We start from the raw sequence: 128,146 nt of genomic DNA on the forward strand, positions 1-128,146 counted from the left end.
TGACAAAAATTAGATAATGTCATTCATTGACTGAAACTCCATAAACCTCATCAGCTTTGCTTCATATTTGCTTGTGAATGCAATTTTGAATATTTGAAAAATTTGAAGAGGTCCAAGTTACAAAGACTCATTTTATATAGATTAACAATAAACTGAATGAGCAACTAACTATGAATATTTTTTATCCTGCAAAGCTACAGACAAAGACAATATTTTCAGTGATTAAATAGCTCACTCCAAAAGGCCCAGTTTGCATATGACTGTACTGGATTGGAATCATTCATCTATAATTGAAAATACCCTTTGAATGAACATGACAGTGTATTGGATTGGAATCATTCATCATTGAAAATACCCTTTGAATGTCGTATTGAAAAAGACTTGAAAATACCTTTTGAATGACTTTTTTTTAAAGATAAGCAGATCATACATGAAAATGTTTAAGGCTGGTAATGTGATAAGATACTATTATGTATGAAAATTCCTAAGTTTTCAGACATGAAAATAAAAAAACCCAGTGATTCTCAAACTGGGTGCTGCAAGGTTATCTTGAATTTTATCTTGGCCGTCATCTTAATATTAAAAAAAAGTAAATATAATTATTATCCGTGTCTATATATATATATATATATATATATATAGTATATATATATATATATATATTGTGACGAAGTGGCCTAGAGTATCTGGGTCTGGACACCATTAATACTTGGTGCACGAAGTAGCCAAAGATCTGTGTCTGGACACCATTAATATTTGTTAACCCAAATAGCCAAGTATCTGGTTATTTCACTTACCATTTGTACTTGTTAGCAAAAGAGACCCTTTTATTCCGGGGTCTGGGACACCCTTTGTACTTAGGGCACAGTTTGTTCAAGTACTTGGTTATTATTTACCTCACTACAGCCAGACACCTGACCCTTCATCACAAATACTAAACGATTGAATACTCTAAAGGTAATAGTAGTCCCTTATAGAACTGAACAGTCAAGAAAACCATCAGTCCAAGTTTGTTAAAATAGATGTGAGGTAATCTTAATTAAAGGTCATCACTCCTACAATTTCAAAAATTAAGTATTTCCCTGATTCTGATTTATTTGTGGGAAACCGCACAATTATCACTCTACATTTCTACTTAAACAAAAATAATATATAATACTGGTGGTTAAATGAAATGCTCATGTAAATTTTAAATACAAAAATTTATTTCTAAATTCAAAATTTATAAGTGAAATTCACAATCTCAGGGAAATTGTTATTACTTGAAAATAAAAGATTAATTAATTCATGAATTTATTTTTAAGCAAAATTAAATCAAAATTTATCAGGAGAATTAATTAAATCAAATTACAAAGCAATAATTAAATTTGAAATGAAATTTAATTAAGTACAAATTGATTTGCAAGTGTTAGATTCAAACAATTACACAATAGAATATTATTCAAACTAATTAAACAAAATAAAGACAATGCAAAAAAAACGTAATGCATAATATGAAAACGATTAAAGCATTGACAGTACAAACATTAAGCATATAAAATGGACATGTCAGAAGAACAAAGCAAAGGAAAAATTGCATAAAAATTATAATTTTATCCACACGTAAAATAAAACCTCGAAGTGCACTTCAAAACATTTGAAAAATACCTGCAGCTGCAACTTCTTCCTAAAAAAAATAGGCCTGTTACATATGTCTACACTTTCGTGGGCGCCTTCGCAAAACTAATAGAAATAAAACTATGTATGTATAAATACATACATATTACTAAGAATTATATAAAAATAAGTGACCACCTTATATATAAGCGTGAATTACGTTACGGAAATGAAACAGTTCGCGCGCGCGAGAGAGAGAGAGATACTCTCCCTCACCCCAGCGGCTAGGTCTCGGAATCGAATGAATCGTTCTCTATCCCCATAAGCGTATGGCATATGGGCAATTAGCATCTAGTTCAAGACAAAAACATATTAAGTCATCTCTATGTTAAACAAGAATAACATCATTGTAGGGAAGGTTCTCGAAGGATTCGAGGCTGCCTGGGAGGTCCCTACATGTTTGCACGGATAAAGAAATCAGCTGGCTCAGGCCTTCTCAAGATGTGAATAACAACCTTACTCTTTCTCTCTGTCTTATGTTACTTTTTCCTCTCTCCGCCTTATGTATGTTTAAAAATGAAAAGTTATACTACTTAACATGTGTTATCTTTAAATATGGGAATCTGAACAGAAAAACATACATTTCATAACATGATACACAGGTTCTGAGGTGAATTAATCATATTACCAAAATTATAATTGCATTACAAAACTTACATTATAAGATTCCTCCCCCCAGAGATTAGTTATTCTGGGGTTGAATCCAACGATTCACAACGGGATAGATAATCGGCAACTACATTGTTCTTACCAGATATGTGCTCAACCTTTATATTATACTGTTGCAAGCACAAAGACCACCTGGTCAGTCTTTGATTATGGTTTTTCATCAGCTGTATAAATGACAGGGGATTGTGATCAGACAACACTAAAGCTTCTTCATTCCTAGGTCTGTTCACATACACTTCAAACTTTTTCAATGCTGTGATTAAGGCTAGTTTCCTTTTCAATAGTTGCATAGTTTTTCTGATGATTTTTCAGTTTCGAAGACAGGAAACGCACAGGGTGTAGAAGGTTATTTTCATCTTCTTGAAGTAGAACAGCTCCAATTCCACAATCAGAGACATCAACTTGTATCACAAATTTCTTATTAAAGTCTGGAGCTTGAAGCACTGGTCTTGAAGTTAAAATGGCTTTTACCTTCTCAAAGGATTCTTGACATTCTGGAGTCCAAACAAACTTAGCTTTGGGACTAGTTAAGTCTGTCAAGGGAGCTACTACAGCTGAGAAGTTTGGACAGAAACGACGATAGAATCCAGCCATGCCCAAAAATCTTTGTAGCTGCTTCCTAGTAGTGGGGGCAGGATAGCCTTATGGATACCTTCTACATTAGCATTCACCGGAGCGAGAAGGCCTTTCCCAACTTCAAACCCAAGGTACTGAACAGTCGCCTTCCCAAACTAACTCTTCTCTAGGTTGATTGTTAGTCCTGTCTCTTGCAGTTTCTTGAAAACTTTCTTCAGGATCTGCAGATGTTCTTCCCATGTTGTAGAGTAAATGACAATGTTATCAAGGTATACACCTACTCCTTCTATAGATCCTAGCAGTTGATCCATCACTCGTTGAAATGTGGCTGGTGCATTCATCAGACCAAATGGTAGTACAGTATACTGATACAATCCAAAAGGAGTAATAAAAGCTGACAGCAACTTCGCATTTTCATCTAAGGGTATTTTATAATATCCTTTCAATAAGTCTATCTTGGAAACAAACTTGGCTTGCCCAATATTATCAAGTAACTGATCTATAAGAGGCAAGGGAGGCAGAAACACTAACACTTTTTGACCAACACTGAAACTTCTTAGCTTAGTCTTCCTATCATAGTTCCTCCACGAATCATACCGAATCCTCTCAATTCTCCTGGGGCTTCTCTGAATCCTCTGCTTCTTTTTCCTGGCACCTCCACGAATCATACCGAATCCTCTCAATTCTCCTGGGGCTTCTCTGAATCCTCTGCTTCTTTTTCCTGGCACCTCCACGAATCATACCGAATCCTCTCAATTCTCCTGGGGCTTCTCTGAATCCCCCCCCCCCATCCCTTCTTTGCTTCTTTTTCCTGGCACCATCCCTCGAATCATTACCAAACAAATCCTCCTTCAACTTCATTCCCAGGGGCTTCTCTGAATCCTCTGGTTTTTTCCTGGCACCTCCACGAATCATACCGATTCCTCCTTCTCTGATTCTTCTGCTTCTTTTTCCTGGCACCTCCACGAATCATACCAAATCCTCTCAATTCTCATGGGGCTTCTCTGAATCCTCTGCTTCTTTTCCTGGCACCTCCACGAATCATACCGAACCCTCTCAATCCTCCTGGGGTTTTCTTCTTGAATTCCTCTGCTTCTTTTTGTTTCCTGGCCCACCTCCACGAATCATACCGAATCCTCTCAATTCTCCTGGGGCTTCTCTGAATCCTCTGCTTCTTTTTCCTGGCATCTCCAAGAATCATACCGAATCCTCTCAATTCTCATGGGGCTTCTCTGAATCCTCTGGTTCTTTTTCCTGGCACCTCCACGAATCATACCGAATCCTCTCAATTCTCATGGGGCTTCTCTGAATCCTCTGCTTCTTTTTCCTGGCACCTCCACGAATCATACTGAATCCTCTCAATTCTCCTGGGGCTTCTCTGAATCCTCTGCTTCTTTTTCCTGGCACCTCCACGAATCATACCCGAAATTCCTCATCAAATTGCTCCTGGGGCTTTCTCTTGAATCCTCTCCTGGCACCTCCACGAATCATTTACCCGAATCCTCTCATTCCTCCGGGGGCTTCTCTTGAATCCTTCTTGCTTTCTTTTTCCTGGCATCTCCAAGAATCATTACCGAATCCTCTCAATTCTCCTGGGGCTTCTCTGAATCTCTGCTTCTTTTGACCCAACCACTGGTCACCCCTCCACGAATCATTACCGGAACCCTCTCAATTCTCCTGGGGCTTCTCTGAATCTTCTGCCTTCTTTTTCCTGGCACGTCCACGCAATTCCATATACTGAATACCTCTTCAATTTTCATTGGGTGGCTTCTCTGAATCCTCTGCTTCTTTTTCCTTTTCCTGGCACGTCCACGAATCATGACTGAATCCTCTCAATTTTCATGGGGCCTTCTCTTGAATCCTTCTGCTCTTTTTCACCTGGCAGCCTCCACGAAATCTTTTTACCGACTCCTCTCAATTCCTTCCTTGGTCTTCTCTGAATTCGCCTGGGGCTTCTCGGAATCCTCTGCTGCTTTTTCCTGGCACTTCACGAATCGAACGAATCATTTCAATTCTTCCTGGGCTTCTCTGAATCCTCTGCATCTTTTTCTGGCATCCTCCACAATCATAAACGAATCCTCTCAAATTCTCCTGGGCTTCTCTTAACTCCTCTGCATCTTTTTCCTGGCACCTCCACGAATCATACTCGAATCCTCTCATTCTCCTGGGGCTTCTCTGAATCCCTCTGTGGTTGCTTTTTTCCTGGCACCTCCACGAATCATACCTAATCCTTCTCAATATCTCCTGGGCTTCTCTGAAGTCCTCTGCTTCTTTTTCCTGGCACATTTCACGAATCAATAACGAATCATTCAATTCTCCTCGGGCTTCTCTGAATCCTCTGCTTCTTTTTCCTCTGGCACTCCACGAATCATACCGAATCCGCTCAATTCTCCTGGGCTTCTTTCTCTGAATCCCTGCTTCTTTTTCCTGGCCCTCCACCGAATCCATTCGAATCCTCATTCTCCTGGGGCTTTCTCTGAATCCTCCTGCGTCTTTTTCCATGGGCACCTTCCATGAAACAACTGAATCCTTCTCAATTCTTTTCATGGGGCTTCTCTAACCTCCTCCTGCTTCTTTTCCTGGCGCCTCCTACGAATCAAATGCTGAATCCCCCACTTCCAATGGGGCTTCTCTGAATCCTTCTCTTCTTTTTCCTGGCACCTCCACGAATCATACTGAATCCCGTCAATTCCTGGGTACTTTCTTTCTTTTTTGATCCTCTGGCTCCTTTTTCCTGGCTCCTCCACGAATCATACTGAATCCCTCAAGTTCTACCTGGGGCTTCTCTGAATCCTCTGCTTCTTTTTCACTGGGGGCACCTCCAACGAATCATACCGAAATCCTCTCAATTCTTTGGGATTGGGGCTTCATCTGGATCCTCTGCTTCTTTTTCCTGGCTCCTCCACGAATCATACTGAATCCCTCAATTCTCCTGGGGCTTCTCTGAATCCTCTGCTTCTTTTTCTGGCACCTCCACGAATCATACCGAATCCTCTCAATTCTCTTGGGGCTTCTCTGAATCCTCTGCTTCCTTTTTCTGCTGGCTTCCTTTTAGCCTCTATTACCTCGTCTGTTCCTCACCGAATCCCTCCGAATTCCTCCATTGCTCCTGGGCTTCTCATGAATCCTCTGGCCTTCTTTTTTCTGGCACCTCCACCGAATCATTACCGAATCCTCTCAATTCTTTCTTGGGGCTTCTCTGAATCCTCTGCATTCCTTTTTCCTGGCTTCCTACACGGAATCATACTGAATCCCTCAATTCTCCTGGGGCTTCTCTGAATCCTCTGCTTCTTTTTCCTGGCACCGCTCCGGCTAATTCATACTGAATCCTCTCAATTCTCCATTGGGTTTCTATGAATCCTCTGCTTCTTTTTCCTTGGCCAACCTCAACGAATCATAACTGAATCCTCTACAATTCTTCCTGGGGCTTCTCTGAATCCTCTGCTTCTTTTTGTTCTTTTTGGCTGGCCTCACGAAATCATACCTAATCCTCTCAACTTTCTCTTTGGGCTTCTCTGAATCCTCTGCTTGCTTTTTCCTGGCACCGTCCCAACACGATCAATACTTAATCCCTCTCAATTCTCCTGGGGTGGCTTCTCTGAATCCTCTGCTTCTTTTTCTGGCAACCTCACGAATACATTAACTGAATCCTCTCAATTGTAATCCTGGGGTCTTCTCTGAATCCTCTGCGTTCTTTTTCCTGGCCACCTCCATGAATCATAACGTTAATCCTCTCAATTCTCCTTGGGGCTTTTCCCTGAATCCTCCTGCTTCTTTTTCCTGGCACCTTCACGAATCATACTGAATCCTCTCAATTCTCCTGGGGCTTCCCTGAATCCTCTGCTTCTTTTTCTGGCACCTCCACGAATCATACTGAATCCTCTCAATTCTCCTGGGGCTTCTCTGAATCCTCTGCTTCTTTTTCTGGCACCTCCACGAATCATACTGAATCCCTCAATTCTCCTGGGGCTTCTCTGAATCCTCTGCTTCTTTTCCTGGCACCTCCACGAATCATACTGAATCCCTCAATTCTCCTGGGGCTTCTCTGAATCCTCTGCTTCTTTTTCCTGGCACCTCCACGAATCATACTGAATCCCTCAATTCTCTTGGGGCTTCTCTGAATCCTCTGCTGCTTTTTCCTGGCACCTCCACGAATCATACCGAATCCTCTCAATTCTCATGGGGTTTTTCTGAATCCTCTGCTCCTTTTTCCTGACACCTCCACGAATCATACTGAATCCCTCAATTCTCCTGGGGCTTCTCTGAATCCTCTGCTTCTTTTTCCTGACACCTCCACGAATCATACTGAATCCCTCAATTCTCTTGGGGCTTCTCTGAATCCTCTGCTCCTTTTTCCTGGCACCTCCACGAATCATACCGAATCCTCCTTCTCTGAATCCTCTGCTTCTTTTCCTGGCACCTCCACGAATCATACTGAATCCCTCAATTCTCCTGGGGCTTCTCTGAATCCTCTGCTTCTTTTTCCTGGCACCTCCACGATTCATGCTGAATACTCTCGATTCTCCTCTCCTGGGGCTTATCTGAATCCTGTTTCTTCTTCCGTCACCTCCAAGAATCATACTGAATCCTCTCGATTCTCCTCTCCTGGGGCTTCTCTGAATCCTCTGATTCTCCTGGCTCCCCCACGAATTCTACTGAATCCTTTGAATTCTCTTGGCGCTTCTCTGAATCTTCTGCTTCTTATCCTGGCCCTCCATGAATCTACTGAATCCTCTCAATTCTTCACGGGCTTCTCTGAATCCTCTGCTTTTTCTCCTTGCACCTCCACGAATCCTACTGAATCCTCTCAGTTTTCCTGGGGCTTCTCGGAATCCTCTGCTTCTACTGGTACCTCCACGAATCCTACTGAATTCTTCAATTCTCCTGGGGCTTCTCTGAATCCTCTTATTTTCCTGGCACCTCCATGAATCCTACTGAATCCTCTCAATTCTCCTTGGGCTTCTCTGATTCCTCTGCTTCTTCTCCTGGCACTTCCACGAATTCTACTGAATCCTCTCAGTTTTCCTGAGGCTTCTCTGAATCCTCTGCTTCTTCTCCTGGCACCTCCACAAATCCTACTGAATCCTCTCGATTCTTTTGGGGCTTCTCTAAATCCTCTGATATTTCTCCTGGCACTTCCACTAATCCTAATGAATTATCTCAGTTCTCCTTGTGCTTCTCTGAATCCTCTGCTTTTTCTCCTCGCACCTCCATGAATTCTCTCATTTTTCTCACGGTTTCTACAATCCTCCTATTTCCCTTTTCTTTCCAGGAATCAATAAAACGCTAAGAAAAATTTTTAACATTTATTTCCGTTTAAGTTCAATTTACTTTAGGATGAACAAAGCAAACTTATTACAAATAAACATCAAAATTTCCATACCACTTTCTTCTCAATTTTTTCACATCTGATGTGTATTATTGAGGCCAGCGCAGACTTGATTGCGCCATTCCTTGAAGATGGATAGGTGCTCCTGCAGTTTCCAGTTTTTGTCCTCTTAACAGGCGTCTGGATTTCTCCTCGAGGTTCTTGAGGTCGCAGACCAATTTCTCCTTGGCTCCTCTTAGCTGTTGAACCTCATCTTCCAGCTGGTAGTTGCGTTCACCTTGGCGGCCGGTCTTCCTCTCCACCGACTCCAGGCGACGATTTCGTTCTTGTAGAAGGCATGTCAGCTCTTTCCTCTTGAGTTTCGCCGCCTGAACTTCACACTGGAGTCCACAATTTTCCTTCCAGAGGTCTTCCACTTCCTTCTGCAGGTGCTGGAACCTCGGATCGAGGTCTTTCCTGTCGGATACCCGCTTTTCAGTCGCGTCTTTTTGTTGCTGGATGAGCCTTGCCATCACCGCCGTTTCTTTGGTCTTTAGCTCCAGGTCTTTCTCCTTCTGTCGTAGGAGTTCTCTCGCCTCTCAACCTGGCAGTTTGCCTTTGCCAACTGCACTGTCAGCGTTATTTCCCTTATCCTCTCACATAAGGCATAGTTTCTCTGCCCAATTTCCTTCGCATTGTCCTCCAGCTGCTGTTTCTCCCTCTTCTCACGATTGTTTTCCCTTTTCAGAAACGTATCAGCTTTGAGCGAGTGGACCCTGTCCTTCCAGGCCTGCTGTTGCAACACTTCCTGAGTGATCTGGATCCCACGAGTGCGTTCTTCCCTACCGCTCGCCTTCTGAATCTTTTCACGGTAGTCGAGCCTCTGTTGCAGCTGAAGCATTATCCTGTCCAAGTTCACGCACTGCTCTCTCTGGCACTGGATGGTGTCTCGCAAGGCCACAATTTTTTCGTGCAGTTCCTTTTCCTTGGCCTGTTGAGCATTCAGGAGAAACCTCACCAGTGAATAGGCAGCCACAGCAAACAAAACATCTGGACAATAACGTCCCAACAACAGCTGCTACCAATGCCAGGTAAGGCCACATTTTCTTCAAACTGGAATCTATATCTGAGGTATGTTACCTGCAGAGGCTATATCCAGTTCATATTCTCTCTCTCTCTCTCTCTCTCTCTCTCTCTCTCTCTCTCTCTCTCTCTCTCGATTTTTCATTGATTTTGTATATTCCACGAGAGATATTTTGATTTATCAAAATATAGCAGGAAAGATTCTGAAAGATTTTTTATTTTGTCTTGTCACTAGGTGCTCTCTCTCTCTCTCTCTCTCTCTCTCTCTCGCTCTCTCTCTCTCTCTCTCTCTTTCTTTTGTACGGGAGCTTTTTAACTCTCAAGTTTGTAAGAGTATTAGGGATTTTTTTGCAGTACGTATTTTTCTTTTTGTCTGCTCTCCCTGTGCGGGTTTTTTTTCTTATCTCATCTATGGCAATAAATCCGAGGATTTTCCTTTATTTACCCTCTTGTCTAATGAATTTCTCTCTCTCTCTCTCTCTCTCTCTCTCTCTCTCTCTCTCTCTCTCTCTCTCATCTTGCCCCGAAGGTCTGGAATTCTTCATTTGTTCCTTCATTTAGGTTTAAGGCTTTGCATTCGATTAGTTGAGAGAGATAGAGAGGGAGAGAGAGAGAAGGAGAGAGAGAGAGAGAGAGAGAGAGAGTATTTTTGCATAGAAAAACAATGTATTGGTATATTTACATTTGACAGTGCATGTGAAATCATTCCGTTTGAATATGAAATCTAATGTCTGTACTACCATGCTTCATGTATAATGTTTCAATTGAGGTTTTTATTAATAATATTCTGTCCATCTAGGTTTGTATATATGTATATATATATATATATATATATAATATATATATATATATATATTATATAACATAATATAATATATATATATAATATAATATAATATATATATATATAATTAATAATAATAATAATATATATAATAATATATAATGTCCCAAAGAAGAGTCACCTTTTAGACATGCTGTCTACAAACGAGGAATGCCAGAAGACAAGAATGAATCAAAAGTACTGAAGCAGAACCGCGCACACCAGAAAAGGACAATTGAGACCCACCACTCATGGCAATAATGAGTTACAAAAGCATATCCTGCATGCGCACGTGTGTGGGCGTAATATATGTGATGTTGCAACATTACCGAGAGAGAGAGAGAGAGAGAGAGAGAGAGAGAAAGAAAATGGCTACAGTTGTTAATGATGATGTTTTTCAGGATCACAAACTGTAGCCAGGTAGTTTTTTTTCTTTTTTCAACATCGCATATTCAGGAACTTGACCTTTTTTGCCTTAAAGAAAATTGTTATGGCCACAGTTATGAGTAAAAATAGATGAACGTGAAATAACGGGTAAGAGTGTGTATTTTCCAATCTGCTTACATTTTACGAGTATCTGTTTATTTATTTAGTTATTTGTCCTTTTAGTTTTTCTTTTCCAATAAAGAAAAACATACAGAAAAGGGGATTTTATAAACCCCCTTTCCTCTCTACCTTTTTCTTTTTTCAGGCCTGGGCAAGAACAGGACCTCTGGTTCCCCATCCCAATTGCCTCTATCGTCCGCTAATGTTCATAGTGCCAATGAGTAACGAGAATCGTTGGCTAATTCGGACAAAACTCGTGCGTAATGTTGGCCACTTGTTTCTTCAGGATATGTAGACACCGGATGTCTGATACAATCAAGAAGTTTTTCTATTTCCTATGATTTCGTGAACTAGTTTATCATCCGCTCTAGTTTAACCTTTTTAGCCTTTCTAGGGGTGCGTTGTAGTCTCCGAGTTGTTATTATTCTAAAGATGAACCTTATTCATATGGAACAAGCCCACCACCACCACAGGGGCCATTGACTTGAAATTCAAGCTTCCAAATGAATATTCTGCCGTTTTCATTGGAAAGAAGTAATAACAGAAGGTAATGGGAAATACAGAATGAAGAGATCACTAATCAAAGAGAGAGAGAGAGAGAGAGAGAGAGAGAGAGAGAATTTTGTTTGTCATGGTTAATTTTTCAAAGCCATTTTCAGAAACAATTTACAATTGTTAACAAAAGTCCTCCTACTCAAATCATTCTTCAATTCAATTGCACGTATGCACACACAAATACAAACACGAGGTCTATAGATAGAATCTATAGACCTTGTACAAACACACATGCACACACACAAGCAAATCCTTATAGTACCATTCAACTGTAAGGACCCCATTTCTGCCGAAATATCTGTCCTCCCATTGTACAAACCTTTATATATACCCAAAATGTAGAGCAGTTTGCGGCCTCCCCGCCAATATATATACCATCAAAATATGTATCCTGTAAACTTAATTATATGTATATTTGTAGGTGCAAGAAAGCACAATCACAGCGAGACTCCATTCCCTTTCGTATGTACGCATGACAGACACTACATTTATGTCCGCACAGCCTCCTTACAGTATATGTATCCGTTTCTGATCAATAAAGTTAGTACGAGTTTCCCCTTGTCTCAGTCCAGTCCTCACAACTGGTGACCTTCCGGATTAGAACAGTAGCGGTTTTGGCCACTCACTCCAGAATAACCATTAGTGGACTAAATACGGTGTTCAGTCTTGGTTTTCTGGAGTTCCTATCCGTGGTCGACCAAACGCCACTAACGGACTTAATATGGCACATCCCTTACAGGACTGTTTTTGCATTTTTCCTCATGGTTTGACCCGCCATTAATGACATCCGCCGACTGTAAGCAGAAGTGAGATGGCGGACCTGGAGAACTCCAATCGATAATGGGAGCTAACTACTTCCCTCCCAAGTGGTTCCTTGACACCTCAATCGACACCCTTGCAAACCGCTGCGGCGTTACTGGAGCCCTACTCCATCAAACTGCCGCCCTTCTCCTGGCAGAACATCGCAGCCTGGCTCCACCGCGCAGAAATCCAGTTTCGGGATCACAGCAGAGGGAACCAAGTCAGACCTGATTGCCGCATCTCTCCCGGAGGAGGTGTTCGACTGTCTCGCCCTGTGGATGGCTACCCAACCTGGAGCGCTGCCCTACGATGACCTGAAGACAAAGCTGATACAGGTCTTCTCCCTCCTCAGCCCCAAGAGAGCCGCCTAAATCTTCGAGCTGGTGGTGAACCTCCTGGTCAATGAGAACCCAAGGTTAGCCTGGGATAAGCTCCAGGCCCTGGTATTGCTGCCGGAGATAGACCCTCAGGGGTGTAGGAAGGAGGTAAGCCTGCTGAAGGAACCTTTCCTCTGCCAACTCACCCCTCAAGTACGCGGCCAGATACTGGACGCCGATGACCTGGAGATGGAGTGCCTGGTGGAACGGGCACACAGGTTACACACTGCCACCTGGGCCGCGAACCTCACCTTCCCGCCGTCAGCCAACAGCCTGCAGCAGGAGGATCCGGAGGAGGTCAGGATCGTCGCAGCCTTCCAGAGGAGGAGAGCCCTGCAGCCCCGCCAGGAAACCAGCTGGTGTTTTTACCATCAGAAGTATGAAAAGAAGACAAAGAAGTGCGAGTGCCTCTGCTCCTTCATGCCTTCAAAAAACGAAGAAGGTGGCACCCAATGCCGCTCTCCCTGGCAGCAGCAATAGCCAAGTCCCACCCCATAGGATTCTACATCAAAGACGCGATCTCCGGCCACAGGATGCTGGTCGACACCAGGACCATGCAATCAGTGTACACGCTGTCAGCAGAGGACAGCAGCCGCGCCCCTGATGCCCCAGCTGCCCTTGTAACCGCCACCGGGACCCCCATTCTCTCCTATGGCATCAAGACCCAGACCATCGCATTCCTGGGTCGGACCTACACCTGGTCCTTCGTCACCACGGAGGTCAGAACTCCTCTCCTAAGGGCGGACTTCCTGGCCCACCATGTCTTCTGGTGGATGTAGCCCACCGATTGGCTCCTGGACACGGAAACCTGCCTCTCACGCCTACTCACAACGGGCCCCAGGGCACTCGACATCTGCTCCGTCTCCTCCCACAAGTACAGCTCCCTCCTACAGGAGTTCCCAGAGGTTTTCAGACCTGAGCTCCACCAAGTGGCAGGGACTGCACCCAAGCATGGTGTGTACCACCACATTGACACCAAGGGCCCCCTGACTCATGCAAGGGCCCTGACTCACCAAGGGCCCCCTGAGCCCATGGGCGTCCCCCCTCCACATGGTAAAGAAGGCAGACAGTACATGGAGGCCCTGCCGAGACAACCGCCGCCTCAACCTCGTCACCACACCCGACAGCTACCCCCTACCAAACATGCAAGACCTCACCCTCCATGGGGTGAAGATCTTCTCAAAGGTAGACCTTCTAAAATCTTATTTTCAGGTTCCTCTCCATCCCAATGACATCCTGAAGATGGCAATCATCACGCCTTTTGGGTCCTTCATGTTCCCCTTCTCCACCTTCGGCCTGCGGAACGCCGGAACTACCTTCCTGTGCCTAATGGACAGCATCCTCAGCAATTTGCCCTTCTGCGCCTGCTATGTAGATGATATTCTTATATTTCCAGATTGCCGTCCTCAAGCACCTGCAGGAAAACAGGCTCGTCGTCTGGTTCGACAAATGCACCTTCGGTGTGGAGAAGGTGAATTTCCTGGGCCACAAAATCACCCCAGGAGGAGTACATCCCATGGCATTGAAGGTAGCTGCAGTGGAGAAGTTCCCGACACCAACGACGGTCAAGGCCCTACAGGAGTTCATTGGGATGGTGAACTACTACAGGAGGCTCATCCCAGACATCGCCTGCACCATGTGCCCTTTGACCGAGGTCCTGAAGGGCAAGCCAAAGAAGCTGGTATGGGATGACAGCCCAGCAGCCATCCTTCAATCTCACCAAGGCATCCCTTAGCAGAGCTACAACCTTGGCCCACCAAGAACCTGACACGCCCCTGACTCCTGACTGATGCCAGCAATATTGCATGTGGAGCCATCCTGGAACAGCTGATCAACGGGGTCCCCACATCGCTGTCCTTCTCCAGCAGGAAGCTGAAACCCGCTAAGACTCGCTACAGCACCTTCGACACGAGCTCCTTGCTGTCCACCAAGCCATCCGCCACTTCAAGTACCTCTTGGAAAATGTCCTGTTCATCATAAGGACGGACCACCAACTGCTGGTCCACGCTTTTGTCAAGGCGGGAGATGCTTGGTCTGCAAGGCAGCAACGACACCTCACTGCCATCGAGTTCGGGTGCTCCAGCGAGTATGTCCCCGGCGGGAGGAATCCTGTAGCAGACGCCCTCTCAAGAATTGAAATACATTCCTTGCACCTCGGCATGGACTATGAGGACCTAGCATGAGAGCAAGCCTCCGACCCTGAAGTGCCAGCTTACCGCACTGCCATCACCGCCCTCCGGTGGGAAGACATCCCCTTCAGTCCTTCCAAAACGACACTCCTCTGCGACACCAGCACCGGTCGCCCGCACCCCTTGATCCCAGCCTCCTGGCGGAAGCTGGTATTCGACGTGATACACGGCCTCTTGCATCTGTCGGCTTGCACAACAACCAGACTCCTGGCAGAGAAGTTCGTGGGGCACGGCATCAAGAGGGACTCCCAGGAATGGGCCTAGAACTGCATTACGTGTCAGAGCAGCAAGACAGGAAGGCGCACCGAATCAGGAGTAGGTACCTTCCCTCGACCCAGGCGGAGACTTGGGCACATGCATGCACATGTGGATGTCGTCGGCCCTCTTCCCCCCCTTCGACGCTGATCGACCAGTCCACCAGGTGGCCAGAAACCACTCCGATGTCAGAAGCCACTGCAGACGCCTGTGCCAAAGCCCTCCTATCCAGCTGGATCAGCCGCTTCAGAGTGCCAGATGACATCACAACAGACCGGGGAGCCGCCTTCATCTTGGAACTCTGGACTGCCCTGGCACGCCTGATGGGGACGAAGCACCACACCACCACAGCCTACAACCCTGCAGCAAACAGCATGGTGGGAAGGACTCGCCGCTCCCTCAAGGCCTCCCTGATGGCATGCGGCACGGGCCCTGACTGGAAGGCACAAGTACCTTGGGTCCTCCTCGGCCTCTGCACTGCCCCAAGAGCCAACGGCGACCTATCACCTGCGGAAACGGTCTACTGGGAAACACAGTGCCTGGAGAATTCTTCCTGGTTGACAGCCATGATGAGGATGTCCCCCTGTCAAGACTCCATACAGCCGCCCAGAAATTCATCCCCAGAAGGAGCAGTTCCGACCAAAAGCCCTGGATTCCTGCAGACACATCTTCATCAAGAATGACATCACCCGCCCGCCCCTAACGAGACCCTACTGAGGACTGTATCATGATCAATGGCCGTGAGGACTGGGTCTCAACTGACAGGCTGTGGACCGCCTTCATTCCTCACGAAGACAACACCGCAAAAGCACCTCGCAGGATCCCTCCTCGGAATGAAATGCTGCCGGAACGCACCAGCACACCTAGACGTCGTCAAGGCGGCCCAAGGACAGCATTCGAACCCTCCAGGTCTACCACCAGGGGTGGCATCCCGCTGTCTGACTCGTCAGAAGACAAAGAGCCAGAGGACGTTCCCCAACAGATAGGGTCACGGACCCGCAGACTCCTCCACCCTCCGGCAAGGTACCGATGACCATCATCCAATAATTATTACCATAACCATGGTCTGGAGTGGGGGGGGGGAGTATCTGTAAGGATGGCATTTCCACCAAAATGTCCGTCCTCCCATTGTATGTACTTTTTCACATATATACCAAAATGTAAAGCAGTTGTTGCCTTTCTGCCAATATATGTATCACCAAAATATGCATCCTGTACGCTTAATTATATGTATATTTGTAGGTGCAAGAAAGCACCTACACAGCAGGACTCTGTTCCCTTTTGCATGTGCATGATGGACACTACATTTCCATCCGCACAGCCTCCTTATATGCATCCGTTTCTGATCAATAAAGCCAGTAAGAGTTTCTCCTTGTCTCAGTCCAGTCCTCACAACACTGTGCCTAATATGCCAAACTCCTGGCCCCTCTTACCATCTGGTGTCGTGAACCTATGCTGACTTGAGGGTGGCACCAATGCATTGTGGTACATCAAGTTCCATTTGACAAGCATACTGGTGGGCTGAAACACAGATATCTAATAAGTACTTGAGCATACGCATCTATTATGACTCAAACAACCCAAAATTACATTATGGCTGCCCAATGTAATGAATTCCATATTCCAACATTGGGCTTAATTTAATTTCATACTGTCATTTTCACTGTTCCATATACTATTCTGCAATTTATTGATTACAGTATACGTAATGGATTGTAGATAACAACCCAAAGCAGACTAAACTACTATACATATGTGAGGCCTAGGGTTTTTGATTAATAATATATTGTCCATGTGTTCCCTATGACCTATGGAATGTGGAGAACAGTGTAGAGGTAACGACCTGAGAGTAGCTGATGAATGAGTTTCTGGGGATGGCGTGAGATAAAAATGATTAGTTCGACAAGTCAATGCACGACAGTTTATGAACTCTTCTCGAAGTGCCTTTGTGAAACTGGATGCAACTAGAATTGCGAGGCGCTAACGAAGTGTGCGTTCGTATGTGCGTGTGCGCCTCTTTCTGTTAAAAGAGTGTCATACCCAAGCCTATGGGAGGATTTTGACAGAGGGGCTTCAAGTCACAGGCAAGATGCCGTGGCGTTCGCCGGGGAGTTTTTGTGACATAGTGTTTAAGTGTCCGGTTGCTTGGGTAAGTGTTGAAGTGCTTTAGCCAAAGACTGGCTTGTTGTCTGTTTGACATTTTTATGATAATATCCAATGTTTCACCTATGATTGTCAATCTTGTGTGTGTACTTACCGAGTGTGTTTCTCGTGTCTTTGAAACAGACGATTCTGGTACTTCTGGCAGTTCCCAGATGGGTGTAGACTTTTTTTGGTGACTAATGATTACTATCTGACAATGTACTATTCGGGGTTTTTGAGTTAGTCTGTAAGACTGGATTACTTGACTGATTAGTTTATTTATTCATTGTTAATAAATGTTAATGTTATGATGCGACTCTCTCATTTTCATTACCTGTTAGAATGGAGAGAAAGAGGTGGAGAGAGAGAGAGGTGTCGGTGCTAGAGTTGCCGAGAGAGAGAGAGAGAGAGAGAGAGAGAGAGAGAGCTGTGTGTAATGTTGTGTGTGGGTTTGCCTTCCGCTCGTGTTGCACGCTTACCTTATGAATAATGGGGGGGGGGGAATCCCCCCATTTACAGTGGTGGCAGGCGGTGAAAAAGGTGTTATAAAAGAGTTTTTCTTTATGCCTAGGAATGCCAATGTAGAGATATGGGTGACCAGTTAGGGGTTATGACTTAGCGATAGTTTTCGAACAACAAAGCCTTTGTGGGATTGTGGAAAATCGTTAAACTGTTAGTTTTCAGTTACTTAGTGAGAAAAAATGAGAAAATATCTATCTGTTAACTGTGCGAAAGGGAGGGAAGGATTTTATTGGACTCAGCATTTTTCCCAGGCAGTCAGCCTAGAAGCAGTGGGCGCACCCAGTATGACTTTTGCTTGTGTAATGACGAGTGTATTCCGAGATACCCGTGCGGGTGTTGTGTTTAGTGCATATATCACTGCCGTGCATTTCGAGAATTTCGAGTTCCTTTTGTTCCCATTATGGAGTGGTGAGTGTTAAAAACTATTGTTTATCAAAGGGAGAGGGTTTTTGTTTAAATATTTCAGGGTTATGGGATTGGTTCAAGAGGTCAAAACATTTTTTCTTTCCCCATTGTAGCAGAAGTGACGTGTTTTCTTTATTCGCGCCTGTTTATGATAGACGTATTCGTCTTTGTTTTAAACACATAAGAGTGTATAGAGATGTGTTTTTTGCATGTGAACTGTGCTTAGATAAGCATATCTGGCTTAGAGACAGAGCGGCCACAATTTTACGGGCTCAGCACATTTCTGCAGAGAGGCGCGTTGCATTGCGAGGGTACTGGCATCCCTCGGGGGGATAGTTGCATGGAGGGTACCACTGGCCTCCCTCGAGAGATAGTGCAGGGAGATGGGTACTAGTGTATACCTTGGGTAGGGGTCCTCAGACACTGTTTAAGGGGAGATGGGGGTACTACTGGTCTGCCTCGGGGGAGTGTCTATGCTCATCGGGGGGGAGAGACTTTTTTTTTCTCAGTGTGGGTGAACTCCCCCTTTTCCTTTTTTTTTCTTTGTGTTGGGGTATGGATTTGGCCTTGACATTGGATGCTAAGATATCAGCTGATTGATTAGTTGATGAAGTGAAATGCCCGTAGAGTCTTTTTTTCAGAAAAGAGATATTTTTTTCTCTCTTGGAGGAAGAGAAAAGGAAATAAAAAGAGATTTTTCTTTTCCGTGAATGCGGGGAAAAGTAGTTAACATGCACGGGATGTGTTATATGTTTTAGTTGTGCCTTGGAAGACACAAATATGAGGGGGATACACAGATTATTTTTTTTAATGTGTTGGAGAAATTACTTTGAAGTGCCGAATGGTGTTGCCCGGTGCCGTGAATGGTGTATGCTGGAGAAATTGTATGTCATAGGATTCAGCAATACTGTTGTATGCTATTTTGAATTCACCCTTACTTGAGATCTTTGCAAGAGAATTGTTGCTATGGAGAGTTATTATCATTATTATTATTGATAATTATTATACTTGAGATGTGTCACGGGAGGGTTGCTTAAGTATAATTATCATTACGGGAGAATTGTTTTACGAGAGATTTCGAGATATTTCATGGGAGATTATTCTATAATTATTACAGATAATTATTCATGGATAATTATTACAATGAATTAATGGGAGAAGTCTTGTGTTAATTAATTGTTGAGTTTTTGTAACTTTGGAGAATATTTCAGTGATTTACGGGGATGAGTTTTGCTGAATCTTGATGAATCTGACTGAATCTTGGTGAATTGTGGTGAAACTTGCTGAACTTTTGCTGAATTTTGTGCTGAATTCCTTGGAGAAGGGACAAGCATTGACATTGGTGATATTTTTTTTTTGTACTGATACTGATGATTTTGATGATAGCAATTTTTTTGGTGATTTTGTGATAATGGTATTTCTGATACTGATTTTTTTTTTATACTAATACGTGGGCGTTTTAATGCTATCAAGGGAGGTGAAATCTTTTTTTGAATTTCGGGAGGAACTAACAACACATTATTTTAGTTTTTTTCCTTTCAGCAGATAATTGCTTGACATCTAGTGAGTTACGGGAGATAGTGAACAAGGCCGTTGATTTTTCTTTTCTCCTTTTTTGGAAATTAGCCATCGCTGACACAAGTTTTTTTTACCAAGGGCGAATTTGAATTTGTTTTTTCTCTCCAGTTAGTGTGAATATTATCTCAGTTCGTGACTTAGAGTCATTGTTCGGGAACGTGTTTGTGTTTCAGCTATTTGATGCTATAGAGAAATATATGGGAGAATTTCTTGCATGTTTTGGATGCATACGTAGTGGCACTACATTTTTTCTCTGGATATTTGTGTTCCAGAAATTGTGAGTTTTCTTGCACAATACCTTTGTTGTATTTGTGACAACTTTGTGAGAGATAGGAAACTTGGTTAAGTTTTCTAGTGACTTATGTCGTAGTGCATATGGAGAAGTCTTGGCTAAGACACTGTGTATTTGGAGTTTTTATTATAAGGAGTTGTGGCACATTGGTGATTTTTTCTAGAATTTTCTAGACAGTTTTTATTTGCCGAGTTTTTGCCCTTTTTTGGCAATTATGCTAAATGGAGAGAGTTTTTATAGTTTTTGACTATAACATTGAGTTATTCTCCTGGGAATTGAAGATTACTATTCGGAGGTTTAAATTGAGATCATATGTGGAAGTTATTTAATTGGGGTATATATTATTTTGGAGTTATAATTTGAGAATATTTGATATATTTTTTGGCCATTTTTGATATTTGCCAATGTGATGAGAGCTATGTTTAGTTCAATTATTTTGCAGCCATCTTTGTTGCAAATGGAGACACATATTTGGAGATTATGGGGCAATATTTGTGAGTGTGTGAGTTAGTTGCCTTGAGTGCACATTTTTTGGAGATATATTATCTGGAGCCTTGTTTTGTTCCACATGGAGTATTGGGGAAATAGAGGTAAATATTTTGTATTTGCCGAAATAGAGGTGATTATTCTCTATTTCTGGAGTGGTATTTTGTTTATTGACATGTGGCTATTGGAGAAATAAGAGAGAAATATAAGGGGGTTGGTTATTTACCAAATGGAGGAAATATTTTTATAACCGGAGTGGTGTTATTATTAATATGGTGTCTCATAATGGAGTTGGAATTAATCTTTGGCGGGTGACTTTTTTTTTTTTTTTTTTTTGTGGTTATGGGAGTTTTTCTTGAGCCAAGAGAAGATTTCTGTGGTTCTTTCTCTTTGGTTTCGTGACTATTTAGAGGCGAGTGGCATTACTGCATTACGAGTCCTATGGAAATGTGTGCATTTGTTATGTTCACAAGTGTGTTATTCTTGGAGGCATATAATGGGGTAAAGTCATGTTGAGAGAATAAGTCTTTGAGACAAATTTTTGAACACATTAGTCATATCCTGGAGTTAATTCTGTGAAATGTGTCTGTTAGACGTTTTTTTGAGAATCATGAGTTTCCAAACTTATGTGTCTGACTAGACAATTTTTATGCTGATGTTTGAGCTTACGTCCACAGGCGATTTTTCTGCTGACAAGCGATGTGATGAGCCGTGTGCTGACTTTTTTCCTCTGATGATGATAGATCAGAATTTTTGCAATATCTAGAAATGTTGACAATAGCATTTCACGAAAGCGCATGGGTAAGAGTTTGCTTTCTGGCAAATTCCATAACTTTACATGGAGCATTTCTTGGGGAAAACGCGGGAGTTATGCATATTATACATGTATTATGTATTTTGTGATTGGGGAAACCTACTTGTGATTATCTTCTTCCTTTTCCTATGAGAGATGTAGTTGGGGGATTGAGTTTTAACTAGCATTTTTTTTTTTTTTTATCAGGAGATGTTATTTTTTCGGGGGTTGCTGTTTACGTAAATGGGAGTTTGACATTAAGTCTCATTGTAATTAATTGCATGAGCAGTAAAGGGGTTTTTGCTGTTAAAAGTTGAAGATTTTTACTGATTTTGTGGGTTGTTCAGATATCAAAGCTTGAGAGAACATTTTTGGGTCTGGGTGTGTTACGTGATTCTTTTTTTTCCTTGGGCTCATTACGATTTTTTTTTCTTGTGAGCACATTCGAATTTGAAATGTGAGTACAGAAGTCCGTGGAGTTGCTGTGATTTCTGAGTTGTGTGTGTGCTGATGTGTGAGTTTGGAGAATTGAGTTGGAGAACTTGATGCTTTTTTTTCCTTTGAGAGTTGTGATGATGACTTATGATTTAGTAGTCATATTAGAGGGAGTTAATTGGGAGACGTTAAGTTAGTATTTCTGATTTTTTGAGATTATTGATTGATAGAAGTAGCATGTCTGGGTTAATTTTCTTAGATTGACCAGTGACTTGACTGACATACTAACACCAAAAAGTCGTTTCCCGACGCCAGCAAGACGTCCACCAGCCGTGTGCAGAGAGTACTGCTGTCGTGTTGCCCAGGGTGATTACAAGAATTTCCATGATGGTGATTACAAGAGTTTCCACGTGGGTGGTCGCGAGAATTCTACAGCGTGTCTTTTGGGGATCTGCAGAAGCCGTGAGAAGTCTTCTACAATGAGGGAGGCATTCCGTCTTCCTACAGCTGCTACAGTCTGCTACAGGAGCAGCTACTTGCAGACAAGCGAAGAGGAATATTCAAGAAATGCAGAAAATATGAGAGAAAATGCGTCTAGTGTTATTGGGAGATATAAGAGTAACAGACTTTATTTTATAATGCCAGAGACGTGCAGTTTTTACTTGTATTTTATTTTAAGCCGGCCAGTGTGTTTTGTATTTTGCTAGGCGGGGGCTAGCATATGGGGTGGCCGAGCATTGTGAGGCCTAGGGTTTTTGATTAATAATATATTGTCCATGTGTTCCCTATGACCTATGGAATGTGGAGAACAGTGTAGAGGTAACGACCTGAGAGTAGCTGATGAATGAGTTTCTGGGGATGGCGTGAGATAAAAATGATTAGTTCGACAAGTCAATGCACGACAGTTTATGAACTCTTCTCGAAGTGCCTTTGTGAAACTGGATGCAACTAGAATTGCGAGGCGCTAACGAAGTGTGCGTTCGTATGTGCGTGTGCGCCTCTTTCTGTTAAAAGAGTGTCATACCCAAGCCTATGGGAGGATTTTGACAGAGGGGCTTCAAGTCACAGGCAAGATGCCGTGGCGTTCGCCGGGGAGTTTTTGTGACATAGTGTTTAAGTGTCCGGTTGCTTGGGTAAGTGTTGAAGTGCTTTAGCCAAAGACTGGCTTGTTGTCTGTTTGACATTTTTATGATAATATCCAATGTTTCACCTATGATTGTCAATCTTGTGTGTGTACTTACCGAGTGTGTTTCTCGTGTCTTTGAAACAAACGATTCTGGTACTTCTGGCAGTTCCCAGATGGGTGAAGACTTTTTTTGGTGACTAATGATTACTATCTGACAATGTACTATTCAGGGTTTTTGAGTTAGTCTGTAAGACTGGATTACTTGACTGATTAGTTTATTTATTCATTGTTAATAAATGTTAATGTTATGATGCGACTCTCTCATTTTCATTACCTGTTAGAATGGAGAGAAAGAGGTGGAGAGAGAGAGAGGTGTCGGTGCTAGAGTTGCCGAGAGAGAGAGAGAGAGAGAGAGAGAGAGAGAGAGAGAGAGAGAGGCTGTGTGTAATGTTGTGTGTGGGTTTGCCTTCCGCTCGTGTTGCACGCTTACCTTATGAATAATGGGGGGGGGGGGGGGGGGGGGGGGGGGGGGGCCCATTTACACATATTTCATATTAGGTCTAAGCTGAGGCATACAGGTATATACAAACGAATTCACATGCCTCAGTGCTCTGCCTGTAAACCAGTTCGGCTAGAATTTCCCCCTAGAAGTTTCCAAAGAGAAATGCAGATTCAATATCCGGTCTCATGGCACCTCAGGTTAACAAACTCGTAATTATTTGTGTGCTGGTGTGTCGCTACTTAATCACTTGAGTAAAAACATTTTCCAGCACTGAACATCACACTGCTTTTGCAACAAACACGAAAGTCACAGTTTCATAAAACACATATATGCATAGCATTTAGAACACCATTTCAAGTATATACAGGTTCTTAACTTATGCATGGTCCAAGGAGTTAGTTCTGTTACTGGACTTAGTCTATTGGGTCTACCTGGGAAAAGTGGAAAGTTAAATATTTTATTGGTGAATCACTTATTTTGAATGTTCATCACATGTTACTAGATGAAGATGAAGGGTTAGGTGATTCACCATTATTGACTTGGATAGAGGAATGTGGGAAGATTTAAAAGCTCCAGTGAATATTCTGGGTCCCTAATTATGAAATTAATCTGCACTTTTTAAAGTTGTATCTGAGGCTCAACTGTATATCTGACGTCAGTAGCCTATGATAGACGTAAGTCCCTATGCACAGCAATGTCAAGGTTGGTCTCTCAGCTCCCCAGTTTCTGGGAGAAAGTCTTACTAAATTTAATGCATTTATGGCAGGCGACTCCCAGGACTTGGTTCCCATGCTGCGCTCTACAATGACATAGTAAGCTGACAGGATGGCACCAACTTCCATGACACACCTGGATCTCAGACCATGGTTCTTATGTTGTTCTCCATAGCAACACTTCATGCCAGGATGACACAGACTGCTCTGACACACTTGATCTTCGTATATACGGAAGATATAGGTCTAAAATTGAATGCAAGGAGCTAGAAAATATCAGTTATTATACCAGTGTAAAAGCCCCAAAAAGACCCTCTTCAAACAACTAGTTATCGTTCCATAGCTCTGACTAGTTGCATATGCAAGCTGATGGAGATGATCAATACTTGTTTGGTGTGGTATTTGGAATCTAGAAACCTCCTATCTCCTAACCAATTTGGTTTTCGGAAAAATAGGAGTACCCTAGATCCTCTCCTGAAGCTTTCCAACCAAATTCAGCAAGGGTTTGCTACTGGGGGGGTGCCAAACCATTGCAGTGTTTTTTTTTTTATATGGAGAAGGCATACGATACCACTTGGCAGTATGATGTCCTGAAACAGTTCCATAGAATGGGATTAAAAGGGAACATGATGAAGTTTTTAAATTCTTTTTTATCTAATAGATTTTTTGAAAGTACGTGTGGGCTGCTACTGTCAGGTAGAAGGGGTCCCACAAGGCAGTGTCTCAAGTGTTACATGTTTTGCCATAGCAATAAATGGGGTCCTTGATGTCCTTTCACCTTGCCTAAAAGGGTCATTATTTGTTGATGATCTCGTTCTTTATATAACGTTATATGATGCCCTTTCTGCATGTAGGGACTTACAAAAGAATATAGATGCAATATACAGGTGGAGATAAAAAAATGGTTTGAAAATTTCATCAGCTTTACAAAAAGCAGACGCGAGGAAGTAGTGCCAAACCTGCTTTTAAATGGGAAAATTTTATTGTATAAAGATGAAGTTAAGTTTTTAATTCTAATTTTTTTTAAAATATGACTTGACCAAGTCATATTGATTATCTCAAACAAAAAGCAAGAAATTCATTAGACATTTTAAAGGTCATCTCCAGTTTTGATTGGGGAGCAGATAAGAAATCACTACTCCGCTTATATGATGAATTGAGTCTCTGCAGGGAGGAATTGGGACTTCGATATGCATTAAAAGTCAAAAGCTCATCCAATAATCCATCGAATAAACTGCTAAATCAGACACTGTCTATCAGATACAAAGCAATCTCTAAACCATTTCAAGTACCCCTGAAAGAATAGCTGGATAACAATAACATTCTTAACGAAAAAATCTGGCCAGTTCAGTATCCAGAACACCCAACATGGCTTGTACCTATTGTAGAACGATGCTTTACAGACATGTGTAAAAAGAAATCTCCCCCACAGGAAGAAAATTCCAAATTTTTATAGCATGATCGGCAGCATGCGAAAGAATATAAGGTATTTATTGATGGATCAAAATCCAGAGATGGGGTTGGCTGTGCAGTCATAACCAAAGAAAACTCCAGCTTAGGTTGGTTGCCTGACTTGGCTTCTTCATTTTCGGCCGAGTTGACTGCTGTAGTCCACGCTTTGAGAGAAGTGTTTAACTCTAACACCAAGAAATCGGTTGTTTATACAGACTCTGGAAGTGTAATTGATAGTATTTATAAATATAACCCATTCAATCCGTTAGTGCTAAAGGCTCAAGAGTGGCTGTGCCATATTCATTCTCGCCACAAATCTGTATGCTTCTGCCGGGTACCTGCTCATGTTGGAATAAAAGGGAACGAACATGCAGACGCAGAAGCTAAGTTTGCCAGCACTAGTATTTCTGTTAATTTACCCAATGTTAAACACACAGATTTACATAGAAAGATTAAATCTTATATCTGGCAGAAGTGGCAGACCCGATTGTCATCTCTTGCAAATAATGCAAAGTACAGAACTATCCGACCCAGCGTATCCTTCTGGTCATCAGCATTCCATAAAAACAGGAGAAGTGAGATAGTTTTATGTAGGTTGAGAATTGGGCACTCTCACCTGACTCATAAATTTCTGTTAGAAGGCTCTGAGGTTACAGAATGTGCTCACGTAACAGCCCCTTGTCAATTGAGCAAATTTTGGTGCAGTGTCAACAGTATATGCTGCTGTGCGGCGTAAGCATGGGCTTGCGGATAATAGCAAAGATTTTGGATAATGATGCAGATGTAGAAGCTGCATTGAAGTTTTTAAAAGAAATTGACTATTGTAATGAGATATAATAGATTTTTAGCATTTTTATATAAATTTAATATTTTAAGAACTACTAGTATCCATATTTTCACTAATATATATATATATATATATATATATATATATATATATATATATATATATATATATATATATATATTCATTTTGATCTGGTTTCGTTTCCTTTGGATATATACTTTTGATTTTGAGGAGGGGTCCTTATTGATTGTTTTATTTGTGATGAAGGACCAATTCTCTTTTCATCACAATAGTTGTCTTTCTGGATTTTTTTTTATTTTGGTTTGAATAATGGAAGTGTTTTATTGCGGTCATTATTGTTTCCTTATTTTCAGGAGATCTCGCTCATGGTTTTCTCTTATTATCTTGAAGTTGAGAAATAATGTTTCTGAAGTCTTCTCCTAATTTTTTTAATGATTTTTTTTGGTTAATTTTAACTTGCATTTGTGGCAGTAGTACTTCATATGGGTTGGAGTTATGGCGGGATAACGAGCTTAAAAGCAAGCGGGCAAATTCCCCCCCCCCCCCCCCCCAAAAAAAAAAAAAAAAAAAAAAAAATTCACTTATTCACTTGATCAATCCAGCTGCCAACCGACGCTCAGTCACACTTTCCTCTTTACACTACCGAATACATGCAGGACAATTGACCTACACAAACCCATAAACAAAAAACTCTCAAAACACATGCTTCTTGACACACTTGGGGTGAGGAGCTGTACTGTCCACTGGATACGGCCGCCATAAGACACAACCAACAACAAATCAACAACCAAGAACCACAACCCACAACCCAACAACACAACAACCAAGGACTACAACCACACAACTCAACAACAAGAAGGAACACAACCACAACTCAACAACACAGCAAACAACAAGGAACTCAACCACAATTCAACAACACAAGAATCAAGGAACTCAACCACAACTCAACAACACAGTAACAAACAAGGAAGACAATTACAACAAAAGACCACTGCACAACTAACCACCAACACAAAAAGGCAACACACACACCCACTAACAACACCAAGAGATCACAACAGCTCACCTATAACAACCCTCAACAACTCACAACCCCACCAAGAAACCACAACAGCTTCCCAACAACAACCATCAACTAAAAAAACTCACAAATAACTCAACAAAACTCACAAGCACAACAAATCCAACACAGATACAAGAACTCAAAGCAACTAATATCAAACCCAACAACAATCAGCAACAAACCAATAACACACTACTTAAATGACTTTCAATGCCTTCAACAGACTACTGCCAACACCACTGACTCTCACAGCTTCTGACTAAAGACTGACCAAAGACTCAAAAAGTCAAAATACAGAACTCTAATAGCTAACTCCAGCTGCACCAGCAGACAACCCAGAGCTCACCAACAGCCAATTCAGTCGTTAACTATCCATACAGCAATTACACACACACTCTCTCTCTCTCTCACAGACGTTGGATGCTTGGATGCAGGCGCCCTGGATCTTGTTTGAGGGCCCTCATACACACACTCAGTTACACCGCCATCAACTTCTCCCAGACCACTTCCAGTCAGACTCCCGTTACCATCTCCCTCACTACCATCCTCCCAGATCCCATTCACTATCTCATCTACCCCTTCCAACTCTTGTCCAAATATCTCTTGTAACTCTGCCACCAAATCACTTACCTCATTTACACTACTGCCAAACTCCCGAAGAGACTCACTCACACTGCCAACTACATCCTTCCCACTTGATTCCCTTCCTGGTGAAGCTTCACTAAACCCTGACAATTCAAACCCACACACGCTATATGTATCATTCCTCCCCTCAAAGTCATCTGTATTACATGACTTATCCACGATTTTTACCCTAACACTAACTCCTCTATCATGCAGTTCACATTTCTCCCCTTCCTTATCTTCTTCCGCTTTCTTCCATACTCAACCAACACTAACTGCCGATCTTCCAGACTCATTTGCTCACTGACACTCGGCTCACATTTATTCACTCCAAACCACTCACTCATCAAATTCTCCCCAACACACTGTCGCATACTAGAGGACCCACCCAACTGAATCCCCTTTTCACTTAGTTTACCGAATTCCCAGCCTGACTCGTCCTCTTTCGCCTACACACACTCGCCACGTGACCTTCCTTTCTACATTCAACACTTCGCACACTGTTCTTTACACATCCTAGCATAATGCCCATTCTTCCCGCAGTTGCCACAAACCACGTTCATACGGGTACCCTGACATCCACTAGCTATGTGCCCTGCCTGTCCACACCTGTAACATTTAATATCCCTATCTTTCTTACACTCGCCCACTAAATGCCCTGTTTGCCCACAACCAAAGCACAGTCCTAACGCCCACCGACATTCATTCTTCCTGTGTCCTGGCTTACCACATCTATAACATTGCTGCTCTCGCTCACAACTAACTGACCCTACTCTTCCAACACTCGCACTCCTATCTCTTTTATGGCTAACTACACTCACGTTACTTGCCCTAATGCTCCTATCTACCATTCGCTCTGCCATTCGCCTCGGCCCTTCCAAAACTGCCTCCCTATAGCTTTTAAACTCTGGTACAACCTCAGCTACTTCAGTCCTAACACTAACACTCCTACTCTCTTTCATACACCTATCTTCTACTATTTCTAAAATGTCATTCCACGTCAACCTTTCATTCGTCCATCGCATTTTCTCCTTACATTTCAATTTATAAACTCATATACTCTCTCTGGTACAGTCGCCAACAACTTCCGCATTAACTCCTTACACTCATTTATCCCTTCGTCCCCAAACGTTTTCCTGGCTAATGTTTCTAACCTACAGACATACATTGACAACAACTCACTAACATTCATTCTTGCCTCCTCAAAATCTTGCTTTCTCCTATATCTAACGCTACTCTTTATCATCTTTGCCTGTTCTACAATCCTAGCTTTCACACTCTCATACGGCACATTCCCTACACTCATCATTACCCCATACATACTCAACAAAAATCCGGTCAAAAAGCTACATAACTCTCTTGCCCAGACTCTCTTATTATCCCCATACTTTGCCTCACAATACCTCTCATATTCTTTTAAAAAGTCCCTTATGCCCCTACTACCGTATTCCTCGTATTGTGCACATCGGGGTACCTCTCTCGTATACTACACAGCCTTTCGTACTTCCTGCTCAATCTCTCTCTCTCACTTTCGCTACTTCCATTCTGACCCTTCTTCCCCTCTTCCGAATACAGCGAATCCACTTCCATACTCACGTCCATACTCCTGACTACGCTCTTCTTACCCTTCTTCTTTCTACCTACCTGTTTCCACTCACCGCTATCTAAATCACTCTCAGTCCTTTCCCCAATATTCAGTCCTAGTCTCATCCTGTCCACCACTCTTACTAACCTTCTTCCCTTGGTTTTCTTCTTTTTCTCAGCCCCCTTCTCATTCTTGTCCTCAGGTTTATCCTTATCCTGTGTCTTCCCCTCTTTTCCTTACCTAACACAACCAAATCACCTTCATCACTCTTACTCTCATCCCCTTGCTCTTCCACTTTCTTTACCACTCCTGGCCCGTCACAAGACCCAGTAGGCCTACCCCCTACTGCTCCCTCTCCCATGAATCCCTTCATCATTTCCTGCATCATCTCTTGCATTGCATTCATCATTACCCCGAATTTTTTGTCCATTTTCTCAACCATTCTCTCTTCTGCTCCTTTCATTTCCACTTTCGCACTCCTTAGCATTCCTCTAACTCACTCTTCAGCTCCTCACACTTTACTCTCAACCTCTCATTCTCCACTTCCAACCTTCCCTTAGCTTCTCTCGCCAACCTCAGCTCCTCCTTCACCCTCTCTATATCCTTCAACCCTTCCATCCTCACTTTCTCCATCAGTCACACAACTCAATACCCCAATCGTCCTGCAGCTGCCGCACCAACACTCCCTGTTCAGGCACCAAAAAATATGTAGCGGGATAACGAGCTTAAAAGCAAGTGGGCAGATCATTCCCCCCCCTCCCCCCCAGCATTAACTTAATCAATCCAGCTGCCAACCCACCCTCAGTCACACTTTCCTCTTTACACTACCGAATACACGCAGGACAATTGACCTACACAAACCCAAAAACAAACAACTTTCAAAACACGTGTACTTACCAACAGCTTCTTGACACACAGGGTGAGGAGCTGTACTGTCCACTGGATACGGCCGTTATAACACACAACCAACAACAAATCAACAACCAAGAATCACAACCTACAATACAACAACCAAGGACCACAACCACACAACTCAACAACAAGAAGGAACTCAACCACAATTCAACAACACAGCAAACAACAAGGAACTTAACCACAACTCTACAACACAACAACAAACAAGGAAGGCAACCATAACAAAAGACCACTGCACAACCAACCACCAACACAAAAAGGCAACACACACACCCACTAACAACACCAAGAGATCACAACAGCTCACCTATAACAACCCTCAACAACTCACAACCCCACCAAGAAACCACAACAGCTTCCCAACAACAACCATCAACTAAAAAAACTCACAAATAACTCAACAAAACTCACAAGCACAACAAATCCAACACAGGCACAAGAACTCGAAGCAACTAATATCAAACCCAACAACAATCAGCAACAAACCAATAACACACTACCTAAATGACTTTCAATGCCTTCAACAGACTACTGCCAACACCACTGACTCTCACAGCTTCTGACTAAAGACTGACCAAAGACTCAAAAAGTCAAAATACAGAACTCTAAAGGCCTGTCCACACGACCGGGCTTGATTGGCGGACTTCCCCTCTAACGGGCACACTTGACGGGCAAACCGTCAAATTGCCCGATGGGTCTTGTAGCAAAATCACCATGGTGGTGCCCGATGGCTTGAGCTTCGACCCTGGCAGATATACGTTAACCATATACATTTCTTTTACTGAGACATTCTTTGCACCATATTCTCTTCTTTTTCTTTTTCATCACACACAAAGCAATTATCATGCTACACAATATCTTCTTCTTCTTTGCAGTAGGTACCATGTTTATTGTACCGCACTGAACACACTACTGACATCGTCGGGCACAAACACCTCTCCATCGCCTCACCCGTGTGGACAACATTCACTGGTAAGCCCGCCAGAATTTGCCCGTCAACCCTTGAGCACGCCGATCAGGCCCGCTCATGTGGACAGGCCTTAACAGCTAACTCCAGCTGCACCAGCAGACAACCCAGAGCTCACCAACAGCCAATTCAGTCGTTAACTATCCATACAGCAATTACATCCTCTCTCTCTCTCTCACAGACGTTGTCAAATGGAACTCCATAATTCCTCCATAGAGCCTTAAATGCTATAATAGAGTCTTTCAGAATCATATTTCCTTCATGTGATTTTTGTTCTGATATTGTCATAAATGCATATTTTTTTGTTGAAGTTGATCTATTATATTATTTTGTTTTTGGTTACTTATTTGGATTATGGCTTTGAACATAGGTTTTCAGCTGGATTATTAAAGCCTGTTACTTCTAGTTCCAATTTTGCTTCTTTTATTGGACATTCCAGCTATGTCCAGAAATATTTTTAATCTGTGATATATCTATAGCATCCACACTTTAGATCTTGCATTGTGATTCTGACCACAGTATACACATCTAAACTACTTTGACTTTTTTTTGCAGAGTCGAAATTTACTGCAGTTGTTGCACTGTAGGGATTTGGGTACACATTATGACAATTTTCAATGGAAGAGCTCCTCTTTCAAATTTAAGCTTGGTTATTTTTTAAGTGATTTAATTTGTTAAAAATCTCAATATTTTTTTCAGTTGGTTCATCTTTATTATCTGGAAATACCTGTACACTTATATTATTGTTCATTGTACATTCACTGTTTCGTTTCCTTCAACTTTTCAGTTATTTATAGACTGTATTGCAAAATAAGTCTGAGCTAATATTTGGTGGTGGTCTTGATCATCCATGTTTACTTATTTATTTTTTTTATTTTGTCTTTAAGTCATATCTGTAATGATGATACTGATTTTCACTTTCTAGTATTAAGAACGATGACCAATTCTCATTTCCATGTCGGGAATCAAAATTATTTAAGGTTGGTTCATGCCTAAATTTTATTACAAATTTTATTTTTATTTTACCTCAGAAGCTTTCAAATTATTTCAGTTTCCTTATTCTTGTTTCAATTGGAAGATCCAAAGGGAGAATTACAAATTCAAGCTGAAAGAAAAGGAACACCCACACCCACCCGTATTCTGCATGAAGTGCTCCCCTGGATGCAGCTGGAGAAAAAAATCAAGGCAGCCTCCCAAGAAAATTACAGTGACTGACATGACCCTGATAGACACTTGCTCCACCAGATTGTAAGTCGTCAGTGATGCATATGGCAGGATGTTTCTAGAGGATACACCATGTCCACCATACTGGCATTGAAGGATGATGGACACAGTCCACGTGACACCAAGTCATGCCTAATAACAGCTAACAGGAGTCCTGTACCATCATACAGACAATGGTGATTGTCTCTCCTCCACATGCCAAAGAAATATAGGGGGTACTTCATCACTATAGACATCAGTCAGCATCAATTTCCTTGGACACTACAGGCTACTTGTTGAAAGCTCACATCATAACCTCCTAGACCCGGCTGCCTCCCAGACAGCCCCACTGCCCTCAGGCCTTAAGCAACCATCAATATCTGCAGTAGTTCCCTAAGACTTTCATCCTATTCTGCAAACGTTCCTTGACATCTGCAGAAGTTCCTCTATGTCTTCTGGTACAAACTCAGACACCCAGCATCCCGGAAATGCATAGTATGCAACATCACATCAAAACAGTGGGCCGTCTCTGTCTACTCCACTACTCCAATTGCTGCTGCCTGCTTCCATCTAAGCTAGTACTTGCCATGAAGAAGGCCTGTGAGATGGATGAGTTTGACCTTAAGAAACATTTTTTTTTAATGAACCTTACCTCTCCATTACATAGCTTTTACTTCTGCACCCGTGGTAGTTTGAGACAAAAAATAATAAAGAGAACACTATTTCTATAAAAGTCCCCCACTCCCCACAAGCAGTTGGTCAGTCTACTTCTGTTGCTGGTTTCATAAGGAGGTTGAGAGGTTGTTAAATGTACAGACAGCCCCTGGTTAATGGCAGGGATTCTCTTCCTGCCCAGGCACCACTAACCGAAAATTGCTGATAATTGTTGTAATATGTAAATGGCATTTATGATGTCATAAATGCCAATAAACCAATTAGCCGTGCTGTTATCTACTTACCGGCACCATTAACTGCTTATCAACTGCTTATCGGTGCCATCAACCGCTTATCAGCACTGAGAAATTGCTTACTGACGTCGATAAACCACTTACTGACACCAAAAATTCCTTACCGTTAGCGAATGGTTAAAGACATAGTTAGCCAAGCTCTGTAAAACCAGAGTGCCATTACTTGATGCTGCTGATAAGCTGGGGCTGCCTATACATGGTTTTCTGTTGGTTTGTTTTTGGATGTTCTTTTATTCTATTTTGAATATTTGCTCGGTAAGAACCTGTAAGGTAAGAGTTGTCACAATAGGCATTACTCCAATTTTATTGACCCTTGTGGCGTGTCTTTTGCTGTGCAAAAGGTTACGCTTAGATAACTCTGTGAATTGTAGTTTAAGAAAATGTGGAAATTGTTAGGTTGTAGAAACAATTACGGGTAGTCCTGGAGTTAAAATGTTTCAAGTTGCGATATTTCGAAATTATGATGCCGATACCAGTTATATTTCGAAGTGACGATGGTGATACCAATACTGTGTTTTTTTCTATTTTAAACTTTACAAGTGTAATGTGTAAGATTGTTGTCTTTCAAATGCCCAAGTGAGTCTCCTGCTGGTGTGATGAAGAGCCATTCCATTACTTAAGAGCAGAAAATAAAGTGGAATTAACAGTACAGTACAGGCAGTCCCCAGTTATCGGTAGACTTGGTTAATGGCGATCCAGTATTATGTCACTAGACTAGCGCCATAAAATCGGTGACTTATGGCACCATAATGGGTCAAGTTTTGGTTATTAGTGCCATAAGGTGCTGATAATGGAATTATGGCACCATAACATACCTACAGAGGCGCCATTAACCAAAACATTGCAGTTTCGGTTAATGGCGGTTTTCACATATCAGCACCCCACTGAGAAAGGAACTCCTGCCGATAACTGACAACTGCCTGTATTTGTATAGATTATATAGTGTAGGCTGCCTCTGAGTTACAATATTTTCAAGTAACGATGGGTTTATTGCAATGTATCCCCATCGTAACTACTGACCATTTCAAGGCCTGCGGTGCATAGGTTTTCTTAAATATCTTTTTAAATATCAACTGTATCTTCTTGAAATTTTGGCCCAACATGTTTTAGACCTTCCGCTAATGTATGGCAATATAACTATGTATCTAAAATTATTAATAATGGCACTTTACTCTTGAATATTTCCAATTTTCTTTGCATTTGACTCAGACTCTCTCCCTGTTAACAAAATATGAATGAAAGTGTACCGTACTACGATTATGACGTATAGTGTTTTACATTTTTAAATTTCTTTATGGATTATTGTTTTATGTATCCAAATTAGTTTATTCAATAAAGTTTATTTGTATTTCATTATTTTGGGAGATTATTATGACCTCTTGGTTTATTTAGAGTAAACATATACTGGAAAATATACCCGCTGAAAATTAGTGGCAGTAGTTACAAGCTGTTAAGGTCTTGTAAGACTCAAGTTAAAGGGATGCTATGTCTTGTCCTGCTTCCCCATTCAGTAACTGGTTAGGTCCTTTGCTGGTTCTCTTCAATCTGTCACTCCAAATGTACTTCCCATCAATTCAGGGCATTAGATTTGATAGGATAAAGAAATTTATATTGTCGTCCGGCTTCCACCCGCCCATCCTACTCAATGCCATCGAGCAGGTATGGGCGCATATGAAGCTATATGTACGTTCATCGTTACGGCATTTCACCAGGGCAGACCTAAAGGCCAGATTGGAGGAAGCAAGGCTTGCTGTCACTAAACAGGTGTGGGAAGGAGCTGTCCAACGAAGTCAAGCTTTCGAGAACGAATAATGGCTTACTGACAACGTCTGGAATTGCATAGATCCAATCGTTGTCAACGTCGCCAGTGATGACGAGGACGATCTGTTTTTAGACAGTGATGGGGAGTGAGCTGAAATATCCTTATACGTGTGTATATATAGTCCTGTAATTAATAAGTTTTGCTATATTTATCCACCAGTTTTTTTATTTTGCATGTCTATGCTGTTTTCATGGTTACTGCAAAAATCTACTTCAGAATCTGTAAAATTTCTGTATATATTGTACATACTTTATTGGATATATATAATAAAATAATGTATATAGGGATCTTGCTTTTAAATAAACTATGATCTGTTTTTTTTCCTTCCATATTTATATCTCCAATAATAATCTAAAGTTGCCAATACCACACCATTCTCATGGAAATAGATAAGAAACGTACATGATAAATGAAAAAATACAAATGGCTTTATGAAAAGTAATCAGTAATAAATGGTAGTTCGTGTACATTTTAAAACCTAAAAAAAAAATATGGTAGTACACTATTTTCATTCATAAGTATCAGACGGAGTAAGAGAAGAGTGGGCGGGGCTTTTTTCCTAACTCTTTGGCTAAGCCAACGACAGGTGTTCGTATATTTACAACTAATACTGAGGAAATTTAAAATTTTCTAAGTAAAGTGCCTTAATTATTAATTCAGGGTACTTAATTATATTGCCATATATTAGCGGAAGGTGTAAAGCATGTTGTGCCAAATTTTCAGGAAGATACAGTTGATATTTAAAAAGATATTTAAGAAAACCTATGCATCGCAGGGCCTGAAATGGTCAGTAGGGGACTATGTACCTATATAGAGGATAGGTCTTGTAAGACTCAAGTTAAAGGGATGCTATGTCTTGTCCTGCTTCCCCATTCAGTAACTGGTTAGGTCCTTTGCTGGTTCTCTTCAATCTGTCACTCCAAATGTACTTCCCATCAATTCAGGGCATTAGATTTGATAGGATCAAGAAATTTTTTATGCTCACCTGCCATAAGTTTCACAGGAAATTATTATTTTTTTTTGTGAGCTACCCTTCCATGGGTCACATTAAGTTCAGGTTTTTCCCCCATGGCTTGGAGTAACAAGGAACTGGACATGTCAGAAAGTGGTGGAGATCTGTGCCTGTTGTCTCCTTTCTATGTTTGGTCTGATGTATGCAGCTCTAGTTTTGATGTCAGTGGTGCAAAGTCCAGAGTTAGCAATGCCAAGCAGCATCTGTGGTTAGCGGCTCCAATTTCGGGATTAGCAGTGCTAGTTCTAGCAACAGAATTTGTTCTCCAATAGGACTGCTTGGGTAAGAATAAGAGGAGTCTCTCGATATTTTTTGAGTTTTAATTTTACCATATCACAGTCTGGGCACTATTAAGCACACCCCTATACTGGGCTAAATTTAAGGATGGCTTATTTAAAAAAAAAATACATCAGTGGAAAGAGGAAGACGCATATGCACATGGTATAAGAAAAAAAAAATCTAAAAATTTCTTCCTTCCAGGGGAACTTGAAAGTGAATATGTATGTATTTCCAACCCTGTGCAGGGCCTCTTTTGAAAAAGGCTGTCAGAAAAATATGCAAATTTTACCAAGTTATAAGTGTTTTTTCTAATTAAAAAAAATTTTATTTTCCAAATTGTAATTATACATCTCACAACATTCACTGTATGGCATGAGATCTTGAACATAATAATTTATGTTACCCGGACTCCACCACAAAGCTATACTGTATGTTAACATGTATGTATGTTACCTGTCCACAAGAGGTTAAGGGTAGTATAATTATCAGTTAGCATCCAGTGAGAAGCCTGGACTCTTTGACTTAACCATGTATTATGGCTTTTGTCAGCCAGTGTAATGGTGAGCCTTGCAGTTTTGACGCACCTAGTGCAATGTTGCCGGAATGCAGTGTTCTTGCATGCTTTTTGCTGGCCTGCCTATCACCTGCATGTCTATCACTAGCACACCTAGGGGCTGTGTACCTATCGCTTGCACACCTAGTTTGGTTTGTATGGTGTTTTTACATTGCATGGAACCAGTGGTTATTCAGCAATGGGTTGCACACTTAGTGCCTGCACCCATATCACCTGTGCGCCTATTGGTTGTCTGCTTTTCATTTGTGTCCTTGTCAATTGCGCTCGTATCACCGGTGTCCCTATCATCTGTGCATCTATCACCTGCTCAATTATCGCCCTGCCTTTAAGAATTTCGGCAGAGCGCTATCATTTTGGCTTCCATTTCAGTAGGCAGGTGGTTGCCATTAGTAGTCGCAACATTCTGCTTCAGGGATTTCGACTCTTCATCCAGCTGCGGGAGTTTCTATCAGTACACAGTTGGATGTTTAATTTTTCCGAGTTCCCTGCGAGACTTTCATGATCACAATTTACGTTTTGTTGAACCAACAGGTTTCCAACCATATCAATGTCTTCCTTTTGAGCTGGAGCAAATGGTCTTGTCAACAGTGATTAAAGAGGAGTTTTAACTCTTGGTGGAAGCTTATCAAGAGTTAGTTCAGTACAGTCAACTGTTGCTCTTCTGCTTTCAAGCTTTGTAGTCAGCGTAGCCAAGATCTATTCTGCTTTTTCTTTGACAGGAGGGCAATTGCTTGTGCTATTGATTGATGAATTGGTGTGATGTATAACCAATGTATAAGTGTTCACAATTTTTTTTAAAGCTGTATTTCATTAGGTTTGTCTTGTATACACAAGACAAATTTACGTTTTGTTGAACCAACAGGTTTCCAACCATTCAAGGCTTTAGTGCAGTTCATGGAAAGGGAGCTTCTTCTAATCTTCTAAGACTTTTTCTTTCTTGTTGCCATATATTGGTGAAAGAGCAATGCTTCATAATCTTGGGGTCTCTTTCCAAATTTGGAGGTAACATTTGGGAAGGACTAGTCCCAGTACAGATTTTTTTATTTTGGAGTTAGGATATTCTCACTGTTTGGAGTTTTCCTGCAGAGAAAGTTTTGCCATTATTTGCAGTATCTGTTGCCAATGATCGCTTCTAAGAGGTTTTCACTCCTTATAAGTTTTTTTTTTTTAGCAAAGCAGAGGTCTTTTCAGGGTCATATGATTTTGGGGAAGTTTTGATCTGGCAAGAAGCAAACTTTGGTTCTTTCCTTTTAATTGGACATGGGTCAATAGGTGGTCTCTTATCAGATTCGATCTTAGTTTGAACTCTATGTAGATGTAAAGGATCCAGTCCTGTAGGTGTCTCAGTGTAGGTCTCGGGCACAATTATGGGGAGCTAGAATTTCTGTTTAACCAGTATTGGAGACTTTTTTGTTAAACCCGTAATCCCAAATTCTTAACAATCAGAGGAACATTAAGCAGTGTGTATGTAGGGTAAAGCACAAGTAACTGTTATCAGAGAAACCACCTTCCCTACTTCAGGTATACGTATATACCATACACTTGTATATTTATACTGGTCTGCTGCTATGGTGGTATGCCACTCAGATGTTGCGGGTTGCACCTCCCCAGGGTGATGAAAAATCACCGGCTCTGTATCATGCTCAGTTACTGCTGCAGTGTGAGGTTGAAACCAACATTCATTAGAAGCTTTTAAACAATGGAGCTGTGTGGTCTGTAGCAAGACACTGTAAGTTTGTGTAACTAAGAATAGGAAGTATTGTTCCTATCTCAAGTGGGCTCTTCATGGGAACACTTGCTATTGACATCCTCTCCAGGTAGCGCTCTTTCTCAGTGTCTTACCCTAAAACTCACTCAGTTTGTCATTCAATATAGTATATATGTTGGTTGTGGTTAGTACAGTCTACATAAATATTGGCTATAATGCTTCAATGAAGACAGTAACAAAGCCCAACCAATGCTTCTAAAATCCTTCAAGCTCTCATTCCTGAAGATTCAGAATCAAGAATAACTTAATCTCTCTGATAACTGTTATTTACCAGGCAATGGCATAATGAAAGGTTCATTTGTGTAAATGCATAGACATTTAGTTTACAGTATTTTCTTTTTAGTATCAGTATACGTACTGTTTTATACTGAATGTATAAATTACATTTTGCTTTGGAGGCAAAACTGCTTACATGGTATGTGCATAGTTAAAAAGTATTGACCTCTACTGTATCTGTTATTTCCATGTAAAAATAGAGTGGTTTGATTTCCCACTGACATTACCAAATTTTCTAGGAAAAATTCAGTTACATTATAAATATTCAACAAAAACATTTATTACTCATGAAAATTAAAGTGTAACATACTTTCCCTATCAAGTGAAATATCTACTCATAATGACAGTTTTAACAAATGATTTTGGTTTTTTGTCTTGCAATATTTATAAGAACAAATGGAATGAAAGTTCTTTTGTTCCTTACATAAAATCACATTCATGTAACTCACTCAGGATATATTACAGGCATGTCTATAATATGACTTTCTCTCTTAACTAACTGCATTAACATTCTGTTAATATAAGGTTGCAAAGCATTCCAAAAATTGAAAATATATATGGAATGTTTACTTGATTCACTCAAGCTTTCACATCAAGAATTGAATCACTATCACAAAAATATGCAAAACATTTTGATTCGGTCTCTACAGAAAAAGAAAAAGAAATAACGTACTAATATATATACTAAAAGAATAAGCAAATCTACATGTATTTAAAAGTTGCAAGTTTACATCAAACCGCTAGAAATAAAATAACTATCACACTTGACTACCATTAATCATACAGTTACAATAAAATATTTTCATGTGTCAAATTACAAGTGACTAGATGTTACAAAATTTTACTTGTATTTTTTCTTTACTAAGTTTAGTGGGAAAAAAAAAAAGGACATTAATGTTCTGCAAAGTATCTTGCCAAACATGCATCATGTGATTAAAAACTTATCAATAATAATGTATGAGTTATTTACACCATGAGGAAATTTCAGAGTTTATTCTGCAATGTATTTACCATATTCTAATGTGGAGAGCTCGGAGAATGTTGAAAATTTTAAAACAATAATATTTTATTTTGGATATATTTATAATGGTTTTATCTTCAGAGGGATCAAATGATAAGAATGCAAATAAATGAAAAAAAAATAGAGGATCCTAAAGAGCTGTTGTCAAAAGGGAGTTAAAATGGCAGATTTACATAATTGGACATGAAAGAAGAAAATCCTTAATCATCTATTCCAGACAATGTAAATAATAGGTGGTGATTTTAAAACAAATTACTTTATAGGCGAGTCAAATTTTAAGCATCCATTATCTGCAACTGTCCAAACTATCATTAACAAAGAATGATTATGTCTGGTAATTACACAAGAAATTAAAGTGCTGAACAATAATACTGTAAATTTTTCTGTATACAGTACAAAGGAAATTATATTCGATAATAAAAGGGATGGTATGTACAGAGCTTTTATCAAGTGTTTGAAGTAGTTCAAACACTTGATAAAAGCTGTCATGATGGGTACAAGGGTGCACTGAAGTGTACAGATGTTTCAAAAGCTTCTACAACTGCATGGTAGTATATGCAATGATTGGTTATGGAAATAAAATAAAAATTTTACACTAAGTGCAAATGTTTACTGCAGACTTTATAGAAGTAATATATGAGTAATGCAGAGAGCATCTGTACAATGACTCATTAATATCAATAAAAATGAAATGAGATAAACTTGAAAGCTATGATGGTAAAAGCATCCAGAATTTCTTAATTGATCGCTTGAAATTTCTCTCATGTCATGAATGGAAAATGTACAATAATTTATTATTATTACAAATGATAAACTGGAGATAATAGAAATGGTAAATAATAGATAGCAGAAATTATAAATTATTAGTCTAATTAAATAACAACATAGTGACCTACAACCAACTTGTACCCAGTAAAAATGTAAGGAATCAGCAATGTTGATGGGTTCTGAATAGTCCAACCTTTCTACTTGCTCCCCACTCCCCAGCAACCCTAATGCACAAAAAAGAATACATGTAAATAAAAAGAAAGGAGTACTCGGTTGTATGGGAGATGTCCTCAAATTGGTATCATATGCTTCTTGCATTAGGATAAATACAGAAAAAGTTTTTTAAAGCTTAACTTGACAATATCATTCTTTTTACAACAGAAATGTTTAACAATAAATTAAAGTGTTCTATAAGGTGCTTCTTGCTTCCAGTAAACAGTACTGTACAATAGAATACATGGTTTGAAGAATATGAACTATTGTATGCATATATAAACTATAACACAATGATCGTAGAATATGGTGCAAAAACTACCATACTATTTTATATTAAATTTACTTACAAAAAACCTGGTTTTATTTGCTTATAGTACTAATACCTACTGAGGGAGACATACTATAGAATCTGCATTTCATAACTTGGATAATTTCAATCTTTTTGAGGAGTCTTAAACTTTACCAAGTTATGAAATACAACCTTTAAAAATAGTACCAACATTCATGAACACTTTGCATAGATTTGTTTTTCTTCTTTGTGTACAGTTATGTAATTCTGCAATTTCAACGTAATTTCTTAATTATTCTTTCTGGTGTAATATGTGTATCTTTCACTATTTTATATTTGGCATTTAATCTTCCTAAACAGGTTACTAGTTGGGGGCAAAAGCATTGGAAATTAACCTTTATATCTGTAATGTGGGTTAAATTTTGAATTTTCCCTTGATACTGTGAGCTCTTGTTTTATGTACCCCATGATCAGACATCCTACCTTGAGAACCCTTTTAAGGACATTATTAGTCTCACTGTATCTCCAGTTTTTACCATTAAGAACAATGTCAACAGATTAGCTATACAGTGATGTGGGGGGGGGGGGGATGCGTACCAGACAAACCCGCCCCCCCGAATACCTAGAATTCACGAATACTTAGAACCCCTCTAAAAATGCTTATAACTGCCTATTTTGATAGTTCAACCACAAGAAAAACCCCTACAACTGAATATTATAATAATACAGTTTTAATCACAAAGTGCATTTAATCAGGAAAATATGAAAATACAGTAATTTGTGAATATTTCTCAGTGGAAAATACCATGAATAGGCAAATTTCCCACAAATAATGGGTAGATATGGTCCAAACAGAAATCCTTGAATAGGTGAGTCCGCGAATCTTGAGAACGTGAATACAGGGGGTCCACTGTAATTGGAAGAATCGCATGAAATACACCTTTTCTGACCTGGTGTCTCAATAATTTAGGAATATACATCAGATTTAGACAATGGAAACTGATTTAAATAATTTAAAGCAAAGAAAACATAGCTTAATGGCTTTATTCCAGACTGTAATCAATATGTTATTTCACATTCCAAGATTTGAAAAAGGTCCTTGAACTTAAAGTGACTCCTGTAAGCAGTGTGTAAAAATGGAAAAATTCTGTATCTTTCCTCTTACACTCTGTATCTTTCCTCTTACACTCTTGTAAAAAGCACGTTTGGTTCTTAGTTTTGGACTGTCATTACACATGAAACCCCACCAAAGTGCTGTTCTTATTTTCATTTAATTTTTTCAGCTATTAATTCTAATAATCAGTATATTTATATCTTGTCAGAATGATCATAATTAGTTTATTAAAAAAGTAAATGAAGTTAGCAAATTAACGACAGCTGTTGAGTAATAATTTTTGTTACTGCTAATGCTTTGAGATTTTTGGGGGTCCAAAAGTTTATCTGTGGTAAAGCACACACTTAGTAATTATGAACTGCAATATTTTTTTTTACTGCATTATGTTGATATATATCTTTCATGGATTTAGTGTCTTTCAGTTGAAAAAATCCAAATGACAAATTTCACCAGAAATGTTTTGTGAATGAATGACCTCTACATTAGAATCTCAAACGATTGGGAAGAAGAGAACCTCATTAAATTTGGCATTGGAGCCTCATATTAGGATTAAAGGCTGAACCAGACCACTTGAGTAAACATCATCTATTACAAGCCTTAAAAATTTTGCAACTGAATAAACTAAAAATTCTGATATAATTTTTTAGAATTTATTTCGCAAGCTTACAGTATTTGCTGTTTGTTGATACGTAGGCAACCATATAAAATATATTCACCCAATACCTACACCTATGGGTCACGCACATGTAACCAATTCAAAATCGAGCTTAAAACTGTTCCAATTGGGTAATCTTTGTGAAATGAACAAAATCCAACAGCTGATTTACCCTGATCAGTTTATCATAATCAGATTCATGATTCCATACAGCTGGTCGCCTATTATAGATGATGGGTTTGATATTCAAAAATCACTAATGGTATATTTGATCTGGTTGCACTGTTGCATTTTAGTGTTCTTTATCTGTATCTTCATTTGCCTTGATGCCTACATTCAAAATAGCTTCATATAAATGGTGGAATGGAAACTTAATGTTAGACATTAAATTTTACAATAATTTTTCAATGCAAATCCATTAATCTGAAATACATTAAACTGTAGTAGCAGATATCTCCAGTGAAGAATTTTCACATAAGAGGAGGAGACATTTTCTGCCCTTCTCTATGTATTCAGGCTTCTCAGCACCTCTGTTGGTGAAAACTGTTTGGTGTCTCCTTAATAACTGCAATCTCACTCCCTTCTAAGATATCAGTGATGGCACACTGGAAACTTCCTGAAGCAGCATTATGCAGGTAATACCAAGACAGGGAAGAAGAAAAATATGGTTAAAGTAACAATTAACAGAATTCCTATGGAACATGTTGCTAAGCACAAAGATGCCACTTGGAATTTCCTGGCTGGCTCCAAATCCAATGCTGCCATTGGAATTGGGGTCTAAAGTTCAGTTTTAAATTTTACAACTGTGCTACATGGCATGGTGTTGTAGCTGCTCCAAAGAAAGTGATACTGGTATGTAGTATGTTAATAGTCAGTAGTATCTCCAGACTGCTGAGTTAACATTAACTTAAAAGTTGTATGTCAACAGCAACAGTGTTAATACATGTCATTAGTAGCCTGTAAAATAGTATGTGACTTCATGCTAACCTCACTGGTTGATTGCACAAATTTAATATGCTTGTGTTTGTTACTATTAGTATTGTTATTCAATAAATCTTCCATCTCAGAGTTGGCATGAAGGGTGGTTTTTATTTTAGATTATATGCAACATATTATTGAATATACTTCATTTCATTAAATATTTTATTGTATAAACTGAAAATGTTGATGCTCATAAAATACATCTCAAGAATTTCTGTTCTGGATTTCTGCATTCAGGGATTGGGTCATGTGGCATTCTTATCAGCATGTTTATTTCTTTTAATGTATTATTTTATGGTATTTTGTGATGCAGTATGTTTTAAAATCAATTATGGTTCTAATTTTATAAATCCATGGGGCCCCCAATTGGTGGGTTGAATCTCCCAGTTTCAGGATCTTCAGAATCATTATCTATTTGGAAGTTGAAGTGAGGAATCTAGGTACTATTTTGAGGCAGGTCATTTACTAGGAGGGGTTGTGCATAAAATATGACAAATTTTTAAATCCAATTTGCATTTTTCATAGCTAACAAACCTGAGGTCTTAACAATAGGATATTTTCCAAGCACAGCTGGTAAACCGGTTAACACAATCAGAGATCATAAGCAAGGAATCTGTGAGATCTGGCAATGCCTGCGTGTACGAGGTGAAAGCTGGTCAGCGACTGCGCACAACCCTGTGACACTCGGTCTTTTCCCTACCCAGGATAAAAATTAAAAAGTAAAAGAGGGACGGGTAGAGGTGGGCTGTATACGGTAAGACCTCGGGTTTGATAGCTATGAAAAATACAAATAAGATTTTAAAAATTTGTCATTTGTTCATATGTGGAACAAACCTTCGGTCTTAACAATAAGATAGACTTGTACTTTGAGGGAGGTATAAACATCTTAAACTGGCTGGGAGTTAACCCATCTGACCACCTCCCAGAATGAAACTAGTTTCACAGGAGGTGGACGAATGTCCTTGAGAAGATAGATAAACAGATATCTAAACTCAGTCATCTGGGTTGTAATACAATGATATATGAGCAGATTCATTGCATTTAGGGAACTAAAGAAAATTCTGACTGTTCAATAACAAACCATACAATCACAGAGGTCTGTTATTACTTACGACCCTCCCTTGCTAGAGAGCGGAGCACTTGCTACTGAATAGTGGGTTTGATTATTCATAAGTATATCCAGCAAACAAACTATCAGTACGACTACCATACTCACCTGTATCAGACCAGTCCAGCATATGACAAGTCTATTCCTCAGCCTGCCCGAAGGAAGAAGAACAGAAAAAAAGAGAAAGAAAGTTACCAGCCTACTCACTCATTCTCTCTTCCACACAATCATCCTAGGTAAGATACAAACATGCCTGGTTAAGGGCAACGATGAGTTACACGATCTGTTTGGCAGCCACCATAGAACCCAAAGAAAAAGTGTCCATAGATCTGTGGGCAACTTAAGATAGAAAGAAGTGAAAGTGGACTGGCGTAACCAAGTACCAGCGGTCAAAACTCTATGGACAGCCAAATTCTTGAAAGCCAGAGAGGGACCAATACCCCTGACATCACATGCTCTAGCTTGCACACAAACAGCGGCGGAGTCATCAAGAGTCTAATAAACCTGTCTGATTGCTTCACGTAACTAAAAAGAGATTGTATTCTGGGAAAACTCTTTCTTAGAACGCCCCATGCTAACAAAAAGCCTACGACAACCTGGCCTAAGATGTTGTGTCTTCTTAAGATAGCAATGCAGAGCCCTGACAGGACACAACAAGATCTCCTGAGAATCACTGCCCACAAAGTCATCCAGAGATGGAATGGAAAAGGAGGCGAGCCTGCCATCCTGCACCGAGGGATTCTGGATCTTAGCCACGAATTACGAGACAAATTCAAAGGACACTGACTCCCAACCCCTGGTGTGCTTCACATCATAGCTCAGGCCATGAAGCTCTCCCACTCTCCTCAAAGAAGCCAAGGCCAGGAGGAAAACCATTTTGAGTATCTGATGAACGACGAAAAGGCTCATAAGGAGCTTTGGTGAAACTTCTCAGGACCAAGGAAACATCCCACGTTGGAGGCTTGAGCTCCCTTGGAGAACACAACTGCTCAAACCCCTTAAACAGCAAGGAGAGTTCCCAGGATGAGATGTCAACACCTTTAAGATGTAACACTAAACTCTGGGCTGCCCTGTAGCCTCTAATAGCGGAAACAGACAAGTCTTTCTCATCCCTGAGGAAGACCAAAAAGTCTGCTATGCGCTGAATAGAGGTTCTAAGTGGAGAAAAACTCCGTTTACAACACCAATTACAGTAGATCGCCAATTTAACTTAGCAAATGGCAGCGGTAGATTTCCTGAGATTGCTGAAAAGCCTCTAGCTTGAAGGAGATACTTGATAGCCTCCAACTGTGAAGAGACAGGGATTCTACTGACTGGTGGAATCTTTCTACGCGTGGCTGACAAAGAAGATGCTGCCACGGGAGAATCTCCCTTAGCACCTCCAACAACGACAGCAAATCCATGGCCTGCGGCCACAAAGGAGCTACTAATGTCATCCTGAGATTCTGCGAACTCGTCGACCTGTTCAGCACTTGGTGGATCAAACAAAACGAAGGGAAGGCATACACCTCCAGGTTGTCCCAGGGATGTTGGAACATGTCCTCCACTAACGCCGGAACCACCGAACAGAAAACCTCGAGTTTCCTGTTGAACTGGGTCGCAAAGATGTCCAGCATAGGTCTCCCCCAAACCTGGAAGAGCCTGTTCACCACGACCTGATGAAGGGACCACTCTGTGCCTAGGACTTGTTCCCAACAACTGAGCTTGTCCGCGACCACACTCCTTTTGCCTGTGATATACCTGGCTGAGAGCTCCACTGAATTGTTGACCACCCACTGATGAACCTCGACTGTCAAAGTGTGGAGTTGATGGGAAACCAATCCCCACTGCTTGTTCACTTAAGAGACCACTGTGGTGTTGTCTGACATGAGAAAAAGAGAATGTTCCTCTACTTTCTCTCAAAATTCCTTCAGACCCAGAAAGGCTGCCTTTAACTCTTAAGATGTTGATGTACTGCTGTCTGTCCTCCGAACTACAAATGCCCGAAGTAATGAGGCCGCCAAAATGAGTGCCCTAACCTGCGAGGGAGGCATATGAAAACAGAAGGAAGTCTGGTGGAAGAGAACGCAGAGAAACACCCTTCAAGAGATTATGATCGTCCAACCATCAACGAAGATCTTCTCTCACTTCTAGGGACAGAGGTACCCTTACCAGGGGTGAGTCCCCCACCGGAGACCAGAAGTCCCTTAGTCTCCATTACAGAGACTGAAGATGAAGTTGCCCATGAGGGACCAGCTTCTCCAGAGAAGATAAAATTCCCAAAAGAATTTGCCATTGATGAACTGACTGATCTAGTTGTGACATGAAGTCGCACGCCACTACTTGCAACTTCTCCAACCTCTGATCTGACGGGAAAACCCTTGAGACTGGCGTATCGATGACCATGCCTAGATAAAGAATTCTTTGATTGGGTATGAGATTCAATTTCTCTAGGTTCACCAAGATGCTGAGTTCCAGACAAAACCGAAGCAGGCAATGTCTGTCCTGCAGCAGCTTCTCTCTGGAACTCGCTAAGACCAACCACTCATCGAGGTACCTCAGCAAATGGATCCCTTGAGCATGAACCCAAGCACAGGACTTTGAACTTGAAAACCTTGTCTCTGAAAGAGAAGCGAAGGAACTTCCTAGACTACGGATGAATAGGGATCTGGAAGTACGCGTCCTTTAGATCTATCGATAGCATAAAGTCATTTTCTCTCACAGCTGCCAACACCGATAGAGGGGTCTCCATCTTGAACCTTGTCTTCCTGATGAAATGATTCAAGGTGAATAGGTTGATCAAAGGTCTCCAACCCCCAGTTGCCTTTGGCACCAAGAAGATGTGACTGTAAAACCCCGGAGATGGACGCACCACTTCCTCTTATCACACCTTTGTGAAGCATTTTCTGCACTTCCTCCCTGAAAGCTAAGAACATCAGAGAATCTGGGGGATACACTTGCCTTGGTCTGTCCGAAAGCAGGGAGGGGAAGTCGAACGGTAGTTGATACCCCACCTGAAGGACATCTACTTCTCCACCCCATAACTCTGCCACTGGCCCGCCAGGCACCCCCCATCCGTGGCAAAGGAGAGGGAGAGGCGTCCAACTATCAGCGATCCCCCTTATTTCTATCCCTAGAGCACCTCCTTGACCTGTAAGAGCGGGACTAAAAGGGATGTTGGTCCTCCGACTTAGGCTGGGACGACGAATGAGAGGACCCAGCCAAAACCAAACTCCTAGACAGCTTACCAGGCAACGATCTCTGCATTTGCTGCTGAACAGGAGGAGGAGAAGAAGGGGTACGTCTCTGAGAATGAGACTCTGACTTTGACATGACCTGGTGCACCAACCTGTCCTTCGTGTCAGCTTGCCGCCGGTCTATTGCATCCTCCAGCTCAGTCTGAGGAAACAGGGACTGAGAATCCAATAGATCCCCGTTCCTGAGTGCCAACAAGGACTCAGGGTCAACTGATCTTGCCATCCTGGACAACGCCGCATCTCTTCTGATCAGATGAAGATCAACCCACAAATTGACACTAAGATGTGCAAGATATGAAAACACCTTGCCCCCAGACTGCAACAAACTGGCAAGAGAAGATGCACTCACTAACCCTTCTGGAGACCTGTCAATCTTGGCAGTGGCTGTCGACCACAAGTCTAACCATTACACCGTCTGGAACATGGAGGCTGCCATAGACTCCAAAGCTGAGGCATCCTGCGGAGTCAAGGATGGTGCCACCAACTTCACCTGCTCCAAGTCAACCCTGGCTTGAGATGCATAATGTCTAGGTTAAGATGACGAGGCAAGAAACAGTTTTCGTAGTATGATATACTTCCTAAGCCTCATGAGTGGTGGAGGAAGCTACTTGGAAGAACCCTTTGACCGAACAGATCCATCCTGATCTGACACAGAAGCATTCACCTTTTGCAAGATCGACTGGACATGCCCCGATAAGGGAAGCTGAAACGATGATTTAGGATCTTGCATAGCCCCCAGCAAAACTTCCAAGCAAGTAGGAGTGAAAGATGACTGAGCCTGAGTCCTACTCTCCAGATTGTTTTGTCCACAAATGAGATCAACAACCCCGGTAAAGGAAGACAAAAACTCTTGTGTGTCTCGTTCCTCCTGCTCTGGCAGTGGAGACCAATGATGAGAAGATGCAGGCTTATCCAACACACCTACCTCGTGCAAACCAACCTTAGACCCAGCAGCCAAAGAACCTGAAGCGCCAGCAGACCTGTCCGGACTGGTGCCATGCACCAACTCCTGCGACAAACCAACCACAACATTAGGAACACTACTACGAACACTCGCAATAGATGACTCACGTACGTGTCTGTAGAACAAGAATTCCTCGGAGTCGAACCCCGAACAGCATCAATGGGAGGAGAAGGCGAACACACCGGCTGCACCACTTCCGCATTCACAACTTTCGATCTTTTCACAGGTGCCTTAAGATCCTTATGACGAAAAATAGGCACTGTAGCAGAAGTAGCAGATAAATCACCAACATGTGCACGTACATGCGAGGTTACAACACGCTTGTGTCCCAAAGAGAGGATGATGCAGTCACAGCAGATTGTACAGGGGACCAAACACTAACACTCTCAGGAACACAGACATGCCGCTCCTCACTCGTTGACGAAGAAAAGGCAAAGTCCTTAACCCTCCAACGCTTGATACGCCGACACGGCTGAGATGGGGGTGATGGAGGGGAAGATGACAGCACTCCTTCCTTACACACCATCTTGGCAAGAGAGGGGGAAGGCAATGCAACACTCTTTCTCATAGCCTCCTCAGCTGAGAAGGCAGCAAAGCTATCCTCCAAAACAGAGTCCAATCTCTTAAGAACCGCCTGACATACAGCCTTAGATGGATACGCAAGAGAGGACGCATACGACACAGAAGGAAGAGGATATGTCTTAAATGGCAGCAATGACATCACAGGGGCAAATGATGATGACAAAGGAGCGAGGCAGCACAGCAGCTCCAACCGACGACACTGAGGAAACTGGGAGCGACGTCACGATGGAAGTGACATCACGATGGAAGTGACGTCACTGATGGAACTGGGAGTGACGTCACGACCTTCTTGACCTGAGCTAGCAACATTCCTCACTGGCGAAGCAATACAAAATGGCTGACCTCGGGCACCAACATAGAGAAGGCTGGGGAGGCCCGAGGGGGGGAGGTGAGTATCCATGAAATGTATCAGCAAATCCTCCCAAGGAGGGTCAACCCAAGCCCAAGCAGTGCCTGGAGGGTCACCATTTTGGACACCTCCAAACCCGAGATATAAGAAACTGATGAAATAGCCTCCTCCCCTGCGGGAAGCCAATTAACCCCCGAGGAAGAGGGGGTGACATTGCACATTAAATCAGCGTGAGGGTCTCCCGATAATTCCAATGACGAATCAATGTAAGAAAAGGAAGGAGACACAGGCACATAAACTCTAGCATCATGGGGTGTGACTGCAGAAGAAGACAAAGCATCAGGGCGAGGCGATGAAAACCCTTCCCACAAAGGAAGAGTTGAAACTCTATGATGCTCCCTTTTACTATAAAATAACTTCCACTGCGATTTAGGCCACTCACGACATTCCGGGCAGAGATTCGTAAAATTAGCACGACACCTACTGCACGTGGAGTGTGCCTGTAGCTGAACAAGCTGGGAAATGAGAACATGGGAAACCTTGAGTTTCTGGGCATATACGTTGGCGAGGCCGAGACGAAGCAGAGGATGCCATAACAACACAAGCATACACACACAGACAAGCAAAATAGTGAAAACGGGCAAACAACTGGGTAAAAGGCCGAGAGAAGGCAACTGCGACTCTCACCCAGGCGGTTAAAAAAAAGACTAAACGTAATAGCATGGGTGCGTTGTCTTTGACCAGTTTTCACCTGATATATGCACAGGTTGCCAGATCTCACAGATTCCTTGCTTTTTGAATCTCCAATTGTTTAACCGGATCCAGCTAGGCGCTAGAAAATTATCGTATTGTTAAGACCGAAGGTTTGTTTGCGTATGAACAACTCTTATAATGTTCCATAAGGAAAATAAACAGAAAAATAGAGTAGATCACTATAGAAATTCCCTTGGTATACCCTAGCACTAAAATTTCAATCTGGATATTTTACAATGGAACTAAAGGACTAAGGACTCGTTAAGAAATTCTAAAAGTATTACTGCATGAGCATAACTCAGGGATTTTATGTCTCCAAGAAACTTAAATAGGGGATGCAGTATACAATCCAGGTCTAAACTATGAAATTTATAAGATGAGCCCCACTGACAGGGATTGTGCCCATGGAGGTGTTGCAGTAATCATTACTAAAGTATTGCAACATTTTATGGTTCCCCTAAACACACAGCTTCAAGCAATTGCTATCCAGGCTACTTTTGACCGTGAAATCACAATCTGCTCTCTTTACCTTCCCCCAAGATGTAGGTTCACTCTTGGGAGACATTCAAGGATTAATTAAACAACTTCCTCCTCTTTTTTTACAACTTGCTGATTTTGATTCTCACAATCTACTTTGGGGTGGAAATTTTCTAGACACAGAAGGTAGGATCATTGATGACATTGTTAATAATAATGACCTTGCAGTTTTTAATTATGGTACTATGACATATCATAATCTCTACACATGTGGTTCATCTGCTATAGACTTGAGCATTTGCTCCTCTTCTCTCTATCTAGATTTTAATTGGTCTGTAGATGAATTTCTACATGATAGTGATCACTTTCCCATTCATCTGAAGTTTGTGAGAAATGTCCCGTCAAATTTTCCTATTAAATGGAAGGAAAAGGAAGCAGTCTGGGTTAAATTTCAAGAAGGTATTAACCTATCGCAGGAATTTGAGTCCTTGAATGCCATATAAAGGCTTATGCTTATGAGTACTTCGCCTATGAAGTGTTGAATAGTGCTGAAAACTCAATACCTAAGACCAAAGGGAAACCACACAGACCTGCTGTTCCTTGGTTGGATAAAACCTGTGGTAATTTGAGGAAAATTACCAGGAAATGTTACAGACGTTATAAATCCTCTCAGTCTGCAACAGTAAAATCTATTTACCAATAAGCTATGACAAACAAAGAAAGTATTTGAAAAAAAAAGTAAAAAGAGAATCCTGGCTGGTTTATATAAATGGCATGAATTCCAAGACTTCAACCAGGTTAATCTGGAAAAAGCTAAGAAACTAAGTGACAAATATGTTCCATCACCAACACCTAGTCAGAAAATCAATGGAGACCTTATCACCAAGCCAGATGAAGTTGCTGAAAAATTAAGTGAACATTTCTCTGAAATATAGAGTCCTAGGAGCTATTCGACTCGGTTCCAGAATATCAGGAACTCAACCATTTCCCTTAATTTAAATTCTGGGAAACTTATAATGCCAAGTTAACTTTAAGGGATTAAGGGATGCTCTATCACCTCTGAATCCACTTCCCCCGGGAATGATAACATTCTTTATAGCATGATTAAAAAACTTCCAGATTCCGCTATATCTTATCTTCTTAAAATCGTTAACAAAATATGGGAAAATGGTATTCTCACCCGTTCTTGGAAGACTGGTTGTTGTTCCAATTAAGAAACCATGGAAAGATCCACATCTTCCTACAAGCTGCTGGTCAATATCTCTTACAAGTTGTGTGTGCAAATTGTTTGAGATGATGGTGAATTCTAGACTAATGTGGCATCTAGAGAAAAATGGTTTGTTATTTGTCCAATTTGGCTTTGGGAGAAATCATTCCACTCTGGATCCACTAGTAAGATTATCAACCCAAATTCAACAAGGTTTCTCAAAGTGCAGTCAGACTATTGGAGTATTCTTTGATCTTGAAAAAGCCTATAACACCACTTGGCATTTTGATATTATTAAGCAGCTTCATGACATGGGAATAGAAGGTAATATGTTAAATTTTCATCTTATCATTTCTAAGTGATAGGCATATTAAGGTTAGAGTTGGAAATACCTTGTCTAATGCTTTTGAGCTGGAGGAAGGCATACCACAAGGCAGTGTAATGAGTGTCACCTTATTTGCTGTGGCTATAAACAGCATTGTTGAATGTGTGTCACCTCCAGTAAAGGCATCTTTATTTGTAGATGACCTTGCTGTATGTGTCACAAGTTATGATGCTATTGCAGTATGTAATTTCCTACAAAATTCAGTTAATGCAATCAGCACTTGGGTGGAAGACAATGACTCTCGGTTCTCCCCTTCCAAAACTGTGGCGGTTCGTTTTACTAGAAGTACTCGAAAGGAAACCATACCACATATTAAGCTGAAAGACACACTAAAAATACCATATGAGGAGTAGGTGTAGTTTTTAGGGATGATCTTTGATAAGAAGCTAACATGGGGTAGTCATACTGACTCCTTGAAAATTAAGGTAAAGAAATCCCTTAACATTTTAAAAGTAGTCTCAGGTTTTAACTGGGGTGCTGATAAGAGGTCACTTTTACAGTTATTAGACTCATTACGTAAATCTAAGCTTGAGTATGGTTGCCAAATCTACTCTTCAGCAAGTTCAAGCAAACTTCAGGAGTTGGATGTAATACATCATGCTGGTCTAAGAATATGCTCTGGTGCATTTAAGACATCACCAGTTGAAAGCTTATATATTGACACTGAAGAGCTCCCTCTAGATTTATGTCGAGAGGAACTGGGACTGCAGCATGTATATGCTGAAATTAAGAGGGCCCCCTGAAAACCATGCCGCATCCATTCTTAACCAAAACGACTCTCACCAGTTTGCAAACGCTAGAGCATCCAAATCTTTTCATATAAAAACTAATGCTACAGTTCCCTTCAGACAATGCATTGCTCTAAGTTTCCTCCTTGGTTGACCCTAGAACCATCGGTCTGTCAAAAAGCTGCGGTTAAAACATCAGTTAACAGCAACAATGTGAAGGCTCGTTTTCTTGATCGTGATCAAATACATTCTGGTTCTGTTAAAAGTATTCACTGATGGATCAAAAGCAACAAGTGGTGTTGGTTGTGTCACTGTTCATGGTAATAGTAAATATGTTGCCAGACTATCTAATGATGCCTCTATTTTTACAGCTGAATTAACTGCATTAGCCAAATCTCTTGAGGTTGCTTCTACTCTACAGAGTATGTAGTACTTTCACCATATACTCAGATTCTTATAGTGCAGGCATGGCCATTAAGCAATATAACCCTAAACATCCAATTATTCAATGTATTCAAGAATGGCTGTATAGGCTTGCTTCCAAATTCAAATTAGTCCATTTTTGCTGGGTCCCTGCACATGGAGGCATTGTAGGTAACGAACTTGCTGACCATGAAGCTAGAGGTATTATTACTAAAGAAGACATTCAATTCCACCATATTCCTGCTACCGATATGAAATGGACTATTCAGTCATATATAAAAAATAAATGGCAAGCCCTTTGGTCTTCTCCCCTTCTGGCCAACAATAAAAAATATTAGAAGATCAGACAAAGTACTGAACACTGGCCATCTGGATTCCAACAAAACCGTATGGTAGAAATTGTATTATGGCGTATGAGAATTGGCCATACTCAACTGACCCACAGATTCCTTTTAGAGGGGGGAACTGCACTAGTCTGTATACAGTGTGACTCTCCCCTTACTGTGGAACACATGTTATTACATTGCCATAGGTATGCTGCAACATGGCAAGGACATGGGTTACTGGGCAAGGATATAGCAAAACTGCTTGGTCTTGATGTGAACGTTAATACCTTGTGGTATTCCTTAAGAGACAAACATCTATAATGGAATTTAATATTTGACCTCTTGGTACACTGCCAAGTATACACTTGCGTTGTGTATAAAAGTATTTTTATGTATATATTCCATTTTTTAGTTTAACAGTTAAGACTATGCATATCCTAAATTTAAAGTTATAATTTTTTTATGGAGGATATCATTTTTACCAAATATAAACTTTTACTAAATATCAATTTTTACTAAACTAAATTTTTACCAAATATAAATTTTTACTGTAGTTTTAAGATAATTTATTATTTTATTCATTCATAAATTCGCTGACATGCATTTCAAACCAAATTTATTATAGCTCTAATTATCCTTTTGATTCCAATGCTTGGCTTTAAGCCTAAATTCCATATTCCATTCCATTTTTTCCCACAACACTACTGTAAGTCTCTCAACTTCAGGTGATACTAGCAATAAGAAAGATCACTTTGTGCCACCCCTTCTCCTTAACCAAACTCATGATCATTTAAGCCTCACTTAGACCCATTCAAGGGGTCTTATCCCTCAATCCCCTCAAGTCCAAATAGGGCAAAGCCACAGAGTTTACCATTACTCTAAGGAACAGGTAAAAAGGCAACCATATTAGCCCTCCTTTGGCAATGGCATACAGAATGAGGGCATTCCTGAAGTGCAGCCAACCCCCAAAAACAAACAACCCTAAAGGAGGGTTTTCAACTTAGATTTCTGGAGACAAGCACTTACTGGCCTTCTTATTTAATGGAAATTAAATGTCAAGTTCCTCTCACTAGACTACTATGAGGCAAGTTGCTACCTGCCTAGGGGGCTATGAAGGGATGGCAGTGGAGTCTGTTCTATGCCTGACTGTGTAACTTCCAAAGCCTCAAGAGATTGAAGACTCATCATTGACCTGTCTCCTCAACCAGTATCAATGATTGATCCCCTCCTGGAAGGAACCTGTAGCTATCTGAAAAGACAATTTACTGGCATCAACTAATCTAATAAAATTGTTTTTTCAGGTCACAATTCACCATTTACTGAGGATATACTTATTTTCTAGTGGCAGGACAACATAATCCAATTGAAGACCCTCTGTTTTGGCTTACTAATTCTCCAAATCTCTCCATGTGAGTCTTGGCCCCAATTGCTCTCTGAACTCACAGGAAGTGCATCAGGTTGGTGAAGTACCTGGATGGTGGCAATTCTTTAAGTTGTGGAGCTTCCACAGCACTGTCAATATCTTACCAACTCTTGTCAGCAGCTGGGCCTGGATATCAACTGGGATGCATAAGATATAGTGCATCCAAGACATCTATTTACTTGGGAGATAGAAACAGATATAACATCTGCTTTCCAGCCCCTCCCTTCGAGTCATGGTTCAGTTAATCAGCAGAAGCTTCTTGAACTGCAATTAAATGACTGCAATTAAATGCCAACTGGTCACCATCAATGCATTCAGCAAACCAGCAGTAAGAATATCTGAGGAGGTTCTATCAGACATCAAATGGTGGAAAATGATCAGCATCAAGGCATTCAGCAGACCAGCAGTAAGAGTATCTGGGGAGGTTTTATCAGATATCAGATGGTGGGAAAATTAAGTTGCAGTTCCACTTTGACAAAATAGGAGCTTGGGAGTAGTTTGTATGACACTTAAAGGAAACCTCGAGGACACAAGTTAGATTTGGCAGCCTCAGGGAGGTGGTCCAAGAGGAGTCAAACAGCCACATCAGTGTCCAAGAGTTGTGCAATATTCTTGGAACTAGGGCTTTTACCATGCATCTGTCTTAACAAAATGCTTGAAAAATCTTGGACAACTTAACTATAATGGCATTACCCTGCAAAAAGGGCAACACACAGGCAATATCAAGAAGTGAGCTTCCTGTGGGCTGAGTAAAACATCACCCTAATCCTTAGGTTTGACCCAGTAAAACACAATGCCCCAATGGACTTTTTAAGCCAAAGGAACTAAGCATTGTCAGGAGAATGGTTCCATCATCCAGAGGTGTGCCAATCAATTTGTTTCCCACCAATTAAAACAATTTTCCCCAGATTAATGTTCAGCAGTTCCCCATTTCTCCCTCATCACACCAGTTCTGGACAAACTGCAAGTGTCTACAAATGTATCTATAACAACCATTGCTCCTTTATGGCTTCAACATTCCTGGCTTCTAAATCTCTTATGCCTTTAAAACATAGACAAGCTGCTGTGGCAATTGCATTTGCATTACTCACTAGAACCTACAGTCCTTTCACTTAAGGGGGCTGGCCAGCCAATATAGGGCAAAAAACAGAAAATCGTGAAAAAATTCATGGGGCTTCATATGGCAATGGAGAATGCATACATGATATATTTCATCAAAATTCCTATTACTTTCGTAATTACAAGGTAATTAGTAAAAGTAACTCAATAAGCCGAAAACATTGATCTGTACAAGAAAATGCAGTATTTCTTCTGTTATCATAAATTCTTATAATTATTATCAAACAAATTGTGAGCAATGGCATCTGTAGAGATTCCAAGAGTCATAAGACAGGAAGAGTGAGCTTACATCCTTCAGTACGAGCAGAAACATGAAAGAGAGTATACACGTTCGAGTTTCACTTCTGACATTCACTTGCTTTTATGTCTTTTTCTTTTGTTTCAGCAAGGTTTTCATCGTGCCAAAGAGGAAAAGACAAGCAAAGCATCCCACTAACATACAGAAGAATAAAATGAACTCTAATAAGAGTTCAGAAGATCATAATTTTGGCGATATATGAGAGAGAGAGAGAGAGAGAGAGAGAGAGAGAGAGAGAGAGAGAGAGAGAGAGAGAGAGAGAGAGAGAGAGAGAGAGAGAGAGCCATCTTGGCTGACACAGTCCCCAAGGCTACGATCTTTAAGCAAAGGGATCTTCATTTATAATTAAATTATGATAATTAACATAGATTTGGTTTATTAATACCCAAAAAGGTATATAAAATTCATAATAATCATGATTTATTAACATTGTCTTTGTAAAAAATACAAAGAAAAACTTTGAACGCCCGTATCTCAAAACTATACTTATTGACCTTCAAATTCTATCCTCTCCCTTAGTTTTAAAGCTATAGCACTGAAATTTGGTATATAACTTAGAAAGACATTACAGAACAATCAAATGGAGCCCCTTTTCCAATTTTTGTTTCATTTTCTTCTTAATTTTTTCCTGATTTATTGGGTTTATTTTTTCACCATAATAAAAACATGAATATCTAGCAAAAAAATGAGTTTTAGAAAAAAAAAACTATTTGATTGGAGGTCTACATCAGGTCTATATATATGGTAGTAATCCCAGGTCTTAATATTAAGTATCAAGGGAGGAGATAGAATTTGAAAAATGGTTACTTTTAGGATAAATCGCAATGGCATCACAAAACCGAAGGTCAAGAGGCAAAAATCACATGCAGTTTGGATATGTCCTAAGTCACCTTATTAAGTGGTATGAAAGTCAAAGTCCTGTCCTTAAAATGGCATTAGCCAGCCAGACCCCTTATAAGCTTTGAGGTTATCAACAGCTACCTCATTCTGAAAAGATTTTCATTGACACTGCAGATGTCATTGCTGCGCAATGGAAGATGTCGACTAACAAAGTTGACCAGGCTAAGTAGAATTTGTTGACCAAATGGTGCTCTTCAATAAGGTTAACTCACTCAAGCCCACTGTTACAATAATAGCAGCCTGTTTGCTTTTTCTGCAAAGACAGGAAAGTGTCTGTGTCAGCAATAAAGGGAATACTAATATCCCTATCCCGAGTCTTTCAAGTGCAAAGGTCTCAACCAGCAAATTAAAGTTGCATGGGCAACATTTGGGAATGAGGAATCACCATGTTTAAGGACCAAAGCTTAGAACTTATCACTGGTTCTCAAAGAATCTCAAAAGCAATAGGTACACACCTACTGAGCAATTTCCCTAAAGAATGTTAGCTTGGGGACAATGTTTCTCCTTCAGCTTGTGCTCGATGAGAGAGTGAATATATCTCTTATATGTGCCAGACTATGAGGCAGATGCACTTGCACTTTCTCTTAAAAATCTTATTCAACCTGGTAATAAGGAAGGCCTAGCCTTATATAGCCTGTCACAGCAGACACACATTACCTTGAGAAAATTCTGCCTTGTTCCATTAGATAATTAAACACCAAATCCTACAGTAATTGGAGCTTTGGAATCGTCAGCATACTTTTCATAATGTGAGCTTTGTCTATGTTCTATGATCATTAGGGGTACCTTCATAATTTTTGGATAGAGTGCTTAAGCTAATGAGGTCGAGTTCTAGTGTTCGAAGATATGTTGCTTACAGTTACCACTTCAAAAATTGATGAGGAGAGAGAGAGAGAGAGAGAGAGAGAGAGAGAGAGAGAGAGAGAGAGAGAGAGAGAGAGAGAGAGAGAGTTAACTATTTTTTATTTATATCCAGTTATATGGGGGCGACATGAACTCCAATTCACATTGGAGTTCATTCTGATCCATTCATTACAACCTACATCTAAAAGTTTTTGATGCCATCTCTGAATCCAAGCAATGAGTTTTTACCAAGGATAATGATGAATACAGAAATAAAATTAATTCCCTTTTGAGTAACAATGCAACTTACAAGAAATCTGCTTATTACATACTGAAATGCCTTCTTTCCAGTTGCACATGAGATGTAGAAAATATTATTATTTATGCCAATCTAAAACTTCTGTAAATTTCCATATATGTATGGTTTCCCAAAAGTGTGTAAAATGGTATAAAAGACCAAATTATATATATTATACACATGTACTGTTCCTCCATTTGATTGCTGAGGTATTGTATAAAATACAAATCTCAATAAGCAAATCATTGCAAAAATTTACTGAGCACCAACAAAAGTTCTCACTCGCTTCATGAGACATGTCACTTCATTTCACCTTACAACCTTCATGTTATGGTCTTGATTTTTAGAAATGTCCGTAATTACTCTTGTATTATATTATTTGTTACTTTTATATTAACAATAACACATTTCTGGTGAGCATTAAAACCAATCATGCTGAGAGATTATTCATTTCTCTTAAGCATTTAACTCTCTCTCTCTCTCTCATATATATATATGCCGAGACTAGAAAAATGTTAAAATGTTAGTGTTTTTTATAGTATATAAAGTAAACATTATTGTAATGATTCATTGAAATACAAACATATGCCACTGACATAACTATGTGTACTGTATGTTATGGCAAACTATATATTTACCTTGCAGTAAAACCCTCGTTTAAGGCATATCCATAACTTCTGTGAACAATTATTTACCTTGTTCTACAAAATGACATTTTTATAATAAAATAAAGTTTTAATTATACTTACCCAGTAACTATATAGCTAAGAATTTCACCTGCCCGGCAGTTAAATTCTGAAATTCACGGGGTTGCGCTAATTTTCTGTTATGCTTTGGCTAGGCAACAATGATCCCGCCCATTTTTGGGAAAGAGAGGAACCACTTGGGAAAGAGCTCAGTTTGTTTTATGCCCTTAAAGAGAAAAAAACCATGCTAGGGGATGGAGGGTGGGCTCTGATTATATAATTACTGGGTAAGTATAATTAAAACTTTAATATAAAAATGTCATTTTTAATTATGGGACTTACCCAGTAATTATATAGCTGATTCCCACATTGAGGGATGGTGGGATGCATGGATATTTCTACATCAAAATAGTAACACTGTAACTAGAATGAGGACATGAAAAACTGGCCAAAAAAATGTTTGCCGAATTCTTACCTGATAAGAGAGTTGATATAGGAAAATACTACCTCTGTTGTCACTTATCTTACCATGTAGAGGCATGGCGGTAAAGCCAGCAAGCACCTACTACCTAAGTGGGACCTTTGTGGTGAAGATAATTTCTGATAGCCAACAAAGGATAGATAAATTGCCCTTGCCCACGGCTCAGTACATACCAATAATTCCCCAGAGAAAAATTTGTTATATATATCCAAAACATGCCTAAATAAAAAACCACCACCACCCTACCAAAGGACTGAAGGGTACTCAGGTACTCCAAGCTTCCCAAATAACAGGCACCTTATATCACACCAACTGCAAAAAAAAAAAAGACCCAAGGTACTGCAATCCTTATACACTGTTTTAATATCTTGAAGTTAATGAGATGCAAACACAGATTTTCATTTCCAAAATGTAGAGTTTGAGATTACTGATAAGAATAGGTTTCTTTTAAAAGCCAGAAAAGTGGCTACTGCTTTAATCTCATGAGCTTTCACTTAATATACGCGGATCATGTCTCTTAGCAAGAATGCTAGTGCATTCTTAGACAAAGGTCTCAACAGGTTTTTGACAGAGCACCACAAACTGCAAGAATTGCTGTGAATGTCCTTAGTTCTATGCAAGTAGTATTTTAAAGATCTAACTGGACACAACGATCTTTCCACATCATTAGATCCCAGAACTTCTGTCAAGCTCTTAATAGAGAAGGAATGAGGCCATGGGTTAGAGGGGGACTCATTCTTTACCAAAAACCCAAGGTGAATATGAGCAAATAGCATTCCCTTTAGAAAAGCCTACCCATTTATCCAAGGCATGTACTTCACTGATCCTCTTTGTCGTTGCCAAAGATATCAGAAAATGGGTTTTTCTAGTCAAATCTCTTAAGGAGATAGAATGCATAGGCTCAAAGTGAGGACCTGACAACCACAGCAAAACTATGTCGAAATTCCAAGGCACTGCAGGCGAATCTTTACTCTTAAAGTTGTCCAAAGACTTAATAAGATCCGAGTTGTTCAGATTGGAGGACAAGTCCAATCTTCTATGAAGAAAGACTGAACCCAACATGGCTCTATAGCCCTTAATTCTGCTATTTGGGTCACAGAGGTCTGAGAAGAGGAGCATTGGTGTTTCACCACTCTTAAGATCCTCCACTTATTTTGATATCTTTCTAAAGAGTTTCTTGACAGTTTGAAGACTGTCAGGGCCAGAGATGACTGTCCTTGGTGGAACCTCTGGAAGTGTGGTTGTCTGAGTAGCTGCCTCTTTTGAGGAAGCAGCCTTGGGAAATCCGCTAGGTGGTTGATGACATCTGGAAACCATTCCTTCAACAGTCAGAAAGGTGCTATCAGAATTAGAGAGACATTCTGATGTGATAAAAACTTGTTTAACACGTGTCTTATTAAATTGAATGGGGGGGGGAAGGCATACAGATCTTTGTTTGACCAGTCCAGGAGAAAAGTGTCTACTGACCAGGCTTGGGGATCTGGTACTGGCGAACAATACAGAGGAAGATGATGGTTCCATGATGTGGCAAATAGGTTCATCATTGGTTTTCCCCAAAGCTTCCACAGATCTAAGCAAATCATTGGATCCAAGGTCCATTCCGTCGAGAGGACTAGTCCCCAACGGCTTAGCTCATCTGCTAAAACATTGGACAAACCTGGTAATTATTCTAGTGTCATTCTGGTCTGCCCAGAAGAGAAGATCTCTTGCTGCCTTGTACAGGGAGAAAGACCGAGTCCCTCCTTGCTTTGTTATGTAAAAGAGTGCTGTCGTGTGACAAATATTCTTGTTCTTTACCACTTCAGAGGGACCATATCCCCGACGCCTCGCTTTTCTCTAAAAGAGTGCCCCATCCTAGGTCTGATGCATCTGAGAAGTTCAGGTCAGGGCTCAATGGAAAAAGAGACTCTCCTTGCAAGTATCTCTCCTTTTAGTTCCACCAGAGAAGATCCTCCTTTATCTCTCTCGTCACTGGAAACACATGTGAGTCTGTAAGAACCTTCCTGTTCCAGCTCGCTTTAAAAAAGAACTGAGATGTAGTCTACCCAGTTGTATGATTTGTTCCATTCACGATAGAAAACAAGGAGGTTCATCCAAGTGTTGGCTGAGCATTCTTCTAAACAAAGAATTTCCTATACCCTCTTTAGGGAAGATTATTCTTTTCAGTGTCGGAAAAATTTTAAAAAATCCCGTGATACTATTACCATCCACAAATATTGGCTCCTCTGAGGGGGGATCAATTGGGACTTCTGGTGGTTTACTAGAATTCCAAATTCTTGTACAAATAAGAGAGTCTTCCTGAGGTCCTCTGTGCATTGACACTGAATGTGCTCTGAAAAGTCAATCATCCAAATACAGGGAGATTATTATCTCCTGCAGGTGTAGCCACTTTGCAATGGGAGCCATCGTAAGACCGAAGCAGAGCCCAAAATTGATAAGTCTTTCCTTGAACACAAACCTGAGGTACTTCCTTGAACTGGGATGAATAGGGATATGGAAATATGCATCCTGTAGGTCTAATGTTGTCATCCAATCTCATGGGCAAATGGACAACAGGATTAACTGGTTTGTTTTCATCCTGAATTTTGTTTTCAAGATGAAGACATTGAGAGTGCTGACATCTATGATGGGCCTCCAGCCCCTTAAGACTTGGGGACCATGAACAGATGGTTGTAAAAACCTGGAGAATGAAGGTCCTGCACTGGCATAGGTCTATTGCCCCCTTTATTAAAAGAGATAACAACTGCAAGCGCCAAAAACCTCTCTTGACTTGTGAATAAGCAGTCAAGAAGACTGGTGTGTTGACTAAGGGAGACATTTTCACAAAGGGGATGATATAACCTCTTTTCAGAACCTTCACTATCCAGGCTTCTGCTTCCTTTTTCTACCAAACTTCCCAAAATGAAAGAAGTCTGGCTCCGACTTAGGCACAAAGGACGGTCTCCTTACTTGCGAGAGGAACCTATAGAGACAAAATGAGTACGTACTTCCTCTGAAACAGAAGGATCTCGGCTCTCAAGGGAAGAGACTGCTTCTTACTTACAGCAGGAGTCTCCCTTGGTTTCTTGGTGGACTGAGCAACAAGATCCTGAGTGCTTTTCTTCTGCAATTCAGAAGCTAGGTCGAGGACTGTCGATTGGGAGAGAGTTTTATTTTTTATCCAAGGGTTAAAATGTTATCTTTGAGTCCCCCTAAATCCCTTAGATATGTATGAGCACCAGAGCTCCCTCTTCTTTAGTGTGCCTAGTGTATAAAGGGAAGCTAGCTCATAGGAGCCTTCTGTGATTCCCATGTCAATACAAGATAACACTCCTAACCAGTCCGATGAAAAGTTCTCTGGCAAGACCGAGCAAGATCTAATTATGCGAGCCAAGGAACCCACTGCCAATCAAATAAGTTCATGACTCTTAGCTATATAATTATTGGGCAAGTCTCATAATTAAAATCCTTTTTTAAAACATATCCATAGCTTGTGTAAATAAGTGGGAATGGTTGGCACAATCTATGAGACACTACATTGTTCTTGGTTCCTAGTACCTGGTACGAGTGGTTTTACCAGTGTCCCCACCATAGCGGAAAACTCCTATTATGGATGGGGTGGACTGAATTATTCTCTTGCTGAGTACATCTACAATACATTTTTAAAATTCCAACAATGAAATGTACAGAAATTATTTACAGTAACCATCATGTTATATTTCATGTATCAAATATTTAATAACAATTCATAAATAGCTAGTATTACAACAAAAATGTTATGACATTTCTGTGAACTTTTCATCAAGAAAATTAAGTTCCCCCTTCTTAAAATAGCAATGATTTTTACTTTAGGCTGCCTTTCCATACCAGTGTATTACATTGTCTAGATTACAGTTCATTTCCAGAGAAATTCTTTTCCCCATCCTAACCACGCGCTTTTCATTAGGATGGGCTGCTCTTACTTTCTTCATTCTTGCTAATCTTTTTAAAGAAATTATTTTTTGAGGAATAAGAGTTGAGAGTAACTCTGATGCATTGTACTGTCTCATATATTACTATTACAGCTCTAGACTCCTTCTTTGAAATATTGTGGTAGTGCAATATGTGAACTAAGGAGTTAAGTGATGTGATAAATTCTAACTCCAATTGCCAAAAAGATATAATCTACCCACTAATGGTTACCCAACTGGAGGATTGTCTCCAAGCAAGAGACAGGTCAGTCAACACTAAGTCAGTTTTCAGAATAAGAACAAATATTTCTTCTCAGTGGAAAAACTGGGTTGGTATAAAATGTTGGAGGTGCTAGTGACAAGACAAAATTAACTTCACTAGAGTTACTTTAGGAATGCAGTATCTAAAATTAACACTGTTACCTTAGAATCCTAACTTCATTGAGCAGCTAATCAATTTCACATCTGAACATTATCAAAGGCCTAAGGTCGAGATAGAGATTATTTCTAATTCTGTAAATGCACCTTAATGTCAATAACTATAAACATAACAAGTTGGAAGGAAAAGGCAACATTGTGAAAATCATGATGTGTATGAAGGAGAATATTCAGAGAAAACAACAGAAAAATATCCTTCCTTCTGCAGAGCAAGTCATCATGATTTAAAAAATTCTTCATTGATGATACCAAGGCCTTGCACATACTGGACAGAGAGTTCACACCATCAGCAAAACTACAGCTTAATCAAAATGTTAAATGTCTTAGATATTAAGCATAATACTATATTTTCTAAATAAAGCCATCATACGATGTAAATAATTCAATACTGGGACCAAAATAATTCTAGCTACCATACTCTGATCAAATATCCATCCCAAGGTTATATCAGGAACTTAATAAAAATACTGTACCTAAATATTTACTGGTTCTGAGCACAGTGCCTAAATTTTAGACTAGACCTAAGATTTTCCTTTCTTATATCGCTGCCTTGCTTGGGCTTTGGTGTATCGTGGATGATGCCGTGGCTCGTCGGCTGTAGTGCTTTCAGCTATGTTTTCACCACCAACCCCATCCACTCCATTCCTCATTACACCATCTCCTGAAATGGTCAACAACCCAGAATTAATTATGGCATAATGGTCACACTGACCATTATTGCTTTTAACCTCTAAATAGAGTTTGGTTCAAGTAGGTAGTAAATTGCTTACCAGTACGTGAGTAAATTGCATAATAAAATGACATTTGAAATTTTCACTGATATTTGTGAATATGACGTACAGTTCATCATGGTACGTACTCATTCTTAACTTAGTTCACACTTGTTATAAAATAAATCTACTTGTATAATAATGAATGTAACAAATCTAACAATGTTTGACATATCTAACTTGAATTGATATTTATTATTAATTTAATTTGGCCATTTTTCACAAGAAAATTAGCCAAGATATTTGATAAAATTTTGTAAAATGTTAGATATAGCATTTCCTGTACATTAAATTTTGGAGCCATAATGTTTAGTAAGTGTTGCAGAGCATACACTACATACATCTACAGAATCATATCAAGCAGCCATCAAAACTCCCTGCATTATAAGAATGAGTTAATACTCCAAGAAATAATACTCCTTTGTAAAATAACCACAACAATTCTACTCATACACAAGGAGTACTACACTTTCTTTGTTACAGACACCTAACTGTATACAGTATTGGTAAGAGCCATTTCTGCTGGTTTCCAGGGTAGTGTTAAACATACTAGTTCTCTGGTGTTGACATCCTGGTAACTCTCACGCAAAACCAAAGCTCTACATCTTTTAGGATCTCTGTAAATTTTTATAACAGTTCCAACTCCATTTTTCTTAAATAATTATGTATTTTCTTTTGTATTTTAATGAGTTTTGAATGACTATGAGTTGTTTTTGAGTTATTCTACACCCCTACTACATCCAACAAAAACAACTCATCTCCCATGTCTTAATATTATAATTATTCAAAACACATTAAAACACAAACACATAATTACTTAAGAAAAACTGAGTTGGAAATGTTGTCAAAATAAACCAACTGGTAACAAAGGACACAATTCCGAACCTAGCAGATCAGCACTATTAAAATCTGCTTTCAGTAAGGGGTGGTGGAACGGCGCTTTGCACCTTATCTGCATTTTTAAAGATTCTTGGCAATCTCTTATATACTGGCAAGCAGTAATATTGTACTGCGTGCACTATCCACAGGGGTTGCAGGAGGTTAGAAACCACGAGTTTTCAACCTGAGGTACGCACGGGTCTGTCAAGGTGTATGCTCTCCCCCTGGCAATCGAATGAATGTTTGATGCCAATCTTCAATGTGCTTTAACAAAAACTACTCCTCGGTCAATTAGGATTGTTATTAATGAAAACAATTTCAGCCATTTCATTAACCCTTACACGCCAAGCCACTATTTCCCAAAGTGTCTCTCGTATGCCAGCGGCGTTCGGGAGTTATGCCGAAGCCCAAAAAAAGTTTTTTTTTCAAAAAATCACAGCACGCTTAGTTTTCAAGATTAAGAGTTCATTTTTGGCTCCTTTTTTTTGTCATTGCCTGAAGTTTAGTATGCAACCATCAGAAATGAAAAAAATATCATTATCATATATAAATATTGGAATATATGACAGCGCAAAAAAAAAATTCATATATAATTGTATACAAATCGCGCTGTGAGCAAAACGGTTAAAGCTAATGATTTAATTATTTTTCATTGTATTGTGAACTAAATTGCAATGATTTTGGTATATATCAAATTGTAAAACGATCAAAGCAACACAGAGAAAATATTATCACAAAATGATGCCTGAATTCGTAACACGAAAACGTAAAAAAAAAATTTTTTTTTTTTAAATTCACCATAAATTGAAATTTTGTGCTAGAGACTTCCCGTTTGTTGAAAAATGAAGGTAACTGATTGAATATTACTAGACAGTAAGAGTTTTAGCTTACAATTGCATTTTACGACCATTTTGGTTGAGTTAAACTTGACCGAATGGCAAATTTTTTCTATTTATCATGATTTATATGCAAATAATTCAAAACTGATAAAAGCTACAATCATGAGTTATTTTTTGTTGTATTCTACATAAAATTGCACACATTTTCATGTATAAAACTCTGTGTAACGGCTAATATAAAACGGTGCAAAAATTACGACAGTGACAAAAGAATTTCTGAGATGCGTCGCTGATGCTTTTTAGTGCGAGAAGAAAGAAATTCGCACATGCGCGCCTGGGTAACGCTTGTAAACAAAACAACAGCTTGATCCGTGAACTCCCAGCATCCCTCAAGGCGCGTGATTTAAAATTTTTTGCAAACTAGGCCTATAACTATTTTTCCGCAAATATTTAAAAACTTTTTGTAGTCGATGTATCGTACATCAATTAAGCACCCAACAGACAATTTTAGTCAACGTATAATACGTCCAGTCTGCGTTTAAGGGTTAGGTGGGGTGGGGTCCTCCAACTACCCCTCATCACTTTCGGATGTACAGCCTTCACCTAGGCTGGCTCGATGTTGCGACCTTCTATGGGCCCGTGAGCGCGCACGTGCTCGGGCACGGCTTCGCACTCCCAACCCCCCCACTGGCCCATCTCCCTCGCTTTCACCCTCGCTCTCTGTTTCGTCCCTAACAACAAAACTCGGCGACTCCTCCTCCTCCTCAGACTCTCCCCCATATGCACTAAAACCATTAAATTCCAGCTCACTTTCAGGCTGTGACTCCCGTACGGACATTGGGGGCACATATCCGTCAAAACTTACATCAGGCGTGACGTCCTCGTCACTGGATGACCAACTGCCATCAAAATGAGGGCTTGCGAGCTGCTCTCTATCGAGCTTCAACAAGTACTCGTCAATGTCCTTTTGTCGGAGGCCTCCCAAATGTCTACGAATGCCCCTCAGGACACCCCGATGCTTCCTAGGGGTCATAAAAGGCACACGATGTGGTCCTTGGACACTTTCGGCCACATGAGGCCGCACAACACGGCATTATAAAGTTGGTCCCTCTCCAGCATCCAAGTCCAAAACTTGCCTCACACGATTCCTACCGACAGGCAATATGCGCCTTTCACGCTCCTGACGACGTTGGGACATCTCTGTGAACGTCCTGTTACGTCACAAATACTTTAATACTCGCAAAAAGTTCTGCAAAACACGAATGCGGCAAGAGATCGCTCTCCGACGACGCGTCGCTGATGCTTGCTGGTGAGAAGAATGCAATTCGCACATGCACGCCTGGGTAACGCCTGTAAACAAAACAACAGCTTGATCCGTGAACTCCCAGCATCCCTCAAGGCGCGTGATTCAAAATTTTTCGCAAACTAGGCCTATAACTATTTTTCCGCGAATATTCAAACAAACTTTTTGTAGTCAACGTATCATATGTCAATTAAGCACCCGACAGACAATTTTAGTCTACATATAATACATCCAATAGGCGTTTAAGGGTTAACTACCTTTGCAGCCCTTCCTTCAGGGGGCCATGCTTGAGTTCCCTAGGTGTACAGTACTGTTCAAAGCTTTGCAAGAGCAAAGAGATCTCCCATGGGGAAGAAAGATCCATCCACTTCTTTCAGATGAAGAACTAGCCCTAAAGCATCACTATACTCCTTAACAGCTGACTTAGAAAAGAGCTTTTCCTCAAGTAGTAAAAAGAGGAAGTCATCTACTTGGTTCTGACTGGAGAGAAACCCCATTAATGACACCATTAATGGGGTTTCTCTTGATACACTTCCCTTGATACACAGCTGTTGGTGATTTCCTGAGATACCCAGACAGCTCTGACGTTCCCCTGCGAGAAACCGACTGTGAATAGGGACTTGACAGACTGATAAAATCTTTCACCATGAGGCTGGCTAAGAAGATTGTGGCATGGAGGAATCTCCCTTGGAGCTTCTGTCAGCAGAGCCAGGAGGTTGAGGTACCACTCAGCATGTGCCCACAAGGGAGCCACCAATGTCATCCTGAGGTTCCAGGAGGTCATTATGCTGTTGATCACCTGATGACTCAGACAAAAGGGAGGAAAGGTGTAAACATCCTAGTTGTCCCACAGATGTTGAAGGGCGTCCTCTGCCATTACCCAGTGTCCAGAACTACTGAGAAGAATACTTCCAGTTTCCTGTTGAAATGGGTGGCGAACAGATCCATCATCAGCATTCCCCAAAGGAGTAACAGCCTTTCTGCCACCTCCTATTGCAATGACCACTCTGTTCCCAAGACTTGATTCTGACAACTCAATTTTCCTGTTACTATGTTCCTTTTGCCTGGAATGTACCTGGCTGACATAGCCACTGAGTGGTTTATTGACCACTGATGTAACTGGATTGTCAATTTGTGAAGATGGTTAGAGACTAGCACCCCATTTGTTTACAGAAACCACCACCATGGTGTTGTCAGACATCACAACTAAGGAATGTCCTGCTACCTGATCCTGGAACTCCTGAAGGGCTAAAAAGGCTGCTTTTAGTTCCAGGACATCGATGTGAAGACTTTTTTCCTCCTGAATTCCAAATTCTTGAAGTCAGATCTTCCACACGAGCCCCCCACCCTTCAGTCAAGATCTCCAAGAAGAGAAGAATCTCTGGAAGAGGAGCATGAAGGGGCATCCGTATTGTCAGGTTCCTATTGTCCAGCCACCATGCCAAATCAAACAACCAGGCAATGATGTCACCCACACTGACACAATGACCCACTATCCATTCATATGGAACGCTGGGTACTCCAGGTACTAAGTAACCACAGGCTCCCCAAAACTTGACACCCTATGTCAAGGAGAAGAGACAGAAGAGAGAAAGAATCTCTCCTATGCTTCTTCCCCTAATACCATGCCAGGCACTGCTAATGGTTTAAGGGTACTGCAATTTTCAAACACTGTTTCAACTTTTTTAAATAATGAGACATGAAGATCGATTTGCACCTCCAAAAGGTCGCCTGAAGAATGGAAGAGAGGGATAAATTATGCTTGAGGGCAAGAGAGGTAGCAACTGCTCAAACTTCATGCTTTTTAACTTTTAAAGTAGGTAAGGTGTCTTCCTGAATCAGAGAATGTGCCTCAGAGATCAGGTTCCTTAAGATGAATGACATGGCGTTCTTTGAAAGAGGGTGCAAAGGATTCTTGATAGAATACCAAAGGTTTCTACAACCTCCTCTGATTTTCATGGTAGGTCGTACATAATACCTTGAAGCTCTGACAGGGCAAAGAACCCTTTTCTCCTCCTTCAGGCCCAGGATTTCCATTAAACCCTTAATATGTAAGGATTCCCACTCTTGCCTAGGAATCCCAGGCTGAAAGAGCCCACCACATCCCCAAGGGAGAAGCCTACCCTCCTGTCCATAGTTTGTAGTTCACTTACACGCTTAGCCATAGCCACACCTACAAAAAAAAATGTCTTCCACGTAAGGTTCCTGAGAAGTGAAACAGAGGGGTTCAAAAGGAGGGCCTGTAAGCCACTCTAGCACATCTAGGTTCCACAGACTAGATCAGATTTCCTCCGCTTTGAAGTGTCAAACGATCTGATGAGGTCATTAAGATTGACAGGTTTCCTGACAGTCTGAACCCTGTCAGAGCGAGAGTGGACAACCTTTGGTGGTATCTCTTGAAGTGAGGTTGTTTGAGTAGCCACTGCCTTTAGGGAAACCACCTCGGGAAGTCTACCAGAAGACGTAGAAGGTCCAGGAACCATTCCTTTATGGGCCAGAACAGAGCTACGAAGGTCATCGAGACATGGTGTGACACGAACTTGTTCAGCACTTCCCTCACCATGTTGAAGGGTGGGAAAGCATACAGATTCAGGAGTGACTAGTCTTGGAGCCCTAGGCTGGAGTGCAGACAAGAGGAAGACGATTGTTTCTTGAGGTGGTAAACAGGTCAAAAGTGAATCTTCCCAACAATCGCCAAAGATCAACTCAGTGGGAAAGACCTGCTTCCAACAGCTCAATTTGTCTTCAAGGACGTTTAATTTCCCTTGAATAAACCAAGAGACCAACATCATGATTTTGGTGTGCCCAAAGAAGATCTTTTGCTGCCTGGCAGAGGAAAAAGGAATGAGTGTCCCCATTTCCTGATATACAAAAATGCGGTGGTGTTGTTCACCTGGACTACCACTATCTTGTTGCAAGTTAAGGTCGAGAAATGCTGAAGGCCTAGATGAATGGCCTTCTGCTCACTGACATTAATATGAAGATTGATTTCTTCAGGAGACCATACCCTTTAAACTTCCTGATGCCCAGGGAGGGCTCCCCAGACTCGATCTGAGGTGTCTGAGTGGAAGTCTAGGCTGGGGCTCAGAGGACGAAGAGACTTTCCCTGCGAAAGTCTTCCTCTGAACAGTCACCACTGGAGGTCTAATTTTATCTCCTGAGTGGTGGGAAATGTGACAGAGTCCAGTTGAGTTTTCCTGACCCAGTTGGCTCTGAGATAGAATTGGAGGACTAGCGTATATAATTTGCCCAAACTGACGAAGGTCTCGCTGGATGACAAAGTCCCTAGAAGGCTCATCCATTGATGGGCCGAACACGACACAAGCCAAAGGAAACTGCATATCGTCTGGAGGCAGTTTGTGAATCTCTTGGGGGGATGTAAAAACCTGAAAAGTCTGCGAGCTGAGAACCATCCCCAAATAGAGATTCTTTTGTGTTGGGGCTAACTGGGACTTCTAAAGATTTAAAAGAACTCCTAGTTTCTGCATCAGGTGAAGAATTAGCTGTAGGTCCTTTGTGCACTTCTCCTTCAAACAGGACTCGGGTAAGTACTTGAGGTACCATGTGACATGGAGAGGCCGAAGCAGAGAGACTGAAAGTGAAAGACTTTGCCATGAAAGACAAACCTGCAATACTTTTTGGAGTCCAGATGGATGGAGATATGGAAGTATGCATCTTGCATATCCAGTGTGATCATCCAATCGCCTAGGTGGATGGATGCCGTGACTGACTGGTTTGTCTCCATTTTGAACTTAGTCTTCCTTACAAAGTAATTGTAGGCACTTATGTCCTGGACTGGTCTCCAGCACCCCGTTTTGGGGACTACAAACAGACTATTGTAAAAGCCCTGTATGTGTATGTCCTTGAATTCTTCAATGGCTCTCATCAGAAGGGGAGAGGATACTTCCTTCGAATGGGCCAAATGTTTCTCTGAACCTCTTGAGTAGGCTGGCAAGATGATGGGAGAGGTGACCAAAGGAGGGTCTCCAAGAATGGAATGCAGTAGCCCTCCTTTAAAATCTTGATGATCCATTGGTCTGCCCCATATGATCCTACTTCTCCAAAAAATCACAATTTTTAAAAGTAACTCGTATTTTTCATAACTATACAAACCTGAGGTCCTTTACATTAGGAATTGCTTATGGTAAAGCTGGAATATGGCCATTAAAACTCTTAAACAATGTGGTTGGGCAGTAACTACCATCCGATAGGCAGGGAGACTCGCCTGCCCAAGTGTAAACATTCCACTTTGCCTTTTGGCCCAGGTTTCAGTGAGGGGTGGCATGAGGTGGGTCTAAAATGTAAAGGAAGACTCACTGGTTGGAGAGAAGAATTTGAGGGAGTCTCCTGAACTGGCTGGAGTTCTGCACACCTGGGCTACTCATCCTGCCTTTGACAAATTGAGCACAGTATAAGAACTGCAAGATCAAGTATCACACTTCTGGACCTTTTCGAATGAGTGAGGAATCATAACTTATGAGAAAAAAGGCTGGGAAGAATATAAAAAGTCAGAAGCAATAAGGCAAAGATCCCAGACAGGTTTGCCTTACTGCCAATCTCCTATGATTCTAACAATAAAAACAGAAAGGACGCTTGATGTGGAGACTTGCTATATCAGATGCCAGTCCAGCAAGTGTAGGTTTGAGTCCTATTCTCAACCCAAAGGAAGAGAAGTAGAAGAATGAGGAAGTCCTACACCAACTAGCGAAGACGGCTCCAATCCCTGGAATTACAGAAGACCGAAAGAAGTATCCAGCTATTTCAGTTGCTACTTGGTAAGAAAGCCTATGCTTGCAAGAAATGCTGAAAAGTCTTTTAGCCTTGAAAAGAGAGGGATTGTACTGCCTTTGTACTGCCTGAGGAATTGCTCCTATGTCACTGACACCAAAAAATGGTTTTGGGAGGAACTCCTCTCACGCCTTGGAAGCGAAGCTGGCAGGTCTGGCGACAGGCTAAGACTTCCGTTATCTATTTCAATTCGGGGTGAATAATGTTTGTTGAACACCTTATGAACAGAAAAAACACACAAAGAAAACAAACTATTGAGTTGTCAGAAAAAGTCATTCTGAGTCATCACAGTGGCCTTTGGTCATGCGATGGAGCCTTGTACCAGGCGGTAAACTGAAAGATGATAATGAGTCTTTCGAGACATCTCTGGCTGATGATTCTCACAAGGACATTTGCAGAGCACGAGACAAGATGCCTAAGTGAGGGTCAAATGCAACTCACAAGCCTTGGGTTCCCTGCGATGGCAAGACAAAGAGGTTCCTTAGTAGTAGTTAAAACTTGACTGAGGAGAAACAATACTAAGACGAACAATCTCTCCTTGAGGAAAGCAGCACCCTGCCCACTTCATTCGGAAATGTGTCAGGCTAATAGAGCTATCGAGTGCAGTAAAAAATACACTCAGAGTACCTGCATTTTAACAAAAAGAGGAATGAAATGAAACGCTCTTGTTTAGTGATAAATGCCATGAGTGTCTCAAAATCAAATCCCAAAACTCTTAAGGGCCTGAAAGGTTGCCTTGAATTTCAAATTGTTAATGAGAACGTACTACTTATTGTCTCGGTCACACATTTTAAGACAACCGTCCTACATGTATGCACCTATTACTTGGTTGGTGCAACTGGTAACAGACATGTCACAAAGAGAATACTATACAAGTATATTCAAAAGGTTCCCTTGATCAAGCATCAGCATAGTTCCTTTCTCATCATTCGAGAAAGGAAAAGCTTAAAGGCTGTTAGCAGACTTCCTTCATTCTCTAATGAAGAGAGCGAAGAAGCTAAGCTGAAGGGGGACTTCTATGGCAGCAACAGGACACCAAAGAAGACTAGCTCTTAACCGAACTGGCTGTTCCCAAAACAGGAACACAGGAGAGGTGGAATTTCAATGGAAGACGACTGAGGCCCAGAATGGAACAGATACTTCCTGAATGATATCTGCTTACCAGACCTCGGATATGTTGCTGTTAAGTTCAGAGACTCAAAAAGCAACCCTTCATCAAGGTATCAGCAAAGACAAATGCCCATTATGAGTGTTATCTTTTCTTCTACCCTCTTCCCAGAAGATACAGAAGAAGGCTGAGTGTTTCCTTGGTTGTCCTTTGAAGCCTGAGACTCCTTAAGGGACTGAAGAAGGGCTGGCCTGACCATAAGGTAGAGTTAAATGGTTAAGAAGACCCAAAGGTCTTGACCAATACCCGAAGGACAAGGCTGTTGCCCTGTCACAACCCTTGACTACCGCAGTATCTGTCAATTCTCTGAAAAGAGAGAGGCATAATTGAGTAAAGGACTGTTCCTCTGGGTCAAGACGACTCGGGACTTATGAATCTAGAGATCCAAATTAGGAGGACGTCTTCTTCTTAGCACCAGAGCCCTCAGGTTGCTGTCTGGTGTTGGGAAGAAGAACCACCCCAAATTGAGACAGTCTATGTCTGGTGTTGGGTAGAAGAGCCACCCCAAATTGAGACAGTCTATATAAGACAGAATTCCTTCAGGAATGATCGCATTCAAGGAAGTTCAGCCTTACAGAAAGTGAAGGATCACAGATCCTGTCAGGAGACTGCTGGAAAGACACGATTGTGATTGTCCTCCAGTTTAGCCGTTTCTTGTTGTGAGAAGAACGCTGTTCACTGCAAGGAAAACAGCAAGAGACACAAGTCCAGATGAAGCAGAGACAGAACCATCTGCAGTGGGCCCAAGGCCCCTCCAAGGTAAAGAAAAATTGCTCCTGTTGCAGCAGCAGAGGGGAAGAAGCTTATTGGAGTCTTGAAACTCTGAATGAACTCCTTGTCTGGAGAAAAGGTATGCATGTAGTCGTGAATGCCCTCACAAGCAAAGAATGGGGCCCCCCTACGAAAACCCTTGTCTCTCCTAGAAGAGCAAGGGGCTTGATCAGTGAGGGTATTCACAGGGGGAAGCTGCAGTCCTATTCCCGAGATCAGTGTGTTGAGGAATCACCACAAAGATCTCTGCCAAATGAAAATTGAGGGTATTCATATCCCAAGGAAAAACCCTTGAGTTTTTCTAGGGCATGAAGCTCCCGACTTTCTTTCCTTGAAGGGAGATCTGACGACCCAAAGATACTTTCCTCGACTACTTGAGTGTACGTATGACGAAACAATCTGAGGATCGATCTCAAGATACTAACCCTTGTAGCCAAATTCTGAAAACTAGACAAACTATTCAGAATTCTCTCTGTCTGCCTTGTACCTCTTGGAACAACCAAAAGGGTAAAGAAAACAGGTCAGGTGAAAGGGCATTCCTACCTGTCCTGCTAGAAGACCCATGAGGGGTAGATTGTGGGCAATCACCAACTTGTGATAACTACAGCATGGGGAAGGAGGGTGCTTATGTCATGGTAAAGCACCAACCTGAGGAGAGCAGAAAGTTCACTTAGACAGAGCCAAGCACTCGATCTGGCTGATCCAAGCAGGTGGAGCCGAATCGATTGAGCTGAGCAGATCACATCAACGCAACTATGGGCATACTCGTCTGCTAAGAACAATCGCTTTTCTCCCATATGCATTAGTCTCCTTCAAGGCCAAAGTCCCTCAGGAAGATAGTTCAAAGAGGGATTCTATGTCTGCTATCCTATTTGCTTGGACCCTAAGGTCCAAGACAGGGATGGTACCTGACCAAGTAATTAAAAAAGTGCTGGTAGGCAATGTCAAAACTGCTAAGTGTCTTGGCACTTCTCTCATTCTGTCCCTAAACCAAACAGGAGAGCGAACTGGCCTGTACTGATTGAGAAATGCCCAAGATTCCATAAAATCAAGGGCAGCCGATAATACACCAGCTGAGTGCTCACATTTACAAAAAATCTGAGTGCTCAGTGAGCTTCCTGAATCTCATAAAAATGATTATTGAGAGCAGTCTTCTATTGATATCCGAGTGCTCGTGATTCCACAGAATCTGAGCACAAAAAACTCTAAGGAATTCAAGCGCTCAGTGAGACTTCCGAATCTCATTAGAATAATCACCGGAGGTGATCTCTCTCTTGTATTCCAAGTGTTTATGATTCCAAAGAATCTGAGTGTTCAACAAGCACTCGGCAAGACTTCCGAATTTCGTCAATATGATCATCGGAAGTGGTGCAGACTTCTAAGAATTGGATTAAGAGAAGACTTGAAAGATTGCGCACTCAAGGGCCCTAAGATGCAAGACCCCATAGGAGAATGGGGTGGGAAGGGCTAACGAGAGAATCACTGCCTCCTTGGAGAGAGGCCATCCCTTAGAAGTTCTGCAGAATTTTTAAAGGGAACCTCCATAGAACTTTCAAAGGGAACCTCCTCCCTGCCTAGACAGGTAACGAAGAGAAGGTACCGGGCACCTGGTCGATACTGCCAGAAGCTCAGAAGCTGTTGCTTGGCACATGGGAACAGGTGCTGACTGCAAGGGAGCAGTTGCTGGGTGCATGATGCATGAGAGCAGGCAATGGGCTCTCGGGGAGTGGGTGTTGGGCACTCAAGACAAGATGGGAGCTCGGGTGACAGTTAATTAGTGTTGTGCTTTGGGTGCCTAGCATCCAAAATAGGGTGCTTGGGAGAGAACGTAACTGGTGAATCCCATGGATGCATGGGCAATTGCACCGACACGAAGACTGAGGGATCCACGACATAGCTGCAAGAAGGCTGAGGGTTGTCAGAAGCCTCCCTGTACTGCTTGATAGGCAACACCGTGTCATCCATGTGTCTCTTCAGTGGCCAAGACGGATCAAGGAAGAGTTTGCGGTGCCCGTGGTCGCAATCTGAGTGTTACTAGGAGTTGAAGGAATTAGTAAGGTAAAGGTCTGACTTAGGCTTAAGGTAATAATCTAGGCTAACAGAAGCCCTACTTTTGGCTCAAGTGGCCGCCTTTCTCTTCGTATTCCTTTCAAGCCTACTAAGGTGAGATTCAAGAACCTTCCACTTACTTTCACCACAAGTATTCTCCTTAGAACATACTTGCCCTCTACAATTAGTGCACATGGTATGTGCATCATAGCAAAGTTTAGTTAGCCTTCCCTTATGCCCTTCGCTACAATAGTGAAGGCTGGAAGCACTGGAATCACATATAACTATCAAAAAACTAATTTAACTGATGGACACCAAAACAGCAGCTTGAGCTACAAGAAAGCTAATTACTTCACCGACTTTCGGTAAATATGAAATCACTGGTGAAACAGGCAGAACTGCAGTAATTGACATGTTGTCGATTGCGCAGCACAAAACAGAATGAAGCCGAAGGCTATTTGTAGCTCCCATGCTTCCCCTGCAGTGGCAGGGCCAGTCACCCATGCCCTGCAACTGGCACATTACCACAAATATTTTAATTTAGGAATGCCAGTGCAAGCATAAAGCTAAGTACGTAATTATTTGGTTTAGTAAGTTACATATATAAAACTAAAGATATTATACGAGGTCTTTAGAATTTCAAAATAAATGGAGTGACAGGCTTTAACTGCCCAAAAAGCATAAGCATAGCTGCCAATAATTCCCCTTTTTATTGTACTATACCCAAAGCATTTCAGTCTCTTAACACAGTACTTATAGTATACTTCCCCTCTGCTGACATCTCTCTCGGTGACCTCACTTAGAGCATGATTATCATGATGCACTCTAGTCATACCTCTTCAAAATATCCTTCATTTTTTTTGTCCTCTGACTTATCTCTCAGTGACCTCGCTTATAGTATGATCATCATGATGGACTCTAGTAAACCCCTTCAAAATAGCCTAAAATTTTCCAATCTTCTGACATCTCTCAGTGACCTCACTAATAGTATGATTATCATGATGCACTCTAGCCACACTTTTTCAAAATAACCTCCTCAGTTTTCATTGTACATCTCCCCATTTCTACTGCAGATGGAAATATAGTCATTTCTTCCTTTTTCTACCTTACCAGAAAGCTACATAAAGCAGCTTCCCGTGGCCTCCTATTTTACACTCCTCCGTAGCTTCCTTCATTGCTATAATAAATAATAAAGGTCTTCAGGCTGATCTCTGATGGATATCAACATACCATAAAAAAAAGATAAAAATTGGTTTAAAAACGATAAAGAAAAATACCTGCTAAATCAATAGGTGGCTCTAATAACGCTGATCGTTGATTCTGTATGTACAATCTATAACAATAGCCTAAACCTAGGCCAAACAGTGAGAAGATAACTGTGATGATTGACTGAAGAACTGGATGCTGTAAAGTAAGCAGTGTTCATTAGTATCATTATAGTATGTAGTCAGAAATAATCCATAATACAAAACCCAGTGATAATCAAATTACCCATATGTACCATCATTAACATAACTATGCTTTAAAACTTTTAATAATCACTTAACTTACACTAAGAACAGATTGCTTGGCAAGGACTGCATCCCCCACAACTATCAACACACCAAGAATAAGGCCAATTCCTGCACCAACCCATGGTGTCTGTTGGTCAACCTGGAAAAAAATGTTAGGTATATGTTAAAAAGATGTACAGCATATAGTACAGGGATATGCAAAAAATCACCATCAAAATTGACATCTGATTAGTCGATTTGCTGGGTCAGATATGAAATCATCAAAATTTACATCCACTTTGTCAACTTGCTAGGTCAAAAATTTTACATCTGATTTGTTGATTTGCTGGGTCAGATATTAAATGAGTTCCTATTTTTGTTTACTTTAGTCTTCTTTGCCATTCTGCCATGATTTTCTGGGTGCTCTTACCAATCTCTACCCAGTTACATCCATTTCTAATCCTCTTAGAATAACTGTTCCTCATCTGTTCCCATCACTTTTCAAAAATCTTGACAGCCAAACTTCACACTATTATTCTGGGCAATTCTATATGTACATAGTACGTACTATATATAATTGTGCATGAGTTAAAAGCCATTAGCATATATGAGACTACATTTTTCAAAATACAAAATAGGTTAAAAATAGGGAGCTTTCAACAGTTTTACAGATAAAGTTATACTTTACAATGGCAATGTCAGAAGTAATCTTTGATATCAAGGGAGGATAAGGATATAAAGGCTAAGATAATTGCAGTTATGCTGTAAAATGACACTTATATGATAAAATGATATTGTTATGATACAATAAAGTTTTATACATACTTACCTGGCAGATATATACATAGCTATTACTCCGTCGCATTCGCGGCACACGCGGCAGGTAGGTCAGGTGATCTACCCCCCGCCGCTGGGTGGCGGGAATAGGAACCATACCCGTTTTCTAATTCATATTTTTTCTTCCAGCTGTCTCCTGAGGGGAGGCTGGGTGGGCCATTTAATTGTATATATCTGCCAGGTAAGTATGTATAAAACTTTATTGTATCATAACAATATCATTTTTATACATTCAACTTACCCGTCAGATATATACATAGCTGATTCACACCATTGGTGGAGGGTAAAAGACAGCTATTACTGAATATACAGGTAAACAACATACGTTGTAGGTAATAAATAAATAAAACCTTGGTTCCTATGTGTTTAGACGAAGGGTCGACTTCCTAGCTATTGCTAGTAGTCTGCTTCGTCTCAAGAGCCTCAGCGAGGATGTGACCTATGGCTAAGAGTTCTTGTAGATCTGTCAATGGGGTCTTATCCACTTACTTGACAGAATCTAGTGGTCATTTGTCAATGGGGTCTTATCCACTTACATGACAATACACCAATGCCTATTGGCATAATTTAAGGAGCACAACACCGATCCCGATCACCTGATCCTAACACGAGGGTTTGTGCTTAATTTGAAAAGAGCTATCCCCAAACTCATTTCAAATAAACCCAGAAAATAATACACTTATGTTAAAAAAAAAATTAAAAAATAATTCACTAGTTAAGGATCAGTGTCGTCTCCCTATCCAGCAACGCATCCGTGGACACGTATAACAAAGAGAGAAGGATTCTCTCATAGGCCCACTTGATCTCCTTCGTGCAAAGAGGAGTCAACACAGAGTTGCATCTCCCGTTATTACAGCTAATATGTCTCTCACGACATATTGTTATGGAAAGAACAGGAATTGTTAAAAGCCCGCACTTCAAGCGCTTTTAATTCTTAGCTGTTTGAAGGAATCATCGAGTTACTCAAGAAGTGCTTTAGAGATTCCACTGTTCCAAAGAAGACCAGGGCTTTCTTTGAAATAGAACTCTTCTGGATGAAGCCCAGAGCCTGGCTTGCGCCTGGCTGGCGTCTTGCGCCTGCCTGGCGTCTCGCGCCTGGCTGGCGCCTGGCTGGCGCCTCGCGCCTGGCTGGCGCTTCGCTTGCCTGGCGCCTCGCGTCTGGCTGGCTCCTCGCGCCTGGCTGACTTCTCCCCACTTGCTGGAGATTCGAGCTTGTTAAGAGTCTCGATGAAAACTGGCAATGTCCACCTCGGACACTTTATTTGCCTGATTTATTCGCCTCTAGCGCATCTGCGCCAGATTGGAGGCCTACTCCTTCTCCTCATCAGACAATGACAGTGTTTATTTGGACTGTCTTGCTCTGGCGTCTTTACGCCTGTTTGGCATTTGGCGCCTGATTGGCGCTACATTGTCCGAAAGTCTGAACATCCACAATCGTTTATCAGGAGAATGGAAAAGGGTGGAAGAAATTCTTTCACTTTGAGCTTATGGCCTCCGTAACAAGGGGAGGTAATTTTAGTCAGCTACATCCAGTAGACGATAGGAAATCTAATAGTCCGAGAGACCAGTCTTCCTCCGAGGAGGATCATACTTGATACTTCCGTTGCTAACGAGCACTCTTCCTACATGTTGAAGAGTTCTCTTGTTGCAAAATCTTCCCTATCCTTGCACGAAGGCAGGGAAAGAGCCTGGAAGTCTAAGGAGATTCTGAGCTGAAATTGGGAGGATTCCTGATTTCTAGCTCTTTAAATATCTCTTCGAACCTTCTGGGAAGTGGTTTTTTAAGCCCTCATCGTATTCCAAAGACTCTGTCAGCAAACGTTTAAACCTTATCTCCTTTTGTAGATGAGAATGTAAATACATTGCCTGGACAACAAATCCTTTATCTGAAAGCGTTGATCCAGGAATAAAAGGTTTTAGTTCTTTTGCCAAACATACCATGCTGGCAGGAACCCATTGCCTAGTCTTTCTAGAATTTGATTCCAGATTCCAAGCCCAAAATTTCACTCGTCATTTTGGTCCTTTAGTACCAAGAGAAACATTGATGAGGAGCAGTTCCATCTTGTCAGAACACGGAATCTGAGGCCCAAATAGGATCCCATTGTAATTATAAGATCACCTAGTCTTGTCGTATAGAGGTATTGTATAAGATCCCGAAGATCTTAATGCTCTGCTATCTCCAATTCCCTTTATAGAGACAGAGTATATAGCCTTTTACTGCGTTCTTTGATAGCAGAAAAATACAAAGGTGATTCTTCCCTCTGAAAGGGAAGAAAAAACCGCTATGTGGTTCACAGAGGTATCGGAAGAGGACAGTTTCCTCATTCCCTCTAGCACGATCTGCAGTAATCATATATCTTATTCATGACTACTGTCATTTACCTTGAAACATCCTCTCATTCATGTCCACTTCTGGTCAGTCTGCACGCAGACAGACTCAGAGTGGAGAGGTTGTTAAGGTCCATTTAAAAATAGATGCTGAAAGAATATTCAGACTGTCTTGGAAAAGACTTCAAAAACTTGCTGTGAGAAGAACGTGACCTCTGTGAATCTAACCTCTCTAAGTCTAAAATGAGGCATAACGTATTATCCTCTCTTTCTTTGATGCCATTTGTCTTACATTCTGTAAAGAGTTTATATTTTAGGGGAAAAAAAGAAAAAAAAGACTAAATTTTATTCCCCTTTCTATAAAATAAAGATGGCGTAGATTGCTACCTCTCTCTTATATTCTTTCTTCCCGTCCTTGTGCCTGGGCAACGAGAGAACGGAAAATTCTATCATCGTTATTCAGCAAAACAACAAATTATTATTATCCTATTCTCCTAATAAATGATCCAGGATCGAGGAGAATCATTCAAGATTCCTATCCTAGGACATCAGGCCGTAATGTACAGTTCAAATACTTGAAAAAGCTCTTACAATACTGAGAGCTCTTACGAGTCTTTTCCAGTACCAAAACATTACAAGGTCTCCCTTGTTATATGTTTACATAGGAGTAGGATAATATAACATCCTGTTAATAACAATGAAAGAGGAGAAAGAGGAGCTGCATGGTTCAAGGGACTAGCCGAAACGTGCAATAAAAAAGGGGTTGCCAAGGTCTTTCTAAAACCTGCACCCAGATTAACTTATGAGTCCGATATATTTTCTATCACTTGTCCCATAAGGTTGAGGAAAGCGAGAGACTTCTAAAGATATCGGTTCTCTTCACCATGTAAAGGTCTATAAAGCAGAACCCACTTATCCTGACACGTACTACGTTTGCCTGTGCGATATCTAGAATAATTGTCAGTAGAGGGTTGATCTGGCAACGCAAGTTTCTCCCAAAACAACTTTTCTTGCCAGGAAAGAAGTCGCTCACGCGACCACTATATCACCTGACATGAGAAGTCTGTTCTTGTTAGAGACTTCCGCAATTTCAGTTAATCCTGACAAGGGCCACGGCCGCCTGTGCGATAACTTGTCCCCCTGTCAGGAAAAAACTGATCTTGTGTCAGTTCTCAAAGAGGAAACTCTTGGAAAGTCTGTCTCCAAATACTGAGAAATTGGAGATCCTGATGTCTTGCGCCTGGTTGGCGCCTCGCTCCTGGGAGGCGTCACGCTTCTGGCTGGCGTCTTGCGACTTGCAGCGTCCTCGCGTTTACCTGGCGCCTCTCTCCTGGGAGGCGTCACGCGCCTTGGAGCGTCCTCGCGCTTGCCTCGCGCCTCTCTCCTGAGAGGCGTCACGCTTCTAGTTGACGTCTCGCGCCTCGAAGCGTCCTGGCGCTTGCCTAGCGCCTCGCTCCTGGGAGGCGTCATGCTTCTGGCTGGCGTCAACCACTTTGGAGCGTCCTCGCGCTTGCCTGGCGACTCTCTCCTGAGAAGCGTCACGCTTCTTGTTGACGTCTCGCGCCTCGTAGCGTCCTGGCGCTTGCCTGGCGCCTCGCTCCTGGGAGGCGTCCTGCTTCTGGTTGGCATCACGGGCCTCGCAGCGTCCTCGCGCTTGCCTAGCGCCTCGCTCCTGGGAGGCGTCACGCTTCTGGCCCATTACTTGCAACCGTGGTCATGAAATCTCGATATCAAAATAAGAAGAGGTGCTGTAAGAATCCTATAATTTTACAGTACTTCCATAGTTGGATTTTTCTTCTCAATTTTCCTCTAATTCGAGTATATCGGAAGGGGAATTTTTCTTTCCTCGGTTAATTCTTCCGTATGTTAATTCCGTTCTTATTATGAAAAACTATTATATACGTAGTATAATCCATTCAGGGAAACCATTTCCCACTAAAAGAATGTTTCCCATTCGACTCATACAACTTCTGCGCAATATCCGATTCTAAATACGGTTGTGTCGTTTCTCGAAAGACTTAACCATAGCGTAGTCTTGAAGTGAATCTCTAATACATCTCTCTTCTCACTAAGTATGTACTCTAATAAGACATGCTTTCGTAAGTATTAGTGCATTAAATAATATAATGTTCTGCTGCATTAGAATCCTTTAATCATGTTATCTACAGTAAACAGCATTGAAAGGTTGTAATATCTTTCTTATTGAAAGCTTCCTAACAAAAGGCAGACAATATTTATTTATGACAGCTTAGGTATTCCCTCAATCCGAGGCTAAGACCACGATTGTAGGGAAGAGATACGGTTAGTTATCCCATTCCGCAGGAGAGAGAGCTGTAACCGACCGCTCACGACTGAGAACAACATGGTACTGCCGCTGGTCTCTCTCTCAATTCAAAGCGAAAGCAGTCTTCGAAAGCCGACTGGCCTTCCCTTTCCAGAGTTGCCAGTTACTCCATTTAATAAAGGAATCTATTAAAATTTTTATCGAGCTTCAGGAAGTTTTATATAAGCATAATTAAGCGAACGAGACTTCGACAAGTCTAGAAACTAAATAGGTGTCGTCTAAACAATCCTTTTAAACAATTTCTTCCTAGGAAAGTCCTAGAAGGGTACTGGTAATTCATGGAAACCTCTTCTAACACGAAGAAAAATGTTTCTATCCTACTCTCAATTCACCAATAAAGATATGCTTCTCCGATCACTTCTCGAAGACACGAAAGCATCATAACTCATACTCTAGCGTAATAGAATACTCTATAATACTGTTACATTAAGGTAAACCGTATTAATTTAGGAAATTTTGTAAGGATTTCAGTTGACCATTATAGCATAAATTTTGGTATGTGAGTATGCCATGCCATACCGTAGCCTAAGGCGATTTGTCCTAAGCATGGTAGGAGCTAGAAGCTTAAAAGTCATACATATATGCTTTATCACTCAACGAGATCCATATAATTCATTCGATTGACAAATAATCTAAATCATTCTAATCAGAATATATCTATATCTAAAAATGCACCAATGGGGAATCTTATGTTGAAATAACAATTTCATACCCCCATGGAATAGCGTTCTCGTCTAGTTGTGAAAAAATGTTCGAACAATGACTTTATCACAAATGTTATCGAATGATCTCTAATATTAGAAGGCGCTAAATCGTCGCCTGATTCGAAAGGTGGATCGATTAAAGTCATTCTCATTTTGAATAATTCTACCAGAAGGCATTATACGAGGATCTTCGTCAAATTCATTCATTCGAAGTTCTCCTATCCAGCATGGAACAGTAGGCATAAAAAGGGAGAAACACTGTTTTAGGATGCCTTTCCAATGGCTATCCCTGGCAGTCTGGGACGCTCTACAGAACCTGCCGAGGGGACGCCTGACCGGTGGGGATTCTCTGAAACCTCCTTACGGTTTTCGACATTCCTTCTCCTCTGGGCTTGTGAGCTTGGAAGAGGTCTAGACCTGAGAGCGAGACAGAGCCGATCAGACGCACCCTCCATTGTAATGGGGGAACACTATATTCACTTCTTACGTTCAAAGAGTTCGCATTTGAACTATATCCAAAGTCTACAATTTGCAAATATGATATTGTAGATTCTGCGGAGTAAGAAGGTGATGAGGATGCAACAACTACTAGTACAGGCGGTCCCCGGGTTACGACGGGGGTTCCGTTCTTAAGACGCGTCGTAACCCGAAAATCGTCGTAAGCCGGAACGACGTTCTTGAAAACATGTCCACAGGGAAAATTTCACTACTAATTTGCAATTTTTCTTAGGGCCGTATCTCTAAAATTATCACTAATTTACTTTTTTCATGTGCAACACTGTGTATTCACAAATTACTGTATATTTTCATTAAAATACAAGAGAGAGAGAGAGAGAGAGAGAGATTGAATTGAGTCTGTAGGCAACTTTTTCCCCCTCCCATAAATACATATATTTCTCCAGAGAAGAGAGAAAGAGAGGACTGTGCAATTATGTTTGTCTGTCTATCTATTCTTTTGCTGAGAGCGAGAGAGATAAAAGGAAGAAATAGAAACACCAAATGTATGACAAGTATCTTGTGGAGAGAGAGAGAGAGAGTTGTCCTCACAGTATTTAAAAGAGAGAAATGGAATGATTATTGTATTTAAAATACTCAGATATGAATTTTGTACTTACAGTTAATAAGTATTATTATTGGAAAATATTAATGATAAACTTATTACATACATGTCCATGAAAATGATCTCATCTCAGTAAGAGAGAGAGAGAGATCTCATCTCAGTAAGAGAGAGAGAGAGAGAGAGAGAGAGAGAGAGAGAGAGAGAGAGAGAGAGAGAGAGAGAATGACATAAAACCATTAAATTCGTTGCCCATTGTATGGCATTAAGCTCCGAGTGTCACTCGAGTTGAGTTAGGGAAATTGATACAGAAAAAGACAAAGGGAAGAATTTTCTTTTGAAATTAGTTATCGTATTATTACTACTTCTATTATTATTATTATTATTATTATTATTATTATTATTATTTGAAAATATAATAAACACATGCATCTACCATAAAAATTCTCTCATCTCAGTAAGAAAGAGGAATTATCCTTACAAGTGAAATGGAAAGGTCATTTTCATCTCTTTAAAATACGACCATTATGAATTTTGTAATTAAAGTTTTATTATTACTATTATTATTATTATTAAATAACTGAAATTATCAATAAACATTTTACATACTAGTACATAAAAATTCTTTCATCTCGGTAAAAGAGAGAGAGAGAGAGAGTGTTTTATCTCTCTCTGTTCTCTCAAAAAATACTTATAACGCTTCCAGCGAAAGAGAGGGATTGAGTTACCACAATGACACATTATTATCTTGTGTGGCAAAAGAGAGAGAGAGAGAGAGAGAGAGAGAGAGAGAGAGAGAAGAGAGAGAGAGAGAGAAGTTAACCTTAATTAAAAGTGACATGGATAGATTAGTACGTATTGTATTTCTTTAAAATACTATCACATATGAATTTTGTAATTACAGTTATTATTATTATTATTATATTATTATTATTTATTTGAAAGTATTAAAAAACAAATAGTACAAGTACATAAAAAATCTTGAGTCTCAGTAAATGAGAGAGCGATAGAGAGAGAGGAGAGAGAGGAGAGTGGAGAGAGAGAGAGAGAGGAGAGAGAGAAGGGGGGAAAATTTCAAGACCACACGAACCCTCATTGCAACACTGCAGCTCTTCCCCCAACTCTTCCCCCAACTCTTCCCCCTCGGGCTGTCACAGAACTTGATATATCTGACAGTTTTAGTACCTGCATCTGAGGAAAAGGTTACAGAGAAGACTGGGATTTCCTTCATTCTTCTATAATTTTTTAAATATAAGCTAAAATCTTACTAATTCACTATGGTATTTTCTTTAATGAATTGATATTATTGCTGTATAAATTAATATTAATATTTGAAAATAGTAAATCATTTATTTATCATACGAAAAAAAACATACATCTTTGTAGGAGAGAGAGAGAGAGAGAGAGAGAGAGGAGGAGAGAAGAGAAAGGAGAGAGGAGAGAGAGACGAGAGAGAGAGAGAGAGGAGGAGAGAGGAGAGAATTATTATTTTTATGGAGATACCGAGTTACTGACAGCTATAATGAAACATTGTAATGTAATATTAAAACAGAAGAAGAATTCTAAAAAATACATATGTATTTGTTGGCTTCATGATCGCAGTCTGATTAATTTTATATTTTATGAAATGTATTTAGTCATGAAAATAAACATCAAAATACACTAATTAGTGATTATTTTCATCAGAAAATACAGAGAGAGAGAGAGAGAGAGACTGTGCTAAACTATAAAGGATTCTTATCATAGTATGTGTTTTTTAAAAGCGTCGTAAACTCGGAGCGTCGGAAGCGTCAGCGTCGTAACCTCGGAACAAGCGTCGTAACCCAGGGCGGATTTTTCAATGAATATTTAAGAAAAAGCGTCGTAACCTCGGAACGTCGTAAGCCGGACCCGTCGTAACCCGGGGACCGCCTGTACTGTTACTACTATAATTGCTCGTTAACACAAGAGCTAATAAAGCTTCTAAAGGATAGTTACTTTTCTGACTTCCCCAACTAGGAAGAAAGATATACATTTCTCAATCAAACTAACACTTATTTGTATTAACGAATAAATATAAGTAATTCCCTTTCATGAAAGTATAAGTAATTCACTTTCGTGAAAGTGCATGAGTGTCTACCGAAAACTTTGGTAGTTACACGTCACTAATCTTCAAAATTTTCGAAGTTAATATTATCAAAAAGTTAACAAAAGCGTATGCCGAACCAAAGATCCATTACTTCCCTGTAAAAGTTAGCCCAGACGATCGATGGCGATGAAACACGAAAATCCATCAGGAGGAACTGCAAACGTTGTTTACATTCCAAGCGACAGAAAAAATATGAATTAGAAAACGGGTATGGTTCCTATTCCCGCCACCCAGCGGCGGGGGGTAGATCACCTGACCTACCTGCCGCGTGTGCCGCGAAATTCGAATTTCTGTCGGGGACGACGGAGTAATAGCTATGTATATATCTGACGGGTAAGTTGAATGTATAAAAATGGAAATTTATAATAAAATTAATATTAATAATAATACTTACTTATATATGTAATTTAACTAGCCATAAATCCCCAAAACTTCACCAAAATTTAACCACATTGACAACCCTGTTACCTCCTATTCTGTCCGCCAGTTGGCAACTGTCGTTTGACAGTTACAAAACCTTCCCTTGAAAATTAGCTGGGCTAGGCAGATCATGGGGTAGGATGGGTGGAACTAGATAAATTATAGAGGTAAGTATCATTAATATTAATTTTATTATAAAAATTCCATATTAATAAACATTACCTTAATATAATTAATCTAGCCCAATTAACCAAATTGAAAAGGAGGAAGGAATCTGAATACAATTTCCCTTGGACAGAATAGGAGGTATCAATATAATCCAATTAATTGAATAGAAAAAAAATTAACAAAAGGACACAAAACAACAAAGAAATATAAATCTTATGCTGAGTTAATAACTCAACCCAAAGTCTAAGATACTAATAACTCTCTAAGTCTACTACCATAATGCCAACGAACTGCAGTAGCAATGGAAAAGAAGTAAGTGCATAGTCAATCTGTCTGTACAAAAGTCAGGTGACCAACCGGGTGACAAGTCAGACGACACCGGGGACAGCAAGCTGCACCCCAATGACTTCATTAAGCACTAAAACCACTGGGCGACACCTGCTCTCTTATGGATGTCTGGTGCCAAGAGAGAGGAGCACGGGAAAAATGATGACTCTGTCCAGAAGGATGAGTGCTTGAATAGTCTGAGCACTTCAATGCTAAGCGACCATTGGGAATGTAACAATACAGTCCAACATCAGCACCAGCAAAAATGTCTCATAAGCAACTCCTTACTCGCCCTGTCTGGCACCGAGAGAGAGACAGGAGAGAAGGTTTATTGGTGACTCTTTCCCGAAGGATGAGCTCCTGGATGGGCTGAGCGATTTAATGCTAAGCAAACATTGGGGTGTATCAACACAACCCAACGTCGCCAGCAGCAATACCATCTCATGAGTGACTCCTGACTCAAGCTTTTCTGGCTCCATGAGAAAGGAGCGCAGAGCGGAAGACGAATCAGTCCCGGAGGATGAAAGCCAGACAGTCCAAACTGGTCTCATATTAAGTGATCATCGGAGGATGTAACATAGCAACCGATGTCGTCAACAAGAACCCCAATGCCACTGAATGTCACCTGACCTTGCGCGAGCGTCTGACTCAAAGAAAAAAAGGTGTGAAAAAGAGTAGATGGCGAACGAGTTACCAGACGACAGCAGACGACCCATTGACTAATTCCATTTCCAGACAGACAATGAGAGAAGCACGAGTTGTAAGGGCAGGCGAACCAGTGACTAGTTCCGAATCAAAATCGATTTTGGGAGCAGCGTAGTCGCCAGTGCTGACGACCCAGCGACTAGTCCAATGCCAAGACTAACAATGGAAGCAGCATGAGTCGTCAAAACGGCCAGTCCTTGTCATCAACAAAACATATAAATGCCTAACTGCCTAATTCCCATTATAACTAAACCAAAACTGCCCACAAAAGTTATACCTAAAGCAAAAAAACAAAAATAAGATACAGGTAGCAACCAAACGTACAACAGGAAGACTACCTAATTCTCATGTCTGACGACCTGTCCTGCCATCACCACTGGGCCCAAAGAACAAAGGTCGCCTAGAACTAGAGATACATCCCTCAAATAAAAAGATGCAAAAACAGAATTAGAACACCAAGTCGCCGCCTCAAGCACCATGGCAACAGAGACGTTCTTCATAAATGCTACTAACGTAGCAATCACTCTAATACTGTGTGCTTTCAGCGCCTGACCTTCACGGGCAACCGAACTGCCAGTTTTAAAAATAAGGTCTCTGAGGAAAAAGGATACACCATTCTTCAACATAGGTCTCTTGACATTTCGGGGTGAAACGAACGGATGACAGGGACGACCCTGAATGTTCTTCGTGCAACGTAAATAGCATGAGAGAGCCCTAACAGAACAAGGAACTAACTCCTCATTCAAATTACTGACCAAGTCAACTAGCGACTTCAGAATGAAAGACCTGGAAATGGGACTATCAGACGATTCGGTCTTTCGACAAATTCGGGAAGGTATGACAAAATCATGTCTTGTCCAGATCTGGTGACAAGAAAAGAGAGTGCTTGCAGTTCACCCACCCTCTTGGCTGTCGCTAGAGAGACAAGCAAAAGTGTCTTCGAAGAGGTCTCGAAAATTGCCCGTATTCAAAGGTTCAAATGGAGGGGACCTCAACGCTTGAAGGACTTTCTTTATTAACGTCCCTGTCGGAATAGATAACCTCGGCCTTGGTCGAGATGGGGAAAAAGCTCGAATTAGATCTCTAAGGACATAAGAAGAAGAGATTTCAGGGAGCCTCGCCTTAAATACATATGAAAGCATTGACCTGTAACCCTTAATGCACGAAGGCGGTAGGCCCATCATGATGTAAATGAACTAAAAACTCCACTATTTTTGGTAAGGAAGGTCTAGAAATTGAATGACCCTGAGACCTTCACTGTCTGAAAACCGACCATTTTGCTCGACAAATTACTCTAGTTCATTGCCGTCTGGCAAGAGCCAACTATCGAGCCACTCTGGAAAAGAACCCTTCCTGCTTGGAGAATCTCCTGACAGCCTCCAGGCATAAAGATGAAGCATGTGGAGCCTCTGATGGAAACGATGAAAATGAGGGTGAGAAGATCTAATCTCTCTGGCAGACAAAAGTGGGCTCCACTTGTGCTTCCAGTAGGTCGGGAAACCACTCCTTCTGTGGCCAGAAGGGAGCAATCAAGGTGAGATCCAGATGCTTGATCGCTCTCACTTTGTTGAGGACTGCCCTCACCAGGGTGAACGGAGGAAAAGCATATGCTTGAACGCCTCCCAGTCCTGTAATAGAGCGTCTGTCCCAGCACTCTGAGGAGTTTGGTAAGAGGCAAAGATCTGGGAAACAGATCAATAGTGACAGGCAACTTCTTTCTGAGGCTGACAAAGACTTCCTGGCAAAGTGTCCATTCCGACATTTCGTTCGGTCTCAACGAGGCATCTGCTAAGATGTAGTGATGACCCAGGATAAACTGAGGGACCAACATAATCTTACTTTCTTCTGCCCAACACAGGATTGATTGGGCTTCTTGAGTGAAAAGGTCAGACTGTGTACCTCCCTGGTTTCTTAGGTTCGAGACTGCTGTGGTGTTGTCAACGAAGATCACTACAACCAACTTTGACAGCTGATCTTGAAAGGAAAGAAGGCCTAGGTACACTGCCCATAGTCCCTCCAATTTACTGACATGATCCTCTCTTCCTCTGACCAAAGGCCTGAAGCAACTCCGGAGTCCAGATGTGCGCCCCAACCTTGATCTGAGGCGTCTGACCAAAACATTAGGTCTGGCGGAACTGAGAGAAGAGACATCCCTGACTCGAGGCAGTGAACTTTCCACCAACAGAGATTCTTTCGACACTGTGGAGAGGAGGTGACTATCAAGTCCTCAAACACAAAATCCAATGACTGGCGAAGGGTTGACTGAAGGGACCTAATCCTGAGACGCCCTCCGAGAACCAGTTGTGTAAGGGATGACAAATGGCGCAGAAGAGTCCTCCAAAGAGAAACTGGCTGCATTACGGAGGACAGAAATTCTTCTGCTAAACTTAGAAGATTGTCTATCCATTTCTGAGAGGGAGAAGCCCTCAAAATCTGGGAATTCAAAACAATCCCCAGATAAGTCATGATCTGGCAAGGGATTAGATTGGACTTGTTGAAGTTGACACAAATGCCAACTTGACAAAAAGAGACAGAACTATCATCTCCCTCCACCGGAGACATTTCTCTAGAGAGTCAGCCTGGACTAGCCAATCATCCAGATACCAGAGCATCCTTACTCCTAACCAATGCAGAATGGCTGAAACAGGAGCCATCACCCGAAAAAAAACCTGTGGAGCAGTGGTGAGGCCGAAACAAAGGGCCTTGAACTGGAAAACTGAATCTGTGAAAAACTGAAAGTATGGTCTGCTCTTCAGGTGGATGGGGATTTGCAGATTAGCATCCTGCAGATTGATGGAAATCATCCAGTCCCCCTTCCTGATGGATGAAAGAATGGTTAGAGCCATCTCCATCCGGAACTTGGACTTCAGAATGAACATGTTCAGGACCGAAAGATCTATGATGGGTTGCCAGGCACCCAAGGCCTTTAGAACCTCAAATACCCGTGAGTAAACCCCGTCAGAAGGAGGAGCTCGCTCTTTGGGATCCTTCTCCAAGAGGGCCAAAACCATCTTCTCCAAGCCTTGACCCCTGATGGAGTGAGGTGAATAACTGCTGAACTGGAGAGGACTATTGGAAACTGGAGGTCTTGAAACAAAAGGATCTCATAACCTACCTTCAGGACCTCCACTACCCAAGCATCCACCGCTCTCCCTTGCCAAGCTGACCAATGGGTAAGAGAGAGTAACAACCCTGCCAATAGCTCAATTTGTTTAAGCTTAAATGTCCATGCATGGGGAGGTGGGTGGGCTCCATCTGTAATTACTGGGTAAGTATATATAAAACTTCATCATAAAAATGTCATTTTTACATAAGTAACTCACCCAGTAATTACTTAGCTGATTCCACACTGAAGGAGGTGGGGAATCATGGACAATACTAAAGCTCATGACAGGCTAGCATTGAAACCATGCTTGTTGCTTTCTCACCCGTTGCGAGGGCTGCTGCAGATAGATACTGCCTCTGGTCAGCGGTCCTCTAAACCTGTAGTGTGGTGGTGGTTTAGCTATGAAGTGCCTCTACTAAAGTGGGACCTTGCAGTGAAGGAGTATTCTGAAGGGTGACAAAGTATTAATACAGCTTTGTGACAAAGGTTATTACCAAAGGTCAACAAAGCATACACATCTGCCCTGCCCAGAGCATAGTACTACCACAAAACAAAATTACCAGACAATGCCACCAGATACACCAAGTAATTAAAAACATGACCACTACCAAACATTAAAACTGGTGGGCACTCCAGGTACATTGTACCCCCTAGACTCCCTTAGGACTCAACACCATGTTTCAAGGTGAGAGACAGAAATAAGGAAGGAATACTTCCTACACTTCCTCACCCACCACTACGCCAGCTATGGACACAGGTCCTAAGGTACTACAATATTCATATATTGTCTCTATGTCACGTAAATTATACATCACAAACACTTGATTTGTATTTCCAGTAAGTACATTGCTTGCAGTATGGAAGAGAGAAAAGTTGTCTAAGTTACTAATGTAGCAACAGCAACTGCCCTGACATCGTGTGCTCTGATTTTCAAGAATGATAAAGTCATTCACAGCTTCTGGGAGTGCGCTTCTAAAAAGACCCTTTAAGAAGGATAATGTGTTCATTGACAAGGGTCTAGAAGAATTTTTCACAGAGCACCACAAATAACTAAACTGCCCTCTAATCTTCTTTGTATATTGTAGGTCTACTTTGCCTGGGAAACTGTTGGAGGGGTTGCCTCTACACCTGACAATAGCCTCTGCCGTCAAACCGTCAAACTAGGAAATCCCTCCGCTTGGACAAGCTTACTGACTTTCCAAAGCCTGTCAGGGCCAGAGTGGATAGACTTTGGTGGTACCTTCTGAAGTGAGACTGTCTGAGAAGACTTGGAATAGTGTGAAGGAGCCTTGCAAAATCTACAAGGAGATCAAGAAGGTCTGGAAGCCACTCCTTCTGAGGCCAAAAAGGAGCTACAAGTCATTCTGATGTTCTGATGGGAGCAAAACTTCTTTAGTACCTCCCTTATCATCCTGAATGGAAGAAATATGTAAAGATCCAGATCGGACCAATGCTAGAAGGTTCGGAAAGGGGGAGTAGAACAGTGGCAGACGGTGGTTTCTGGATGTAGCAAATAAGTCTAAGGTTGGTTTTCCCCACAGGCTCCAAAGGACGGCACAGACCCGAAGTCCAGGGTCCATTCCATAGGGAGGATCTGTTTCTGATGACTTAGCTTGTCAGTTAAAACATTGCATTTGCCATGAATGAACAGCTTGACCAATTTGGTCCGGTTCTGGTCTGCCCCACATAGAAGATCTCTCGCTATTTTGCATAGAGAAAATGAGTAAGTGCCCCTTGAAACTTTGTATAAGCCAATGCAATGGTGTTGTCTGCATCAACCTAATGTTACCGTCCTGTTGCGGACCTCTCTTGCAAAATGTTGAAGCCCTAAGTGGACTGCTTTCAACTTCCTTATGTTGATGTGGAGTCCTTTCTCCTTCAGAAAACACTTTCTGGAGACTTCTTTGTTCCCAAGGAGAGAACTCTCCAACCTAGACCTGACGTGTCTGAAAAGAAGTCTAGGTCAGGACTCACTGGGAGGAGAGATTTCCTTTCTGTAAATTTTCCTTTGGTCCTCCACCAATGCAGGTTCTCCTTTATCTCTGCAGTTATCTGGAAGAAGTGACAGTCTTGATGTACCTTCTGATCCCAGCAAGCTTTGAGGTAAAACTGCAGAGGTCTCATATGCAGTCTCCCCAGCACTACAAACTGCTTCATGGAAACCAGGGTGCCCAGGAGACTCATCCATTGAATGGTGGAGCAAGAGCAAAGAGAGAGGAACAGATCGACTTTCCACAGGCAATCCTCCACCCTCTTGGGGGATGAATCTCCAAATAAGTGAATACTCTTGAGTTGGGTTCAGCTGTGATTTCTGGAGGTTCAACAATAGGCCTAGGTCCTGAGTCATAAGAAGTGTACACCTGCAGGTCCTTCACGGGAGAACAAAGGAGCCAGTCACCCAGGTATAGCGAGAACTTGACTCCTGCTAGATGGAGCCATCCTGTCAGGGGAGAGAGTACACGTGAATAGTACTTGTGGAGCAGTCGAGAGGCCGAAACATAGTGTTTGAAACTGACAAACTTTATCTTTGTACACAAACCTGAGGTACTTCCTTGAATATAAGTGTATGGAAATATGAAAGTACATGCCCTGCATGTCTAGCAAGACCATCCAGTCTCCCTGACTGATGCACACAAGGACAGATTGTGTTGTCTCCATACTGAATTTAGTGTTTACTATGAGGACATCAATGCACTCACATCTAGCACCGGTCTACACCCTCCTGAAGACTTGGGAAAAAAGAAGAGACAGTTGTACAATCCCCTAGACTCGATGTTCTTGACAACTTCTATGGTCCCCTTGCTGATGAGAGAGGCAACTTCTTTTGAGAGAGCCGAATATCTCTCCGATCCCACGGAGTAGGCTGTCAATGCAACGGAATGTTCAAGGGTGGCCTCTCCTTGAAGGGGATGGAATATCTCGCCTTCAGCACTCTCACTACCTGGCCTTTTCATGGTCCAGCTTTCCCAGAAGAGATGTAATCTGGCCCCCACTGGGGCATGGAGGACCGGGATTTCACTTACGAGAGGACGGTTTTGCTGTGGATTTCTCCACTCGAGATGCAAACCTAACTGCACCTTGAGGCCTGTATTGTGACCTCTGTCTGCCCATCAAAAGGGCTGTGGCTGAAGAGAAGAAGATTTTGCGGAGAAAGAAGGCGAAGGCAAATCCCTCTGGCGCTTCATCAGTTTATTCAACAGATACTGTGTTGACTTTTAATGCATGTGAGGTGCCCTTGGACATAGAGGAAACCCACAGTTCCCTTTTCTTGAGGATGCCTGTTGCATAAAAGATGGCTGGTGATCGGTGGTGATGTCTTGCATTAGAAGATGGAAGATTGCAGGATGGGAGAAATGATATCCTGGGTCGTAGTTTCTTTATTCCATGCACCAAAAGGTAAATATGTACAGAGGCTCTGCAAGGCGTGCAGTTTGTGCCAAGAGAAGCAAGAAGAGTAATCATGCGCATGTGCAGGGTGCATACAGCATGACACATGCAGATGCATTCACAATAGGCAATATTTATTAAATACATGGAAAGCATATGCATTGTAAAATATACATTATTCCACAGTGGCCACCTCCTGCGATCCATCACTAACTACTTTGTCAGCGCAGGAAAGAAAATTGAGTAAATCTTCAGCATCGTCTTCAGGGAGAGAGGGATCATGAACTTCCTTGGCTAAAACCCCTATACACCAGTCAAGAAAGCTTAACACTTCAAATATTTTAAAAAGGCTCTTCAATAAATTATTCATTACCAGCACTGAAAAGAAAACCTTTGCAGAAGAGAAAGCGGATCTACAACCAGCATCAGTGAGTCCCGAGAAGTCCCCTTTGGAGGAGGCAGCCACTCTCAAGGAAGGAGGTTCTCCCGTAATGTAGGATAATTAATGTCTACATGAAAGGTGGTATACTAAAGCAAGCCTTTCCCTGTTCCCTCTTCTCAGAAAGCCGGCTCTCCACATCACGTAAGGCTTTCTTCAACAAGGAAGAGAGGACTATCTAAGGGAGCTTGATGGAGTTGCAGGAGAGAAGCACTCCGAGAAGTTATGCATTAACAACCTGAGCAAGGATGTGTAAGGAGATGGGGTCGAATCCTGATCAGGGTCTTCATCATCCCAAAAAATTGGGAATAAGGCAGGGTCTGCGGAAGGTGCCAGTAGCAGGCTTCTGTAAGTAGAAGATTATCCAGCTGATTCTGTAAAGGAGCCAGTGCCAGGTGTATGCTCGAGGAAGACTGAAATTGGTGACAGGGGCTTAGCGGAAGACGACAAATTCTGGGGTGGCGGCACCAAAACACTTGCATCTGCACTTTCAGATGAAAGTAATTTCTTAGGCACCCTAGAGTGCCTGGGTGCTGTTGAAGAATGCTCAACTACTTCAGGACTGAGGGGGTGACTGCCCATGGGCTCAACCCACTGACCTCCCTTGGGCCTCCACCCAGGGCTAAGGGAGTATGGCAGTTACCATTGCCTAAGAGAATCAGTGGGACGAGCAGCCGAGGTACCTCCTCCACTGTCACTTCACTTGCACTTTTTTCTAATTTGTCCATCAGGACTCACATCAATGTCCCTAACTGGGCCACTGTACTTACCACTAGATTCACTTCTGACCAAACTTATTTTCTAGGCTGGCGAAGCAACCGGGTTTGGAAGTGCACGAGCCAGGAGAAGCAGTAGGTGGTCTAGGAGAATGGATTGACACATATGAAGAAGGATTAATTAGAGAACAGGCAACAGGTATTAATGCTACCAGATTGAAGAGTCATAGTATGGCTAACTACAATTTTCCTATTTTTGCTCACCCCATTCCCTGTACTCGTCACATGACAAATCAATGGTACATTCCTGCCCTCTGCAATTGGTGCAAAGGGTATGAGAGTTGTATGTCAATTTGGCCATCCAGATATTGCAGCCTTTGCTGCAATACTGGAAACTAGACATACCTAACTAGACACTGCAATACCAGAAACTAGAGGAGCTAGTGTCGGACATACCCAACTAGCAATCAAGTCACAAACGTAATGAATCGTCAATTAAGGTCTCGAAACTTATACCTTAATAACAACACCAAAAGGCTACCGTAACAAAATACTTCACTAAATGGCAAGACAACCAATTATTCAAAAACCAAGCTGCTTTGTCAACACCATGTGTAGATGTTACAAGTGGCAGAAACAAATTGAGCTATTAGCTAAGTTGTTCCTCTCTCTTACTGCATATATGGGCGGATCTTGTCACCTACACAAACAAAAGAATTGGTACCGCAAATTTTACAAATTCAAGCCGAGTAGAAACTCTTAGCTAAGTAATTACTGAGTAAGTTCCTTATAAAAAACTGCATTTTGGGAAGATGTGCATTGAGATATATAGAGGAAGTTGCAGACATGTTGGAAATTATGAAATTTTCAATAATAAATGAATGTGCATTCAGGGCATCATTCCTTCTCACATTTTGAACAAAAATAGTCATGTGCAAATTCAGTTAGCAGGGGGAGCTCTACCGTCCTCTTTATATTCTATAAGCATCCTCCAAAGTTTATGTCTTCTCCTTTAAATAACTATGCAAAAGGCCTTCTATTGGTTGAAGGTAAAGCCTATTAGATTGTATTTTTATACTGATGATTACTTTCCTTGAATCTTTGAGGAAACAGACTACCATAAGATCACTGACCAGGATGATCCTGAAGCAGAATCGTCCAATAAGTGGTGCAGAAAATGGTATTTTTCAGGTACAAAATAAAGCTTTCTACAGTGCTAATCCCAAAAAAGTTATAAGCAACACTTGATTGTCGATTTGATTGTCTCCCTTTCAGATAGGTTGGCATATAATTTAGTATTTTTCAAATAAATGCCACCAATCTCTTTGTTATGGTCAGTGACAGAAACTAGCACATGTATGTCTGGTTTATCATTCCAGTATACAGAAGTAATACCTCCTTTACCCACTCCTGATGTTCTTACTATCTTTGTATGCTACCCATAGCAACAGTCCTGGAATCTAAGTGCTTTGAGTTGTCAGTGAAATGTAAAAATTTCTTAACAGCTCACAACTTTCTATTGAAAGATTCCCTGACAAAAGGTGCTGCCATGCAAGGATCTGAACAGACCAAGGGAGCTCTAAATGAAGGTTTATTTTTAAGTCCCATACTCAAAATTACAGTGTTCCCCCACTTTTTTTGTTGGGATAGGCTCCAGAACCCACCACGGATATTCACAATCTGTGGAAATGCAATATCCCCTCTAAAAACACTTATAACTACTTATAACTGTTTATTTTAAAAGTTCACTGACTAATTTAATAGTTATACCTTAAGGGGAGTGTTGATGCCATAAGGCCCCATTATACAGAAAGTACTTCATTCTACCTTATGATTGAAGGGATTTGCTTAAAATTTTTACCACATATTATGCAGTTAATACTGAAACAATACAGGTTGGGAAATAATGATATTTAACCTCTTAGTTCATAAATTTTCCATTTGAAAAAAATATTTTGAAAATAATAAGGAAAAAGAACGTTGCACTCTAAAATAATTTTCCCCCCTTGTAATTATAGATATATACTAAAGGCAGTCCCCGGGTTATGACGGTCTCGGCTTACGACGTTTTTCAATTATATTCATCAGAAATTATTTCCAGGGTTACAACGCATGTTCCAGGGTTACGACGCCTACAAACGCTGATCTGGCAGATGAAATATGACACCAAATATGCAAAATAATCAATATTTAAAGGTTTTTTTATGAAAAATGCAATAAGAATGCAGTTTATATAGTTTTGAATGCACCCAAAGCATTAAAAGTAAGGTTTTCTTAGGATTTTTGATGATGTTCCGGCTTACGATGATTTTCGGCTTACGACGTGTCTCAAGAACAGAACCCCCGTCGTAACCCGGGGACTGCCTGTAGTTGTTATATAAGCTGTAAGTTTCACTGAATTTTGGTTTAGTCATCTTGGAAATTGAAGCATTTATTTTTTAAAAAAGAAAGTTTTGAAAAAATAGCAAAAGAAAAAGATTATAGTTTATTTGGTAATAACTATGAAACTATAACAGTTAGAAAACTGATTTTTGCACTAAAACCATTTCATCAAATACAAAATATGCTCTGAAATTTACAAAATAATCAAATGAATAGAACTGTGCTCTCTCTTGATTCTTATATTAAAATTTGCATTTATGGGGAGTGCCGAGCTATAAGGCTCCATTGCAAAATCAATGACATTCTACCTGATGATTGAAGGTTATTTCCTTATAATTTTTAGCACTTATTCTACAAATAATACTGAATAAACAAAAGTCTTGTTTCAGCCTTCTTGGAAATCAAAGCATTTAGTGTTGAAAAAAAAGAAAAAAAAAAAGTTTACATTGCAGGAGGCAGCAAAAGAACAATATTTCTGGACTCAAAAATGAGAAGCAATGTTTTTGAATAAATATAATTTTCACATTCATTTTACATGCTTTTTTTGTACAATTTTGTCACTCACAGTGCTGTAAAAACATTGAACAAAGTTGTCCATGAACAAGCTAAACATTCTTTTTTTTAGCAATAATGTTTCTAGATGTGTTTATTTGTTGTAAAACAGTCAAAATGGTGTAATGCTCAATGTTTCAGTTTCACACCCTTACAGTTATGGCTTGATATATGTAATGGGTGTCACATGATAACACTGTTATTCAGTAAGGCATAAAAACTGATGAAAGATTCAGTAAACAGAACACACAGAAAATCATGAAAAGTGTGATGGTTTTCCAAGCAACTATTCTTCACTAATTACACATAAGAAAACACCTAATGAAGAAAAAAAAACAGGAAAATGGCATTAAAACAGGTAAGTGTACCCAAGTGTACCATCTGCACCAATGGTTCTGACTGAAAACTAACAGCAACAGTACTGCACTGCTGAAACATGTTACAAGGGTAGGTTTGTTAAGTCAGGCTTAAGAAATATCAGGACTTGCTGTTAGCCGTCAGATAGAGAAAACATTCCAGTGAAGGCTATACCATAGCATCTTTGTTACTCAACAAAACTTTGTTAATGATCAGAAAGCCATACTCCTAAAGTGTTTGTTAATTTGAGGTGCTACTAAACTGACATGGACAGTTATGTACACCTCTGCATAACAACAACTATGAGCCATGATGAGAATTTTTAATCTTCAACATGCAAAAAGGGTCTCACCTTTTGTTGACGAGTCATCTCTCGATTAGTTCTAAGAACACATTCCAGTAGGGTAGGATCATCCTGTAGTTGTGAGGCACGGCGATAAGATTCCAATGCTTCTGCAAAATGGTTAGTGGCATACTCAACTTCTCCTTTACGAAACCACCCCTGAAAAAGATTATTTATACAGTGCTATAGGAAAAGGGCAAATCACATACTAAATGAAACATCAAACAAGAAAATCAAAATCCCTATATGTAGTGGCAGTGAACTTCAAATGACTGGTCTTGACTTGAGCACTGCTTTTGAATATATATATACAGCATATATACTGTAGTACCTAAGGATACGAAATTAATCCGTTCCGAAGCGGCCTTCGTAACCTGATTTTTTTGTATCTTGAACCACATTTTACATGTATTTTGCCTAATTTGTTCCAAGCCCTACAAAAACACCCCAGTAAATTATTTCCAGGCTTACAACACATGTTCTAGGGTTATGATGCCTATCCGACGGAAGAAATATGACTCCAAAAAGGCAAAATACTGTACCTACATACTTGAGTAATATTCAACTGCATGTAATGTTCAACCCCATTTTTACTGCATATATTAGGACTTTAGCATTTGTCCCTTAGCAATAAGCCTAGCCTATGTTAGCATTGCTACTGTAGCCTAGTCTATGATTCTGACATCTAAACCTAAGAAGCTAAAAGCTTAGAATATGCCAATAAAATGTATAAATAATCAGTATGTACTCATTCCAAATAATTATTAATTAATCATTAACTATATATATAATACACACACACAAAAAAAGCTTCCAACCTTTTGTTTACTTTCGACACTACGAGTAGCGAACGATCGCCAAACAACCACTTTTACCTAGCACACAGTATAGTAATCATAAATTTTCATTATCTCTCTTCAACTACTGAAACAACCAAACAGTATAATAACCATTCATTTCTATTCTTTATTCTATCTTTACCTAATGGAGATACTGAGTTACTGACAGCTATAATGAAACATATAATATTAAAACAAAAGAAGAATTCTAGAAAATATTTGTTGGCTTCGATGATAGCAGTCTGATTTATTTTGTTTTATGATATCTAATTCACATTTTTTTATTAAATATATTGCATGTACTTATTTCAAATAATTATTAAGTAACCATTAACTACAATAAAAAAAAAAAAAAAATTCCAACCTATTGTTTACGTTCAACACTACGAGTAGCGAACGATTGCCCAGCAACCACTTTTACCTAGCACACAGTACAGTAATCATAAATTTTCATTATCTCTCTTTAACTACTGAAACTACCAAACAGTATAATAACCATTCATTTCTATTCTTTATTCAATCTTTACCTAATATTTTTTTTTATTAAATGTATTGCATGAATAATTTTTTCAATTTACAGCATCCTTTTACCAATAGATTACATAGAGCACGATGGGGTAGATGCTGACCAATAGGAGAGCAGGATCTTACGGCAGTGACTAGCATCAGGAACCAATGGGGGAGCGGGAGGATGGTGGCGAGTCTACTCAGTTGGTGGCGCGCGAGTTTTAAAATTGTTCTCGGTGGTCCAGGCGAATCTCGGGACTTTAAAGTAACACCCTTTCGTAACCTGAATAATTTTCGTATGCAGAGGCAAAAAAATCTTTGTATTTGCTTTCGTAACTTGAATCTTTTTTAAGTTGGGACTTTCGTATGTCGAGGTTCCACTGTATACCTACATACATACATACATACATACAATACATTCTACAACACTACATACATACATACATACAATACATACATACATACATTACATAACATTACAATACATTACCATACATATATCTTATATATATTATATATATAAATATAATATATTATTATATTATATATTATATATATATATATATATATACTCTATATATTTATATATTATATATATATATATATATTATATACATACGTATACATATACAGTAGTACCTCGAGATATGAAAGGCTCAACTTACGAAAAACTCGAGATATGAAAGCTAACACGAAAAATTTTACGGCTCTACATACAAAAATTTTTCAAGATACGAAAGGTTGTTGCTGGAAAGTCCAAGATTCGCCCGGACCACCGATAACAATTTTGAAACTCGCGCGCCGCCAACTGAGTAGACTCACCACCATCCTCCTGCTCTCCCATTGGTTCCTGATGCTAGTCACCACCATGAGATCCTTCTCTCCTATTGGTCAGCATCCTTCCCATCATGCATCTTACTATGTAGCAGCGTGCCTCGGCCACTCGATACCAGCATCGTTATCGTACGCACGCAGTATTCGTTCATTCTAACGATTTCATTTATTAACGTAAATTCGTTAGTGATTTCGTTGCAGTATACGTACTTTATCGTGTTGTGTGAGAACTTTACTCTACTTATACGTAAATTACGTACAGTATATACGTAGTCATGGGTCCCAAGAAAGTTGAAATTCACGGAAAGAGAATGCTCTCTTTGGAGACAAAGATGGAGATTATCAAGAAGTATGAAGCTGGTATGCGATTGAGTGTGATCACCAAGGAATACGGCCGAAATCCGTCGACAATAGGCACCATCCTTAAGCAGAAGGATGTCATCAAAGCAGCTACACCTTCCAAGGGCATCACTATTTTGTCCAGCAAGAGGACCCACGTGCACGACAAGATGGAATGCCTGCTTCTTGTCTGGATAAAAGACAAAGAAATTGCTGGCGATATGATAACGGATACGGCAATCTGCCACAAGGCCAGCGCTATTTTCGGCGATTTGATTGCCCAGGCCGAAGACGACGGAGGAGAAGGGACATCAACGCCAACCCCAGAGTTCAAGGCTTCGCATGGGTGGTTCGAGAAATTCCGTAAACGGACTGGTATACATTCGGTGGTGCAGCTAGGACACGAAAGGAGAACCCATAGCAACTCCATCGCAGGTCGATGGAGTTGCTATGGGTTCTCCTTTAGGCCCCATTTTGGCAAAATTTTTTATGTCTCATTTGGAGTCTGAGTTTATGTTGATGATACCTTTGCCTTGTTTCAACACCCATGGCAATGTTATTCCTTTTTAGAGTATATTAACAACTTTCATCCTAATATCAAGTTTACAATGGAAGTAGAGAACGATGATTGTTTACCTTTTTTAGATTTGAAAATTACCAGAACTAACTCTGAGTTCTCCACGTCAGTCTATAGAAAACGTACTTTTACTGGACTGACTAACAATTATTATAGTTTGTGTCAACAATCTTTTAAACTTAATACTATTCACACTTTGGTTAATAGAGCACTGAAATACTCTTCGTCTTGGCAACTATTTCACATGGAAATTACTTTTTTGTTGGGTTTCTTCAAATCTAATTCATATCCACTCGAAATTGTTAAAAAAACCAGTAACAAAATAATTATGAAATTCTTACAGCCACCAATACCTAATTTTAATGTCCCCAAAAGACTATTTTACGTCACGATCCCTTATATTTCTGACTTAAAATTTACATCCAGCCTCACACGAATTATTGAACATGAGATATCATGCCTTAAAGTTAAGCTCATATCTAGCAATCCCTGCACAATTGGTTCCTTTTTTTAACTATGAAGATCGCCTTCAGCCTTTTATGCGATCCAACGTTACATATAAATTTACATGCCCTGGATGTCCGGGCTCTTACGTCGCATCAACTCGAAGGCTGTTGAGGGTCAGATATTGCTCTCACTTGGGCTTCAGCTTTCGTACTGGTCAGAGAATAAAACAACCTGAATTTTCCAACATCAGGAATCATGCTTCTCATTGCAAAATAGAAATACAAAAAGAACAGTTTTCCATAATAGATCATGTCAAACAGCCTGACCATTTAACTACCCTTGAGTCTTTATATATCAAGAGGCTAGTTCCCTCCCTCAACAGTAATACGTCCTCAGCAACTCTGTACCTGGCATAGTTGAAGTCGTTTATTTTAACGTATCTTAGTTCATTCCACAATCAACGGTTGGTGTCTTAAGCAGTCTCTTTTAACCTGTTTTTTTTTTTGTTACTTTGTTCTTTTATATAATTTTAAGACTATTTTTTAGTATATGTGAATTCCTGTTTTTTGCAGTTTTATTGTATTTTACTTATAAATGTGACTTTATGTTCTTTCAGACTGATGATGCATATATATAGATATATATATATATTATATATATATAAATATATATATATATATATAATATATATATATATATATATATATATATATATAATATATACATATAGTATATATATATTAATATATATAATTATATAATATATATATAATATATATATATCTATATATAATATAATATAATATATATAATTATATCATATATATATAATATATAATATATATATATTATATATATATATTGTAATATATATATATATATATATATAATACGTATATATCTATTATATGATAGAATATTATATATATATATATACTATATATAATATATATATATAGGTATATATATATATAATACAGGCGGTCCCCGGGTTACGACGGGTCCGGCTTACGACGTTCCGAGGTTACGACGCTTTTTCTTAAATATTCATTGAAAAATCCGCCCCTGGGTTACGGCGCTTGTTTCCGAGGTTACGACGCTGACGCTTCCGACGCTCCGAGTTTACGACGCTTTTAAAAAACACATACTATGATAAGAATCCTTTATAGTTTAGCACAGTTTCTCTCTCTCTCTCTCTCTCTCTCTCTCTCTCTGTATTTTCTGATGAAAATAATCACTAATTAGTGTATTTTGATGTTTATTTTCATGACTAAATACATTTCATAAAATATAAAATTAATCAGACTGCGATCATGAAGCCAACAAATACATATGTATTTTTTAGAATTCTTCTTCTGTTTTTGTTTAATGTTACATTACAATGTTTCATTATAGCTGTCAGTAACTCGGTATCTCCATAAAAATAATAATTCTCTCTCTCTCTCTCTCTCTCTCTCTCTCTCTCTCTCTCTCTCTACAAAGATGTATGTTTTTTTTGTATGATAAATAAATGATTTACTATTTTCAAATATTAATATTAATTTATACAGCAATAATATCAATTCATTAAAGAAAATACCATAGTGAATTAGTAAGATTTTAGCTTATATTTAAAAAATTATGGAAGAATGAAGGAAATCCCAGTCTTCTCTGTAACCTTTTCCTCAGATGCAGGTACTAAACTGTCAGATATATCAAGTTCTGTGACAGCCCGAGGGGAAGAGTTGGGGGAAGAGCTGCAGTGTTGCAATGACGTGGTCTTGAAATTTTCCCCCCTCTCTCTCTCTCTCTCTCTCTCTCTCTCTCTCTCTCTCTCTCTCTCTCTCTCTCTCTCTCTCTCTCTCTCTCTCTCTCATTTACTGAGACTCGAGATTTTTTATGTACTTGTACTATTTGTTTTTAATACTTTCAAATAATAATAATAATAATAATAATAATAATAATAATAATAATAATAATAATAATAACTGTAATTACAAAATTCACATGTGATAGTATTTTAAAGAATACAATACGTACTTTAATCTATCCATGTCACTTTTAATTAAGGTTAACTCTCTCTCTCTCTCTCTCTCTCCTCTCTCTCTCTCTTCTCTTTCTCTCTCTCTCTCTCTCTCTCTCTTTTGCCACACAAGATAATAATGTGTCATTGTGGTAACTCAATCCCTCTCTTTCGCTGGAAGCGTTATAAGTATTTTTTGAGAGAACAGAGAGAGATAAACACTCTCTCTCTCTCTCTCTTTTACCGAGATGAAAGAATTTTTATGGTACTAGTATGTAAAATGTTTATTGATAATTTCAGTTATTTAATAATAATAATAATAATAATAATAAAACTTTAATTACAAAATTCATAATGGTCGTATTTTAAAGAGATGAAAATGACCTTTTTCCATTTCACTTGTAAGGATAATTCCTCTTTCTTACTGAGATGAGAGAATTTTTATGGTAGATGCAGTGTTTTATTATATTTCAAATAATAATAATAATAATAATAATAATAATAATAATAATAATAATAATAATAATAATAATAGAAGTAGTAATAATACGATAACTAATTTCAAAAGAAAATTCTTCCCTTTGTCTTTTTCTGTATCAATTTCCCTAACTCAACTCGAGTGACACTCGGAGCTTAAATGCCATACAATGGGCAACGAATTTAATGGTTTTATGTCATTCTCTCTCTCTCTCTCTCTCTCTCTCTTACTGAGATGAGATCTCTCTATCTCTCTTACTGAGATGAGATCATTTTCATGGACATGTATGTAATAAGTTTATCATTAATATTTTCCAATAATAATACTTATTAACTGTAAGTACAAAATTCATATCTGAGTATTTTAAATACAATAATCATTCCATTTCTCTCTTTTAAATACTGTGAGGACAACTCTCTCTCTCTCTCTCTCTCTCCACAAGATACTTGTCATACATTTGGTGTTTCTATTTCTTCCTTTTATCTCTCTCGCTCTCAGCAAAAGAATAGATAGACAGACAAAGATAATTGCACAGTCCTCTCTTTCTCTCTTCTCTGGAGAAATATATGTATTTATGGGAGGGGGAAAAAGTTGCCTACAGACTCAATTCAATCTATTGAAACCGTAAGGAGTTATTTTTCTCTCTCTCTCTCTCTCTCTCTCTCTCTCTCTCTCTCTCTCTCTCTCTCTCTCTCTCTCTCTCTCTCTCTTGTATTTTAATGAAAATATACAGTAATTTGTGAATACACAGTGTTGCACATGAAAAAAAAAGTAAATTAGTGATAATTTTATTGAGATACGGCCCTAAGAAAAATTGCAAATTAGTAGTGAAATTTTCCCTGTGGACATGTTTTTCAAGAACGTCGTTCCGGCTTACGACGATTTTCGGGTTACGACGCGTCTTAAGAACGGAACCCCCGTCGTAACCCGTACCGCCTGTATGGGATATATAATATTATATATATATTATATGCTATATAATGTATATATATATATATATAATATATATATATATATATATATATATTATTATATTTATATATATAATTATATTATATTGTATATATATATATATATATATTTATAATTCTTATATCTATATATATATATATATATAGATATATATATATCATATTATATTATATATAATACTACTAAAGATGTTATACGGGTACTACTATATATTATATTATATTATATATATATAATATATTATATATATATATTTATATATTATATATATATATATTATTTATCCTTATTATATATATATATATATATATATATATTAAATTTATATTATATAATTACTTACTAAAGGAAATGATAAGGGACACATACCTTGGCCCAGCTTGGATCCAATCTTATAGCTTCCTTAGCATCTTCAAGGGCATGATAATACTGTTGGAGCTTTAGAAATCCAAATGATCGATTGCTGTACAGTTGTGGAGAACGGCTGTCTAACTTAATGGCATGTGAATAATGTAAAATTGCCTCAGCATAGTTTCCAGCTCGTACACATTCATTTCCTCTCTCTCGTAACTCAGTAACCTAAAATGAAAGGAATACACATTACCTCCATGTACACAAAAAAATTCAAATGACATACATTTCTATATTAAGTACAAAAGAAAATTTATTATTATGTGCTCAGCACTCATGCACGATAACCACAGTCATTACAATAAGATGACTGAAAAAGTCCAAAATTCCAGTGCTCTGTAGCCCAAAATCTTGAAATTCCACTAAGCCTTTAAATTCCATAGATCTCTACCAATTGCAGGATCAGCAACTATTTCCGACGGTATTTTGTCTGAGTGTCTTTAGCAGGTGCATTGGCTGCTTTGGCACTCACCATCCTGTCCTCTACCAAGTGTTAAAAGGTCTGCAGCATAAGAAAGGAGCTTATATTTCCACTGCCTAAAATAATCTATTTCTTCTGCCGTTATTCGTGTACCTATTTTGTTTAATCTCAGAATACCCAATCCTTTGCTTATATAGAGCAACATATCTGGTGTGCAAGGAGTCAACAGAGCTCCCCCTGGAAGATAAATATTTAACAGGTATATATTTCCTCTCTTACTCAGATTACTCCTGCAGTTAGAATTGGATGAACCTTTGGTAGTAATTATCGAAAATTACAACTTCCATGAAAATGCAAAACCTTCCAAGCTACCTGAAAAATATCTTCTTAAATTGAATGTTCTCTAAAGGGGTCTGAAATCTTTGAGTAGTAAATTTATTAGTTCAGTAATCATATCAAACATTGAAACAAGTAGTAATCTAGTCCCAGAGGTACTGTGACTTTTTTGTGAAACCTTAAATATTAAATAAAAATCTTTATATTTATAGATAAGGAACATCCATGTGCCCACGGCAACCTAAAGACTGTCATCCATCACCAATATAAAGTAGTCAAAGTTTACTGAACTTCAAAAACAAGGAACCAGAACATCTATTCCTTTTTACTAAACATTAAAGCTGTTACCGAGTGACATAGGATTTAGGGTAGCTGATAAAAAGGGATCCTTCATTCTCTGGTAATGGACAGGCAAGTATTTCTGTTCTGTACTACGAGACTGGGAAGGAGGTTAAAACACAGGAAGCAAGGACCAAGAGGCATTGGAAGTAAGAGAATCTGTATGCTACAGTAACTGATGGAAAAGAGAACATATTTGTGATAGGAAAAGTATTAACACCATAAAAGTAAGAAAAAATACATAAGATAGATATAAAAAATATTGAAGCAGTAATCTGAAAATCTTCTGAATCAAGAAAATGATTAGGCACTCAAGAGTGTTGGATGATGAAATGACATGCAAAACATCTGAATTGGTTAAAAGGACAATCAGAAACATGAAAAATGTTAGAATATCAGGATTATCTGCAATAGGCAATTTAATATAAGCAGCAAGAGAACTCTGTTTATGAGCTTTCCACAAAGTATGAAAAACCTGATGCAATCAGGGAAAGAACCAAAACAATGCAAAAAGGCCTCACAACAATATTATACTTAAGGAAAAGGGGTTGCACTTCAATATCAAAATTTTAAGATGAATAAAGCTGCTTAAGGATAATGTAAACATACTGAAGAAATACAGGAGTGGCAAGAAGAATTAAAATTGGCAACTGTCAATTTGGTTTTATGCCTGTGAGGTCAATGATAGAAGCTGTCTTTGTAATAAGGTAACTACAAGAAAAGTATAAACTGAGGCTGTACCATTTATTGATGACACAAAGAAGGCATTGAACAAAATATTGACTCAAAACTCAATGGAGATTTGAAAGCAGATGATACCATAAAGACTCATCAAGCTAGTACTGTATTTATACTCTCACATAAGAAAAAGGACTGGAGCAAAAACTTTGGAAGGCGTATCAGATGAACTCATGATATATGTTGAGTGTACACCAAGGATCAGCCTTTGCCCTTTACTGCTTATCTGAGTAGCCTAATGGAGGGAACTCCAAATGATTGTAGATGATGATCCTGGAAGCTGCAGCATGCAATGACCTAGTGTTAGTAACATAATCCAAGGAAGACGTTGTGGGAATGTTCAAAAGGTAGAAGAGTGGAAGGGACAGGAGAATATCAACAATCAGCATATGGCGACTGGGAAGGTGTTAAAATGAACACTGTACTGTGTACCAAACGTAAACGATTGTTACTTGAAATGTTCATGATTGTAATGCTCAACTAGGTTGGAAGATGCAAGGATGCAATCCTGTAATTACGACCGCATAATCTTTACCTAAGGTTAAGGTAGAATGGGTAAAGCCTCCTCTACCTAGGGGTAGAACCTGACTTCCTAGTTTACAGAAAGTTGAGGTAAGGAAGTAACATAAGTGCACCATGTGTTAAGGTGGCATTATCACTCTTCAGGAAATTTCTTTCGTTTTACTACCCTCAACCCAGTCAATGTTGGGTTAGCTCACATTTTATCCAAAACTGAGTAATAATGTATTTAATATTATTAAGTAAGATATTTTAAGATTTTTAAATGTCTAATACAGTTTTTCTTCCAGTTTTTCATGTGAAGAAAAGTAAAAGGTTTTCATCAACCAAGCAGCCAAATTAATCATGAATAAATACCCCACAAGATACGATGACGCCCATCCCTATTCAATTTCATTGGTTACCTATTACAGGAAGAACTGAACATAAGGAGCGCTCAGATGGATCATGCACTTGCACCATAATTAAGACTCGAACCGGTCGGCAGGGACCGAAGGATTCTGAGTCTTCGCGTCACAGATCCCCATCCCCTGCATGCTTGACGTCGAAGGAAAAGCCATGCAGTTCCCCTACTCGAAGGGAAAGAAGGGAATAGTCGCGATGACCTATCCCTCTTTCTGTCTGACATATTCCTCGGAGTGATGTCCAGTACCCATACTGGTCTATCCGTCTGCAGCGAAGTGTCTCGCGTTCTCGTATCCCATTGCAGCGAAGTCTCTCGCGGTCTCGTACCCCACTGCGGCGAAGTCTCTCCGTCTCCGCGGTGGATAGGACACCGACACTCCATGGTGGGTGTCGATGGTATGGGTACTGGAACAAGCTAGTAGGACAAAGTAATGATTTATCTAGAACAACCGAACGGTCTTGGACGCTTCGACAGCTGCCAACTGACTGCGTTGGGTTGTGTGAGGCGAGCTTTCCAAGCATCCGAGCATAGTCACGTGACCCTCGCCTTTAAAGGGGTATGCCGAGAGACCGTACAAATCGTCTGTTTGTTGCCACCAATGCCGGAAGGCGAGATGATGATTCTCTCAAGGCATGTGCCCAACAGGCGAAAGTCAATTGCCTTCTAGAGACCGAGGTCACTGATGGCAAGACAGAAGTTCTCATAGTAGTTGAATCTCAGCTAAGGAGAAACAGCACTATGCGCTATTGAAGACAAAGGTGGAAGGTGAATGCAGACCTACGTCTTCACAGCCGAATCGAGAGAAGTAATTCTCAAGATTCTGAACCTGTGCTTTACAAAGGACTGAAATCGCTAAGCCGCTATTTCATTGCTGTTCGGTGAGAAGTCGTAGTTGCAATGAAAGCGGAGCGCTTTTCAGTAATGAAAACACAGGGATGTACTGCCTGAAGAACCGCTTCTCATGGGCTGAATCATCATCTTCTTCTTTCAGGTTATCCAGGGAGGACATATATACACTTGGAAATAGAGCTGGCAGGGCGGGGAACAGGCAATGTCTTCCATTATACGTCTACAATTCGGGGTGAACAATGAACAATTGCACACCTACAAATACGAGATATATTTAGAAGACAAACTCAGATGTCTGAAGAAATCATTCCGCATTATCGCAGCGGCAGGCGTGATGCAGCGGGAGACTAGGCTACAGACTTCTGTTACCGTGCGGTAAACAGAAAGATGATAGAGTCTATTGAGATATCTCTATCTGAAAATTCTCGAATGTCCAAGGCAATGCAGTAGAGATGGTCATTCACGTATGCGAGAATCCCAGCCAACCAGCGACCTAAGTCTGTGATTGCCGGGCAGAGATACGGTTCGGTAGTCAATCATTGTAGAGGAGAGAGACATAAACCGACCGTGCTATCTCGGAGAGCCAGCTGGTACTGCCAATATACCGCTAGCTCTCGCTCACTCGTCATCGTGAGTTGCCAGGTAATCCATTCCAAGAAGGAATGCTTTCAGCTAGAACCATCGAGCGCAAAAAAATACGCTCAAGCATTTGCATTTAAACGAAACGGATTTTGGTGAATACAAACGCTGAGGAGGTGTTGTTGTAACAATACCATAAGTATCTCAAAATCGAAACTGGTAACTCCTGGGAGGTTGCAGGCAGTCCCGAGTTGCAGTTCAATTAAGAAGATACTATTCGTCTCGGTCACAATCCGTAGAGTTAACTACGGTATGTCCCTACACCTTGGACAATTCAACTGATTAACAGAATCATGTCGCGAGGGCAATATAGTACGTAGTATATTTGTAGGTTCCTGTACATAGACCTCCATCCTAAATTCTTTTCCATTCGAGGAACGAGAATAAGGACTGGAAGACGACACCCTTCATTCTCTCATGAAGTGTGAAGAAGTTTTCCCCCGAAGGAAGACTTCAATGGTGATAACAGGATACCGAAGACGATAGTTCAAGCCAAACTGGATGTTCCCACCTGTTCTTCTCTATCCCGTGAGATATTCTTCCTTCAGCAGCAGTGCTTCTCTCGAACGCTAGAAATTCCAGGAATTTGAGCATTCGGCGAGATTCCCAATTATCGTAGTAACAATTATCTGGGATTCTTGTCTAGCCCACTCTGGACCTTGGTTTCGCCCAAGTGTTTGCAAATCGTAGAAAACCAGAACACTCGGAGAGTGCTAGAAATTCCGAAGAATTCTAAGCACTCGGCGAAACCCCCACCGAATTCGTCAGACGATCATTGGGTGGGGGTCCTCCCGATTCCCGTAGAAATCGAGGATGGGGCAAGATCCTTCCTCAACGACGGGGACTTACGTCCGGTAGGACCCGAAGGTCACCCCAGGAATGCAGTCCCCAATGTGGAATCCTACAGAGAACGCTCTACAGGATCCCTCCCCCTTTCCTTCGTAGCCATAGGGAGAGAGGGAATGGGGGAGGAAGATTAGATACTCGCTCGCCTTCCCAGCGGAACTAGCAGTTGGAGAAGCGATTACGAGCAGCCATCACTGTGCGGTGATGGCCGCTCAGAGTCTAGGAAAATTTATCGTCAGGAGAAAACGTTTTCCCGAGGGTTACGAACTCGTACTGTAGGCTAAGCGTCTGCCGCCACCGTGACCGTCGTCTGGGTGGGGCTGAGTGAGAACCTGACAGGAGAGAGCCGATACCGTCCTCCGACGCGTCCCAGTCCTTGTTGAGGCACAAACCTCTCAAGAGGGCTGAAGGGGGAGCGCACCCTGTTTTCTTGAGTGCGTGGTCCAGACGGACCGTCATGTGAACAGCGGTGATGGTCCCTCCGAGAGTCTGGGAAGCGTCCTTCGTCCTCACCAGCCCCCTACGATCTCCTCCAACCACTTGAGCGAGGATCTGTTGGTCCCAAGACCAAATCAGGCTCGTGGCCGGATCGTAAGAAGTGCATTCCTCACGGTCACTCCTGTTCGCCTCGTTCCTCCCGGTGTAGCCTGAGGAGGTTGAAGGGACAGGTGAGGGAGACCTGATGCTCCTACCCTGCCTACTAGCAGAACTAGTAGGCTGGGAGGACTGCAGGCAATCGCCAACCAACGGTGGCGATCGAGCTGCAGTTCTGGACCAGCGGCTTCTTACGGAGAAACGCTGGACCAAGGAACGGAGCGTCGGTCTCTATGTCAGGGAAGCTGTTACAAGAGCTCCTCCCCTGCCTACCAGCAGAACCGGTAGGCTGGGAGGACTGTAGGTGATCATCAACCACGGTGATGGTCGAGCTGCTGGTCTGGACCAGGTCTTCCTGCTCTTCAGTAGATCTACTGGCGATCGAGCTGCAGGCCTGGTTGCGCGGCTCTCCTGGGGAGAGCGGCTAGACCGAGAGCAGCAGCGATGGTCCCGAGCGTCAGAAGAGTTGCTGCTGGTTCCCCTATCCATCCGGTCCTGGTGGGAGCGGCGGTCAGGGGACCAGCAGAGTCTGCTGTCGCAGTGGGAGCGCCCCCCCCCCACGATCACTCCTGATTGCCTCGCCCTTCCCGGTGTAACCCGAGGAAATTAAAGGGATAGGAGAGGAAGGCCTGATGCTCCCCCCCCCCGCCCACCGACAGGACCGGTGTGCTTGGGGGGCTGCAGGCGATCGCCAACCCGCAGTGGCGATCGAGCTGCAGGCCTGGTTGCGCGGCTGGACCGAGAACAACGGCCCCGGTCCTGTGCGTCAGAGGAGCTGCTGCTGGTCTCCCCACCCGTCCGGTCTCGATGGGAGCGGTGGTCAGGAGACCTGCAGAGACCACTGTTGCGGTGGGAGTGGTGCCTGTTCTCACGGCGCGTCGAACAGCTGGAACCAGCCGGGGCTGGTTCCTGCGATCGAGGGGACCTCTTCTCAGCCTCAGCCCATGGCCGGTCTGGGACCGTCATGGTAACCCTGGTAGCCTGCGGTTTGCTACGAGAGTGATCGCTGGCCTGGCGAGAGTCACCTGAGCGACTTTTGCCAGCCTTCCGCTCCGTGCCTTGGTCCTGGTGCCGAGCGAACTCGGACGCCTGAGCCTTGGCTGCACGGTCGCCCGCAGGAGACCGTACACTCAGTACCTCTCTCAAACGAGAGGCCGAGTCGGAACCTGGAGTAGAGGTAGGACCTTTAGCACCAGGCAAGGAAGTACCGGTGTTATCCGGTACCCCTCTGGTCCCCGTCTTCTTCTTCCTTGTGGAAGGAGAGACGTGCCCCGCTCCTGAAGGAGCAGGAGGACCAGCGGAAGAACACCCCGTCCCACCGGAGTGAGACGGGCCCTTAGAAGTTCCCGAGGGAGATTTCTTGGGGGGAGGAGGCATTCTTCTTCTTCTTCGGCTTGGAAGCCTTAGAAGTCGAAGGGGAAGAGGCGGCAGCAGGCGACGAAGAAGACGACGACGACACCTTCCTCTTCTTCTTCTTCTTCTTCGTCAGCTCCCTCAGGACAGACGTCAGGTCCTCCATCCAGGATGGAGCCGGGGCTATTGCTGAAGCAACAGGGCCCGGCTGCACCCGTCCGGAAGGACCTGCGACTGGGGCAGCAACACCATGGGCTGAAACGACGTCGGCAGGAACTGGCTCAGGCAAGGCAGGTACAGCAGGAGCGGCAAGTACGGCAGGCAAGGCAGGTACAGCAGGAGACGGGGCAGCAGCCAGCGACATCCTGGGTACCGGCGGCAAGTCCAGAGGCGAACTCTTCGGGCACCGAAAGTCAGGGGCTGGTAGGACAAAGAACCCGGAGGGGGAGGCACGCCCCTCCTCGGTACGGCAGTGATCGGGGTCTGTACAGCGGCCATAGGAGTCACCGACATCACATGTTGTGTGTAGACCAGGAGGGGAGGGGCGGCATACCCTGGGGTCGAGACGGTGGTGGTAGTGGTCACCGTTCCATGGGTGACCGAAACAGCACCCGCCAGAAGATGCAGCAGCCCCTGAACTCTCGGTGTGCCCTGGAGACCCAGCGAGAACCATACCTGTCCGAGGTCGTTGCCTGCAGCAGGAGCACCTGAAGAAGCAAAAAAACAAACGGGTTAGTAGTTGGGGTTCCTCCTCGCACGAATGGAAGACCCCGAGTACAATTGGATGTCGGGGTATCCCGCCCCCTACTCTCCGCTCGACGGATCGGGCGAAGAGAAGGAACGAGAAACCTCCCCGAAGGGGAAGGAGCCATGCGCGAGAGCTGGGATGGCGGCAGGAAGGAAGACGACGTGTCTGTGACCAAGAGCGTCACTGGAGAACCCTAGCAGGCTTACGTCGCTTCCTCCTACCCTCGTAGAGCACCCACTGCTCCTCCGACCAATTATTACACACAACGCAGGGCTCGGCCCGAGAGCATTCGCGCCCTCGGCACCGAGCACATAATTCATAAGGATCAACCTCTGAAAAAGAGCGGAAGGCCCCACACTTACAGCCCTCCACACCAGGGCAAACTCTGCGGCTGATGGGGGGGCGTGGGGACGTCTCCAGCTCACGAGAATGCATAATAATGAAATAATAATAAAATACAAAGCACACGTACTTACAGTATTTTATCAAACACACACAAAGCAAACCAAGTTTGAAGATACAAAGCGTACGACGAAAGCGGGCAGAGAGCAAACAACACGTCTGTCTCCGTCAGTGGGCGAAAGCAAAAGTGGTTCTTCACCTCCCAGTCGTGCATGCGCTCACTGTCGGACAAGCAGTTAACTACCGAACTCCCTTGTTCGAAGCTTATGACTGTTCCAGCTGCCGCTAGTTACCTTCCTATTGTAAAGGACCGATGGTTTGTATTCGTATCGGAACAACTCTTATTTCGAGAGGAAAGTAGAGGTCTCGAGGCGTTGCTTCCACAACCGATGACTCGTGATTGGTGTCCATCTCCGGTGTCAGGACGTGTTAATTAACTTTTTCTGGAAGGTGGGTCAACGAGCGGCCAAGACTGGCCCAGGTAGTCTACTCGGTCATTTCCCCTAAAAGGACAATAGGCTACAAATACCTATTTACAGTAAACAATCACGGACGATCCACCATCATCGCGCTGGCCGGGTCTTATTCACTCGATATTTAATTGGTGAAACAAGAATACAATTACAACTCTAAGCATACCATTCAAAAGATCGAAGTTTTGTCAACATAATGTGATATATGAAAGCCCCATACAAAATAAAATAAGCATGTGACGCTCTTCGTAAAATATGTTTTCAAGGCAGTTTTGAAATTCAATATGGCAGCGATCGTGTGGCTGGCCGGTCTAGTCACGGACTGTCCACCATCTTTCCCAGCCTTCCCAGCACTCATTTGAACAATGTTAGCGTATATATGTAACGTTTATTGATCTTACTCAAGATTGCAGTTGTAATCAGCACAATAAAACAACATTTTGTTGCCTATATTACTGAAAGTATGAAACTTTTTATTCCCGGGGTCATGGTTTGAACTGTATTCATTTTTACCATATAATCGGTGGTTTTATCCTTACTGCCATCACAACTGAAACGCCACAGTGTTTATTTGATTGTTATTATACACATTTTGGTCTTAATTCACTCCACATTGCACTTGAACCACATTGCTGTTCCTGGTTCCTAAGCGCTCACTCCACAAACACAGCTACGAGCAGCAGACGACAACACTGCAAAGTTTTATTCACTTAATTGTTTACTTTACTCATTATTTAGTTTAACTTTACTTTGTTATTTCAATATGTTTATTTAATTCATGTCTATTATCCATTTTTGCAACCAAATTACCCCAAAAAATTACAGATACTTCTAAAGTAGATACAATCCAATGTTTCTAACCTTGTCGTACATCTGGCTGCCGAAAACCATCGCGGAGCAGACAACGGATAAGTGGATTATAATCTTTTTTTTTTTTTTTTTTTGCTAGCACTTTTCATTGATTTCAGTAATGCAATAATGATAAAATTGCTTTAATATTTAATGTATATATACTTCAATACATAGGCTAATTTCACCAATTTCCACATTTTGTGTAAGTCTTATACCCAGTTTGGAGGGTGAACACATACCAATTGGCAACAGAGAGAGAGAGAAAGGAAGGTGAAGGAAGGAAGAAGGACAGGGGTTGCGGTGGAGGTGGTGGGAGACGGTAGGTGGAGCTTTTTACGCGTGTTCGTATCCATTTCTGGATAATGGAGTTTTTGTCTCTTCGTATAAGGACAAGTGTCGTTATTCTTTACGATTAGTGATTCACGATACTCTTATAAATGACGGCACTGGGTGTAATACACTAGGCTACAGCAAAAATCTCATTCTGATACAAGGGTTCGTTACAGAAATATTGCCAAAAAACATGCTTGCACGGTCTCTGAAACCCATAGTAAGTAGTATGCTGCTTAGTTGTCAATCAAGTTTTTTGTAATCAAGTTATTTTTTACACGCTAGCTATTGTATAAATTTCTATTTTTCTCAATCAAAACATATGCCCCCCAATGCTAACTTTCCTCTTTTAACGACTTTCTCGTCATTGCAAATTCCGCCTCATTAATTTCTTATGGTGCGAAAACAGACAGAGGCCCAGGGACTGAAAGCGATTGCATCACACTAAGGCGGTAATCCGGCAGTAAAACATCTTCATATATCCAAAAAGTAAATAATAAAGATATGTATGTGCATTCCGATTATAACAATTACATGAATAGCTGATAACAATCTGCATGAATAACTGGTAAACTGTTCTGCAAGAAAGCTGAGCATAGCAATTCATTTACAATAGGTACGAAAGTCAAGATGTCGTGACGTCATAATACAGGACTTAAAAGAACGTTCTAATTCCGAAAAATAATTACTTAAATTTGAGTCAGAATCGAGTTACTTTTTCAATAACGAATATTTTCAAATTAATCATCATGAATATGTAAAATATTGATGTTTTACTATTTATTTAAATAATTATCTAGTGCACACTTCGTCGTCGTCTTCTACCAAAACAGTAGTTTCCTTAACAACGTCGTGGCCAGTGACCGTGTTCTGATTGTTGTGATGAAAGTGCCCCAGCGTCTATGGGTACAAGTGGTGTGCGGATTTATCACAAGAAATGAGAAGTTTGTTGACACAAGCGACTCCACAAACCTTGAGATGGCGTCAATTTTCTGAGCGTAAGTAAAAATTTCGAAAGCATTTTGGTGAAATTTGCACTGCGTTGGCCACCTTTTTCACTACCCTCTGTTTAAAGCTTTAAATTTGGCCTTAATTTCTAACTTTGAAGAAAATACTTACTTCGAAAGGAGAGTAGAGGTCTTTAGCTCCGTCTCTCACCAACAAGAAGTCGCAACTGATGCCCATCTCCGGTGTCAGGACGCGTTATAAGTACTTTTTCGGAGGGTGGCATGCCATGACCGTCGGTGTGTTGGGCCAGTCCATGCGGTTGTTTACCCAAGGTATAGGTAGTACCCACATTGTTTAGCCTATAAATAATTAGGTTGGAACTCATTCTAAAAATTAACCTACATGCCTCCGGTACGTGGCAAGAGTTATTACAGTGTGGTATTAACCTTTCCTAAAACTGATAAATCCTGCCGGCATTCAGCCTGCCAGTCGTTTGGTAGGTTAATGGTGGGAGCCAAATAAATGTTCAAAACAATAAAACGAAACCAGCAGGCCCTTATATTGAGCCTTAATCACATCAATATAAAACACACCCGTACCCACATATGAAACAAAATTTATTTAGCCAAGACCGGCGTCCCATTGACTCATGCTCAGGTGACCAAAGGTCATCGTGGGGAATCGGCTAGCCTAGGCTACATGAGTATCCGTCGTAACTACTATAAACTAGAAAATCCTTTAGTGATTAACAAACAGGATCTCAAAATTTCAATTTATTTATAGTGTGGCGACTTTGAGTATCGAGATGGTGGAAACAATCTACCTGGCACTCTTTAACTTTCAATTACCTTTTCAGCATTTGTTGACATCTTCGATCCCTAGCAAACTTCTTCTTAACATTTGTAACTTGACAAACTCTAAGGTGTTACAACGGCATGTTACGTCATCATGGAGTTTTTCTGTCGCTCCAAGAATTCTCTTTTGCACACAATAGGGTTTCTTTAAGTAGAAAGCACACTTCATCATAAATGGCTGACTCAGAAATGATATCTTTTTTAACTGAATTATTTCTATACAGACATAAAAGTTTACTTTAGTGTTAAAGCCTTTGTAAAACAAGTACATTATTATTCATTGCAGAATTACTACTGAAAACTTCCCAGTTTTCCAAAGTAGTAAATTCTTTGAACAGTCTTACAACTTGAAGTTTATCATTCGTTGCAGAAATTATGTTACTGTCTTGGAATAGTTTAAGACTCGTCTCGAAATCACACTATAATAGATCCTATTCCATATGGATACCATCTGTAATAGATAATTAGTAATTGACCGTTCACTGGTAATCCTTTTTCACTGTACATATATCTTACACTTTATCTTAGTGTCCACTTAAGTTGCCGTGTCATTCTCAATCAAATATGTAAAGCTAACGTCGGGATATTTACTTCAACTCGTTTCAAATGCCTAAAAATAGTTTTAGGAATATATGCAAACTACAAGGCGTTTACTGTCCAGTATCCAGTACAGTACTGAAATTATGCAGAAACGGCATGCATTCTAGATGTTTTGTTCAAAGTAAGGAAGCCATCACAGTTACAAGTAGCTTCAGCTGCTTCCATCTATGTAATAAAATTTTGACTATAAATGCGTCAACTTCCTTTTAACTTGCACTTCTCGATTGCATCGTCAGAATAGCTGACGGCAGTTACAAGTCTGGGTTATTCTCCTTGACAGGTTTTGAAGAATTTCTTGGCTTTCTACGCTTTACAGGCACCGACTAATGATCATTAATCCACACATCCAATGACATTATATCGTTCTGAAAAATCATTTGTAATTTTTCTTCTGCTTGTTTTAAACAATATTAGATGACAGAGCATATATTCCTTTTACAACTACGGTCTGTTTTATCTTTTTAAATCGATGGTAAATATCCAAGGCAACTATTATCGAAGCTAATAATTGTGGTTGGCAGAAGCCCACACTGCCCACAACTAACCAAAGGTTACAGTTCTATTGCATTGGCCAATCAGAAGCACCTTGGAAGCTTCAGTTACACAGAATACGGATATTTACAGTAGACTCATAGTAATATATATTGTATTCAGCATTGTTCCTTATGGGTCTGTTCGCCCGTTATTTTCCACTCTTACTACTGATCTGCAAGATATTATGTATCTTCCCTTGCCCTTATCTTTATCGGCTCTCTAAGATGCAGGACATTCATGGTCAAAACTAAGGAATAGGGATCGAGAAGACCATTACTGCTTTAATAGGTCAAGAGATTAGGGTTAGAAAATAGTGGATTGAAATCTGTTGAATTGGAAGAAAAATGCTAATGAAATAGTTGAAAAAACTGACGACAGAATTTTCCCGTTAATAAAACCGATATTTCAACGCAATCAACAAAAGATATTGGAATACGGACGTAAGAGCACATGGCACCCAGGCTATTCAGTAAGTTGCCCCAGAAATTAACAAGACGTGAAAACTCAAGAGACATTTAATAAAAATAAAAAAAATACATAAATGAATAAACAGTTATAGAAAAAAACAAATTACGCATGAAGAATGACAATGTTAATAGATAAATACACCCAACAGATGGACTGAATGTGGCCCCATACAGAGGAGGCCCATCCAATACAAACCTGGAAGATGAGAGGATTATGAGCGTCAAATCAAAGTACAAAATTAATGCAGTCGACGTAAACGAGCCTTTCTTCTCAATTGAAATCCCACTACGACACTGTGTATGGATGAGGGCTATCACTTCATGCGGTCTTCAGTTGAAAACTTCTAATGTAATAAGTAACGAGAGACCGCAGTTGTTCCTGAGATGATGTCAAAGTTTACAGACTCAAGTTACAGTTAACGATTAAGCGTGGTTGCAGTAACCCCAAATATAAATAATTTAAGTTGTATACTGAAAAAACTGTAATAATTCTAGTGATAACTGATTATCCATTCAGTAAAAAAAAATTATAACTCATTTACGATAACCACCTCCGTGAAGCTTGGTAAACACTTAAAAGCTACGATTACAATACTGACATCCTGAGGTTAATGATTATAATAAAAAAAAGTATTTATGTGAATCTAAATATATAAACGTAGGAAACTGCAAGTTATGATTTTTTGCAAAAATTCACGTCATTCTCATGGATAAATATAATGAGATGCAGCTTACAAAACAAGTAAACAAGTACGCGAGAGTATAAATAAATATATATAAATGAAAACAGACAGTCAGCTATTTTTGCTTAAAGTGTTATTCATGAACAACTTTAATATCTGTTCATGAAAATACTAACCGAAAATTATTGGCGTCAGGATGTTAAGCATTTGGATGAACATGTTGGTTCATTTTGTATGAGTCATGTCTATTTATATCTTCACGTAACTTCAGAATTATGGAGTTGCTACTAAGTCTTGTTCAATCAATAACTTGCGACGCATCTTGGCGCGAAAAGGGCTTTTCTGTGGAAGGGTTGGTGTCTTGTAAGGCTTCTCCTTAACAGAGACCATTTCGTCGTCTCTTCTGTTTGTTATTTCATAATAACAAGACAGCTTATCACTGGTTTTACTAAAACGAGCGTATTATGATTAAATAAACAAACACAATTATGAGAATGTTCAATGCCAAGATAAGAAATGCTTTAGAAACGATGTTTTAAATTCGCAGCTTTCAGTTCAAATACCAATCCAGGTTTTGCTGGTATCTAGTGTGGTAGTGTTTGTCTTGTACTTTCTTTTTATCAATAATGTGCCCATAGCAGTTCATTTCAATCACATATTCTTTTCAGGGTGGTAAAATATAATTTTATGACAATGAAGTTTATTCAATAAATACCCTAATTTTTCACTTGATTACTGTATAATAAAGATTTACAGCAGATGGCCTGCAGAAAGGTTAACATGTATATAAATAGGTATATATATATATATATATATATATATATATATATATATATATATATATATATATATATATATATATATATATATATATATATATATATATATATATATATATATATATATATACACACACACAAAGAGTTTCATTGTTACCAACTCTAAGTTCGAGCGTGCTTACACTACGAGCCTGAGCAGCAACACATAAGTTTATCCCCAATAACTTGCAAATATTTCCTGCCAATTTTGTTACTGCTATCAATTTTTTTTTTTACCAAATGCTCCCTTTGCTGATTCTGTCACACCACAAAATTTCTTTCTGATGCTGATCAATTATCGAAAATTTACTTTCAAAATTACGAGATCGCATTAAAGAAAAATTGCTTGCCATAATTTTTTATTTTCTAGAAAACATTTTAATGCATCACCTAGAATTTCCACCTTAGACGGTACCAAATTGTAGTGAATTAAATCTGGGACCAAGGACATTTTGCATTATTTATTTCGAGATTTTGAAAATAGACAATAATGGTTCAACTCTGGAAGTACCTTAAGCACACACAAAGGCAATTGTAATGCAAAAAATAACAGCCATGAAAGGCATATTGCAAAGACCTTGGAAAACAAAATAAGTGAGGTCTATGCGGTGAAAGAAAGACCCAGGTAAGTAATGAAACAAAATGTTTTTATTTCAATCTCTTGCTTGCAGTGGGAGGTGAGCATCTTCCAATAAAAGACAGACACAAAACTAACAGCGTTCAGGTCAGTCAATAATTACAGTCCCATCACCATTCTATAACATTTCACTGATATTCTGACAACCACAGGAATCTTCTCATGCATTCAATTTCAACTGTCCTCACCAACTGATGCTAGCCCTAGTGAGCATAATTTAGACCCTCTCAACAAGAAAATACTCTAAGGGATAATGACGCCATTTGGAAACCACACGTGTCCATTTAGGATATACTTAGAAATCTGGCAATGAAGACTCCTCAAAAATATAACTCCTTCAAGCAGCCCTTGAGTTGGGGGAAAAATCCTGAAGGTACCGGTAATACCTTGTGCCTCATTGAGGCTGGTGGCAAGATTCTTAGATATGTGGAGGCGCTAAGTAGGTCATATCGACCTCTTCGTACGTCGTGCCATATCCACAACTAGACATGGAATGACGCAGTTCAACTCGAACATATGAACTATTATAGACTGACCTCTGAGCATCAAGATACAAACGGAATGACGGAGGATGAGAGGGGATTTGGAAAAGAATTTGAGGACAACTTTCTCCCATAACTTACCCATATGATAACTCTAAACAGCTACCCTTGCAACCACAATTTCACGCCTTCGTCTTCGTTTCATTTCTACTATACCAATGCTGATTTAACAAACTAATTTTCTGATCACCTCCCGCGACTCCTCTTCTCATTAATGCATCCATTAACTTTCTCTTTCGCCTGATCTGTACGAACATGTTACGTAACAACTTTAATTCACATTTTCTCTTTCCTATGTATAACTACAAATATTCTCAAGAGACATGGATTCAAATTTATTGCGTTCTCATTTACTCCAGGAGTCCGTAAATATCAACGCAATCGCTATTTTCTGTCTCTTTTACCTTAGCCTTTAGGTTTCATTGAACAATTATCTTTTCATGTTCCTTGGCCCTGGCCATTTGAGGATCTACACCATGCAGAGCAACCAAGACATTATTTTTTTCCAGCACCCATCGGGAATGAATATTAATTGTTACTGGCCTTTCGAGAGGAAACCTATTTGCTATTTATAGGCATCTTCCCCAATCAAGGGATCCACAACCATTTACCGAGCACTCCTCTGCATGGAAATATTATATTTTAGTACATCAAACCATAGGGAAACAGGATGTACCACTATCACCACAGAGCACTGCTCAGTAAACACATTATTTTGATGTATTTGATTGTCGTTAGTTGAGAGAGAGAGAGAGAGAGAGAGAGAGAGAGAGAGAGAGAGAGAGAGAGAGAGAGAGAAGCTTATCAGCCTTCTAGGGGGTATTTCCTCTACCTTGGGATTTACAGCAACGTCTCTGTCGAAAATTTTCTCCTCGGATTCTATGTCCCGGGATGGTATGGGACTATGATGATCTTCCCTGAGGGGCAAAAATGATAGAAAGTCCAGCAAGATACGGCAGGGATGTACAAGTTTATTACAAAACTAAACTATGAAAATTTTAAGTACAACACTGAACTAACCACACGGTTGGCCATAAGGCTCCCAATCAAAGAGCATATAAAACTTTACAAACACCCCAAAATTACCATTGGGAGCTATGAATCAACAAAAATCCTACAGGTTGATTACCCAGCTACACATTTAGCAGAGTTACAGACGCGGAACCTCGGATTGCAAAGTTACTCAAAGATTAGTTTAAGCTATAACACAGGCTCTTGGTATCAAACGAATCTTGGCTATGGAAGTGACGACGTGAGCTAAGAGAAAGAGGCAGAACAAAAAGCTGCATAGGGGAAGTGGAGAGAGGTAGCCGGAGTGGTATGTGATAAGAAAATGCCAATCAAGCTAAATTTCAAGATCTATAACACAGTGATAAGACCAGTGTTAAGGTATGGAGCACAAACATGGGTTCTAAGAAGAAAAGAGGAAGTGAAGCTTGAGAGAACAAAGATGAGAATGCTGAGATGGATTATGGGAATATCGCTGCTTGAGATTGGAAAATGATGAAATAAGAAGAGCAGGCTTAGTAAAGATTACAGAGGTGATAAGAACGCCACGATTGAGATGGTATGGGTAATGGGTATGTGTTGAGGATGGATGACGAGGAGGGAGTGAAGAGGGCTTGGGAGGAACCAGTTAGAGGAAGAAGATCGAGAGGAGACAGCAAATTGGATGACGAGATAAAGCGAAGGAAGATATGGAGAAAAGAGGTTTGATGGAGGTTGATGCCTTTGGTGGAGGTTGATGCCTTTGATAGAAGGCAGTGGAGAAGGCGCATCAGGCAACGGCAACCGATCCTTTAATGTAGGGATAACGGTGGGGAAGAAGAGGAAGAAGAGAAAGAGTCAGAACTAGCTCTGCAGCCCTCGTCGTCACCTCATATTCCCTTCATAATCTCTATATTGGATAATTTATCAAAATGTTAGCCTGATTCACAAAAATTGACAGTTCCATTAATTTACACAAAACAGTTTACATTAATAAATCTCTACACCAAAGATTTTTCCACTCATATTTACACATAACAAGGAGAACCACAAACCTGGCCACCTGTATTCTTCTTCTGCTTGATAATCCTGAACGTTTTGAAGGATTGTCGGGGAAAAAGAGGATCCAGTCTCTTTTCGCGATAATCTTCTCACTATTACACATTCATCAGCGTGTTCCCCGATCTATTATGTACAAAAAAAAAAATCTGACAAACTCGTTTCCTCAGCAGTTTCTCTATCCCAAGTACACTGATATATCTTATATATATATATATATATATATATATATATATATTTATATATATATATATATATATAATATTATATATATATATATATATATATATATATATATATATATATATATATATCAGTTGTTATAATGTGTACTAATATCCAATAAAATTTATTAATACAAAAATATTTTGTTTCTACTTTTCCTCCTTTTCAAGAGAAGGGTAAAAATGAAACTGGATATCATTTTGATAATTTGACGAGATTAAATGGAAAACAAAAGAGAAATTAAGGAAAGAGAAAGAGAGAGGAAGGAATACATATGCAGAGAGAGAGAGAGAGAGAGAGAGAGAGAGAGAGAGAGAGAGAGAGAGAGAGAGAGAGCCCCAATCAATATGCATTTTATTGGACACTGGATCTGTACGTATACTCTTGAACTGGAGAGGGAGAGAGAGCCTGCACATGTCTGAGCTGCTTCAATAAGAATTTTTTTCTATAGATTGGTCAATACTTGACTAATATGTGAAAATATATCTATTGTCTCTCTCTATGATTAAAACTAGATGGAGGTTACACTACAGTCACCAAAGCCCTTTGCCCCATCTGTATCAGATCACAAAACCATTTCAGGGGCAAAGATAAGGATTTTTCCAAGATCAAAGTAGTGCTAAGTAGGAAGATACAAGACTGAATTTCATTCTCTAAAGTTATAAAACAAAAACGCAAAGGTAAAGAAATGACCATCGTGGGATTTATAGACAACAGCAGGAAAATGATTACTAAGCGAGGTTGAATGATTGAAAAATTATGAAATTCTCGTGGAAACATTAAGCTTACAATCACTGAATTCCATTATATTACTTGAAGACAAAAAGTCATGAAAACTTCATCCATTAGTTCTTGGAAAAGATGAGGACAATCCCACAGGAACACCTTCCAGTGACGTCTGAATCAGGACCAAGCCTAATCATATTATTGACATCAATGGAAGAATAAAAATTCAGAATGAGTTAAGAATGAGCATAACTAACACTTAACAAAGCAGTTCAAAGTATGGTAGAGGTCTATTGCATAACCTTTA

At 40.6% G+C, this 128,146-nt stretch overlaps 2 protein-coding genes across 4 annotated transcripts in view; one reads left to right on the forward strand and one right to left on the reverse strand.

The window, feature by feature from the left end:
- Positions 1-168, forward strand: part of LOC135205552 (uncharacterized) — a 385,131-nt gene extending 384,963 nt beyond the window's left edge. Inside the window, 1 exon segment of the mRNA XM_064236313.1 lies at positions 1-168. This exon segment is cut by the window's left edge and continues 2,781 nt beyond it. The gene's annotated coding sequence lies outside the window, so the exon portion shown is untranslated.
- A 39,245-nt stretch (positions 169-39,413) lies between these two features.
- On the reverse strand, positions 39,414-120,710 carry LOC135205554 (uncharacterized). Of its 3 annotated transcripts, none has more exons than XM_064236315.1 (7): positions 120,556-120,710; positions 108,873-109,082; positions 101,518-101,667; positions 79,267-79,368; positions 78,993-79,119; positions 65,622-65,809; positions 39,414-41,164 (listed from the first exon to the last, which is right to left on the reverse strand). In XM_064236315.1, the coding sequence occupies exons 1-6, from the start codon at positions 120,574-120,576 to the stop codon at positions 65,670-65,672; spliced, it is 750 nt and encodes a 249-aa protein (XP_064092385.1). In that variant the 5' UTR covers positions 120,577-120,710; the 3' UTR covers positions 39,414-41,164; positions 65,622-65,669. The 3 variants fall into 3 exon arrangements, with proteins under 3 accessions (XP_064092385.1, XP_064092384.1, XP_064092386.1); XM_064236314.1 differs by having other exon boundaries at positions 39,414-42,355; XM_064236316.1 differs by lacking the exon at positions 39,414-41,164 and adding an exon at positions 42,372-43,830.
- Between the last annotated feature and the right edge of the window lie 7,436 nt (positions 120,711-128,146).

This window comes from Macrobrachium nipponense, chromosome 24 (genome assembly GCF_015104395.2).
Source record: "Macrobrachium nipponense isolate FS-2020 chromosome 24, ASM1510439v2, whole genome shotgun sequence".
NCBI classification, from domain to species: Eukaryota; Metazoa; Arthropoda; class Malacostraca; order Decapoda; family Palaemonidae; genus Macrobrachium; species Macrobrachium nipponense.

Excerpts from the sequence above, each read along its gene's own strand:
- LOC135205554 (XM_064236315.1), bottom strand. The coding sequence starts at position 120,576 with ATGTCAACAAATGCTGAAAAG. Across the intron at positions 109,083-120,555 it reads TGTCAACAAATGCTGAAAAG|GTTACTGAGTTACGAGAGAG; the intron begins GTAATTGAAAGT and ends CTTTCATTTTAG. Across the intron at positions 79,120-79,266 it reads CCAAGCAATCTGTTCTTAGT|CATCCAGTTCTTCAGTCAAT; the intron begins GTAAGTTAAGTG and ends CTTACTTTACAG.